The 143,467-nt window shown below is 48.3% G+C and overlaps 3 protein-coding genes and 2 long non-coding RNA genes across 9 annotated transcripts; 3 read left to right on the top strand and 2 right to left on the bottom strand.

Annotated features, from left to right (window-relative positions):
- Positions 1-31,812: 31,812 nt before the first annotated feature.
- On the bottom strand, positions 31,813-39,113 carry LOC132342636 (uncharacterized). Its single transcript, XR_009491101.1, has 3 exons — positions 39,036-39,113; positions 35,037-35,187; positions 31,813-32,072 (listed from the first exon to the last, which is right to left on the bottom strand). It is a non-coding gene; the product is annotated as an uncharacterized lncRNA (long non-coding RNA).
- Positions 39,114-39,252: 139 nt separating this feature from the next.
- Positions 39,253-61,065, top strand: LOC132342635 (uncharacterized). Its single transcript, XR_009491100.1, has 4 exons — positions 39,253-39,338; positions 52,740-52,920; positions 54,418-54,524; positions 59,058-61,065. It is a non-coding gene; the product is annotated as an uncharacterized lncRNA (long non-coding RNA).
- Positions 61,066-75,506: 14,441 nt separating this feature from the next.
- Positions 75,507-82,291, top strand: FICD (FIC domain protein adenylyltransferase). Of its 4 annotated transcripts, XR_812335.4 has the most exons (4): positions 75,507-75,560; positions 76,924-77,282; positions 78,095-79,271; positions 80,777-82,291. XR_812335.4 is itself a non-coding variant. In XM_010813888.4 (3 exons), exons 2-3 carry the CDS (start codon positions 76,982-76,984, stop codon positions 79,168-79,170), a joined length of 1,374 nt encoding a protein of 457 aa, XP_010812190.1. In that variant the 5' UTR covers positions 75,507-75,560; positions 76,924-76,981; the 3' UTR covers positions 79,171-80,727. The 4 variants fall into 4 exon arrangements, 3 of the variants coding, with proteins under 3 accessions (XP_010812190.1, XP_010812189.1, NP_001192455.1); XM_010813888.4 differs by lacking the exon at positions 80,777-82,291 and having other exon boundaries at positions 78,098-80,727; XM_010813887.4 differs by lacking the exon at positions 80,777-82,291 and having other exon boundaries at positions 78,095-80,727.
- Positions 82,243-123,339, bottom strand: SART3 (spliceosome associated factor 3, U4/U6 recycling protein). 2 transcript variants are annotated; one of them, XM_024977081.2, is made up of 19 exons: positions 123,007-123,339; positions 112,479-112,605; positions 111,281-111,385; positions 108,884-109,068; positions 107,549-107,654; positions 106,203-106,327; positions 98,954-99,109; positions 98,130-98,268; positions 97,541-97,648; positions 96,771-96,848; positions 96,365-96,423; positions 95,341-95,450; positions 89,382-89,494; positions 88,401-88,477; positions 87,624-87,792; positions 85,368-85,822; positions 84,711-84,863; positions 83,793-83,983; positions 82,243-83,177 (listed from the first exon to the last, which is right to left on the bottom strand). In XM_024977081.2, the coding sequence occupies exons 1-19, from the start codon at positions 123,316-123,318 to the stop codon at positions 83,018-83,020; spliced, it is 2,928 nt and encodes a 975-aa protein (XP_024832849.1). In that variant the 5' UTR covers positions 123,319-123,339; the 3' UTR covers positions 82,243-83,017.
- Positions 123,340-124,662: 1,323 nt separating this feature from the next.
- On the top strand, positions 124,663-130,769 carry ISCU (iron-sulfur cluster assembly enzyme). Its single transcript, NM_001075683.2, is given in 5 exon segments — positions 124,663-124,839; positions 126,304-126,417; positions 127,221-127,331; positions 128,758-128,836; positions 130,267-130,769. Coding segments are annotated over 5 exon segments (504 nt in total). The 5' UTR covers positions 124,663-124,725; the 3' UTR covers positions 130,353-130,769.
- The last annotated feature ends 12,698 nt before the right edge of the window (positions 130,770-143,467 follow it).

Raw genomic sequence — 143,467 nt, 5'->3', positions numbered from 1 at the left:
GCTCTCCATATGAACTAACCACATCATCAAGCTCATAGTCCTCAAGATCCATCTACAGGAATACAGCCAATGTTTTCTAATAACTATAAATGGAGTATATAGCCTTTAAAAAGTGACTTGATATGTTATAGACCCATAACATATAATATTGTACCTCAACTGTGCTTCAGTTTTTAAAAATCCATCTGTTTCAGCCCCTTGCTCAAGATCACCCCTGTTTCTCCCCGAGTGGCAGGGGTCAAGGCCCTCACGGCCCCCAGCTTCTCCTACCACCTAATCATTGACATCCTTTCTCAGCCTCTTCCGCTCTTTCCATCCGCTGAGGGTTTTGTTTCTCTATCACTCTGACTCCCTTAATTCCCCTGTGAGTCAAATGATGTGAGCGCCGTTTGGAGAAGGCTGGGAGCCCTCCCGATGTTCTTCTCGAACCTGAAAGGGCCCTTCAGCCCTTTTACTGAAATGGCGTGGGGCTTCTGTTCTTCGCTTAAAAGAGAGACTGGCGAAGGCATGACAGCCCTCAGGCTTTGGGGAGCACTTCTGTGCCGTCCCTGCTGTGCTCTTGTGAGGTCTCATACACACTCAGCCTGCACACTCGTAAGGATCAAGCCTGCCTGTGAATATCCATTAACTTAATGGAGGGAGTGACCATCACAGCGATCAAGCCGTTTCTGTAAAACCACAAGGAGCGGCGGCCACTGGGAATGTCTCTAACTGGCATGTTTCTCCTCCAGCTGGAAAGAGACAAGGAAGGAAGGAGGGCCGGCGAAGTGGCCACCTTCCCCTTTTCCCAGAGTGGGAATAGGGGATTATCCGGAGGTTACTGCCTGATTCCCAGGAGCTAAAAGCAGAGGAGGACAGGCCAGAACCCTGCAGCAGGCTGCAAAAAACTCTGTCCTGCACAAGCTGTGTGTCCCTAGGCAAGTTCCTTAACCTCTCTGAGTCTTGATTTCTTTATATGGGAAGTAGAGGGAATAATAGTGCCTATATTATAGCCTATCATAAAGAGATACTTTGAGGCTTAAAGTGTGAGGAAATGCCAGACAATAAGAATGATGACAACAACAGAACCAACGTTTATGGGGGGCTTATTCTATATCAGGCTTCATGCCACACGCTTTCTCCACACTCGTTCATTTACTCCTAACACCCTGTTAAGAGAGGTTCTGTTACTAATCCTACTTTATAGATGAAGAAGCTGAGAGGTTAAGACGCTTGCCCAAAGACACACAGCTAGTGAGATGAAGATATGGGATTTGAACCTAGGGATATCTGGCTCTACATGCTTCAGCCCTGGGAAATATTTCCAAAGGCCCAGGACAAGGCTAGAATGTGCCCTTTCCTAAGGGAGAGAGACCCAGTAACTAAAGTACTGGCCCATACTCTGTCAGGAGTTCTCGTTTCTGGCTTCACATTATAATCACATGAAAAGACTTTTAAACATGCCAATGCCCAAAGATGACCACAGACCAACTAAATCAGCATCTCTGGAGGTGGGGCCCCAGATCTCAGGATTAAGCTCCCCCAGCATATTTCCAATTTGCGGCCCAGGAAGAGAATCACTGACTTAGAGCAGGGGTCCCCACTCCCCAGGGTCATGGGCCGGAACCAGCAGCCTATTAGGAACTGGACCAGAGAGCAGGAAATGAGCACCAGGCGAGCGAGCGAAGCTTCATCTGTATTTAGAGCTGCTTCCCACACTTCCGGTGTCACTGTCTCCTGTCGCTTCTCCCCAGATGGGACCAGCTAGTTGCAGGAAAGCAAGCTCAGGGCTCCCACTGATTCTGCATTATGGTGAGTTGTATAATCGTTTCATTATATATCACAATGTAATAATAATAAAAAATGCACAATGCACTTGAGTCATCCCAAAACCATCCCATGCCCCTGCCACCGCCCGATCTGTGGGAAAACTGTCTTCCACAAAACCAGATCCAGTGCCAAAAAGGTTGGGGACCGCTGGCTTAGAGCCTGAGCTCTAAGTGCTTGGGGGAAGGTGCAATTGACGGAAACAAAAGACTCAACACGGGAGAGGTGGGGTGTGGCCAAGAAGGCCGTCCCCACTCCCTCAGCTCTTCAGCATTACTGCCATATGATTCCCAAGGTCTCTTTATTCTCCACGCATAGTGAAGCCTGACGGGGGTTAAGATGGGTACTCAGTGATGGAGGGGACGTGGGAGGAGGATTTCCGTGGGTGTGTAATTACAGCCCCTACACGTCCAATGTTAATGATCCTCCTCCTGCAGCTCATCAAGAGGTTTGGTAAACAAAGCGAGACGGGGAGGTCCAGGTGACAGGCACAGTTGTGTTTCCCAGGACAGCATCCGGGCAGGAGTCAAAAAACCAACATTCCTTGGTGGAGTGGGGTTCAGTGAGGGGTTTTAAGTGGCAAGAGTGAGGTCACTCTAATATGGCCATTCTACAGATGGGGAGAACTGACTATCACTGTCCCAGCTCCTAAAATAGCTGCCGTGGACCCCACAGCACCCTGTCCATCCCCAGGATAACCTCTGCAGTGGACTCTGCTGAGTTTTGCCTGGCTGGTTTCCTTTCCTCTTCATCTGCTACGATCACCTTCATTTTTATACGGGGACCTGTTCCCACCCACCCACCCACACTGAACACTGTTCTTTGGGAGCTGCTGGTCAAAATGCCCATCCTCTCTTGGCTGGGAAACAGGCACGTGACCCAGCCTGGACCACTGTCTCCTAGGACTCTGGCTCTTAAGCACAGTGAACCCAGAGTGGAAGTAGGTGGGGCTGATGCGTCGTTACCTCCAAGACCTGAAGCCCATTGGTTTGTACTGCTGCCCGGAGCCCCAGCGTGTCAGCGTCCTCTTCATTCATTGGTTTGTACTGCTGCCCGGAGCCCCAGCGTGTCAGCGTCCTCTTCATTCATTGGTTTGTACTGCTGCCCGGAGCCCCAGCGTGTCAGCATCCTCTTCATCCATGGAACCCGTTGTTTGGTTATTCTTTGGTTCTATGAGTTCTTCCGTCATTTGTTTTGATCCGTTAGCTCAGTGATACAGTGTCTGATGTTTCGTAGGTGAAGGCCTGGAAACAGAGCCCTGAAGTAGCCAAAGTGGCTTTGTGCCCATTGTAACAGGTCTTTAAACTCATGGAATATTAGAATTAGAGGGGATTTGGTTGACCAGTTCCCTCCCTCCTGGGTAAATCCTGTAGCCCACACCAAGACGTTGTCCAGCCTTCTAGTGGGAAGTCCTCTGCCTCCCAGAGAATCTGCTTTCATGGGTTTTGACCAGCTCTGCCACTTACTAGCTGTGTGATTTTGGGGGAAACCACTTAACTCCTCTGAGCCTCAATCTGTGTGTGTTATACTGTAGTGTGTTTTGAATGAGATGATATATGTAAAATACTTCATACGTAGTAAATGCACAGTTAAAGGCAATTACCATCACTTGTTGTTCAGTTGCTAAGTCATGTTCCACTCTTTGCGACCCCATGGACTGCAGCACACCAAGCTTCCATGTCCATCACCAACTTCTGGAGTTTGCTCAAACTCATGTCCATCGAGTGGGTGATACCATCCAACCATCTCATCCTCTGCCATCCCCTTCTTCTCCTGCCTTCAGTCTTTCCCAGCACTGGAGTCTTTTCTAATGAATCAGTTCTTCGCATCAGGTGGCCAGAGTATTGGAGCTTCAGCTTCAGCATCAGTCCTTCCAATGAATATTCAGGACTGATTTATTTTAGGATGGACTGGCTTGATCTCCCAGAGTTTGCTCAAATTCATGTCCATTGAGCCCATGATGCTGTCTATACACCACCACTTGTATGGAAATGAAATCGACCTGGTCTCAGAGCCCCCATTGATGTCATAGACTCAAACATCTTCGGGAAACACTTCCAGGTCTCTATGTTACTAGGCCCAGAATGCCTGGGAAAATAACCCCATATCACACAGGAATAACCGTGGTTCAGGGCTTGAGTTTCATTGTCTCTTGCTGGCTGGTCTTTGAGCCACAACTTCAGTGTGGTCTCCAGGGATCAAAGGAAGCATTGAATCCACCAGTACAGTCAACAGGAAAGAAAATTGTTTCTTGTGGCAGGAAAGAAAAAAAAGGAAATTATTTGGTCCAGTGCTTCCAGATCCCATCTTGAACATGTCCATCACCCATCACCTCACTGGGTAATTGCACACACAGTTCCTAAGTTAAGCTCAAATTAGATGCTGTGGCCTACATTGGGGGAATAACATAATTCACTCTGTTAAATTTGGCCCCAGGATTCTGTGTTTATAAATCCAGCCCAGCATGGGATGCAGGACAAATAAAACTCTGTTCCCTGGACAGGTTCAGATGAGGCATCCATTCTTATTACCAACCCCATTAAAATTCCCCAGAATCCCAAGACTTCTAAAGGGGTGGTGATCCATGTCAGAGTTCTCAAACTCAGATACCTGCAGAGGCTAGGCAAGTAATATCAGTAAATGAAGAGGCAGGGTGGGTATTGTGTGAATACTCACTCAGTCTCAAGGAGAGAGCCACTACCCTGCCAATAATTGCCACGTGGGATATGAGCCCAGAGTTGCCAACCCCAGCTTCATCTCTTAGCAGCTGTGTGACCTCAGTCAAGTCACTTAACCTCCCTGTGACTCAATGTTATCCATGAAATGCCTACCTGTTAGGGTGACTGTGAAAATTAAGCATTACACTGAAGTCCTTAGAACACTGCCCATCCCCTAGGAGGAACTCAGTAATGTTGACTGTTACTGGTTTCTAATATTTGTTTATTTGTCTGTGCCCGGTCTTAGTTGCAGCACACGGGATCTTCAGTGTTCATTGTAACAAGTGGGGATCTTTAGTTGTGGCCTGCGGGAGCTAGGTCCCTGGCCAGGGATCAAACCCGGGCCCCCTGCATTGGGAGCATGGAGTCTAAGCCACTGGGCCACCAGGGAAGTCCCAGCTGTTAAGTCAGTAGTTTTCAACAAAGGATTCTCATAACCATTAATGTGAACAAGGGTATTCAAACTGTTCTCATTGTAGAGAGGCTCATGGCATGGGACAAGACCAGGTTGACTAAACAATTTTTTATTTGGGCTGGAATGCTGACAACACGATGCACAGTCGTATTGGGACTTCCCTGCTGATCATCACCTTATTCAACTCATGCCTTTAATGTGTTAAAATTTGAACAACTTATTAATTCTTATTTTCCACAGTGGACTTAGCAAAATATTTTCAGTTAAGGAGTCTTAGGGAATAGAATAGCTGGATTCTTGATGAGAGGACATTTGGAGACTGTTGTTCTAAAACCAGAGTATAGATCTGGGTTTGACACCAAATATGCTAGGAGTCAGACACGACTGAGCGACTTCACTTTCATTTCACTTTCCACTTTCATGCATTGGAGAAGGAAATGGCAACCCACTCCAGTGTTTTTGCCTGGAGAATCCCAGGGATGGGAGAGCCTGGTGGGCTGCCGTCTATGGGGTCGTACAGAGTCGGACACGACTGAAGTGACTTAGCAGCAGCAGCAGCAGCATGCTGAGATCCTTGACTTCATAATGATACTCAAAAGGACACTCACTGGTTACTCATGGAGGATGCAAGCGAGCCAACGCTTTACTGTGAAAAAATAGAAAAATAAAGGGAAAGAAATCTTTATGGTGGCTCTTCTAAAAGAACTATATCTCAGGCTAGCCAAGTAGCATGTGACACTTTGTAGATATATTCCAAATAAAGTATGAACACAGAATTACAGAATTAGGGTATCACCCTTTTTGCAACCCCTATAGAATTGATTGATGTAGGGACTGGGCACCAACAGCTACTAATATCACCCCAAAATACAAAATACTTGCTATCAAGTAGTCTTACAAAAAGAAATGAACATAAATTTAATATAGCCTCTAGATCCAACTACTGATTTACAAGAGAAAAAAAGACCAGAAGAATAATTTGAAGAATTCAAGAATATATAGCAAAATTAAGACTACAGGACACTTACAGGAAAAAGAACCCAGTATGTTCAACAATGAATTACAAGGACAAAGTTTTAGAGGAGGGAATCTATAGATTTCTAAAGACTTGAGTGATATCATCCAAACATAATATGTAGACTTTATTTGGATCCTGTGGTAGCAAAATAATGGTCTCCAAAGATGCCCATTTCCTAATGCCTAGAATGTGCGAGTATGTTACCTTACGGGCAGGTCCCGACACACTTGGGCATGGGATCCCGAGTGTCCCGAAGCTTGTGTTCGCCTGCTAGTGGACAGGGCCGGGGCCCAGCTAGTCCCAGGGCAGGGCCTGGCTCGCTGTGAGCTGGCTGGGTCCACGGGCTTCGAGACTGTGGTTTTCTTGCATCTAGTGTCTGCCAGGTAAGTCTGGTACCCCCTGGGGTGGGGCCAGGACCAGGGGATTCTGGGACTGTGGGCAGAGCTGAGTGCTGGACCCTCTGGTGGGCAGGGCCACGTCCAGAGGCAGCTGTGGGGCTCAGGGAATCTTTTTTTTTTTTTAATTGGAGGATAATGGCTTTACGATATTGGTTTCTGCCATACATCAACATGAATCAGCCATGCGTATACATATGCCCCATCCCACCCCTCTAGGTTGTCACAGAGCCCCAGTTTGAGCTCCCTGGGTCACACAGCAACTTCCCACTGGCCATCTGTTTTACGTATGGTAAGGTAACATGTTCCCATGCTGCTCAAGTCATCGCACCCGCTCCTTCCTGCACTGTGGCCACAAGTCCATTCTCTGTGTCTGTGTCTGTTGCTACCCTGCAGATAGGCTCGTCAGTACCAGGTTTCTGGATTCCATATATGTGCGTTAATATACAGTATTTCTTTTTCTCTTTCTGAGTTGCTTCACTCTGAATAAAAGGCTCTAGGTTGATCCACCTCACTAGAACTGACTCAAATGTGTTCCTTTTTATGACTGAGTAATACTCCCCTGTATAAATGTACCACAGTCTCTTTATCCATTCATTTGTTGATGGACATCTGGGTTGCTGCCCTGCCCTAACTATTGTAAATAGTGCTGCAGTGGACATTGCGATACATGTGTCTTTTTTCAATTGTGGTTTTCTCAGGGTATATATTCAGTAGTGGGATTAATACAGAATGAAGCAGGGCAAAGACTAATAGAGTTTTGCCAAGAAAATGCACTGGTCATAGCAAACACCCTTTTCCAACAACACAGGAGAAGACTACACATGGACATCACCAGATGACCAACACCGAAATCAGGTTGATTATATTCTTTGCAGCCAAAGATGGAGAAGCTCTATACAGTCAGCAAAAACAAGACCAGGAGCTGACTGTGGCTCAGATCATGAACTCCTTTTTGCCAAATTCAGACTGAAATTGAAGAAAGTAGGGAAAACCACTAGACCATTCAGGTATGACCTAAATCAAATCCCTTATGATTATACAGTGGAAGTGAGAAATAGATTTAAGGGCCTAGATCTGATAGATAGAGTGCCTGATGAACTATGGAATGAGGTTCATAAAATTGTACAGGAGACAGGGATCAAGATCATCCCCGTGGAAAAGAAATGCAAAAAAGCAAAATGGCTGTCTGGGGAGGCCTTACAAATAGCTGTGAAAAGAAGAGAAGCAAAAAGCAAAGGAGAAAAGGAAAGATATAAGCATCTGAATGCAGAGTTCCAAAGAATAGCAAGGAGAGATAAAAAAGCCTTCCTCAGTGATCAATGCAAAGAAATAGAGGAAAACAACAGAATGGGAAAGACTAGAGATCTCTTCAAGAAAATTAGAGATACCAAGGGGACATTTCATGCAAAGATGGGCTTGATAAAGGACAGAAATGGTATGGACCTAACAGAAGCAGAAGATATTAAGAAGAGATGGCAAGAATACACAGAAGAACTATACAAAAAAGATCTTCATGACCCAGATAATCACGATGATGTGATCACTGACCTAGAGCCAGACATCCTGGAATGTGAAGTCAAGTGGGCCTTAGAAAGCATCACTACGAACAAAGCTAGTGGAGGTGATGGAATTCCAGTTGAACTATTTCAGATCCTGAAAGATGATGCTGTGAAAGTGTTGCACTCAATATGCCAGCAAATTTGGAAAACTCAGCAGTGGCCACAGGACTGGAAAAGGTCAGTTTTCATTCCAATCCCAAAGAAAGGCAATGCCAAAGAATGCTCAAACTACTGCACAATTGCACTCATCTCACATGCTGGTAAAGTAATGCTCAAAATTCTCTAGGCCAGGCTTCAGCAATATGTGAACCGTGAACTTCCAGATGTTCAAGCTGGTTTTAGAAAAGGCAGAGGAACCAGAGATCAAATTGCCAACATCCGCTGGATCATGGAAAAAGCAAGGAGTTCCAGAAAAACATCTATTTCTGCTTTCTCGACTATGCCAAAGCCTTTGACTGTGTGGATCACAATAAACTGTGGAAAATTCTGAAAGAGATGGGAATAACAGACCACCTGACCTGCCTCTTGAGAAACCTATATGCAGGTCAGGAAGCAAGAGTTAGACTGGACATGGAACAATAGACTGGTTCCAAATAGGAAAAGGAGTACATCAAGGCTGTATATTATCACCCTGCTTATTTAACTTCTATGCAGAGTACATCATGAGAAACACTGGACTGGAAGAAACACAAGCTGGAATCAAGATTGCCAGGAGAAATATCAATAACCTCAGATATGCAGATGACACCACCCTTATGGCAGAAAGTGAAGAGGAACTAAAAAGCCTCTTGATGAAAGTGAAAGAGGAGAGTGAAAAAGTTGGCTTAAAGCTCAACATTCAGAAAACGAAGATCATGGCATCCAGTCCCATCATTTCATGGGAAATAGATGGGGAAACAGTGGAAACAGTGTCAGACTTTATTTTGGGGGGCTCCAAAATCACTGCAGATGGTGACTGCAGCCATGAAATTAAAAGACGCTTACTCCTTGGAAGGAAAGTTATGACCAACCTAGATAGCATATTCAAAAGCAGAGACATTACTTTGCCAACAAAGGTCTGTCTATCAAGGCTATGGTTTTTCCTGTGGTCATGTGTGGATGTGAGAGTTGGACTGTGAAGAAGGCTGAGCACCGAAGAATTGATGCTTTTGAACTGTGGTGTTGGAGAAGACTGTTGAGAGTCCCTTGGACTGCAAGGAGATCCAACCAGTCCATTCTGAAGGAGATCAGCCCTGGGATTTCTTTGAAAGGAATGATGCTGAAGCTGAAACTCCAGTACTTTGGCCACCTCATGCGAAGAGTTGACTCATTAGAAAAGACTCTGATGCTGGGAGGGATTGGGGGCAAGAGGAGAAGGGGACGACAGAGGATGAGATGGCTGAATGGCATCACTGACTCGATGGACGTGAGTCTGAGTGAACTCCGGGAGTTGGTGATGGACAGGGAGGCCTGGCGTGCTGTGATTCATGGGGTCACAAAGAGTCGGACATGACTGAGCAACTGAACTGAACTGAACTGAACTGATGGTAGTTTTATTCCTAGTTTTTAAAAGAATCTCCATACTGTTAGGCACAGTGACTACATCAGTTTACATTCCCACCAACAGTGCAGGAGGGTTCCCTTTTCTCCACACCCTCTCCAGCATTTATTATCTGTAGATTTTTTTGATGTTGGCCATTCTGACCAGTGTGAAGTAATACCTCATTGTAGTTTTGATTTGCATTTCTCTAATAATGCAAGATGATGAGCATCTTTCCATGTGTTTATTGGCCATCTGTGTGTCTTTGGAGAAATGTCTGTTTAGGTTCTGCCCTTTTTGATTAGGTTGGTTGTTTTTCTGGTATTGAGCTGCTTGCATATTTGGAGATTAATCCTTTGTCAGTGGTTTCCTTTGCTATTATTTTCTCCCATCCTGAGGACTGTCTTTTCACCTTGTTCATAGTTTCCTTTGCTGTGCAAAAGCTTTTAATTAGGTCCCCCTTGTTTACTCAGGGAGTCTTAAAGCAGCCTGAGCTGCTGGGTGGGGCTGTGTCCCAACTCAGTTGCTTGGCCTGAGCTGTCCCAGCACTGATTTCTGCAGACTCTCTGGTGGGGCCAGTTCTTGGTGCTAATGAGCTGCAGGAAGGATTCCAAGGTGTCCACCAGCATCAGCATCCTTGTGGTGGCAGCTCCCAAGAATCGCTGCCACCAGGTCTGGGTCCCTGGCGGGGTGAGCAGCAGCTACCCTCCCCTGCCCTCTCCAGGAGACTCTCCCAGACCAGCAGGTCAGTCTGGCCCAGACTCCTATCAAGTTACTTCTGCCCTGTGTCCCGGTTCACATAAGATTTTGTGTGCATCCTTAAAGGATGAAGCCTCTATTTTCTACAGCTTCCTGGGACCCCTGAAGGTCCCCTGGCCTTCAAAATCAACTGCTCTCGGGGCTCATCTTCCCGGTTCAGGCCCCCTAGAGCTCAACGTAGGGTTCAGACCCCTCACTCCTGTGGAAGAACCTCTAAAATGTAATTATTCTCCAGCTTGTGGGGCCCCCCGCTGGGGATATGGAACTTGGCTATATTGTGGGTCTGCCCCTCTTTTGTCATTGTGGTTCCTGCTGTTTGTCTTTAGTTCTAGAATTTCTTCTCTAGGTTCAACCTTTTTCATCAATGGGTTTTGCACAGTTGTGATTTTAGTGTGAACGTCAGAAGAGGTGGGCCCAGGGTCTTTTTACTCTTCATCTGAGCCGGTTCCCCCTTGATGTCACGTGGCCAGACGCTCAGTGTTTAGCACAGCCCGCCAGCAGGGTGGGCGTGGCTTTTTATACAGTTTTCAGGTCTATACTTTAGACGGTATATAGTTCAATGCCTTAGATGGCATATTCAATTTGCAGGGCTGCTGTAACAAAGTTCCCCAAACCAGGGAGCTAAAAACTTCAAAAATGTATTCTTTCATTGGAAATGAAAGGCAGTTTCATTTCCAAATTTCCTCCTAGTTTGCAAGCTAGGAGTCCAAAACCAAGGTGTCGGCAAAGTTGGTTCCTTCTGGATGCTCTAAGGCGGGGGGTCCCCACTGTTTGGGATCTAATGCCCGATGATCTGAGGTGGAGCTGGTGTGATAATAGGAATAAAGTGTACAGCACATGTAATGCAGTTAAATCATCCAGCAACCATCCCACCCACCCCCATCTTGGTCTGTGAAAAGTGTCTTCCACGAAACCAGTCCCTGATGCCAAAAAAGGTTGGGGACCAATGGTCTAAGGGACAAACAGTCCCTCACCTCCCTCCCAGCTGGTGGTTGTGGGCAGTCCTTGGCCTTCCTCAGCTTTGTAAGAAGTATCGCTCCAGTCTTTGCCTCTGTCTTCACATTCTATTCTCTCCCAGTGAAATTGCCTCCAAATATCCCTTTCCTGATAAGAACATGAGTCATTGGATTGAAGGTGCACCCTAGACCAATAGAATCTCATTTTATCGTCATCACATCTGCAAAATTCCAGTTTCCAAGTAAAGTCTCATTCATGGGTACCAAGGGTTAGGACACAGTTCAGTCCACTACAGATGGCAAGGTCTTCCTCCAAACCCCAGCATCCTCCTCTACCAAAGATCCCTCTAGTTCAGTGTTGTCTACCAAGTCATATGACTCAAATAGCAGGGCCGCTCGGACAGTAGCTTGGACTCACTCTGGAGCCCTTTCTTGCTGCTGGGCTCTGTGAGAAACCTAGCAGCCTTTCGTGTCATGCAGTAAGTATGTCAGAGAGTTATCTTCAACTGTGAAATGATCTCCCTTCAAAACCCAAAGGAGCTCACCAAGCATTGTGCTGCTTTTTTAGTGTTGTTGTTGTTCGGTTGCTAAGTCGTGTCCGACTCTTTGCGACCCTATGGACTGCAGCACTCCAGGCTTCCCTGTCCTCCACTATCTCCAGGAGTTTGCTCAAACTCATGTCCATTGAGTCGGTGATGCCATCCAACCATCTTATCCTCTGTTGTCCCCTTCTCCTCCTGCCCTCAATCTTTCCCAGCATCAGGGTCTTTTCCAATGAGTTGGCTCTTCGTATCAGGTAGCAAAAATATCGGAGCTTCAGCTTCAGCGTTAGTCCTTCCAATGAATATTCAGGACTGATTTCCTTTAGGATTGACTGGTTTGATCGCCTTGCAGTTCAAGGGACTCTCAAGAGAGTGTTATAAGGTGCAAAATACAGTGACTTGTCTTCAGCGTAAGAGGGGATGTACTGATGTGCTTTAGATCACTGGGCCAGGAAAAACTTCACTGATATGGCAAGCTCGTGAATCACAATAGGTTTTCACTCCCACCTTCTGTAGCGAATTTGTCTTTGCAAGGTATCCAGGGTACTTAGCAATTTTTGTTCAGTCAGTTAGATGAACATAAAGTCATCAATGTAGTAGACCTATATGATATTCTGCAGAATTTCTAGGGAGTCCAGATCCCTTTGGACTATGTTCAGGAAGAGAATTGGAAATTAACATAACCCTGGGGAAAGACCTTGAATTTATCTCTTATCTGTCCCGTGCAAATAAAAACTGCTTCCAATTCTCATTCTTGACAGTTATTGAAAAGCATGCATTCAGTGGCCATACGTCTTCAGAGAAGAGACCGGATAGTCTTTTCTAGTAAAGAATCCGCAACTAGAATGTGATGTGGTCAGAGCTACAACTGACGATATTTGAGGTCATCCTCTATCGCCTACCATGATCTGCCTGGTTTCTCCAGGAGCTAGACTGATGAATTAGAACAGAAATGTGAGTCCAACATCCACGCATTCTATAAAGCCTTGTGTGGAGATACTCATCTCCATCTTCCCCCTAGAATATTGTTTTTGTTTTTTGTGTTTTTTTTGCTCTCTTGGCTTGGAGGAAGTAGTTTCAGGGGTTCCCACTTGGCCTTTCCTAGTACAGTGACTTACCTCACAGGTCAAAGGACCAATGTGAACGTGAGGGTCATGCCCACAATTAACTACATCCATTCAGACTGTACATTCGAAAATGGGGATGCCCAACAGCTGGTCTTTAAAGCATCACGTTGGTCCATCTCCCATACAAAGTCTAGGAGATGAAGCTGGGGTAGGCATAGCTCATCGAGCCTCTCACGTGCTGCATTTTGTTACAGATTGAAGGCCTGTAGCGACCCTGCGTCAAGCAAGTCTGCTGGTGCCGTTTGCTCACGCCCCGTCTCTGTGTCGCATGGTGGAAACACTGGCAATGGTTCAGACGTTTTCATTGTTACTGTATTTGTTATGTTGATCTGTGATCAGTGGCCTTTGATAACGAATGTTTCAAAAAGAGTATGACTTACTGAAGGCTCAGGTGATGGTTAGCGTTTTTTAGCCATAAAGTATTATTTTAAGATATATATATTGTTTTTTAAGACACAACACTCTTGTACACATAGCCTACAGTATGCTGTCAACATTACTTTTATATGCACTGGAAATGAAAAACTTCGCATGATTTCCCATATTGTGATGCTCATTTTATTGCAGTGGTCTGAAAGTGAACTCTCAGTATCGCCAAGGTATGCAAACACTCTCAGTCAGGAACCGCTCTGCTGCTTTGGGTCTGTGGGTGTCAGTTTCAACTCATACCCTATAGCCCTGTGTTGATTTTCTCACTGCCGACACACCCTGCCACAGACTTGCTGGCTTGGAATAGCATGTACTTGCACTATGGCATTGATGTAAACGATGGCAAGGTTCGGTCCCACACTGTTGTGTACCCACTATGTGCCGGCTACTGTGCTGCGTGCCAGGGGTATGTTTAGGAGTAAGATGGGCACAGTCCCTGACCTCAGAGTGCTTACGGCCTAGTGTGGTGACAGTCCATGACTAAGTAAGTAAACACTAAATAAAAACAGGGGGACAAGGGAGTAACATCTACTCATCATCTCGAAGTTCTGTAGGTCAAAATTCCGAGTGTAGCGTGACTCCATGAGTCCTCTCAGAGTCTTTTAATGCCAAAATCAAGGCTGGGTTTCTTTGCAGAGGCTCTGAGGATGAATCTGCTCCCAAGCCTATTCAGGTTGTTGGTCAAACTCGCTTCCTCGTGGGTGTAGGACTGAGGTCCCTGCTTCCTTGCTAGAAGCCAGTCTTTGCTCATAGAGGCTTCCCGCGTTTTTTCTCATGCTCTCGTGTGGCCTCCCTCTAGCATTGGTGGGTTGAGGCACTCTCTTGCTTTGAATCTCTCTGACTTTCCGCTCTGCCTTCTCTCCTGTCTCCAGCTGGAGAAGATTCTCCACTCTTGACGGCTCAAGTGATGAGTTTAGACCCACTTGGTTAATCCAGGATTATCTCCCTTTCTTAACACATTATTGACTGAGGGACTTTGGCAGACGTTAATGCCTGTGGCCAGCGATTTGTTATGTAAGTGAATTGAAACGCTCTGGTCAATAGGTTCGGGTAACAAAAGATGTATTACTACATCTCTGGTCAATAAGCTGTTAAAAATCTGGAAACTTCATTACATCTTCACAGTCCCTTTTTCTGTGTAATGTAATGTGTTCCCAGGATCTAGGAATTAGGGTGTAGACATTTTGGGGTGAGGGGTACTATTCTGCCTACCGCACTCCAGTATGCAGATACCTGAGTGAATGTCTTAGATCTGGGTGAAAAACTAAGAACATTACAGCTGTACTCGCTACCACGACGCTGCAGGGTCCTTTCTTGTAGGAACTCTGCCCTCTCTCTCAGTTGATGGATTATAGGTTTGGGAACAGGAAAAGGAAATGGCAACCTGCCCCAGTATTCTTGCCTAGAGAATCAAATGGACAGAGGAGCCTGGTGGGCTGCTGTCCATAGGGCTGCACAGAGTCGGACACGACTGAAGCGACTTAGCATGCTTGCATGCATTGGAAAAGGAAATGGCAACCCACTCCAGTACTCTTGCCTGGAGAGTCCCAGGGACGGAGGAGCTTGGTGGGCTGCCATCTATGGGGTCGCACAGAGTCAGACACGACTGAAGCGACTTAGCAGCAGCAGCAGCAGGTTTGGGAACTCTTTCAAGGCATGGAAATTGGGATGGTGGATTTCCTTGGAAATAACTGACTTCAGTCTTCTGCGCATCCATTTTTTTAATCTTCTTTGATTATACATATTTAGAAACTCATTTGTTGACTGTTTATCTATCCTGCCCAGAAACATCATGATCTGTTAAGCACCTCAACAGACCCCAACAGGTCCAGCGACCCTGGCTACCGCTCTGACTCACTGCCTATGACAGTCACTGTGCCCTCCTTGCTTTTTTTTTTTTTTAATATTTATTTATTTATTTGACTGTACCAGGTCTTAGTTGTGGCACACGGGACCTTTAGTTGTGGCATCTGGGAATCTAGTTTCCTGACCAGGGATTGAACCTGGGCCCCCTGCGCTGGGAGCATGGAGTCTTAGCCACTAGACCATCAGGGAAGCCCCTAACCTCCTTACTTCTGATGGGTGAGAGCTGCCTGCTGGCCTCTGGTCCCAATCCCACCATTCCCATTGCTCCCAAGTTCTGTAACAGGGTCTCTGCCAGCCCCACCCTCAGAGGGCACCACTAGAGAATATCCCAATGACGTTGGTGACCCCTTATGGATACCCTCCTCATGGCCTTGGTGAAAGGATGGTCCACCAGGCCTTCCCAAGGAATCCAGTCATCTGATGATTTTCTGCTCTTGGGTAGTATAGCCCCTCTAGCATTTTCGCTCCTTGAGGACTCTTGATCCCTTCCTCCAATCTCGCCTCTCTGCTTCATTCACTATAAGACAGTTTCCCCACGCATCCAGGCAGTGTACCAAGATGGGCACCTGGAGTGCTTAACCAGAAGTTAAATGTGCTCTAACATCATGGGAAGAATGCCTCACATTGACTGATTCCCTTTTATCCAAACTTGTACCCCTTGATCCTGCATGCTCCCTGCAGTCACTCCAAAATATTCTCTCCCAACTCAAGCTTTTACAATTCCTCTGGAGTCCATTGTCTCTCCTCCCTGAGCAGTTCCAGCATTTTCCTGGTTAAACCTTCTTATAGGCCTGACATCCAAGAGTAGTGGGGTCGGGGGGACAGGTGCTGGGGAGAGGAAGGATTATTTATAGGTAGCTGTCTCATTTGAGATTTCTGCATAAGTTTCAAGCAAATATGGGTGGGGGGCACTCTTCTGACAAGGAAGAGTGAGTGAACCGCTTTTGCAGGCATGGAGGGCTCAGGAAAATCAAAGGATTTGAGGTTCCCAAGTGCCCCTTCTCAGACATCCTCAGTTCTCAGGGTCTCTCTCTCTCCCTCACTGTCTATCAGGGTCTGACTCTGGCATAGACGACTTGCCTAGGCTGAGACTTCCGCTTTCTCTGAAGTTCAGTGACTTTCACAGTTGAGTCTGGTACTTGGTCATCAGCTTGGTCTGCCTTCCAGCGGGTGTCTTTTTTTAAAATATAATTTTATTTATTATCTATCTATCTATTTTTGGCTGTGCCGGGTCTCTGTCTCTGCGCGGGCTTTTCTCCAGCACACCAAGCGGGGGCTACTCTCCAGGGTGGCTCGAAGGCTTCTCATTGCGGCGGCTCCTCTTGTCGCGGAGCATGGGCTCTAGGGTGCGCGGGCTTCAGCAGTTGGGGCTCCCACCCCTAGGGCGCAGGCTCAACAGTTGTGGTGCACGGGCTTAGTTGCTCTGTGGCATGTGGGATCTTCCCAGATCAAGGATCGAAACCATGTCTCCTGCACTGGCAGGCGGATTCCTTACCACTGAGCCACCAGGGAACCCCCCAGTTGGTGTCTTTAAATTTTCCCAAGGAGATGCTCTGTTACGTGTGGTTTTCCATGGTAATGAATAGATCGGAACCTATCATTCTCTCTCTCCAACGCATCCAGCGATTCAAGGGAATGGCTACTCAGTTTTCTGATTCCTACAGTTTTTATTTCCCCCATGTCATTCATATGCCAGAGACACTGCACAAGCTTTGTATCCTCTTCACCCGCCAGGTGAAAGTCTTACCGACAGTCCTGCTGTACTCAGCCCGGGTCCATTAATACCCCCTGCCCTCAGTAATGGGCCCCCCACTCCCCTTAAAGCAGCAAGTGCTTCAACTCGAGAGTTCCAAGCTTAAAACTGGCTTCTAGGGCCACGCTGTAAACCGGGAGGTGTTTATATATTTACATATTGAATATGTGTGTTTCTCTTATCTCCCCTACTCAACGTTAGCAGGCACCAATCTGCATTTCCCCATATTGCTTCTGCTGAATTGAATAGCTTTCCCTCAAAATTTATGTCCTTCCAGAACATGTGAATGTGACCTTATTTGGAAATGAGGTCTTTGCAGATGTTACCAAGTTAAGATGAGGTCAGACAGAGTCAGGGTGAACCCTAAACCTGATGACTGGCGTCCTTATAAGGAGAGGGAGATTAGAGAGACAGAACCACAGAAAAGATGGCCATGGGAAGACAGAGGTAAAGGCTGGAAGGAGGCTGCCACAAACCAAGGAATGCCTGGGGTGATCAGAGGCTAGACGAAGCAAGGAAGGATTCCTCCCTAGAGCCTTCAGAGGGTGTTAACACAATTTTGGACTTGTTGCCTCCAGAACTATAAGAAAATTAATTCCTGTGATTTTAAGCAACTGATTTGTGGTGTTTTGTGAGAACACCCCTAGGCAACTGTGCCCGGTGGCTCTGTGGTAAAGAGCCCACCTGTCAGTGCAGGAGACGCCAGAGACTCGAGCTCGATCCCTGGGTGGGAAGACCCCCTGGAGAAGGCAGTGGCAACCCACTCCAGTATTCTTGCCTGGGGAGTCCCATGGACAGAGGAGCCTGGCGGGCTAACATCCATGGGGTCGCAAAGGGTTGGACATGATTGAGCATGTGCGGACAAAGGCAACTCTAGAGTACTTAAGGCAAGTACTTGACATAACCTTGTATACGGTCCATTCTCAGTACACAGTGAGTGAGAATGAGTGACTGAGTGAGCGATGAAGCAGTGGCATGAATTGGAAACAGAATCTGACAGGGCTTAGCCAACAGCTATGCCAGCCTCTTGGGCAACCACAGCTAATGTTTAATGGTCTCTCCTGATCCAGGCCCATCCACCCATCCACTCATTCATTATTTATCATTTGTATTTACTGAGTCCCTGACTTGGGCCAGATCCTAGGCACTGGGTAGCAATCCCATTGTAACTAAAGCAAGGATCTGGGAACTGGCCTTTTTCAGTCCCCACCTCTCCACATACCTCTGTTTTGATCGATGACTCCCCAGAAGCCACCCAACCGTGCTCACACAATAAAAGGAGAGAAGAAAATTTAATAAGATTCTAAATTGCCTTCCCTTGAATTCAAATTGCTTCATATATTATGTTCATGATAACTACTGGAGTCTCTATTTTTTTCTTCAAGCCCACCCCCCCTTCCATTTCTTTCTAATACGAGACAAGTTCTTGTGTTAATGAATTCTAGATTTTCATTTAATAAATGTTGTGTGGGAAGCTTCATTATTTGCAACTTCATCCATCTAAAGCAGACACATAAATGCCCCCTCTCTAAGTACCTGGGATCAATAGAGCATGATTCTCACGTACTCTGGCCCTGTGCACGGCCACCAAGAAGAATTCAGTAATTGAAAAGACCTTATAAATCAATACAGCCAAATTGAAAACTCCAGGAGAACTCCACATCATTCACTGAGGTGCTTGTTAAGACTTCTCTTTACTTTTAGAGGGGAAAAAAAAAGACATTGGGAAAAGGTTGATGAGGGCAGGGGGCAAAAGAAAACATATTTCTGTTTAATCCTAATTACTTGGCAGAGCTGGTGGAGCTTCTACTTAGCACGTGGATCTCATTTAGTTTTGATTACTTGTCCTGATTAATTTTTTTGTCTTTGCCACTATTCAAATATACGGTCCCTCCATCCAGGCCACGAACGGATGGTTTCTGAGTCTTTTCCAGGGAGGCACCAAGAAAAAGACAGAATTCCTCTGTTCACCATTAAGCCAGCCATGTGCTCAACAAGGGCTTCCCCGGTGGCTCAACAGTAAAGAATCCGCCTGCAATGTCGTAGACCTGGGTTCAACATCTGGGTCAGGAAGATCCCCTGGAGGAGGGCACGGCAACCCACTCCAGTATCCTTGCCTGGAGAACCCCATGGACAGAGGAGTCCGCGGGGTGGCAGAGTCAGACATGACTAAAGCAACTGAGCCCACATGCATGTACTCAAGAAATGCTGTGGATTTCAGCTGAATTGCATTGAACCGAGTGACTGCGACCCTACAATCTTTCAAGAGTGGGACTGAAGCAGAGCCCCTCTCTCTCCATCCCCCTACACACCTCCCTTGCCTGACAGTTCTCTACTACGGCTCAGGAGTTGAACAAAATGTATCTTGAGTGTCCACAACGCAGTTTGTTTTCTTCTTCCCGCCTCATCTTTGCTTCCTGATTGCAGTGAGAAAATCAGCTTTAGTAATTGTAAATTGCCCACCCTGCAGGAGGGAGTAAACCTGTCCGTGTCGGTCACACCTGGATGTTTGGATGTTTAAAGATGCCTCAGAGGCATCCTGCACAAACCTAAATTGACCGCCTGCATCCCTGCTCCAGACCACCGCCCCCAGCCACGTGCTTCCCTTGGTGGGTCCCTCTTCCCGTCGCCAACGGAGCTAAACAGTTCCCCTGCCTCCGCTACACACCCAGTAATGCCCAGCCAAGTCCCCAGCTCCACTCTGCTGCCTAAGTGTTTCCATCCACCTCTCCTGCATCTCCTTGACCAACGCCTTCTGCCAGTTACAGGATTACTGCCACCGCTTCCACCCCATCTCCTGCCTCCGATCTTGGCCCGTGCACAGCCCAAGGGCTCTTCCCAAACTGAAGAGGTGATTATGTCCCTTGCCTGTTTTCAAGTTCTTTAATGGCTTTCCATCTTTTAAAAAATTATTTATTTATTTTTGGCTGTGCCGGGTCTTTGTTGCTGCTTGGACTTTTCTCCAGTTGCAGCGAGCGGGGCCTACTCTCCAGGGCGGTGTGCAGGCTCCTAATTTTGGCGGCTTCTCTTGCCGTGGAGCACGGGCTCTCGGTTGCGCGGGCTTCAGTCGTTAGGGCTCATGGGCTCAGTGGTGGTGGTTCCCAGGCTCCACAGCTGTGGCGCACGGGCTTAGTTGCCTCGCGGTATGTGGGATCTTCCCAGATCAGGGATTGAAGCCATGTCCCCTGCGTGGGCAGGCGGATTCTTTACCACTGAGCCACCAGGGACACTCTCCCTTGATTTTGATTAAGGACAAATTCTTTGCACTTTATAAAGTAAAAAGACATCTGGCCCCTGACCATCTTTCCTACCTCGTGTTTCATATCCCACCCTCCACACGACCACAAGCTCTGTCTGTCTGTCTCTCTCTCTCACACACACACACACACACCACCCACATCCACACCCACAGACACCTACATCCACACCCACACCCACACACACCCACATCCACCCACCCATACACATACACACACACACCCACACACACACACATACCCACCCACACACACACACACCACCCACACCCACCCACATCCGCCCACCCACACACACACACACACACACACACACACACATACCCCTTGCTCATTGCCTGGAGGCTGCACTGGCCTGTTTCTCAGACATCTCCTTCTGCCTCCTTTGCACCTGCTGTTCCCTGGAAAGCCCTTCCTGACATGCTTCTGCTTGCTAAGTCCTACTCTTCCTTGGGTCTCTATTTCATTGTCTCCTCCTTGGGGGAACCCTTGCCTGATCCTGAAACCATTCACCTCTGATTGAACCTACGTGCTGGGACTCGAACACAGCCTAAACCCAGATTGGAACTTGAGGGCTTCTCCAATGGCTCAGCAGGTAAAGAATCCGCCTGCAATGCAGGAGACCCAGGTTTGATCCCTGGGTCGGGAATATCCCTTGGAGAAGGAAAGGGCAACCCACTCCTGTATTCTTGCCTGGAAAACCCCATGGACAGAGGAGCCTGGTGGGCTACAGTACAAAGGGTCACAAAGAGTGGGACACAACTAAGCTTGTACGCATGTTGTTCTGTGAGTTCTCTTAGGACAGATTGGGATTTGAACCCACGATCTTTTTTTTTTTTTTAATGGTTGCTCTTTGTTGCTGTGTGCAGGCTTTCTCTAGCTGCAGAGAGTAGGGCCTGTTCTCTAGTTGCGTTGTGCAGGCTTCTCACTGCAGGGGCTTCTCTTGTGGAGCACGGGCTCTAGGGCTCTCACAGTCAGGAGTTGCAGCTCACAGGCCCCAGGGTGCAGGCTCGGTAATTGTGGCACATGGGCTTAGTTGCCCCGAGGTATGCGGGATCTTCCCAGACCAGGGATCGAACCAGTGTCCCCTGCATTGCAAGGTGGATTCTTAACCTCTGGACCACAAGGGAAGCCCAAACCCGTGGTCTTTTAATTGGAATCACTCACTGGGTATCTGGACTTGAGGCTCAGGTTCTTTGTGTCTCAGCACAGAAGAAATTCAGCAAGAAGCAAAATGATAAACAAGAAATGTATTAATATACAACACTTGTGAGAGATGCAGGCAGGTGAGGGGTCTCTGCCCCAAGTATTACGTGGGCTACAATTTTATAATCAAATGAAAGTGGGGGAGGGAGGGAAGACCACCTTCTTCAAGTAAACGTCAGGCTTACATCACCAGCTCCTCCTTCATATGGGGCAGGAGAGTGTCTGACCCTATGAGGTAAAACCAGGGTTATGTTAGTGCTTATGCAAGTCAGTAGAGGGGTGGTGACATTTTTCTTTCACCCGATGGCCTGGATCATATCTCATGCTTTTGTTTATGGCTTTATAGTTAAGCAAACCTGCTTCATTGAACGATGTTCCAGTAGCTTTCTTGAGCAATCATTAACCTACATTGAGCAATCATTAACATGGTCTCCTGAAGTTTCCAAGGTTTCCCTTTCTATCCATAATCCCCTACTGGGACGTCTACAACAACTACAACTTCTACAATAACCTGTGTGACTATCCCATTTTATCCCTATCAGAGAGAGGGGAGCGACTGCTTGTACTTTGCATCCTATACAAAAAAAAAGGCGGGGGTGATCTAAGCAGAAAAAAAAATACAGAAATAAGGAAGGAAATGGTTTATTATCAGTTAAAAACTTTCACCTTACAATGCCATCTCCTATAATAATAAGGTAGATTTGGGGCCTAGTTTTAAATATTTGGAAGGCTTTCAGACACACGCCTTGCTTTGTCTTCTCTGCCCAGTCCTGAATCCTGTATCTCCCTGGCCTGCGATCCGTTAGTTTCCCCGTGGGGCTGTGCTTTTTACCACAAGGAGCCCTAAGCACAGAGGAGGTCCAGGCAGAATTTACAGATGGCACAGTTACAGTGTGGCCCCGTTTCCCCCTTGTGTCTTGTAAATCTTTCTTTGTTTGGTTTCCCTTTAAGGGCACATTCTCCCCCCTTCCAGACATGTTCTGCATTAGCTACTATACCTTTAAGACCTTCTTAGTTGCAAGTGAAAGAAACGAAGCAAAAGGTGGAATTTATTTTAAACCTTCAGTAAATGTTGGTTGTTGCTGCTGCCCCTGCTGTTGTTGTTAAAGGCAAGACTTGATTGGGTTTCAGGAACGGCTAGATCCAGGAATTGGTAGCTGGATAAATGTCTTTATCTCTGTCCTTTGCTCATTTCTCCTTCTGTTTCAGTGGGGCCTCTTTCACTTGTAAGTGAAACCCAAGTCACCAACTTTAGCCAAAAAAAAAAAAGTGGTGTGTGTGGCTGTGTGTGGGGGGGGGCTACTTATTGTCTCATGTAACTGTGGCTTCAGATACTCCTTCATGTAGGTACAAAAACTGTAAGTTACACACTCACCCTGGAAGCAGAGTATGGAATCAGTTCTACCCAACCCACATGAACTAAGAGTGGGAAACATGTGGTTCTTGCCAAAGCAAGTCAGGGCGTTGTCACTGAAAGAGCTAGAAGGGATCCTAGGTAAGAAGAAATAGCGCTCCACTGACCACAGATCGTCTCTGTCCTCATTCTCTTTTCTCACTCTCTCGTCTCACCCTCTTGCTCTGAAAACTGGCTTCTTCAAACACACTGATCTTTATGGTGGTACATACGGCTGCCAACAGATCGCAAGTCCACTTGGCCTGACTCTCAAGCCCAAGCCTAAAAGTCTCAGGGAAGGGTCTTGTATCAGCTATCTACCTCTGCATAACAAATTACCCCCAAACTGAGCGGCTTAATACAACAAAAACATTTATTACTTCGCATAGTTTCTGTGGGTTAGGGATCCAGGGGCAGCTTGACGGAGTGATGGTTGCTCAGGGTTTCTATTATGCTGGAAATCATTTGCAGGTTTGACTGGGGCTGGAGAATCCATTTCCAAAATAGTTCACTCTAATGGTTGACAAGTCTGCACTGGTTTTGTTGCAGTCCCTCACCACGCAGGCCTCTCTGTGGGCTGCTTGGGTGTTGGTTTCCCCTGAAGAAGGTGATCCAAGACAGGGAACACCAGGCAGAAACTACACTTTTTATGACCAGCCTCCAAAGTTACATACCGTCATGCTGCTAACTAAGGCACTAAGTCCAGCCCACGTTCAAGAGAAGGGGAATTCTTCACCTCTTGAAAGAATATCAGAGGACTTGTGGCTGCTGCTGCTGCAAGTCACTTCAGTCGTGTCCGACTCTGTGCGACCCCATAGATGGAAGCCCACCAGGCTCCCCCGTCCCTGGGATTCTCCAGGCAAGGACACTGGAGTGGATTGCCATTTCCTTCCCCAATGCAGGAAAGTGAAAAGTGAAAGTGAAGTCGCTCAGTCCTGCCTGACTCGTAGCGACCCCATGGATCGCAGCCCACCAGGCTCCTCCGTCCATGGGATTTTCCAGGCAAGAGTACTGGAGTGGGGTGCCATTGCCATCTCCAAGGACTTGTGGATATACATGTAAACAACCAGAGAATTGATGAGTCCTTCTTGGGTCCATTTTTCTATCCAGTTTCATCAACTGTGATCAGAGACAGTCATGTCATAATATGGCTGCTCCCTCCATAATCTCGTGGAAATGGTGGGAAAGAAGTTTCTAGAAAGGAGAGCTGCAGAACTGGAGAAGAAAGGGCTGTTTTCCTCCAGTTCTGGAGAGAACAGTTCCCAGGGAAGGATTCTGATTGCCTCAGCTTGCGTTACATGCCCCTCTCAAGAACCACCAATCACAGTTGTCAAGGGGGAGGGGCAGGTGTCAAGAAGGGGTCCCAGATGGTCATGCATGATGGTGTTGATACTGCATGACTCTGGACATGCCACTTCATCTATTTATGTTATAGTCTCAACATCTGCTAAATAGGGTTTGAATGCCTTCTGCATTGAGTTGTTACGACTATTAAATTAGGCAATATCTGTAAAGCAAAATGTTTAGCTACATGAAAATCTATTAAGATCCTTACTGCTACAAATACATACAACTCATCTCAAACTGGCCTTTTAGAAAGAGTGATATATAATCGGAAAGTCTCAAGGCCCACTCTTCATGTCTGATTCTCCTGGTCTTTGGATGATGTCATCCACAAAAAGGCTTTCCTCGTAATAGCAAAACAGTTGCAGCTGTTCCAGCTCTCATGTTCAAAACTCACACAGTCCACAAAGGAAGAGTGTCTTCCTCCCAACATTACAAGCAAGAGTCTTGGCATTCACTTTGATTGGACTGTGGTCACATGCCCACCCCTGAACCAACCCATGTCCAGGAAAATGAAATGAGCTAATTAGCTTCAGCCAATCAAAATCCACCTTCAGTGTTTGGGGCTGGAGTCAGTCTCCAAGGAACACAAGAGAGGTAGAATGAAAATCAGTTCCTGTAGAAAAGAGGGAAAGAGAAAAGTACTGCTATAGGCCAAGGTCAACTGATCTGCCAGATCCAGTCCATTGCCTGCTTTTGTAAACAAAGTTTTATTGAAACAGACCGACAATCATTGACCTACATGTTGTCTGACTGCTTTTGTGTTACAGCAGCAAGATTAAGCAATTGCCACAGAGCCTAAAATATTTGCAATCACCTGCAAAGCCTAAAATACTTAACTATCAGACCCCTTACAGAAAAAAATTCACAGACCCCTGCATATAAGCAAACAAACAACCACCATTGCAATAGTACTTAAAAAACATATTCCTTTAACTTCCCCCACACCCCCACCCTATCCTTTCCGTTTTGAGCAACATGATGGCAAGCCAGCAGAGTAGGCATCTGTAGGCAGGAGAATCCTCCCAGGGTCCATCAACTCACACCCCATTGCCCGTGACTAAACGCAGAAGCCTGTGAATTCAAATCAGGTGGAGGACTGGGTTGAGAAGAGCCTTCAGAGCTGCTGGAGCATGAGGGCTCTGACTCCATTCATTACCCGTCTCAGAACTTCACCATTCAAAGATCAACAGCGTGCAGCCTGGATGGTGCTGGCAGCCCAGGAGCTGCGGGTTCTGATTTTTCCCCTGTGATAAATGGGGAGCAATCTCCAGGAGCTCTAGCCTGGAAGACAGCCCTAGTTAAATTACTTTATCGCCCAACTGAGAGATGGCCAGCCTGCAGGAGATGTACTCGGGCAGCATGCTAACTAGAGTCAGTATCAGCACCCAGGCGCTTCCTCGGAGCAACAGAACCCTCCCTCCTCCTGCCCTGTGAAGAGCAGAAGAACTCCACCCTGGGATGGGCCTGGAGGAGCTATACTTCCAGGCTGCTTGGATGGCAAAGAAGACTGGGGGTCTGCATAGTCAGTGCTCGCCTCACATGCACACGTCCTGCAAGATCACTGCCTTCAAGCTTGTCGAGTGGCAGAGAACTTGAACTTCATGGCACCCTTGCAGACACCTAAAGTGCAGGTCCATAGAGCTTAGAAGAAAGCTCTAGTGCTGTGGCTAAGTGCACAGGCGTCAGAGAGAAGCAGGACAGGGTTTCAAAACCCAGCTCCCCAATTTGCTACCTATTGTGGGCAAGTGTCTCTGGCTGGGATCCCACAGAAACTTATTCCGAGACAAGGGGGTCAAGTGCAAGTAGCTGATTTGGAAGGTGACCTCTTGAAGCACCAGCCAGGGGCTGGGGAAGAGAAGGAACCCACGCAGGACGAGTATCAAGGAAGCCATCAAGGGATCTCGTCCAGGGAGCAAATGGTAGCTCATCTAAGGAGCAGGAGGGCCAGGGGACTTATCCTATGGGTCTTTATTTGAGAGCTGCCCCCTGAGGGCATTCATTCCCTGGCACTGCTGGCCTGTTGGGCCTGTGGTCGCTGGAGTCCTGCAAGAGCCTTCAGGCAAAGAGGTGCCCACGCTGGGGGTTGGAAGACCGGTCCAGGAACCCTGAAATGGTAAGACCCAAGGGGTAGGTGCAAAGGGGCACCAGCAACGTTTGCTACAGCAAGCAACCTAACCTCTCTGAGACTCAGCTTCCTCATCTATAAAATGCAATAATATCTAATAGCCTGGGGTTGCTTTGAGGGATAAAGACAATACCATAAGTTAAAATATTCAACACAGTGCACTAGAAGCCATTCAGTAAGTGATAGCTCTGTTCGAAAGACCCAGCCTGCAAAATCAAATATACAATGAATGCTGTGCTTGTATTTTTAATCAACTCTGAGCCCCTTCCTGTAGAGTCAACAAGAAATTCGATCTCTGTATTTTGGGATGGTCCTTCCCTCTCTAAAGTTGCATTGGAATCTGAGAGGCTTAACATGGGGCTCGGGAAACAAAGGCCAGGCCTCTGCTCTCCAGTCCCCCACTGACTCTGACTGTCTGTCATCCAGCCCTTACAGAGCTGTTTAAGCTTGACTGTAGGAACCGAGAGCCCCGTATCCAGGGTCCATCTTTCTTCAGGTAACCCGAGCCATTCCACACCTCCCCATCCTGGCCCCCAGTGGGGCTCCAGCCATCGCCCCAGGATTCTGTGTAGGATCGTGGCCCCTACAGAGCTCCAACCAGCCCCCTTCTAGTGTTGGGGAAATCTCTCCCTTACTCTCTTCTGCGTTTTCCCCACACCTCAAAGTCACTCCTCTCCTCCCCCTTTTTGAGACATCAGCCAAGAGTGGCCAACTGGAGGATGAACAGAATGGACCGAGTTTCCTCTCTGAGATAACAAGTGCCTTCTTGGAATGAGCTGCCAGCATCATCTGAGCTGCACATCCTTGACTTATGAATGGTGACGGGCTGTAATAGGAAGAGCATCACAGCCCAGCATTCTCCTACAGCATCCCTGAAATCTCTCGTCAGCCCAGTCCTCTGCCTGAGGTGGATTCACAGACTTTTAAATATGTATGTATGTATTTGACTGTACCAAGGTCTTTAGCTGCAGCATGCAAGGCCTTTACTTGCAGCATGTGGATCTAGTTCCCTGACCAGGGATTGAACTCAGTCCCCCTGCACTGGGAGTGCAGAGTCTTAGCCACTGGACCACCAAGGAAGCTCATCACAGACTTTGTATGTAGGTCACTGGCTATCAAGTAGGTTCGACTCTCTCTGGGACAGTTCTGCCTGCACACGACTACTCTTGCAGTTTGTCACGGTGTCTAACAAGACACAGGAGAGAGAAATGGAAACAAACCACTTCTGAGCACCAGCAGTAGCGGTCATCACTCACAGGTTGTGAGAGTTGGACCATAAAGAAGGCTGAGCACCAAAGAACTGATGCTTTCAAATTGTGCTGGAGAAGACTCTTGAGAGTCCCTTAGACAGCAAGGAGATCAAACCAGAAAATCAGAAAGGAAGTCAACCCTGAATATTCACTGGAAGGACTGATGCTGAAACTGAAGCTCCAGTACTTTGGCCACCTGATGCAAAGAGCTGACTCATTAGAAAAGACCCTGATGCTGGAAAGATTGAGGGCAAGAGAAGGGGGCGGCAGAGGATGAGATGGTTAGATAGCATCACGGACTCAATGGACATGAATTTGAGCAAGCTCCAGGAGATAGTGAGGGACAGAGGAGCCTGGCGTGCTGCAGTCCATGGAGTTGCAATGAGTCAGACATGATTTAGCAGCTGAATAACAACAAACAGTAGCAGATGTCGTCTGTCTGCCTGTCTGTCTGCCCATTCTCTTTCCCCCTTTCCTCATAGCATCCACAGAGAAGAACTTACAAATAACTTTCATGATTATTTTCCTGTGCAAAACAAAACACAAATGAGTATCTCAATGAATTACACTGCCTCGTAAAATTTTGTGCTAAATCCACTATCATCTTATACCAAACGCTGCTACAAGTCAGTAGCAAGAACCAGTGATCTAGCAGGAAAATGATGGAAGGAAAAGCCAAAACTATAAATTCTATTCATTCAGGATTTGATTGTTTTTTTTCCCCTAAGAAGTGGAAACAAGTTGATTTTTGTAGAGGGGAGTGTCTCGTATTCAGTAAGAGCAGTCACATATGCCGGACACCACCCTGCTTTGAAACAGAGCTGTTATATCTCTGAGAGTGGCCAGATGCCTGGCTTCTCAAAACAAAGAAAATAATTTGTTTTCCCAAGAGAATGGGAGAGTGATCCAGGAAAATATCCCCTTGCTTCATCTCCATCAAAAGTATCAAATGCATGAAAATTTAGTACGGATAATTTGCATCTGTTGGGGGCTTTCAGCATGTCAAAATGGTTTCACCTCAGCTGCTATATTATGCAAGACTGCTAGTGTCAGAAACCCAACTCAAAGTGATTAAGCTTTAAGGAGAATTTACTGTCTGGTATAACTTGGAAATTCAAGCATGGCTTGATCCAGGTACTCACAAGGTACCATCAAGACTTGGTTCTTTTCTATTTGTTCCCTTAGGGAGGTATTTACCAGGGAAGAGGAGGTTCCCTGGTAGCTCAGTCAGTAAAGAATCTGCCTGCAGTGCAGGAGACCTGGGTTCAATCCCTGGATCGGGAAGATCCCCTGGAGAAGGGAATGGCAACCTACTCCAGTATTCTTGCCTGGAAAGTCCTAGGGACAGAGGAACCTGGTGGGCTACAGTCCATGGGGTCACAAGAGTCAGACACAACTTAGCAACAAAACCACAACCACCTACCCCAGGATAAATGACAGCAGGAGCTCCTTGCTGTTTACAGTCCCACCAGCTAGGGGCCCAAGAAGAAAAAGAATGCCTCTGTATGTAACTCTCTTAGAAGTCCTGGAATCCACTCTGATTGGACCAGCTCTGTGGTCACATGCCTTACCTGAACCAATCACTGTCCTGGGGGATGCAATACGTGCTCTGATTGGCCAGGCCTACCATTGTCTATCCAGGAACCTGGAATGGGGTTAATCCAAACCCCATTGATTAAGAGCAGAGATGGCTCCTCATGATAAATCAGAGTGATGTTTCCAGAAGAGAGGCAAGTTATGCCAGACAGGCTCCCCAGCTGTCATCTGATTCTCAAGGGAATTGATGATTCCAAAAAATGATCATTTGAACTTTCTCAAAGTCATGTACACTTATTGTAATAGTTAATTTTATAGAAAGAGAAACTGAGGTTCAGAAGGATCAAACAACACTGAAATTTTCAGCCTGTCTGACACCAAAGTGGGGCTCCTTAAACCACAGAGCAGATCTGCTTACTGCCTTTTCTTACAAAGACCATTTACAGGCCCAGGGGTCATTTTCAGGATCGTCCGAACTCTTCTACTGCATGTATAAGCCAATGGGACTAGTGGTCTTCACCCCTCTCTCCCACAACCCAGGGAAAGCAAGTTTCAGGAGGCTGTTTACAGCCACCCACTGAGCCAGCAATTCTGTGTTGAGGCCAAAGCAGGAGAATCACCTGAGCACTTTGAAAGAAGGTAGACCCCTGAGCTCAGCCCCACACACACCTGTGAAATCAGGCTGTGACATCCAGCCTCCAAGATGGTCCCCTATGATCCCTGCCTCCTATGGATCCCTGGTGTTCACATCCTTGTGTGTCGTCCCCTTCTACCTTGAGCAGGCCTGACCTGTTATCTTAGTCTCCAACAGCTGCTACAACAAGAATACCATAGTAGATGTTCAGTCACTAAGTCGTGTCTGACTCTTTGCAACATCATGGACTGCAGCACACCAGGCTCCTCTGTCCTTCACTGTCTCCCTGAGTTTGCTCAAATTCATGTCCCTTGAGTCAGTGATGCTATCTAATCATCTCATCCTCTGCCATTCCCTTCTCCTCCTGCCCTCAATCTTTCCCAGAATCAGGGTCTTTTCCAATGAGTCGGCTCTTTGCATAGGGTGGCCAAAGTATTGGAGCTTCAGCTTCAGCATCAGTCCTTCCAATGAATATTCAGCATTGATTTCCTTTAGGGTTGACTGGTTTGATTTCCTTGCAGTCCAAGGAACTCTCAAGGGTCTTCTCCAGCACCACAGTTCAAAAGCATCAGTTCTTTGTAACAAACATTTCTCACAGTTCCAAAGGTTGGGAAGTCTAAGATCAAGGTGTCAGGGCTCTCTTCCTGAGTCATAGATGACCGTATTTTTTCTGTGTTGTCATCTGGCAGAAAAAAGCAAGGGACTCCTCTGGGGTCCCTTATGCGAGACACTGATTCCATCCGTGAGGGCTCCACTCTCATGCCCCAATCATTTTCTGAAGGCCCCACTTCTGTTACCAGCACACTGGGGATTAAGGTTTCAACATAGGAGTTTGGGGTGGGACACAAACATTCAGTCCATAACATCTGTGTAACCAGTAGGCTCTGGTGGAATTAATGGAGTGACTTCTGAGGCCATGTCAGAAGAGACGTTGCAGCTTCTTCTGCCTTGCTGTCTCTTGGATCACTTGTTCTAGGGGAAGTCAACCGCCATGTCTCAAGGATGCTCAAGCAGCCTTATGGAGGTTTCCATGTGCTGAGACACCGAGTTCTGCTGAGATCCAACACAGACGTGACAGCCGGGGGAGAGCCACCTTGGAAACAGTCCTCCAGCCCTAGCCAAGCTCTGACACACACCCTGACCGCAACCTCATGTGAGACCAGGAGCCAGGACCAACCAGCTCAAACACCCCCCAGTTCCTGACCCTCAAACACTATGTGAGGCAAAGATTCATTGTTGCTGTTTCAGTCATTAAGTTTGGGTGTGACTTGTTCTGCAGCAGCAGACGGCTGCTGCACAAGGTAGAACCTGGGGATCTACATTTATAAAGCCTCCTGGGTGCATGATATGCACACTCCAGTCATCTGGTCCTCAGTCCCCAAGTTCTAGGGAGCAAATGCCTGGAGAAGAAAACACACCCTGTCTCTCAGGGCAAATAAGCACGCCGAGACCTGGAGCTGCCCAGCTCTCAAGTTTGGGCCTTTTTCTCCCAGCCTGCAAGGCTACGTTCTGTGAACACAGTTGCCTTTCAGTCCTCTTTAGAATATGTAAGAGCTCTAGCTGCATCTTCAGCATTCGGGCTTTTAGCGCCTCCCCGAGAACTGCAGACTGGTAGTTTTCTCTTCTGCTCACCACCTGCTCACATCCAGAATTAAGAGACGGTCTTTCTCAAAGGTAAACTCCAGGCTCGTTCCCAGAAAGCAGAAAATGAATGTAATGTCTTGCATGAAGGCTTTCCCAGCTTTGATTTGTAAAAACGTGTGAGTTGACTCTACTCCAGGAACACTATTAAATATGCATTTATGTTTCATTAATTCAGCAATATTTACTGAGCACCTACCACATGCCAGACATTCCTGTAGGTGCTGAGGACGTGGGGCTGGAAAAAAAGAAGCCAAGCCTATAGGAATCACACTGGTGCACATGTGCATAGAAAAAAAGCCTTAAAAATACTTTCTTAAGTGATAATGGTTACCCAGAGGATTGAGATTATAGCAGATCTTTATTTTTTTTACATTTTGTGTTGTTTATAATATTTGCATTTGGGAAAAAATAGATGGTTTGAAAGAAGGTAGTTGCGGGTGTATGCCCATATGAAAAGAATCCATTACAGAAGAAGATGCAGAGTCTGCTATTTGGGGTAAATATATACATTGCATGTGTGTGTGTGTGTTGCTAATGTGATTTTGGACTGGAGAAATTATAGAGGAATTTTATATTTAATTTTCTTTTTGCCCTTCTGTGTTTTCCAAGAGTTATGTGTTGAGCATACACAGTTCGTTATAAATAGGGGGTATGTTATTTAACAACCAGTACTTGCTACCTAGCCCTAAGATCTTCTATCCCTTGGTTGACCAGAATCCCTGAAATTTCTCCAAGTCCCTCATATGATTCAGCATTGTGTTCATGGAGGCTCCCGTTAGAACGCTTAGGAGAAACAGCATCCCGAGCTCTTGTCACCTGTGAAAACAAAACATGAACAAGGGAATCCAACACTGAGCTGCTGTTCTGGGGGAGGGAGGAGCTCTCCCCGGCTCGGGGAGACACGGGCAGGTGGGGCAGGCGATGGGCAAAGTCTGGACCAGTGTGGAATCCCAGTGGCGAATCAGGGCTCTCTATTCTGACATCAGGAAGGAGGCAGCCAGATGAGAGACGGGAAGAGAGAAGTCCCCCACCCATCCACACCCCTCCACCTACCCCACCAGCACATCAGCTAACAGATATCCTGGGGACGACGTCAGAGCTAATGAACAGACTAAGGAACAACCCCCTTGCATTTACCTGTCAGAGGGTTTGTCTGTAATGAGCAGCTCTGCCGAAGTAGCAGCAGCCCCATCTGGTAGTAACATCACTGTCCCCCATCACAGCCTCCAGAGCTGGACGCCACAGCACCACCCCTAACACGCATTCACCCCTCACTGTCTCATTCTAGCAGCAGAATTGTCAACCCAGACGATGGAGAGGGGTCACAGGAGGGAACTCTGGCCCCTCATCTCCAGGCTGTCAGCTAGCCGTGGCCTGGACCAGCTGGAGCGGGGGCATGCTAATGTGTTGGGTGGCGAGACTGTTTTACGTCAATACAAACCCCCCATGAGGAGGTATTCATTAGTTTCTGACTCCATCGTCTGGGCTCCTGTTTTATTAGACTTTTAAAGACCATCGGAGAAAGGAGATACACAAGCCTAGAAATTTCACTCATCCTCTTTCAATCATGCATCTAGTATCTTTTCCTAATACCAGGGACTGGGGTTCAGGTGCAAAATTCCCTGTAGATTTAGCAAGTTTGAGAACATCTTGAACTTCCAAGAACACACAGTCAGTTTTTGAATTGTGAAAATAAACACATGCCTGTTGTAATGTGCTGGAAGTTTAAAGAAAAAGTCAATAATCTCTCCCACTCCATTCTCCAAGCCCACTTCCATGAAGTTACGAATGTTAACAGATTATTGTAGAGTTCCTTTCTCTGTGCCTGTTTTCCTTACCAAAAAAGGGATAACACTACACACATGATTCTCCAACTTGCCTGTTTCCACTTCATTTTGTATTAAGGAGGTTCCATCGGGGTGACACCGAGATTGGCCTTCTCCTTTTCAACGGCTGCCTAGTATTCCATAGTATGTGCGGTCATGGTATTGTTTGTTGGACAAGTCCCAGACTGATGGGCAGTTAGGATGTCTCCAGGTGGAGAAGATCCATTAAACATCCTTGGACATAATCATGATTTCATAGATGTTTAAAAAGAGGTTCCCCAGTTGGGACTGCTAAGTCCCAAGTGTATACAACCCACAGTGTCAGAGAGTTCCTTCATGTCCCCGCTCATGGGAACTTTCCCAGGGGCTCTGGTCAGTCGCCTCTAGTTAGAGACCCAGGTTTCATCCCTCGATCAGGAAGATCCCTTGGAAAAGGGAATGGCTTCCCACTCCAGTATTCTTGTCTGGAGAATCCCATGGACAGAGGAGCCTGGTGGCTACAGTCCATGCTGTCACAAAGAGTTGGACATGACTGAGCGACTAATGCACATCGGTCAGTCACCCTCTAGTTAGGGAACAAGATCACCCTTCTTTCCCTCTCCCAACGAGGTTCCTGAGCCCCCTGCCTTCTCTTTAGGGTGCTGAAGAATTGCCAGAATAATTGTGTAGCAAATTATTCTTGAAAGATGGGTCAGAAAGTCAGTCTCCTCCCAGCCCGACCCCAACGAGGGCTGTTCAGCACTCAGCCGTGGCCCTCTCCTCCCTGGTCGTCATGCTGGAGGCCGCTCCCTCCCAGGCCCTTCTGCCCAAGACAGCCCTCAGAGCCATCTCCCCTCCCTCTGCCCCGTGTCCTCATCCGTCCCACACATCAGTCCACTTTGGTGGCATCAGACAGGGGAGGAGAGGGCCTTCAGAACCACAGCGAGAGCAGGGAGGGAGGCGGGGTTGGGGGGCCGGCCGGCCAGCAAAGGGGCGTGGGCTTGCTGCCACCATCCTGCCCCACTGCTTTCCAAGCTCCCCAAGTTCACATCCAAGCCTCCCTCCGCCAGACATGATGGTCGTGCATATTTCACAAGGGAGACACAGGAACCAAGGCGAGGCAGGGTTGTGATTCAACCAGCATCCCTTAACAAGTCAGTAGCGGAGACAGGGCGACCTCCCAGACCTCTGACATCACAGTCTCCACTGCAGTCCTTTCCTCCCGCCCTCCCAGGAGTCTGAGGCACGGCAATATTAACCATGATAGAAAGGCTGATATTAAAACAGAACTGGGCCTAAATAAAGACAGACAGGTTCAAATCCATCACCCTTATGCACCATCCAGTCAACCTGTCAGCAAGTCCTGTTGGCTGTTCCTTCAAAATGTACGGGGAATCCAGCTCTCCCTTTCCACTGAGGCTACCTTGGGCCCAGGCACCGCAATTTCTGCAGCCGCTGCCTCCCTCTCTCCCAGCTTCCAGCCTGGCGTCTCCCCCAGCCAGCCGCTCCTTTTTGCACGGCAGCCAGAGTCCTCTGTTTAAAATATAAATGGGATCACGTGTCTCTCCCCTGCTTGGAGCCTCCAGCGAATAACTTCTTCTCACACTTAAAATAAAACCCTCTTTTCTCACCCTGGTCTGCAGGGCAGGACTCATCTGCCTGCCCTCCACACCTCTCCCCTGCAGTACTTGCCTCGCTCACCCTGTGCTGCTTCCTGCTGTTAGAAACCCCCAGCTCTCTCCACCCCACCCCAGGGCCTTTGCTTGCTCTTCTCTCTCCCTGGAATTCCCAGCCCTCTCCTCTGCACCACGCTTCCCCACACACACACAGGTGTCTGCCCAGCATGCTCTGTCTCCCCTTCAGGTCGCAACTCAGATATCACCTCCTCCAAGAGGTCCTCCTGGATTCACATAAAACCCCTCCCATCTTATCAGCTGGGTGACTCTCTCAAAGACTCTTTACCACTTAAAATTACCTTGTTTGCCACTCTGTTTGTTGATAGTCTGTCTTCCCAGTGAACCATCCAGACACTGCTGGGTTAAGGAGCAGGTCTATTTAGTCCAAGTACCCAGTACTTAGTAGGTGCTCCATAAAGACCTGAGAAGAAAGAACGGAAAGCCTGGGCCCTGGAGAGAGGAAGGGAGAGAAAGGTAGACCCTTGTGGGCTCCACATGGTAACACCCACTGTTGTTGTGTTCAGTCGCTCAGTCGTATCTGACTCTTTGTGACCCCGTGGACCGCAGCACGCCAGGCCTCCCTGTCCTTCACCAACTCCCGGAGTTTACCCAAACCCATGTCCACTGTGTCGCTGATGCCATCCAACCATCTCATCCTCTGTCGCCCCCTTCTCCTCCGGCCCTCAGTCTTTCCCAGCATCAAGGTCTTTTCCAGTGAGTCGGCTCCTTGCATCAGGTGGCCAAAGTATTGGAGCTTCAGCTTCAGCATCAATTCTTCCAATGGCTATTCAGGGGGATTTCCTTTAGGATGGACATGCCTGTCACCAAACACCCAAGTAAGAGTCAGGTAACCAAATGGGCCAGCAGGCCCTGAAGCTGGTCCCACCCCTCCATCGACTGCACCCTAGTAGGGGTCGTTTGTCACTTGGCTTGGCCACCCAGTGAGTCTGGTCCTGGCATATTTGGGACAATCAAGACTTCTCCTAATGAGATGGATGGAGACTCAGCAGCCATTGTCTCTTGGAAGCTTCTAGCATCACTGTGAATGCCTCTCTCTGAGTTGGGTTTGTGGCTCTTCCTTGACTCACATTACATGGCATTAATGAGAAGAACAGCCAGCGCTTATAGACTTCTGTCTCCCAGGGTCTGATCCTGTACTGAAATGCTTTAAACATGTCACAGCTCCATGACTGCACTGTAAGAGACAGACCATTTCATCCCCATTTTACAGATGGGGAAATTGAGGCTTCAGGTACTCCCTACCTAGTCCCAGGTCACAGAGCTGCTCAGTGGGTGAGTTGAGACCCAGGCAGGCTGAGTACAGAATCGGTCCTTGCACCCACTACACGGGGTACGTCCTGGCCCTGGGGAGGCCACGGGCTGAGTGACATCTCCAGGACTCCCAGCTGGTTTCTGCCTTAGTTACCTGACCCTGGAGCCTCGGGTCCTGGGGTCCACAGGTGGCCATGTCACAGTGAGCTGGGGTCCTGCCTCCTGTGTCAGGAACCTCTTCCCTTTCCTCCACCAGGAGCAGGGACCCAGGTCCATCAAAGCGTGGTTCATTCCTGCAAACCCCATTCTGTCCCTCCAGCAAGGAGGAGGCAGTATTGATTCTGCAGGCTCCAGGGATGGTAAATCCACCCCTGTCAAGGCAGGCTCTGCCAGGCAGGGGCTCAAACAGAGCACTCCGGGACCTAAATCTAGTAAACCTGGGAGACTTGGCAGTGAGGATTGCTGCCGGGAGGGCGGGACAGGGGCCGGGAGAGATTTACGGGACGCCCGCAAGAGAGATGGGGGTGGCTTAGCTCATTCTTCTGCCAACCCCAGATTTACACGCTCCAGACCTAGTTCACTGCCCGCCACGGGACCTCCGGGGCCTTTCAGCCTCTCCTCCTGGCCTTGGGACGATTCGTCACACAGAGAGGAAGCCGAGTGTTGTGTATCATTGTGGGTGAGAGTGTGCCTGTGTGTGCTTGAATGTGTGTGTGATTTGTGTGTCTTTCTGTGTTGGCGTCAGTATGTTTGCGTATCTCTGTGTATGCATGCATTCGAGTTTCTATCTGTGGCTCCATCTTTCAAATATGTATCAGTATCCCTTAATTTTTTAAACAAATTTTCTGGCCATGCCATGTGACATGTGGAATCTTAGTTTCTCTAACCAGGAATTGAACCTGTGCCCCCTGCGTTGGAAGCACAAAGTCTTAACCAATGGACAGCCAGGGAAGTCCTTGTATCCCTTTCAAACAGTAGCCTACTGGGAATTTGCTACAAGGTCCACATTCCCCTCCTCTAAGGAACATCCTGAAGCCTCATCTTTCCTTCCTTCTCCTCGGCTAACTTAAGCACAAATCTTGAAAGCTGTTTCTGGTTATATTTGGGGATAAATGAGAACCTGTGTTGTGACATGCCAAAAGGAGCTGGGTGGTCCCAAGCCCCTCGCTGGTAAATACCCTTCTCCTTCCTTCCTGCTAGTTGGTTCTTGTTTAGAGCAAAGATGTTTAGATCCTGTGTCTATTGTCATTTTTACAGCCCATACAGCCCCTTGATTCTCTTTTCCCTGCTTGAATGACCTAGAAGCTACACAGTGAAATGGCAGCATTACAAAAATCAAAGCAGCCTGAGTCCTTGAACCATTGCACGGAAGACCACCACCCTGGAGGGCCAGCAGACTCTCATCAGAATTTGGGGAGAAAAGATAAAACTGTGTTGCATTAAGCCCCAGCCCTTTCTGGGTTGGTTTGTTACTGTAGCCTTAATGAGCTTATCCTGACTAATACAACACCTAAATCATCTTATATATCCCTGCTGATAGGCACAGAAACACTTTGGGATATACTGGGCTTGACTTTTCCTGAGGTCCTGTTCATCTCCGAAACTTGAAGATCCTGACTTCTTCTGATGGCATAATCCTAATTATTCCCCCAGATCACAACCTTGGAGTCTCTGCAAACATCAACTCTCATCTTGACATTGCCACCCAACCTCTGGAGTCTAAAGAGATAAGTCTAAAGATGCTGTCAGGCCCTCCAAGAATGGCAAAGCATGACTCCAGAGGGTTTTTTTTGTTTTTGCTTTTGCTGTAACTGTGAGGCTTCTATATTTACTACCTCTGGACTGAGCCAACTTCATGTCAGCCTGTGCTGGGTCACTGTTCCAAAAGGAACCCAACCCAAACCCCTTTTTCCCAGACACCTTTCTGTGATCCCAAATCCTCCTAACTATGGAATCCACTTTGAAATTAATCACAGCAGAGCCCTAGAAGGACCCTTAGGCTTCAAGCAAGCAGAGTTTCTTCAAGGGTTTATCCTGGCTTCTTGCCAGTTGACCTGGACACACACGTCCAACTGGAGTGTTAGTGCATGCGTGCATGCTCATCACTAAGTCGTGTGCACATCAAATCCCAGCTCTGGCATTTCCTAGCAGTGTGAGCTTTGACAGCCTCTCTGGACTTTGCATTCCTCATCTGCAAAATGTGGATAATAATAGTACCTCATAGAGTTGTCCTGAGGATATACAGAACAGTTCTCTAAGGGAATGTGAATAAGAGCAGCCCTTCGTGTAAACGGAGTAGGGAAATGCACCTGTGTGCAAAAATTCTTTTCCTCCATCATCTGGCAAAGTGTCAGTCCTCCCACTGGCATTGTTACTTTAAATTAGGATACTGCCTCCAGGAATAAACTTGACCTTAGGCAATAGCTTTTCGATTCATTATTGTTCTCAGGCTAAGAGTGGCTTCTTAGATGTGTCATTGCCAGTGATGGGAGTGAGTTAGACAGGGGACTGGTGGATTTGGATGAGGGAGAGGAGAGTCAGTGCTTGGACACTGCTGGAGAAGTCCAGTCAAGTGATGAGAAATCCCACACACTGCAGAGAGACAGCATGAAGGTCATATATGAGTCACTTCTCCACATGAGAGCCCCATTTCCTCCTGAGTAAAACCCATGGATTGTACATATTGAGGGTCTAAAGTGGCTGCCACAAGTTTTAAACCATGATGGACATGTGAAATGTTATCAATGCTATTGCCTTTTGTTTTTTTGTTTTTGTTTTTGTTTTTGGCTGCACCGTGCAACATACTGGATCTTAGTTCCCCAGCCAGGGATCGAACCTGTGCCCCCTGCAGTAGGAGCACAGAGTCCCAATCACTGGGCCACCAGGGAGGTCCCTGTGACTGCCATTCACATTATTATGTAGCCTCCTTGTGAAAGTCCCTACAAAACCTCCCCTCCCTCCACACTCTCCATGCCATCTCCTCCCTGGAGCCCCACGCTATGTGGCTGAATGAATGAAAAGCCTACACTCTCCAGTTTCCAGCATCCTCCTGGAATCATCATTTGTTCTCCACGAGGGTGGCTTTTAATTCCTCTGTAGGTGAGAGCCAGGCTTTCAGTTCCCCCCTCTCTGCTGTCATGGAAACCGGCGCCCTGGCAACTTGGCATGGAAACAAGAACACTGTTTTCTTCTCTCACCAACGCAGAGGAAGGACTGGAACAACTTCAGGGCAGGCGGAGGAGACCTTCACGTTGATTCAACCTCCTTTCGTAAAGGAACAGCAACCCAGAGGATGCCAACTGGGGAAATTTCTACAAGAAAACAAGAAAGTTAGTCCAGGACTGACTTCAGGACCATGGAAAGCTCCCTGGGGAGCTAAAGGTTGTGCTGAGAGGGAGGAGGAAAAATCAGGCCAGTTCCTATACCTTATCCTCAAGGGGGACAGTATGCTGTATTTAAGAATGCCAAACCACAGGGAGGAAACTTTATTGTTGATTTCACAGTTCCTCAGAGTGTGTCCCAAGGGATGTGTCAGGCTGTACCTGGAGCCTCAGTCCTTCCAATATCTGAATCACTTTCTGCAGAGCAGAGGCCTGTATTGTGTATTTTAACATCCCCGCCAAAAAAATAATTCTGATGTACATCAGGCTTGAAGCCAACTGATCTCACCCACATTTTGGGGGTGAGAAAATGGATTAGGCAAGATGATGGACATTTCCCAAGTTTAAGAAAAACATAGGTTTTTTTTTTTTGGCTGCATGAGGCAGTGCATGGGATCCCCTAACCAGGGATTGAACCCTGTGCCCCCTGCATTGGAAGCATCAGCATGAAGTCTTAACCACTAGACCACCAGGGAAGTCCCCATGTGCCAAGTTTAAACAGCAAGTTGGAACCAGAACTGGACCCATGTCTCCCCACTCCAAGATTTCTCTAAATCCCCCAGCATCACTTTGGATCCTACCTCCAAGACCTGTGTTGGAGGCCCCAGAGTCACGGAGACAGCCGGGCCTTTGATCATCTCTGAGTTCTCTCCTATGATGCTTATTCTCCTTGGGAGAGGCAAACCATCTTGCTCCCTAATTCACATCCTTGGATCCTAACACACACAAATACTCGAAACATGTTGATGAATTAACTAATCAGTTCATGGACTGATGAACCAATGAATCAGTGCTGTTCACCAATGCAGGGTGATATCTCTTAGTGGAGCTATAATAATAACTCACATTTATTGAGCAAGTACCATATGCCAGTTACAGGACTAAGAAACTGACATTCATTGGCTCATTGAGTTTGCACAATAACCTGATGAGTCAGAAACTATTATCATTCCCCCATTCAAAGATGAAGAAATGCAACTTGGAGAGGTTTAGTAGCTTACCCCCTGGGCACACAGCTCATGTGGCAGAGCTGGGATTCAGACCTAGGTGTGCTGGATCAAAAGGCTAAGTTCCAAGCCACATTCTCTGCCTGAACCCAGGAAAAGTAGCTTGTCCTTATGAGTGGCTCTTGGGTACCAGGAAGAAGGTTAAACAAAACAAACAAACAAAAATTCATTCATCTGTGGTATATTTGGTCAGTAGCCAGAGCCTCTGCTTGGGGTTTACCAAAGAGAGGTAAAATTCACCCATTCATTTGTTCATTCAGTCATTTCTTCATCCTGCAAATACTTGTTGCCGTTGTTATTCAGCCACTAAGTCACGTCCAGGTCTTTGACACCCATGGACTGCAGCACACCAGGCTTCCCTGTCTCCTGGAGTTTGCTCACACTCATGTCCATTGAGTCAGTGATGCCATCCAACCACTTCATCCTGTGTCATCCCCTTCTCTTCCTGCCTTCAATCTTTCCCAGCATCAGGGTCTTTTCCAATGAGTCGGCTCCTTGCATCAGGTGGCCAAAGTACTGGAGCATCAGCTTTGGCACCAGTCCTCCCAATGAATATTCAAGGTTGATTTCCTTGAGGATTGACTGGTTTGATCTCCTCGCTGTCCAAGGGACTTGTAAGAGTCTTCTCCAGCACCACGGTTCAAAATGTTTGTTAGTTACCTGGTATGTGCCAGACCCTGTTCTAGATACTGTGTACAGAACGGAGCAAGATAGACAAGGTCTCTGCTCTAGTCGAGGGAGATGATCAACGCGTAATGAACTAACAAATAGGTATTAGAGTACCAGGCAGGGCTGAGTGCTCAGAAGAATAGAGCAGGGTCAGGAGCTAGAGAGTGACAGGTGCTGCTGCTGCTGCTGCTGCTGCTGCTAAGTCGCTTTAGTAGTATCTTATTCTGTGCAACCCCATAGACGGCAGCCCACCAGGCTCTCCCATCCCTGGGATTCTCCAGGCAAGAACACTGGAGTGGGTTGCCATTTCCTTCTCCAATGCATGAAAGTGGAAAGTGAAAGTGAAGTCGCTCAGTCGTGTCCAACTCTTTGCGACCCCATGGACTGCAGCCTTCCAGGCTCCTCCGTCCATGGGATTTTCCAGGCAAGAGTACTGGAGTGGGGTGCCATTGCCTTCTCTGAGAGAGTGACAGGGCACACAGGAAAACAGCAGAGCGCCGTTGACACAGAGCAGCTGTGTCTACAAGAACCCCAAACCACCAGCTGAAACATAACATGTCAGGCAACCCACTGTTTGGCATCAAAACCACCAAACCTTCTGAGTGATCTTCTCCACTGGCCTGATTTATGTTGTCTTATTTTTCTCCTCTCTTTTAACACAATTGTCCCTGGGTAGATAGGAATAGAACCTGAGGGCTGGAGGCTATGACTGCTGCTCCGTTCCCTGGCCCAGCCTGGGGCTTTCTTCTGGTGGAGACTGTGGCTCTTTGAACAGTGCAGATTACCAGGAATGCCCGCTCAAGTCTCAGAAGGAAGAACAGACGCCTGGCTGTTGACAGCTGTGTTAGCTTTGGGGCTCTCTGGACGCAGGTAACAGAGGCCTTCTACATCTAATGCTAGGAATGAAAGGGGGCTTGGGTACAAGGATACAGAAGTGTTTCAAGGAACCCGAGGTGGGACACGCCAGGACCCAGGGGAGGCAGGAAGCCCTCCAGATGTCCAGATCTCAGGCTGTTTCTCTCTTGGCCCCTGGGATACCCAGTTTGTGTGATGGAAGAGCAGATAGCTGCCTACAGCTCCTAAGTTTTCTAGTTTTGATCAAAGTCATCCTCTGACACTGGACCTTCTTAGTCCTGATGCCAAAATCCCAGGGAAGCTTCATGCTCTAATTGGCCCAGCTGGAGCTAGGGGTGCCCCACCCCCTTTGGCCTGCCAGCTCTGCCCAGAGAAGGTAGAACTTCACTGAATAAATATGGCTACTTCACTCAGTCGTGTCCGACTCTTTGTGATCCCAGGGACTGTAGCCTGCCAGGCTTCTCTGTTTATGGAATTCTCCAGTCAAGAATACTGGAGTAGGTAGCCATTCCCTTCTTTAGGGGATCTTCCTGACCCAGGGATTGAACCCAGGTCTCCTGCATTGCAGTCAGATTCTTTACCATCTGAGTCACTAGGGCACTAGGGAAGGATACATATCCGAGGGACCCTGTGCATCAGAGGAGCAGCAGGGGTAGTGGTTTTCAGGAAAAACGGTATCACAATCAGAAGCTATGCAGAATCGCATGCCCTTGCCATGACAGTGATACATCCTGGAGCCTAGAAACAGAGAAAATGTGTGCTGTGAGGGTTGAGTGACTTGGTCAGGGAAGAGTATGTTGTCGGTCCTACGTGGAAGCCAGTGATGGGGGTGAGAGAGTTCAGCTAAACCCGTGAACTCTGAAAAGTACCCAAAACTCCACTCAGGAGTCATTGAAATGGCCTCCATAAAGCTGTGAGGCAGAATTATAGATCATCATTTTAATTGAGTGAAATTGCTATACATTAATATTCATGATTATTAGCGCAGCTAATTTTCCTCTTTATAGAAAGTGAGTGGGGGATCATATCAGCTGCTACTTGCTTTCTCTCCCCTAGATTTCTGTGGGGGAGGTGAAACAGAATAAAAAGCAAGGCTCTTGGAACCAGCCATCAGTTTCTGAACACTGGGTAATTATGAAGGATTTTTAATTACTTTGACCTCTTAGCGGGGGCTATAGAGAAGCATCTTATGAATATAAAAGACAGGCTCCCATGAGCCTCTTGGATGGGCTCCTTTGGCCAGATCAAAGCAGGTTGTCTCAATGGGAGCAGCCCCCATCTATTCCTCTGTCCCGTCGATCTACTAAGGGTGATCATAACAACAGCAATAATAATAATTGCCGTCGGATCCTAAGCAGGACGAGGAGGGCATTGGCATGAGGTTAGGGTGACCAGGACATCCATGCAAAGTAGGTGTGGCGGCTGTAATGGGAGAATTGTTTTGTTGATCAAACAATACATTGAGGATAAGAGCAGTCAGATTTCTCACCACCAGAGAAGAAAGTTACAAATACAGAGAGAAAACCAGCGTGCACTCCACAGTGATGGGTTAGAATCAGAGGTATTAATGTGACTTCACGGTTTTCAATACATAGGACAAAAAATCTAGAAACACAGGTGTACGTAGACATGTACACGCGTATATGCATGTGTCTAGAATGTGGGTTTGATTTTAAATCAACGCAAAAATCCTGGACATGGTCTCATTCCTTTTCTCAATGTTACTGATTGATTTTGGCTGCACTGGGTCTGCATTGCTGCATGGTGGTTTTCTCTGGTTGTGGCGAGAGGGGGCTACTCTCCAGACGCGGTGCCCCGTGCTTTTGCGGTGGCTTCTCTCGTTGCAGAGCGCAGGCTCTAGGGTGCGTGGGCTTCCGTTGCTGCAGCACGCAGGCTCCGTACTTGTGGCCCATGGGTATTGCTCCTTGTACCATGTGGAGTCTTCCCGGACCAGGGATCTAACCCAGGTCCCCTGCAGTGGCAGGTGGATTCTTAACCACTGGACCACCAGGGAGGTTCAACCTCCCCTTTTCCTGTTATTTCCGTGTCTTCCATCGTAAGCCTCCCTGACAGTTGACACCGCAGTTACCCAACAGAACCTTCTGCAGCGATGGAGATGCAGTGGGTCTTGTGCTGCCCAGTAGGGGAGCCACTAACCACACGTGGCTGGTGAACACTTAACAGGTGGCTGGAGCAGCCGGCTGACGCAAGTTTTCATTTTATTCCCTTTTACCATTCAGGTATGACCTCAATCAAATGCCTTATGACTATACAGTGGAAGTGAGAAATAGATGTAAGGGCCTAGATCTGATAGATAGAGCGCCTGGTGAACTATGGACGGAGGTTCATGACATTGTACAGGAGACAGGGGGTTAAGACCATCCCCAAGAAAAAGAAATGCAAAAAAGCAAAATGGCTGTCTGAGGAGGCCTTACAAATAGCTGTGAAAAGAAGAAAAGCGAAAAGCAAAGGAGAAAAGGAAAGACATAAGCATCTGAATGCAGAGTTCCAAAGAACAGCAAGGAGAGATAAGAAAGCCTTCCTCAGTGATCAATGCAAAGAAATAGAGGAAAACAATAGAATGGGAAAGACTAGAGATCTCTTCAAGAAAATCAGAGATACCAAGGGAACGCTTCATGCAAAGATGGGTTCAATAAAGGAAAGAAATTATATGGGCCAACAGAAGCAGAAGATATTAAGAAGAGGTGGCAAGAACACACAGAAGAGCTGTACAGAAAAGATCTTCACGACCCAGATAATCACGAGAGTGTGATCACTCCCACTCACCTACAGCTGGACACCCTGGAATGAAAAGTCAGGTGGGGCTTAGGAAGCATCACTATGAACAAAGCTAGTGAAGGCGATGGAATTCCAGTTGAGCTATTTCAAATTCTAAAAGATGATGCTGTGAAAGTGCTGCACTCAATATGTCATCAAATTTGGAAAACTCAGCAGTGGCTACAGGCCTGGAAAAGGTCAGTTTTCATTCCAATCCCAAAGAAAGGTAATGCCAAAGAATGCTCAAAGTACTGTACAATTGCACTCATCTCACACACTAGGAGGAGAAGGCAATGGCAAGCCACTCCAGTACTCTTGCTAGAAAATCCCATGGATGGAGGAGCCTGGTGGGCTACAGTCCATGGGGTTACCACGAGTCGGTCGCAACTGAGCGACTTCACTTTCACTTTTCACTTTCACGCAATGGAGAAGGAAATGGCAACCCACTCCAGTGTTCTTGCCTGGAGAATCCCAGGGATGGCAGAGCCTGGTGGGCTGCTGTCTATGGGGTCGCACAGAGTCGGACACGACTGAAGCGACTTAGCAGCAGCAGCAGCACACACTAGTAAATTAATGATCAAAATTCTCCAAGCCAGGCTTCAGCAATATGTGAACCATGAACAGATGTTCAAGGTGGTTTTAGAAAAGGCAGAGGAACCACAGATCAAATTGCCAACATCCGCTGGATCATCAAAAAAGCAAGAGAGTTCCAGAAAAACATCTATTTCTGCTTTATTGACTATGCCAAAGCCTTTGACTGTGTGGATCACAATAAACTGTGGAAAATTCTGAAAGAGATGGGAATACCAGACCACCTGACCTACCTCTTGAGAAATTTGTATGCAGGTCAGGAAGCAACACTTAGAACTGGACATGGAACAACAGACTGGTTCCAAATAGGAAAAGGAGTATGTTAAGGCTGTATACTGTCACCCTGCTTATTTAATTTATATGCAGAGTATATCATGAGAAACGCTGGGCTGGAAGAAGCACAAGCTGGAATCAAGATTGCCAGGAGAAATATCAATAACCTCAGATATGCAGATGACACCACCCTTATGGCAGAAAGTGAAGAGGAACTAGAGCTTCTTGATGAAAGCGAAAGAAGAGAGTGAAAAAGTTGGCTTAAAGCTCAACATTCAGAAAACTAAGATCATGGCATCTGGTCCCATCTCTTCATGGCAAATAGAGGGGGAAACAATGGAAACAGTGGCTGACTTTACTTTTTTTGGGCTCCAAAATCACTGCAGATGGTGATTGCAGCCATGAAATTAAAAGACGCTTGCTCCTTGGAAGGAAAGTTATGACCAACCTAGACAGCATATTCAAAAGCAGAAACATTACTTTGCCAACAAAGGTCCATCTAGTCAAGGCTATGGTTTTTCCAGTAGTCATGTATGGATGTGAGAGTTGGACTATAAAGAAAGCTGAGCACAGAAGAATTGATGCTTTTGAACTGTGGTGTTGGAGAAGACTCTTGAGAGTCCTTTGGACTGCAAGGAGATCCAACCAGTCCATCCTAAAGGAGATCAGTCCTGAATATTCATTGGAAGGACTGATGTTGAAGCTGAAACTCCAATACTTGGGCCACCTGATGCTAAGAGTTGACTCATTTAAAAAGACCCTGATGCTGGGAAAGATTGAGGGCAGGAGGAGAAGGGGACGACAGAGGATGAGATGGTTGGATGGCATCACCGACACAATGGACATGGGTTTGGGTAAACTCTGGGAGTTGGTGAAGGACAGGGAGGCCTGGCGTGCTGCAGTCCATGGGATCGCAAAGAGTCAGACACGACGGAGCGACTGAACTGAACTAACAAATTTGAGTGCAAATAGCCACATGTGGCTAGTCGCTGCCACATTGCACAGCTCAGCTCTAGCAGCTGGAACAAATGCAAGGGCACATTCCTCTGGAATGGACACTCTCAGCCAGCTGTCCTTTGCCATGTGAACCGAGCCTCCCCCACCCCCAGTCCCCGGGGTCACCCACGGGGCTTGTCTCTCTTTGGTCCTGTTAAAGCAGTCCTTCACAAAGATGCACAGTCATTTTAATGAGAACATACAGGGCTAAATTGCATCTCTGTCTTTCTCGTCTCCTGACACAGTTATCACTCTAATAAGATTGTCCCTGGCTAACCCATTTTCTCGGCAGCTGTTCTAAAAAGCCATTTTCTGATGGAGCCGTGTCTTACACAAGGCGGTGGTGTGGGATGGGAGAGCGCGAGGCACAAAGCCAGAGGGATTTAGGCCCATTTTCTCACCTCTTTGGGGACAGCCAGATAATATAATCAAGCCAAAGTCCATTTCCCTAACGCCTGCTGCGCGGCCAACTGACCAGCACCTGTCATGCTCCGTTCTAATCGGCGATGCTGCCAGCCAACAGCACCGTGGCTGTGAGAGGCAGGCCTAGGCCCCTGGCCCCTCCAGAGTGAGCTTTCCCTTGCCTTTTATGAAAAGTGAAAGCAGAGACCTGCTTCTTAAAAGGTGAGCAGAATTCATTCTCTAATATGAGAATGTGGGAGGAATCTCCAGCCCAATCCATGGCCTGGAAAGCCCTTCAAGTACAGACACAAGTAAGCCTAGCAGAAGTAATTCTTTCTTCTATCCCTAATATCCATTCGCATGCCATGGCCTCTTAGCTTCAACCTGCAACTGACTCATGCCTTTCTCCTCAACCGAACACTGCTATTCCATCCTCTCTCACCTCCAGGAATGAAATAACCTTCTCAAAAGTCTCTTTGCTTGCGTTGTGCTCCCTAGCAACTCCCTTCCAGACCACCAGGAGTAACTGTAGCAGGCAGGACAGGCCACATTATGCTGCAGTAACAGTGATCTCCCAAATGAGTTACTTCTAATAGTCAGATTATTTCACAGTTGTGCCCCCATTCAACTAAGACCTTGGCTCCACCTCCCCACTTGCAAGACGCAGTCTCCACCTCGAGGCAGAGGGAGACTACACCTGGAGCATGGTTTACCAGCAATCAAATGGTCCCAGCCCAGAAACTGTGACTGCTGTCGTTTCTGTCCTCAACTCATTGGGCAGAATTGGTCACGTGACCCTGCCCAGTGACAAGGGATTGGTCAATGCAGAGGGACTAGGAAGTGAAGCCCTATGCTGTACCCTAAGTGCAGAGAGAATCTTAGCACTGGATGACATCTTGGAGATGATCGAATTCGACCTGCCTTTTCCATGAGCAGGGAAACTGAAGCCCAGAGAGGAGAAGTGGATTACTGACGGCCACAGAGCAGGGTAAAGCAGACACAGAGCTTCTGCTTCAAATCCAGGGCTTCCTTCACCCATCGTTAAACATTTATGAACAACCTACTAGGTGCTGGGCACTGCTGGACAGATGGAAATTGAGGAAGACTGGCTGAATGTCCGCTCTCACCAAGCTTCCAGCCTGACCAGGGAAGCAATAAGTAAATGGTCAGTTTCAGCCCTGTGGGATAAAGCTGGGCATACACAGTGCATAACCCTGTTTATTACAACAGTGTCATCATTTTGCCAAGGATCACATGGCCAGTTCATGGACATTCCCTAAAAGACACACAGCTCAAGGCAAGGAGAAACTACACAGTGACCTCTGTAGGACACCCGTGAGCGATCTGATCTCTTCTTTAGTTATTTCCGGCTGTGCTGGGTCTTCAGTGCAGTGCATAAGCTTTTTCTAGGTGTGGCGAGCGGGCTCTACTCTCGAGTTGCGGTGCTCGAGCTTCTCATGGCGGTGGCTTCTCTCTATTGCCGAGCTCGGGCTCTAGGGCACTCAGGCTTCAGTATTTGTGGTGCACAGGCTCAGTTGCTCCATGGCACGTGGGATCTTCCCAGCCCACGAATTGAACCCATGTCCCCTGCATTGGCAGGTGGATTCTTAACCACTGGACCACCAGGGGAGTCCCTCTCTGATCTCTTAATACCTAGAGTAGGGAGAGGTCCCTACGAACATCTCACCAGCCAGGCAGGGCAGGGCTAATCCAGCTTTCCCTTGATCTGAGAAAATAAAGAACCCAGGCATTCTGTGTCACAGGGCCAATCTACATTCATTTCCAAAGTCTGGGTGACTCACTTTCTCTTCTGGGGTTAAACAAAGTGCTGGGGTGCAAGAAGAGGATCACCCCACATCCATCAGCACCCTTCGGTTGCTGGCAGTGGCTTGCCAGGGAACATAGTATATGCTCAGTAAATCCTGGTGAATGAATGAAAATAGAAGGAAAAGCTGAAACTCCATGTTCCAGAGGGCAGCTCAGGGAGACAGAGGGGACATATCATAAGTGCAGAAACTAATGGGACACATTTGGGTCATCTCCCTGAAGATGAATGAACTCTGGTTGGTGGTGTGTTGTTGTTTTTTTGTTTTTGTTTTTTTTTTTTTTTGGTCTTTGTGTTCAAGATCTAAATCCCAGGGAGTCGGCCCCTGTTGCCCCACCTCCAAACCAGTATCCCCTCTTGTCCTTAATCGATGGTGACAGCGGACACTCTCAGTGGCCAGCACAGGTGGCCTGGCCCCTGCACGTGTGCGAGGCTCCGCGGCTGTCTTCCGTCATCTGCGTGCATTTCTTCACCTCGGGGGCCTCTGGGCACACACGCAGCAGACAGAAGTACTGAGACATTAGCCCTCTGCCAGGTTCCTCCCACAAGAGGCAGTTAATTTGCCCTCCCCCACCACCGATCGTGAGCTTGGTCATGTGACTCTCGTGCCAACAGGATGCTAGTGAACACGCCACAGGCAAAGACTTAAAATGAGCTTCAGCCATCGGCAGGAGAAAAGAACGCCCCCGATACCCTGCTGGTGCCTGGTGGCCAAAGGCGTGGAGCAGCGCAGGCCAGCCGGGCCACAGCTGACTGCACCACGGATAATCGGCTTGAGTGAGACGTGGACGGCCAGGCGGTAACCACCGCTTTTCAGCGTGGTTGCCATGGATATGGGACTGATGCTTCAGGACACCTGCAGCGGCACATCCAGGCTTCCTGGAAGATGGGGGCCTTCCATCTGGATATCCAAGCTCTGCCCACAACAGCTGGAACCCCCAGAGTGGTCTCCGAGCTTCAGTCCTGCCAACCCCTCACACCCAGCAGCCCAGCCAGGGCGGTGAGGGCAGGTTTCTGGGGCAGCAGTGACCCTCTGTGCCTCTTGGCAACATTGCATCTGGGTCTCCTCCCACCACCTGCCAGGATGGAGGAGACAGGAGGCTGAGAAGGGCCACACGGCTTCCCTTGAAGACTGTGAGACAGGCAGGAATCCGAGTGCACGACCAATGCTCCCTAGGGCCCATCACTGTCCCAGGTGAATCTGACAGTGAAGGGGTGAGGACCCTGCAGTCAGGACGGGTCAAGGCTCTCGAAGTCCAGAAGGCAGGAGGCAGCTGCCAAGGGTTTGCTGAACATGAGCCCTGGCCACACTGAGCTCTGGGGCACATTAGTGAGCAAGAAGCATCCGGAACCACACCTCCTGGAGTCTGTAGTCCAGTGGGGAAGAGTGACCACAAACAAGAAACAGCCAGGTCCAGATTTTGATGAGTATGACATCGTTCCCAAGAATGCAAGCTCTACAACCAGTCGGCTTGGATTCAAATCCCAGTTCCAACTCTTATGATCATGTCACCTACACTCTCTATGCCTCAGTTTCACAGTCAGTAGAATGGGAATTTAACAACCATGGAAAAATAGTATTTGTCCCCTAGCAGAGTTGGAAAAATTAAATGAGATAATACATGTAAAGCAGTTAGCAGAGTGCATCAGACATAGTGAGAGCTATTTTAGCCTTAGCTATTCTCATCACTGCTATTTTAAATGCTGTAAGGGAGACAAATTGATGAAGGGAGGAAGAAGGAAGGAGGAAATGCGTTTAGTTAGAGTGATCATGAAAAGCTTCACCAAAAATTTCCTTTCAGCTGAACTCTGAAGGATGAAGCAGATGGGTCAAAAGCCTGGAAGAAAGAGGGAACAGCAAGTGCAGAGGTCCTGAGGTGGGATAGAGTGGGATACTTCTGAAAAACTGACAGAATGGACAGGAGGGGCTGTGGATGGAGCACAGTCAGTTCCTCCAGCTCAGGGGCCTTTTCACATGCTGTTTCTTCCCAAAACACTTCTCCCCTCCATGTCACCACCCTCACCTCCAGCTCAAACCCTTTCACCACTGAACTCCTACTTAAACTACATTTGCCAGCTCAGAAGTCACTTCCTCACAGAAGCCTTCCTTGATTTCCCAAAGCAGGTCATAATTATGTTATACCTATATTAGTTTGCATGGGTCATAACAAAGCACCCCAAACTTGATGGCCTCAAACAATAGAAATTCAATCACCCACAATCCTGGAGGGCAGAAGTCTGAGATCAAGGTGTCAGCAGGGCCCTGACCTCTCTGAGTCTCTAGGCAAGAATTCTCGCCTGCCTCTCCCAGCTTCTGGTGGCTCCAAGTGTCCTTTGGACTCGGCCTGCATCACTCTGTCCTCTGTCCCTACCCTCACGTGTCCTCCTCCCCTTCTCTCGTGCTCTCTCTGAAATAGTTATTTATGTATGTATTTATTTGGCTGCACCAGGTCTTAGCTGCAGCACTCAGAACCTTTCGTTGTGGGATGAGACCTCTTAGTTGCGGCATAGACATAACTAGTCCCTAATTGTGTACTTTCCTAGGCAGGGAACCAGATGTCTAGGAATCGAACCTGGGTCGCATTGGGAGCTCAGAGTCTTAGCCACTGGACCACCAGGGTAGTCCCTCCCCTTCTCTCTTATAAGGTCACTTGTCATCGGATTTTAAGACCCACCTGGAAAATCCAGGAAAATCTCATCTCAAGATCTTTAACCTGATTCCATCTGCAAAGACCCCCTACTTTTTCCCCCAAATACATTCTCCTTCAGAGCTTCCTGGGATTAGGACATGGACATATCTTTGTGGGGTCCCCTGTTCAACCCGCTCTTCCTTTCCAGATCATCTGGAACGTCCCCTCACTCCCTTAATCACGGTTTGCACTTGTGTGTTTACTTGCGGAATCATTTGGCCATGCCAGTGAGGAAGCTGGAGGCAGCAAGAGAGCAGGTCTCCCAATCTGTGCTGCTCACTCCCAGCACCCAGCACACAGCAGGTGCCTGCCAGGGGGTGGTTGAACCCACGGGCCGCTGAGCCCCCCAGCTCCTGGCGGATACCTCTTGTCAAAGACCCAGGCTGGAAGCCATCAGCGGGGCCTCCAGCCCGCACCAGGCTTAAAATTTTACAGCCTCATAAATCCCATGGCTGGCGGCGTGATTAGGATTGAGTCAAAAATGCAAGAAATTTAATTTCCCGATGCGCAGCCTACAGCACCTTGTAAACTCACCCCCCAAACCAATAGCCATAAATGTTTGATAAAACACCATCCAGGTTCCCATTTCCCAGAAATGGTTCCTGGGCCCAGGGAAATAGCCACATTCAGCCCTAGCTCAATGGGACTTGGGTGTCGTAATTCATGTTTGGTAGAGCGCTTCTTAACGGCCTGGGCTCTTTGTGGCCGTATCAATACCGAAGACGTTCACCCAGCCATTGCAGCCAGCAGCAGTGGCTTCAAACAACACGAGGTCAAGGAAGGTGGCGGTGGGCTTTGTGGCGCTTCAGGCTCTCATCCTACACCCACGTCCTGGATCTCACTTGACCATGGCACTGGGTCAATGAGAACAGCAAAGCAAGAACTGCTGGCTCCGTCTAATGGAAAGTGAAGCCTGGAAGGGGAACTTTGCCAGCTTAGGGAGCTCATCAAAGCCCTAGGACCCCACCCCACATAACACATTTGAGAAGCCAGCAGCAGCATTCCCTGAGCACGCGCCAAATCAGAATGGCCTCCCACTTCCCATCACGCTGCCTGAAATGCTACCAGAGAGACCCATTTCTCTCTGTCTTTCTGTCTCCAAGATGCGTCTTTGACAAACGCATAAAGCCGGGGGAGGAATTACAGCCGGGCTTGTTTATAGATGGGTACAGCTAGAGAGGCAGTGAACTATCACTGGGTAGCTGTACAGATAGGGAAACTGAGGCCAGGAATGGAGCCGTGACCGACTTTTCTACTTTTACAGGGGGATTTGCCGACCACAGCCTGATCACAGAGACGACTTGTTTGGGGAATGACATCCAAAGGGCAACAGGAGCCCAGGCTCAGAGAGTGCCAACTTCCCCAGCTTGCCTGAACTCGGATGAGCCAGCAGGAGCCATGAGGACCACAGTGTGACCCATACTCTAGCCCAGACCCCGCTTCCAGTAAGCATCTAAAGGTTTCAGCAAGCCTTAGGCATCTCACTGGTGAGAAGGGAAGAGAGCCTCGTATTTCGCCCTTAAGAAATGGGCGTTGACATCTCTTTACGGTATTAGAAAAAAAATGCCCAGCCAAAAAATAAACCACCACTTTTATTTACAGTGTATTTCCCAGAACTCGGAGAAATGCCGGGCTTTTCTGCATAGACCTCGGACCAAAGCATCGTTTATCACAATACATCATACTTTATCGCGCATAAAACTCTCCCTACCTTATAAAAAAAATACAAGGAATTGCTCACTCTTTACATAAATTACTTAAGAGCACCCTGGTTGAACACATCATTTTGAAAGGATTTCCATTACTGGGAAGAACTGTGTCTACCAGTGGTGGTCTTTGCAGAGGCTTGGGGACCAATTAAAATGGGTACGAGAGAAGGAACAGACCGCGCTGTGAGAAACAGCCCGTCCCAGATCAGCCCAGAGCAGAATGTGTTGTTCTGAGTACAAGATAAGTCACCTTCTTACTGAGTTCAGTCTTTCAAGGTGAGTGACAGAAATGGGAGCAGTGTTGTCAACTACCTAAGGGCAAGGACTGTATCTAGTTTTGCTCATCACTGTATTCCTGCCACTTTACAGATGCTCAGTAAATATGAGCTGAAGGAGGAGGGAGGGAGTCTGTACAGAGTGCAAATATAGCTGTTATCTACTGCTATAATAATGCTGTGTAACAAACATCCCCAAACCCCACTGACTGAAAACAACTGCGCTTCCTGTTACTGCTCACAAGTCTGCAGGTTGGCTAGCAGGTTTGACCTCAGCCGACCTCACCCATATGTCTGGTGGTCAACTGGTTGTCGGCCTCAGTTGGTACAACCTGGTGCTCTCCTATGTGCCTCTCACATGCACGTGCCTTTCACATTCTGGCCTGGACACATTTCCAGCTAGCCCAGACATGTTCTCATGGTGACTACAGGAGCCCATCCGAGCCATGGAAATAGGCAAGCACTTTTTCCAGTCTGTTTTTGCTTTCTGCTTGCTAACATGCCTGCCAGTGCAGGAGATACAGGTTCGATCCCCGGGTAGGGAAGATTCCTCTGGAGAAAGAAATGGCAACCCACTCCAGTATTCTTGCCTGGAAAAGCCCATGGACAGAGGAGCCTGGCGGGCTACAGGCCACACAGGGTTGCAAAGTGTGGGACACGACTTAGCAACTACACAGCAACAAATGCTAACATGCTGCTGGCCAAAGAAAGTCATATGGTCCAGACCCAGAGTGGGAGGGGACTGAGCTTTAGAAAACGAATTTCATAAACACAGGTAGAACGTTAACTGGGACCATTAGTGCAACCAGCCTACCTCAGTAACGATGCCTGATTCCCACAACCCCCACCTCACCCACATTCAGTGATCTTACGCTCATTAAGAAATAGAAAAAGAAAAAAACAAATAGAAAACAAGACTGTACTGATCCTAAGCCCCCATCCCACCCTGTGTGCACAGAGGAAGGAGAACAGAGCTAGAGGACACCGTCCACAGACGGAGGAGAGGGCTGTCACGAGGAGCCAGCCCTATCGCACCCGGAGCTTGGATTGCCAGCCTCCAGAACTGTGAGTAAGATGCGTTTCTGTGGTTTAAGTTCCCCTTACCTCCTCCACCCCCAGCAGTCTGTGTCTTTTGTCATGGCAGCCCTGGCAAACTAACATAATACACAATTCCATTCGATTTAAAATATCGAACAGAGGCATGAAATAGAGAAATCCTTAACCCAGAGAAAGGCAAACATCCTGCATGTGTGTCGTGTTTTACGATTTGCCAAGCCCTGGGCGGCTGGGGAGAGGGACAGACGATGCCTCCATCTCTCACAGGAGAAGGCTGGGGCTCAGACAGGCTCAGGGACCTGCCCGAGGTCACACAGAGACAAGAGAGCACCAAGTCAGTCTGGGGTTTGAGAGCAGCCTTTCCAGTCTGTCCCAGCATCTCCCACCTTCAACCGGGTCTGTACCCGAGGAGGTGGGGCCCTGCATCCATCCAGTGAGACCCACCAGCCAGCCCCGGGGCCTCTTCTTTGCAGCCCCGCCCTCGGCTGCCGGAGGCTCTCCCCTGCTGCTTGCAGGGGCCAGCGCTGCCTGAGCGCTTCTCCCAGAAAGCCCTTAGCTGATGTCAGGGCCATAGTGTGGAAGCCCAGCTCTCTTCCTGGGATGTCACTAACCCGCCCGGGCTTCCCCCCCGGGGCTTTGCTGAGATTACACCTTGTCTGGTGTCCTTCCTGTCCTCGCCCTGCCTCGCTCACTCCCCTGGGACACACAGATCCTTGTCTCTGGGCCTTCTGGAAAGCCCAGCCCAAGACCAAGTCCCCTTGGCTTGATTGCCACTTGGGTGAAAGACCTCGGCTTTGGCCCCAGTCGTTGTTTCGTATGTAGATTCATTTGTATTATTTTTTTTTTAGATTCCACATGTAGGGGATATCATAGAGTATTTGTCTCTGTCTGACTTGTTTCACTCAGCCTAATAATAACCTTTAGGCCTATCCATGTTGCTGCAAATGGCAACATTCCATTCTTTTTTATGGCTGAGTAATATTCCATTGAACACACATATATCACATCTTCTTAAGCCAGTCGTCTGTTGATGAGCACTTGGGTTGCTTTCGTGTATCTTTTCAAATTCGTTTTCATTTTTTTTCTGGATACATATCCGGGCGTGGAATTGCTGGTTCATGTGGTAATTCTGTTTTTAGTTTTTTAAGGAAGCCCCACACTGTTTTCCATGGTGGCTGCACCAGTTCACATTCCCAAAGACAATGTACAAGGGTTCCCTTTCCTCCACATCCTCTCCAACACATATTATTTCCTTGGAAAAATATCTATATAGGTCTTCTGCTCATTTCTTGATTGAGTTGTTTGAGATTTTTGATACTGAACTGTTTGTATTAATGTATTCTGGAAATTAACACCCTCTCAGTTGTGTTGTTTGTAAATATTTTCTCCCATTCTGTAGGGTTTTTTTCATTTTGTTGATTGTCTCTTCTTTAATATTTATTTATCTGGCTGTGCCGGGTCTTAGTTGTAGCATGCGGGATCTGGTTCCCCGACCAGTCCGATTAGATTGCATTTGTTCATTTTTGTTTTTATTTCTTTTGCCTTAGGAGGCTGATCTAAGGAAATATTGCTATGATTTACGTCAAAAGAATGTCTTGCCTCTGTTCTCTCCTAGTTTTGTGGTGTTGTCCAACATTGAGGTCTTTAAACCATGTTGAGTTTGCTTTTGTGTACAATGCAAGGGAATCTTCACATTTCACTGTGTTCACGTAGCTTTCCCAGCACCACTTGTTGAAGGGGTTGTCTCTTCTCCATTGCATATTCTTGCCACCTTTGTCAAAGATTAACTGCCCGTAGGTGCATGGATTTATCCCTGGGCACAGTCACACGGAGGGTAGCCTGCACTCGATCCCCCAGGGAGGACTGGGGACACTGCAGCTGCCCCAGGTCAGAGGCGAGGGAGCTGAAGTATTTACGCCCCGCCCCCGACACCACACCTCTGTGTCATTGACTAAGGGCGCCCGGGGGGTAGGGAAACCTAAATTCCCAGCAGAATGGATTCTGGCAGCATGAGGGTAGTGTGCCAGTAAAGGGCACAGGTGCTGGTCGTTGGAGACTTCTGGAAGGCAGTGCATGTGAAAACAGGAAAGGGACCAGGGAGGTGCACAGAGCACTGACCGCGATGGCTGCGGAGGCATCAGGAAACGTGCACAGGGGTTTTGGGGTTGGCAGTGATTGGGGTTGGTGGTGGGGGACTGTTGGCCTATGACACCCAAGGACCAAGGATGCTAAACGCTGTACAATATCCGTCCTGGTCCCACACAGTGAAATGTTACTTCCAACCCCTCATTTGACAGGTGGAGAAACTGAGGCCCAGAGAGGGACAGTGACTTGCCCAAGGCCACACAGCCATAAAAGATGCAAAGCTGGGGAACCAGAACTCTAACTCGCTTCCCAGTAGCCCTTAAGTCGTAATTCCTCCTGAAATGTAAAAGAGAACGTTCTAAGCCCCAAGTGCAGAAATCCCTTCTGGAATTCTCGCAGGGGCAGCCAACCCCCTGTCCTGCCTGGGCACAGTGAGGAGAAACGAGACTTGAAGACCTCAGAAGCTAGTGCCCAAAGCAGATGTGCAAACACAGATAAGGGAGACAGAGTTTCCACCAGACAAATTCACACCCTGCTCAGTTTAGACATTAAAATGAACTAACTTAATTTCATGCCATATGCAAATCCTTACCAGCTGTCGGCTCTGTAATCACAGGAGACTTAATGTAATAACTAAACAAGAACAAAAACGCAGCGAATGCAGGCTCTGGGCAAGTCCATTGACAGCGGGTTTTATGTTCCTGGAAACCCAGTGAGCACACAGCATTCACGGGGGACAGCTGGAAGCAGTGATGTGCCCGAACTCCTGCCGTCTCTTTCAGAAAAGTGTCTGCAACGATAATAAATAGTGGCCGAGGACTGGTCTGGCCGCTGTGTACCCTGAGCCCTCGTAGACCGTGAACATCTCCATCGAGATGTCATGGCTGCTCTCCCGTTGTCAAGGTTCAGCTCAGTCCAGCCATCCAGATCGAGGACTCAGAGGAAACAAAAGTTGTCTTGGGTTCAGTGGATTTGAGTCCCATCTCCTTCCCCCCCTCACCAAAGGGGCAGGAAGATGGCTGCTTGGGGGCTGGGGTCAGGGCAGGTGGGCTTCCTGCCCAAGGACCCTGGTTCCTCTGGCTGTCCCAGCTCATAATCATTATAGCCAACATTTATCAAATGTTCACCTTGGGCCAAAAGCCAAGCACACTTCCTATGCATGGTCTCCATGTTCCCCAAAGCACGGAGGATGATTTAAGGTCATTGGTTCATTTATTCATTCAACAAACCTTTGCTAAGCATCTGCGGTGTGCCAGGCACTGGGCTGGAGCTCTGTCAGAAAGCAAAATACACAAAAATTCCTGGCCTTGTTTAAGAAATTTAATTTCTGGGACGATCACTTTTTAAGTACCATTATAGTGTATGGAGAAGGAAACGGCAACCCACTCCAGTGTTCTTGCCTGGAGAATCCCAGGGAAGGGGCAGCCTGGTGGGCTGCCGTCTATGGGGTCGCACAGAGTCAGACACGACTGAAGTGACTTAGCAGTAGCATAGTGTATGTTAGGGAAAACCCCTTTGAATCCCATGATGTCACCAATATCACTGCCTTAGGATGAAACTCTGTGTTTAAAGGATGAGAAGTCCAGTGGTTAAGACTCTGCCTTCCACTGCACGGGCTGTGGGTTCAATCCCTGGTCAGGGAACTAAGATCCCACATTTCATGGGGTACGGTCAAAAACTGGAAGGGAAAAAAGTAAATCATAGAACAGATGATTCAAGATGGAAGGCAGGAGGAGAAGGGAGCGGCAGAGGATGAGATGGTTGGATAGCATCACTGACTCAATGGACATGAATTTGAGCAAACTCCAGGAGATAGTGGAGGACAGGGGAGCCTGGCCTGCTGCAGTCCGTGGGTTCACAAAGAGCTGGACACGACTTAGTAACTAAACAACAACAACAAAATCATAAAACAGATGATTCACAGATGGGCTAAAAGCATGATGGGGTTTCTTCTCCGGTGTGTGCATGTGTGCGTGCTTAGTCGCTCAGTCGTGTCTGACTTTTGCAACCCCATGGACTGTAGCCCACCAGGCTCCTTGTCCATGGGATTCTCCAGGCAAGAATACTGGAGTGCGTTGCAGTTCCTCCTCCAGGGGATCTTCCCAACCCAGGGATTGAACCCGAGTTTCTGGCATCTCCTGCACGGGCACACAGATTCTTAACCACTCAGCCACCTAGGAAGCCCATTCTTTTCGCATGCAGTCCTGATATAGGTGTTATTGTTAGCCCCACTTTACAGCTAGAGAAACAGGCTTGGGCAGGTGGAATCAGTCGCCTGAGTTGCATAGCTGGGACATGGTGGAGTTCAGATTTGAACCCAGATCAGTGTTCACAGTCAGTGTTTTATCCACCAGGCTGGGCCAAGGCCATCCATCCGTGGCCTGTGTCATTCTGACACTCAGCTCCCTGCTGCCAGCGACCAAAATTCCCTTCACACATGGTTTGTATCTCTCGAAGGGAAACCTCATGGACGAACGTGAAGGGCCAGGGTTTGTGGCCTCAGAAGAACCTGCCTCCTTCCATCCATCTCCAACCCCGGTGGCTAATTTGGCAGCTGTACCTCCAGACATAGCAAATTGTTCTTAAAGAGAATGGAGATGCCTTTGTCAGAGAAACCATGGAGAAGCTTAAGGAAGCAAAGAAGAATAAAAACACTGAAAGGAACCAGTCACAAAAGACCACGTATTGTATGATTCCATTTCTAGGAATTGTCCAGAATAGAGAAATTTACACAGACCGAAAATAGATCACTGGGGGCTGAGGAAGGACAGTGGGGGAGAAATGAGAGTGACTGCTGAAGGGATGGGGGTTTCTTTTCAGGAGGAGTGATAAAAAGTCCTAAAATTGACTGTGGGGATGGCTTTACAATTCTGTGCTCAGTCACCTCTGACTCCCTGCGACCTAATGGATTATAACCCGCCAGGCTCCTCTGCCTAGGGGATTCTCCAGGCAAGAATACTGGAGTGGGTTGCCGTGCCCTACCTCCAGGGGATCTTCCTGATCCAGGGATCGAACCCAGGTCTCTGCATTGTGGGGATGGCTTTACAATTCTAAGTGTATTAAAAAACCATGGAATTGCATACCTTTAAATGGGTGGACTGTGCTGTGCAAATTATATCTCAGAAAGCTTTTTTTTTTTTTTTTAAGTTGCCTTGGCTCTAAGCTGATGCCTCTAATTCCTCTAAGAGCTCCAAACCCTCCACCATCTCCCTGATTAGGGCTGCACTCATTTCACAGTAATTTTTAACGAGCATTTCCTCAACACCTGAAAAAGAGGCTTTGATGTCCTCCAAAGGCCTCCTAGGAATTCTTATCTATTTGAAAGAGAGGAATGGGTTTTAAAAGCTTGGTTTTCTTGGCTAGCAAGGGACCCATGTTAATTCCCATGTCAACACGTTACTATGGCAACAGGAAGCTTTCACGGAGAGTTTTTAGGATGCGCCCAAAAGGCCTGCTCTCTGCACCCAGGTGGTCTGCAGCCTTCTACCCAGCATCTCCCAGGGACCAGATGCCTGGCTGATGGACGTGGCGGGAAGGGCAACCTGGAATCAGGTGAGGCAGGGAAATCTGAGGATGCAGGCGGTGGCACCTCAGGGTCCACACTCCATGCTGGTTAGTGGTCACCCTGAGTCACCATCACCGTGTGGGAAGAGGAGCGGGTGTTAGCCACACCTTTTAGAAGCTGTGATCTAAAGCAGGGTCTCGAGTATCAGAGCCGGTCTCCACATCGACATGACCATGTTTTCAGGCAGGAGTAGGCAAGGCAGCTCCTGGGGCCAATGAGAGTAACATGGCTAGAAAGCTTTCATTAAACAACTGGAGGAACGGCGGTTGGTAACTGGGATCCCACTGTTCTCACAGGTGGAGAAACTCACACCTGCAAAGACTCCCTGCCCAGGGAACCTGCAGTCCAAGCTGTCGGGCTGTTGGGCAGACCTCTTGGAACCGAGGAAGGGCAGGGGCCGTGGGTGTAGGGTCGGCAGCTTCCGAGATGGTCCCCAGTGATCTCCACTTCTCCATTAACCTTAGGTAGTCCCCTCCCATACTTTTTACCAAGTGTGGTCTGTGTTGTGACCAGTAGAGCTTGGCAGAAGTGACAGTGTGTGACTTCCCGTGTCTTAAGCTGCTAAGTTTAGGGGCTATTTCTTACGGCAATGGATAACTGAGATGGAACGGATCCAGAAATTGTCTTGAGAATAAAAGATGGCTTTTAAAGAGTTTTCCCTCCTTGCTCCTCACTCCTTTTCCCAAAGTACTTTTACCTGAGAAAGTGTTGTGTTGGTGGATAAGGAATCTAGAAACTTGGATTTGTGTCATGGCCCCGTCTTTCCTATCAGCCTCGGCTTCCACCATAAAATTGAGGAGTTCAAGTGTAACCTGTTGGCTCTGAAATTGTAGGGTCTCCTAGTGGTTAAAGGGCCTCCCTGGTGGTTCAGATGGTAAAGAATCCGCCTGCAATGTGGGATACCTGGGTTCAATCCGTGAGTTGGGAAGATCCCCTGGAGAAAGGAAGGGCCACCCAGTCCAGGATTCTTGCTTGGAGAATTCCATGGACAGAGGAGCTTGGCAGGCTACAGTCTGTGGGGTCCCAAAGAATCGGACACGACTGAGCCACTTTCACTTTCACTTTTCACTAGTGGTTAAAACTGTAACTTCTGAGTCAGGAAGACTGCTTGCAAACCTTGACTCTGCCACGTGCTTGCTGTGTGACATCAGGCTAGTGCCCTGTCTCTGAGCCTCCGTTTCTCCTTCCATAAAGTGGGTTTAAGGATATCTACTTCATGGCATCATTACAAAACTCCATTAAAATAATACATATAAACCACTTAGCACAGTCAGTGCTTAATGAATGGTAGTTGCCACTACTAACAATGAGATAATGTGACAGCTACAATTATTTCCTCTTCTAGTTAAGATGAGATGATTGATGAGATGGTTGGATGACATCACCGACTCGACGGGCATGAGTTTGAGCAAGCTCTGAGAGTGGATGATGGACAGGGAAGCCTGGCGTGCTACAGTCCATGGGGTCACAAAGAGTCGGACATGACTGAGTGACTGAACTGAACTAGTTAAGATACAGAGAGTTTGAGTGGTTGCTTCTGGTGGGGGATAGGAGTAGGTACAGCGATTGGCAGCTTGAGAGGGAGTTCCAGTAATCTCTCTCTCTTAAGGAGCTTGCATTACACTAGAAAATACATTAGTCAAAATCATCAATGGTAGGCCTAAAGATTTGTAATTTTATTGTGTTTTTTAAGTAAGCAAATATTGAATCCTAGATAATAATAAAAATCTGTTAAGAATTAAGGGGCGTTTTGGAGGACTTTATTGGTCTGCATATTAAAAAGCAGAGACATTACTTTGCCAACAAAAGTCTATCTAGTCAAGGCTATGGTTTTTCCAGTAGTCGTGCATGGATGTGAGAGTTGGACTATAAAGAAAGCTGACCACCACAGAATTGATGCTTTTGAACTGTGATGCTGGAGAAGACTCTTGAGAGTCCCTTGGACTGCAAGGAGATCCAACCAGCTCATCCTAAAGGAAATCAGTCCTGAATATTCATTGGAAGGACTGATGCTGAAGCTGAAACTCCAATACTTTGGCCACCTGATGCAAAGAGCTGACTCATTTAAAAAGTCCCTGATGCTGGGAAAGATTGATGGTGGGAGGAGAAGGGGTCAACAGAGGATGAGGTGATTGGATGGCATCACCGACTCAATGGACATGAGTTTGAGTAAACTCCAGGAGCTGGTGATGGACAGGGAGGCCTGGCGTGCTACAGTCCATGGGGTCGCAAAGAGTCAGACATGACTGAGCAGCTGAACTGAACTGATTGATCTGGAGCAGGCCTAGGGTAGGGGTGCTATTTACTTATTTATCTGGCTGTGCCAGGTCTTAGCTGCAGCATGTGGGATCTAGTGCCCTGACTAGGGATGGAACCCAGGCCCCCTCCACTGGGAGTGCAGAGTCTTAGCCACTGGACCACAGAGGGATCCAGTCCTAGTAGGGGTACGTCTTTAAAAGTTCCCCAGGTGATGCTTTGAGAAACTGCCAGAGAGAAACTTCAACACATGTGCCCTGAAAGTGGTACAAGAATTCCACTACAGTGCCGCTTGTAATAGAGAAAGATTACTTGTAACAGCAAAAGATGAGAAGCAATCCAAGTGCCCATGGACAGGTAAGTGGAAAATTGCTGAATATTATTTAGAAATACATACCTATGAATGAAGGCAAGAGGCCATGCATGAGTATAATAAGCTTTGAATTCAAGATAGTAGTTCCCCCTGGGAGGGGAAGGGTGTGTGGTCGGGGAGGGCCTTCATGGGGCTTTGCACGGTGCGTTTGTAATATGACATGGTGTTTCTTAAACTGGGTGGCAGGTATGCAGGTTATGCATGTGTTATACATGCATTCTGGGTGCCTGAAATCTTTCTTAATTTAAACATAGGTGTGCCTAGAAAAATATCAAGGGTAATTGTGCATGGGTGATTTTCTTCTTATTGTTTTTAACTTTACCAATTTTCTTACCTACCATCTTTCTCCCTTTATTTTTTTAAAGTTTATTTATTTATTTGCTTATTTATTTATTTTGGCTGGACCAGGTCTTAACTGCAGAATGCGGGGTCTTATGACAAGTGGGATCTAGTTCCTTAACGAGGGATCAAACCTGGGCCCCCTGCACTGGAAGCATGGAGTCTTAGCCACTGGACCACCAGGGAAGTCTCTCCTCATTGTTGTTTATTTGTGCCTTCTGTTACATCTATAATAATCCCATCTCGCTTTTAAGAAATAGTGTCATTGATTTGTTAACAAGAAAAAATAAGTTTAATTTTTTGAAAGTAGGACCTATGGCTTCCCCAAGAGACTTGCTCTGAGAACACTTCCTTGCATGTCTGAGATCCATTCAGTGGTGAAAATCAATCCAACACCGGATGATATGAGACGCGTCCTAAATCCAGGGCACGAGCCATCAGCCCAGGGACACCTACACGGGGTCTTCCAACTCCTGTCTCTGGGGTAGGAGGGGAATGCCTCAGAAACTGGGCCTGACCGCACTGAGCTTAATAAGAAGGACTGATCAGTAATCAGAGAGAAGGCCTGCTGGGGCCTCTTCAGCCTCAGGTTGTGTTAATCACTCAGTCGTGTCCGACTCTCTACAATCCCATGGACTGTAGCTCGCCAGGCTCCTCTGTCCATGGGACTCTCCAGGCAAGGATACTGGAATGGGTTGCCATTTCCTTTTCCAGGGGACCTTCCCGACCCAGGGATTGAACCCAGGTCTCCTGCATTACCCAGTCTTTACTACCTGAGCCACAGGGAAATGAAAGAAATCCAGGCAAAGGAGTAAGAGTGAGGAAAGAGTCCCAGCGCAAGAGAATTTTCTTTTAAATGAAGTCGAGTCATTCGGATTTCACCTCTGCCAGGAGGAAGCATTTGACTGCTGTTTCTTAAAGATGCATAAGGGCTTTCTGTTTTGTTTTGTTTTGCATAATAGACACATCTCCCAGGCAGCCACTTCCCAGGTTCTTTGTCAAGAGTCAAGGTAAGCGTTTATAAAACCGCACCATGGACCACGGGGAGGCAATTTCCACCAAACACAGAGTGCTTAAGATGGAGAAAGCCCACTTTTCAATGCTGCTTCAGGGACCATATTTTGTGCACAGCTGAATGTAGACAGAAAATTGAGTGGGATCTCCTGACGGGGGATTGAATGGAAGAAGCGATGACAAGTGAGGTGCTGCCCCCTGGTGTCCATAGACAGTAGTGCCTCCATTTGCTAAAAAGGTCTTGTGTGTGAAGGAAATGGCAACCCACTCCAGTGTTCCTGCCTGGAGAATCCCAGGGACGGGGGAGCCTAGTGGGCTGCCATCTATGGGGTCGCACAGAGTCGGACACGACTGAAGTGACGTAGCAGCAGCAGTGTTACCAGTAATTCTGTGTTCTCTACCACTATCTCCGCATACGTTTTAAAAGCCTACAACAGGGATTACAATCTGGCAGCCCTCTGTAGCCAGTGGGCAGACAGGCCAACTGTTTAAAATAAATAAGGACATTTTGCTTTAAAATCTAGGCAAATCTGTCAACTTTGGGGCTGCACCCAGCATAATCAACGTAGGCGAGATGGGATCTCCCTGGTGGCTAAGACTCCCAATGCAAGGGGCCTGGGGTTCAGTCCCTGGTCAGGGAAGTAGAAGGCTAGAGCTGAGAACCGCTGCCCACTTGGGACTACTGTTCTCACTTTCTCCACACTCCCCACCTCTCCCTCGTGTCTCATTCCCAGGCAGTATTTCTCATTATTGGTTCTTGTATGGCTTCCAGATTTGCTACCACGGTCCTAGCTCATTGAAGAGTTTATACTTGGTGTTCCAAGGAAGGGAGAGAGGATGATGTCTTTAAAAGCAGGTGATTACATCCCCTTATGCCAGGCAGGGGATGGGGTTCACAAGCTCCGTGATACCAGCTCAGCGACAGGGTCAGTGTCCTGCTCAAGGTCGTCCAGCCAGGACGTGAAGGACCCTGCACTTGAATACATACATCTGTCCAGCCCAGAGCCTCACCGCTTTCCACTCCATCCGCTGTCCCCCATAATTAGCTGTCCGAGAAGGCCCTCCTCTGGGGAGGGTTTCTTACAAGGACGTCACTGCACCATCCAAAGTGAGATTCAAGGGGAAGTAATAATGTTCATGGCCTTTGTTCAAAAGGGAGAAACAAGAAATAACCACCATCCTGATTGTGCTTCCTGAACACTCCATGGTTTGTCCTGCTTCCGATATTTCTTGTTCAAGTCCACAAGATTTCTCAACCTCTGCTAAGTGCTCCACCCCATGCCAAGGGCGGGGAGTTGGTGGAAATGGGGGCCAGTTAGCAGATATAAACAGGGACCCAGAGGGCCAGGGTCAGAGCTGTTGGGTCCCTCACCTTGCTGTGTGCCCGCTTTGTGACAGTGACCTGGACGCGTCCCTCTGTGCTCTGGGTCAATGGCTTCCCTAAACTAGAAACAGGCTGACACCCACCAAAGCACAGTGGGCCCTGTCCCCACTGACTGGAGCGGCCAAAAGGGAAGTCCATGGGGCCAAGACAGTAGCTTAATGCAACTCAGTTCACAAGTAGTAGAGCTGGGATTTGAACCCAGGGCTGTTGACTCCACTGGTGACACAGCCACTGCTGGGAACTGGTTCCCAGGGGGAGTGTGAGTCACAGAGGAAGGAGGTCGGATCTTAAAGTGTCCAGCCTACTGCAAATCCCCAACTCGAGGGTAAAAGGAAGGAAGGTTGCCTCCATTTGTGAGTCACAGAGGAAGGAGGTCGGATCTTAAAGTGTCCAGCCTACTGCAAATCCCCAACTCGAGGGTAAAAGGAAGGAAGGTTGCCTCCATTCTGCAGATGGAGACACTGAGGCTTGGAGTCACTCGCCTAAGCTCACATGGAGCGGAGAGAACACAGTCTGAATTTGAGCCCAGGTCTCCCTGACTCCAGAATCTGTACTGCTAACAACTACTTAATGCCTGGCACTTTGGGGCATGGCTTGCAGGTTTGATTTTAATATTTGTGAGTTAAGATGGAGATTTCCACTCTCTGCTGTCAGATAGGAAAGTCTAGATGCAAGAGTTAAATAACGCTACTCGAGGACACTGCTTCCTGAGGGGGTTAAAAATTCCTCCCACGAAGTTTGGAGAAATTCTGGCAAAAGATTTGAGGCGCCTTCCACCAAAGGAGGGAGCCCTGCTCCAGTGCTGTGGACAATCCTCTGATGTCCAATAAAACAAATGCCTCAGACCAGAATAGAGTATCAATTTTGAACTTTTTTGATTGAAAGAGGCTGTGGCGGTGGAGGGTGGCGGGGGGGGGGGGGGGGGGGGGCGGTGTCCAAGAGAGAGGCAGAGTTCTCAGCCCTCTGTGAAATACTTGGTTCTGAACTCTCACAGGGATAGAGAGACTTGCTCCCGGACAGAAAGGAAGCTCTAGACTAACGGGGAGTCCTGGGGGGATGGCTGGGTTCTGCCACATTCAGATCCCCGACTTTGGACTCATAGCGAAACTCATTTAGGAAGCTCTTAGAGGAGACAATGAACCTCTAGACTGAAACCTTAAAGGATAAACATCCGGAAAACCAGCTCCATCCTCTCTGGATCAGACCTTATGAGGAACATGATGGGGAAACACAAACCATGCTTGCCACAGAAGAAAAACCAGGACCAAGATCATCCAAAGCTTGGCTGGTTCCAGAAGTTCCACTGACTTCTGCAAGGGGGCAGGGAGCCCCTTATGGAATCTCAAGTTTCTTCTCAGAAAGAAGCTGAGAGAAAGAAGTTGAGGTGAGCGCAATTGCTGCAGAGGTGGCAATTGCCTTCTGGTAATCCTCAGAAGGCAATTTGCTTTTTTCCTTAATATCTGTTTTATTTGGCTGCGCCAGTCTCGGTTATGTCATTCAGGATCTTTCATTGTGACCCGCGGGCACAGTAGCTGTGGCACGCAGGCTTAGCTGCTCTTAAGCATGTGGAATCTTGGACCCCCTGACCAGGAATTGAACCCATGTCCCCTGCATTACAAGGCAGATTCTTTTTTTCTTTTTATAGATTTTATTTATCATTATTTTAAAATTGTATTTCTTCATTTATTGGCTGCACTGTCTCTGTTGATGAGCACCAGCTTTCGCTAGTTGCTGCAAACAGGGGCTACTCTCTAATTACGGTGCATGGGCTTCTCACTGCGGTGGCGTCTCTCTTTTTGTTTTTTAATTAATGTTAATCACTTTACAGAATTGTGTTGGTTTCTACCAAACATTAATATCTCCTGTTGCTGAGCACAGGCTCTTGAGCGCACACGCTCAGTAGTTGTGGCACATGGGCTTTGTTGCCCCGAGGCGTGTGGGATCTTCCCCAAGCAGTGATCAAACCCATGTACTCTGCGTTAGCAGGTGGATTCTTAACCCCTGGACCACCAGGGAAGTCCCAGAGTGCAGTTTAATTAATTTGTTAGTGATAGCTTTCAGTGAATGATGTCAAATTCGTTATCTCCAAAGATTTAACTTCGGGACGAGGGACCAGGCTTGATCACTCAAGAGGTTTTGTGTAGCAGAGTTTTATTAAATTATAAAGAGGGACAGAGAAATCTTCTGACACAGACAGCAGAAGGGGGAAGGACAGTGCCCTGCTTGCCAGTCTTAGCAAGGCCTGATATACTTTCACCAGACCCACTCCCACAACAGACATCTTAAGACAACAGTTTTAGTCAGAAGTTTCTTGTTAAGAAGGAGATATGTGTCCTTGAGCAAGACACATTGTTGTTACATAATCATTAGTCCAGTTCAGTTCAGTCGCTCAGTCATGTCTCACTTTTTGCAACCCCATAAATTGCAGCACGCCAGGCCTCCCTGTCCATCACCAACTCCCGGAGTTCACTCAAACTCACGTCCATCGAGTCGACAATGCCATCCAGCCATCTCATCCTCTGTCGTCCCCTTCTCCTCCTGCCCCCAATCCCTCCCAGCATCAGGGTCTTTTCCAATGAGTCAGCTCTTCGCATGAGGTGGCCAAAGTATTGGAGTTTCAGCTTCAACATCAGTCCTTCCAATGAACACCCAGGACTGATCTCCTTCAGAATGGACTGGTTGGATCTCCTTGCAGTCCAAGGGACTCTCAAGAGTCCTCTCCAACACCACAGTTCAAAAACATCAATTCTTCGGCTCTGTTGGGGGCCAGAGTGAGGTACTCCGCCCGTGACAAAGGTCATGAGGAAGGAGGCTCGACATACGCAAAGGCGGGATCGAGCCTCAGGAGTCCCCCTGGAAATCCTCGAGCGTCTACCCCCATAACCAGAGCCTGCCTACTTTACTACTTTGTGCTCTTACCTACACCTCTGACTTTACGGGTGGCTGTCCCCCACCACCTCTTTCGGAGAAGGAGTTAACCTAGAGCTCCAGTCAATAAAAACTCTTGGGTGTGACAAGAGTGTTTTAACCTACAAACTCCTCTGAAGGTTCTCTAGCCTGCCTGACAGGCTTGTCCGGCCACATGTGATTGCTCACAGCCTCCCAACCGTGAGAGGCACGAGATGCTTTAAACCCTCTAAAAACAGGTTCTTTAGAGAAGTTAGAAAACTATTAGTATAAGTATAATGGGCTGATTAGAAATTGTGTTGGTGAAGGGTTTTTCATTTGTTGAGCCAATGTTTGTTGCTAAGTCTCCACATCCCCTGCCCTTACACACATTAATGAATATATAGAATTAACCTTTGATATTAATCACGTTAGACCTTAGGCTAAGTAAATTCTTTCCTTAACTAAAACCCACTACACCCTCACCCTGTAGGAATGTAACTTTATTTGGGTGGTGTCTGTTTTGAGAATAATCAGCCCTGGAGAAATAAGTGTCCTGGTTGACTGACCGCTGTCACAAGGAGAGGGTCATAAATTGTCAGCAGGCCCCCTGGCCAGAAGATGATGTAACACCCCTAAGACCTCTGTATACATTTGTATGAAGCACCTGACTTTGATAAAAGTCAGGACTGCTGACCCCGCGTGACTTTTGCATAACATCTCAGTGTATAAAAGTAGACCATGGAAAATAAAGAATTGGGATCAGTTTCTCGAAGTACTGGTCTCCCCATGTCGCTCTCTCTCCCACTCTGGCTGAGTCTCCATCTGGAGCGCGGAACCCACCATGCTTACTAATTATGCCTGGGCTTCTAAGATCCGACCGGGGAGGCCTCAGTGTCTCCTCTCCTTCGGGAGAACGGAAGGACGCCTGCGGCCTACGTAAGTGGTGCAAACTTCTTGTCTTGAAGTTTTATTGGTCTCCCGCGTAAACCAAGCTACTCAGCCTCTTTTCTCCACTGAATTTTCCTACTGAGCTATCCTTATTCTATTACTCTTTATATCTTTAATTAATATCTAATTGAAGCTATTGTATCCTGATCCTCGCCTATGCCGTCTCTCCTTCGAATACCCTGGATCAGCCGGGGCTGGTCCTCGGCACTCAGCTTTCTTCACAGTCCAACTCTCACATCCATACATGACCACTGGAAAAACCATAGCCTTGACTAGACGGACCTTTGTTGGCAAAGTAATGTCTCTGCTTTTTAATATGCTGTCTAGGTTGGTCATAACTTTCATTAGTCCAGAGCTTAAGGAAAAACATACCCTTGAGCAAGATGAGTTGTTTTGTTGTGTAATCATGAGCTCTGGGCTTAAAGCAAGTTAGTCTTAAAGACTATTGTCATAACAACTCAGAGTTTAAGAAAAAACGCTTTATGTGACTAAGACAAAAGTGAAGTGAAAGTGAAAGTCACTCAGTCGGGTCTGACTCTTTGCGACCCCATGTGGAATTCTCCAGGCCAGAATACTGGAGTGGGTGGCCTTTCCCTTCTCCAGGGGATCTTCCCAACCCAGGGATTGAACCCAGGTCTCCCACATCACAGGCAGATTCTTTACCAGCCGAGCCACCAAAGAAGCCCAAGCAATGTAGGGGGGAAAAATGTCCTTTTCTCCTCTTTGAGAACCCCAGACCCCTTTCTCCTCCTCAAGGGCCCTGGACTCCTTATCAACCTACCTTAAGAATTAACTCTCTCATTAGGTTACCAGGATGATTCTTCTCTTGTTACACCTTCTCTTGGCTTCTACCCTCCCAGGTCTGGAAGGACAATTCAGCGACTACCTACTTGGGCCAAAGTGTGAAAAGTGCTCATCTCTCTAGCTATTGGACATGTCATCCAAAATCTTTTTTCTGCATTGGATCATGCTGATTCCTTGATTGTGCCTCTCATTAATTTTCTGATTCTCCCTAACTTCACTTTGTCTTAACAAGCAAGGCTATGCTAAGTCGCTTCAGTCATGTTGGACTCCTTGTGACCCCCATGGACTATAGCCCTCCAGGCTCCTTTGGCCATGGAATTCTCCAGGCAAGAATACTGGAGTGGGTTGCCATTTCCTTCTCCCTCCACAAGCAATATATTGGGCTAATAAGAAAATTTCCTGTCCCCTGGTTTTTTCTTGACTAAGCTGAAATTTGGTCCTCTCCTTGTGATCTTAGATTCTAAAGTCATGTTTTGTTTTGTTTTTTTTTAATGTGGACTTTTTTTTTTTTAAGTCTGTATTGAATTTATTATAATATTGTTTCTGTTTTGGTGTTTTGGCTTCAAGGCCTATAGGATCTTAGCTCTCTGACCAGGGATCACACCCACATCTCGTGCATTAGAAGGTGAAGTCTTAACAAGTGGGCCACCAGGGAAGGCCCTCTGCTTGGATTTTTTTTTTTTTTTTTTTTAAGACCCTGATGTCTGGCCCCAGCAAGGTTCTACTTGGTCAAGATATTGTAGAAACTGTACTCAGTTTTCCCAGGCTATGTTCCTTCCATAAGAACTTCAGTTCAGTCGTTCAGTCGTGTCCAACTCTGCGACCACATGGACTGCAACACGCCAGGCTTCCCTGTCCATCACCAACTTCCAGAGCTCACTCAAACTCCTGTCCATTGAGTTGGTGATGCCATACAACCATCTCATCCTCTGTTGTCCCCTTCTCCTCCTGCCTTCAGTCTTTCCCAGCATTAGGGTCCTTTCCAATGAGTCAGTTCTTTGCATCAGGTGGCCAAAGTATTGGAGCTTCAAATGTCTGGCATTCTGTGTTCCCCCTCAGGCTACATCTTTGCGGTTTCAGTTACCAATCTTGGGCCTATAAATGCAGACAGCTGGTATGTAGGTGGTGATTGTTTATTGGGATCAAAATGTTGACTCGAATCTGGGAACAAGAGAATATTTTCAAATGAATGGTGCTACATGGTTTGATTCATCAAGCTATACCCCTTCTCGGCAAGAAGGAGCCAGAACGGTTGTTGCCTTTATTAAGATTAAGGAATGATCCAAAAATAGGGGCAACCGTGGGTCGAATCTATCTCATCTGCCTCCACTAAGGTCATTTTAAGAGTTGTGTGTCCCCCAAGCGTAACTCAACGTGGAGCATGGACTGTTCGCTGCTCAACAGCTGATAAAGAAGCAACACTAATGGAATAAAAGTTTGCTTTATTTTTGTTGCCCGCAACCAGGGTGGTGGAGGAAGGATTTCAGTCCACAGGCTGACTTCTCACCCCCACCCACCACAAACAGTGGGAAAGAGCTTCTACAGGTGGAGGAAGGGGGCTGCACGTAGAAACAGCACCGTCAGCTCCGACAGTCATCTTGAAACTGGTTGTATGGCAGTCTGACCAGCATCATTTTGATTGTTTTAAGTACAGTTAATCTTCAGGTCCAGGGTCGGTTTGTTCCCATTTTCTTGAGGCCAGTTCTTGGAACTGTGGCAGCTTATGTCATGGCTATTTGGCCATCAGGTAGTTAACTTCTTCCACTGGTGGGGGTTTCAGTATCTATCAGACAGCTCATAAGATATGACTTAGAATATTATCTATAGCCCACGAAAGGTCCTTGACTGTGCATAATGACAAAGCTATTATTTAATCTTGTTGGACTCTCTTCCTCTGTGTCTGCATTTTCTCACTTCTCCGATTAAACTCATTCTTGGTGAAAGTTTCTCCACGGACAAAAGGCAGGCAGGGGGCATGGGGAGAAGGACCATAGGACTCTGCTACGTGTCACAAGTGCCCGTAGCTAAACAATAAGATGTTTACCAGAGCCGGAGTCAGTTGTGTCTAGATTGAACTGAGCTGGTTGAGATGGGTTAGGATCACCCACCCTTCACCTGGGCATGGTGAGGGTCCCTCTGTGACCTTTTGAATGTGTGGAGGCCTGGAGCTTAGTTACGCCTGCACAGAAACATCATTTTCACGCCTTCTTCCAGTTACCTGCCCCATGGTCCCCATGCCTCCAACCACCCAGCAGCTTTATTCATCTCATAAATACCCTGAAAGTGAAAGTGAAATCGTTTACTACAGATTGGGACTTAAACCCACATGCTGGGACTCGAACCCAGCCTAAACCCAGTTTGGGACTCAAACCCATGGGGCTGGGACTTGAACTCAGCCAAAACCCTGCTTGGGACTTGAACCCACATAACTGGGACTCAGTTCAGTTCAGTTGTTCAGTCGTGTCTGACTCTTTGCAACCCCATGGACTGCAGCACGCCAGGCCTCCCTTTCCATCACCAACTCCCAGAGTTTACTCAAACTCATGTCCATTGAATCAGTGATGCCATCCAACTATCTCATCCTCTGTCATCCCTTTCTCCTCCTGCCTTCAGTCTTTCCCAGAATCAGGGTCTTTTCAAATGAGTCAGCTCTTCGCATGAGGTGGCCAAAGTATTGGAGTTTCAGCTTCAGCATCAGTCCTTCCAATGAATATTCAGGACTGATATCCTTTAGGATGGACTGGTTGGATCTCCTTGCAGTCCAAAGGATTCTCAAGAGTCTTCTCCAACACCACAGTTCAAAAGCAACAACTCTTGGGTGCTCAGCTTTCTTTATAGTCCAACTCTCACATCCATAGATGACTACTGGAAAAACCATAGCTTTGACTAGACGGACCTTTGTTGGCAAAGTAATGTCTCTACTCTTTAATATGCTGTCTAGGTTGGTCATAACTTTTCTTCCAAGGAGCAAGCAGCTTTTAATTTCATGGCTGCAGTCACCATCTGCAGTGATTTTGGAGCCCAAGGAAACAATATTTGGGACTCAAATCCAGCCAAAACCCTGCTTGGAACTTAAATACACATGGCTGGGACTCAAACCCAGCCAAAACCCATGGTACCTGGTTTCAGGACCTAATGAAGCTCGGGTTCTTGATGTCTCATCACAGAAAGAATTTGGTAAAAAAAAAAAAAAAAGAATTTGGTGAGAGACAAAATGATAGGTAAGTAGTGGATTTATTCAGATATAGAGATAAGCACACTCTGATAGAGCCCAGCACAGATAGAGCATGGGCCATCGCAAAGGGCGAGTGCGGTGCAAAATGTGGCATGGTTAGTTTTTATAGGCTGGGTAATTTCATATGCTAATGAGTGGGAGGATTATTCCACCCATTTTTGAGAAGGGGTGGAGATTTCCAGGATTTGGGCCACCGCCCACTTCTTGGTCTTTTGACAGTGCCTTGGAACTGTCTTGGCACCTCTGGGTGTGTCATTTCACTTGCTGATTGAGGATCAAGGGCTAGTTTTGTCTGCCATCTTGGTCCCACTTGATTCTAATTGGTTTATCTTGTGTCCTTGGGCTATGTCATTCTTTCAAATGTTGTGCCCTACCCCTTTCCCTCCTGTTAAAAAAGTCGCTCAGTGTTTGCAACCCCATCGACTATACAGTCCATGGAATTCTCCAGGCCAGAATACTGGAGTCGGTAGCCTTTCCCTTTTCCAGGGGATCTTCCCAACCCAGAGACTGGACCCAGGTCTCCCACATTGCAGGCAGTTTCTTTACCAGCTGAGCCACAAGGGAAACCCAAGAGAAACTCAAGTAAATACCCTGAGCCCCTGGCTTTCAGAGAGAAGGATCTGAGATTTGTTCTCCTGTCTCCTCACTTGGCTGCCTTTTGAATAAATCCTGTTTGTTGTAAACCTCAGCTTCTCAGCATTTTGTCATGCTGTGCATGGGATAAGAGGAGCTGATTTGGTGCCAGGGCTTCTGCAAATCCCAAACTTCAGGGCAAAGGCAAGGCAGGCTGTTGCCCCCATTTTACAAATGGGGGAACTGAGACTTGCCCAAGGACACACAGAGTGGAGGTGACAGAGTCTGAATTTAAGCCCAAGTCTCTCTGACTTCAGAATCTGTAGTAGTAACAATTTTTTTTAACCTCATGTACTTAGAGCTTAGCATTTCTGGATACATCCTGTATGTTTAATGTCAATATTTGTGACTTAAGATGGAGGTTTCAGCTCTCTGCTTCAAGGAAAACTTCTGTCAACTGAAGAAGAAAAAAAAAAAAAAAAAACAGAAACCATACAACTTCAAAGCTGTTTTCTTCGGGCACATTACTGAGGACTATATGGCCCAATGCACAGTCTCTCAGCTCTGAAGAACTGTTCCAAACAGGTAAGGAAGGAGCTAGGATGAGTTTTTGCTGGGGTCGTGTGGAGGGGGTGGTGGGGGAGAGATGCAGTTGAACATCCAAACATGACCGTTAATCACAAAAACAGACACCTCAAGTTAATGATTTTAGTGCTCTCCTCTATATGAGAAGGTGGAAGAATCTAGGCTCGTTGAAATTATTCTTTTGATTGCATCTGAACTGTCTGGGCCCCCTATCCTATTTTTCCCCATCCTGAATTCCCCTCAGGACACACCCTCTGGGCAGCCGGTTGATGGCTTCTGGGATGGCCATAGTCTGTTGTTTACAGGAAAGGCAGCAACATTCTTTGTTTACTAAAATGGCAGGCAACATTCTTTGTCCACACCGGGCGGCAGGAGAACCAGGCTGGCTCTTCTCAAGAGTATGTAAACTTAAAACTTATGAGGAAAAGAAGGTGAGAGAGAGAAGCCGGCAGCCCTGATAGCAGAGACCAGGCTGTGAATGCGGGCTGGGAAGTCAGACACAGGTTTAAACCATCAGCCTCCTCATTCTACACCTAAGGAAACTCAGGTTCCCTCCTTCCCAGGGCCCTTTTTCATCCTCCCCTGGGCCTAAGGGAAAGGCAATCGGAACATCGCTTCCCAGTTGCTACCCAGAAGGCCCCAAAACCGCCTAGGCGGGGGTTTTCCCCGCGCCCAGTACTCCCGCTGGTCGCCCTGGCCCCGCCCTCCCTATTGCTTATTGGCTCTTTCGAGCACGAGACCGATACAGGAGTCAGCCAATGGGAGTGGCCCACGGCGCGTCTTTCCCGGGAAAGCGGAGGCCGACGCAGGGACCCGGAAATGCGAGACGCCGACAAGTTGAGAAAGCCAATCCGCTGCGAAGAGGCTGGCGGGCCGACCAATGGCGAGTCGCCGAGGGCGGGGCCACGGGCCGGCGGCGGAGGTCCTGGGAGCCGGCCGCCGGCCAAGACTGCGAGCCCTGAGAAGGCGGCAACAGGGCCCCGCAGCGGCGCGAGGTGAGGGTGGGGTGCGTGGGGTGGGTGGGGAAGGGAGCAGCGGGGCAGTGAACCCTGGGTGGGATTCGGAACGGGCGGGTCCCCAGGATGACCTTAGTTCAGTGTCCTCTCAGGTCCTCAGTTTCCCTCTTCTTAGCTAATGAGCATTGAGATTTCTTGCCTGCCAGGAACGCACTTCCTCCCTGGCAAGCTGCAGCCCGGCCGGAGAGCCCCGACCACCTGGACGGAGCAGTGACCCGCAACCTCTTCTGTACCTCCCCATTAGAGTTTGTACCAAGCCTTTCAGATGTGCTGTATCGACAAGCCAGGCCCCCCTGAAACGTCATCAGTTCTGGGTCTTGGTCTAGTACCAGGAGCAGGTGCTTGGGCCCGGGTTGTGAGTTAAGACCTAGGTACTCTAGACACAGATGCACTGGGGATTCCTTCCTGATGCCTGTTTACTTCCTGTGGGTCGTCTGGTTATTGACTTAATCAGTGTGCTAGTTTTCCTCAGCTGAAAAGTTAATGCCTGGGGCAGCTTACCTCCGTGGGATGATGAGGGGGGAGATAAGGCGCAGCTGGTACTCAGCTCAGTACCCAGCACACCATAGTTGCCTAACAAATGCTTATTGTTAGCATGATGGTGCTTGCAGACTGGACTCCTCCGCTCCCACTGCCAGCCCCAGGCACCTGCTCATTGTCACAGAGGGCAGTCAGGGTCTCAGACCCAGAACCTGAGTTCCTCTTTAAGACTGCCCAAACTCTAGGCCAGATGCCTGCTGGACAGGCCAGAAAAGGAAGGCCAAAGCGGGAAACAGTATTGTGGGTAATGTCAGGGCCAGAGCAGGGGGAGGTGGTTGCCCAGGTGGCACTAAATCAGGCCCCCAAACAGCTGTACTCCTCAAACGAGCCTCAGAACTGCCCTAGTTGTTCTGGACGTGTCTTGTGTATCCAGAACACCCAGTGTCGGGTCTGAGGCCACAGAGATTTGTGCCTAAGTGGGGAGACTAGAGCCATGGGTTCTGCACTCAGGTCCCAAAGCCCTCACTTGCTGTCCAGGTGCCTCTGGGCAAGGGCCTTCACTTCCCTGAACCTGTCTCAGCTGCAGAGCCAGGCTTCTGCTTGAAGCCCACAGGAGAGATTACATGAGGCTGCCACCAGGGTTCAGCACGGGGTCTGGCACACAGCAAGTGTTTAGTAAGTGTTGAGCGGCAGCAGCGTTCCTTTTCAGACGCACCACCCTGGACGTGGCACCCATCTTCGCCTTGCCCCCACCCCCGGTCGTCAGTTAAGAGGCGTGGGGGTGAGGGGGTAGGTCTCTGAGACTCTGCTGAAGCCAAACCTGTGTCCTGAAGGTGTCGTTCCCCTGCTTCACCTCCTGCAGGTCCCGCTCTCCCCCAGGCCCCTGTGGATGTGTGCAAGGGGCCTGCCCCTGGGCCCAGATGACCCTCATGTCGATGGCTTCGGTGATGGCAGTGACTGAACCAAAGTGGGTCTCAGTCTGGGGCCGCTTCCTGTGGGCCATGCTGCTGAGCATGGTGCTGGGCTCCCTGCTGGCCCTGCTGCTGCCGCTGGGGACCGTGGAAGAGCACTGTCTGACTGTGCTCAAGGGCTTCTACCTGCTCAGGAGCAAGCTGGAGCGGGCACAGCCCGCTGTCATCAAGTGCACCAGGCCGTCCACGGAGCTCAGTCTCACCTCCAGGGGTGCGGCGCTGCTGGCGGTCAAGACCAAGGCCTCTCCAGGTAAGACTGGCCATTCAACAACCATTGATCCCACAGGTGTTCAGCAGGCCTGCTATGTCCTGTGTGCAGGGCACATGGTCGCCCTGAGCTCCAAGCTAGACAAGGTGATAGGTGGCCAAGATTCGGGTAGTGCTATGGAGCACAGGGAGCCAAGGGAGCACGCCAGGAAGGCTCCCTGAAGGAGGGGACGCCTGCAGAGATCTGAGGAAGATGGTATGAGAGGAGAGTGATCCAGGTGGAAAGGGTAGGAGGGCGCTGCACCCTTGAACTAAAAGCCAGCCAGTAGATGTGGCTGGCACTGAAGGTGGGAGGGCAGCAAAGGGCCAGGTGTAATGGAGGGTCTGGTTGAAAACCGTTAGGTCAAAAGGTCCAGGGATGAGGAAGCCCCCCAGGGCCTAGCAGCAGTGGGGAGCCCCTCACAGTCAGGGTCTAAAGGGGCCGGGTGGATGCAGGGAGAAGGGTCCGTACCTCCAGAAGTCACTAGAGTGGCTGCGAGCTGGAACAGCTGTAGGGGAGGGCCTCCTGATGGGCACTGCGGCCTTCCAGGAACATGACTGCTCAGAGTGGGCCAGGGCACCCAGCTGATGCCCGCATGGTAGGGAGTGGCTTGGGGACTGAGTGGACAATGACCAGCCCAGGGCCCCACGGGGCTGCAGAGAACAAACCTGTCTGCACAGGCACACGGAAGGGCAGGTACAGCCTGGTTGGAGGGGGCCCTGAGGCTGTGGGGGAGACAGCCCAGGTGATATACCCCCTGAACGTCCTCTGCCTGCCCCCATCCTCCCTGACCCGGGCCTCTGGCTCTTTTCTAGCAGGCAAGTTGGAGGCCAAAGCAGCTCTGAACCAGGCCCTGGAGATGAAACGGCAGGGCAAGCGGCAGAAGGCCCACAAGCTCTTCCTGCACGCCCTCAAGATGGACCCGGGCTTTGTGGACGCGCTCAACGAGTTCGGCATCTTCTCGGAGGAGGACAAGGACATCATCCAGGCAGACTACCTGTACACCCGCGCGCTGACCATCTCGCCCCACCATGAGAAGGCGCTGGTCAACCGCGACCGCACACTGCCGCTGGTGGAGGAGATCGACCAGCGCTTCTTCAGCATCATCGACAGCAAAGTGAAGAGGGTCATGTCCATCCCCAAGGGCAACTCCGCGCTGCGCCGGGTGATGGAGGAGACGTACTACCACCACATCTACCACACAGTGGCCATCGAGGGCAACACCCTCACGCTCTCGGAGATCAGGCACATCCTGGAGACGCGCTACGCCGTGCCGGGGAAGAGCCTGGAGGAGCAGAACGAGGTCATCGGCATGCACGCGGCCATGACATACGTGAACACGACGCTGCTGTCCCGCGTGGGCTCCGTCAGCATTGGCGACGTGCTGGAGATCCACCGGCGGGTGCTGGGCTACGTGGACCCCGTAGAGGCCGGCCGCTTCCGCACCACGCAGGTCCTGGTGGGCCACCACATCCCGCCCCACCCGCAGGAGGTGGAGAAGCAGATGCAGGAGTTCGTGCAGTGGCTCAACTCTGAGGACGCCATGAGCCTGCACCCGGTGGAGTTCGCGGCCCTGGCCCACTACAAGCTCGTCTACATCCACCCCTTCATTGACGGCAACGGCAGGACCTCGCGCCTGCTCATGAACCTCATCCTCATGCAGGCGGGCTACCCGCCCATCACCATCCGCAAGGAGCAGCGGTCTGAGTACTACCACGTGCTGGAGGTCGCCAACGAGGGCGACGTGAGGCCCTTCATCCGCTTCATTGCCAAGTGTACGGAGACCACCCTGGACACCCTGCTCTTCGCCACCACAGAGTACCCGGTGGCACTGCCAGAGGCCAGACCCAACCACTCTGGGTTCAAGGAGACGCTGCCAGTGAAGCCCTAACACTATAAATCCCTCCTTGGTGGCAAGGGATGTCCCAGTGGAGGAAAAAAAAACTCCACATTTCTAGAAACCTAGTCATCTCCTAGAGCAGGAGGAGATGGGTAAGAAACTGAAAACATTCTTTACCTCCAAATGTCTCTTTAAAGAAGAAAACTAAATTATTAAGCCTTGCCCCCAAGATAACTTATAACTGAGCCAAGTTATTTATTTTCCTTTGACCTGGCACACGTGTGGTGTTTGCTGGTGGCTCTGACCCCTGGGGTGGTCCCAGCGGCTTCAGGGGCATCCATGCTCGTGTGACCAGAACACAGGTTCTGGAGCAAAATTTGCACTAAGGGGAGGAGTGTGGGCTGAGCCCTGGAGGAGTAACTCCTTCCAGCACTTTCTGGAACCGGCTGAGAGGGTCTGTGCCTCCCTGAGACGCACGGCTGAGGAGGACCAGTCGCAGTTGAGAAAGGATTGAAAGCTTTCTTTCTTACAGGCGTTGGCTCCCCGACAGAGAGCTTAGTATTGTGACTAATCTTACTGGTAGAGCAGATTTCTGAGACAGGAAGTGAGCATTCACCATGTCTCTAGTTAGACACCTTGCTTAGTCCAAGGAACATGCTTTGAGCCACAGTTTCCAAACTCTGGTCCTAGAGGTGGCTGTCTCTCTAAGAAGAGGTGTGGCTAGCCTGGTTTCTATTGATGTTTCTCATATTTGCACCAATTCAGACCAGATGTTTTAGTCTAAAGGTTCTCTGGGTTTGTCACCCAACAGTTAAATCCTGCTGCAAATCAAGTGTTAGGACACATCAAAGAAGACAGATGCCAAGTCAGTGCCAGACAAGCGTTTGTGATGAGTTAGGACGCCGCACTGTGGGAACCAAGAAACACCCTCAGCCACAGCCAGGATGCGTCCCTCTCGTCTATTTACCGGCCCCACGGGCCCCTGTCCCCTCGGGGGAAGCAGCATAGATTGTCTTGGCGTGGCCTTATTTTTCTAGCAACTTGTAAAAAGATGAAATGTTACATGTAACACACCCACACTGTCGTTACGGAGGCAGAGTCTTTTCGGTCATTACCTGACACAGATGCCAACACAACCGCTGCTGTTCAGTCCAGAGGCTGGGCACCACCGAGCCCCTTTCTGGGGACCGAGCCGGTGATGTCCAACACTGGGCTGTCAGCGTCTGAATGAGGGTGAATGCCCACTGAGTGTTGGGTGAGGAGACAATTCAGATCCTGACGGTAATGAAGACCCTCTTCTGATGTAGTAAGTGTTTCTACAGTTATTTACTTGTATAACAAGCAGAGTAGTTTTCTAAAAGATAAGTGAAAAGATATATGAAATGGCCCCAAATGAGTTATTCAAACCTTGATAAAAGATATTTTTCTATTTGTATGCCATAAGATATTTCTTAAACCTTAACTCTTCTACCGTTTTGCTCTTTGTAAGCACACCAAGGAAGCCTGACTGAAGGGCTTGCCTTGTACTAGAGGGAGAAATTTGCACTTTAGCTATATTTGAAGGGTGTTATTTTAAGAAATTACTAATAAAGTATTTTGTTACATAAATGCCTAAGACCTTGCTACCTTCCTCAAGAGATGTTCCCATCTGTCCTAGGGATGAAGGAGGGACTCTTTCAGAACTTTAGCCCTGTATTGTTGAGAGAGAAAAACAAGAAAGACCCAAGACGGTAACGTCACGAGAGAGAGAGAACTGGTTGGTATGCCAACAGGATGAACCACTGCCCTTGCACAAAGACTGAAGTGACTGAAATGGTTTTTCATGTATCTCTTCACCATCAGTTCCTCCTCCACCCCACCCCCCTCACCCCCTGCCAAGCCGGGGACAACAAACCCACTCCTATGTTCCTGAAAATCTGTTTCTGGAACAGTCGACAGCCTGCACCTAAATGGGGTCCCACTCAAGTCTGAAAGGCCCACCTCTAACGAGCTCTGTGTACACCCGAGGACGAAGTGAGGTCAGAGGACTGGAACAGCAGGAGGACACCACCGTCACCTAGTGCCCTGTGACCTGGACTGAGAGCGGAGGCTCACGGCCCCCTGGTCCCACCTGACCCACAGCCTCTCACCCACAGAACAGGCCTCTACACGGAGCGGACGGCCAGCCACCCCCAGAGAACACAGGCTCTTCCAACAGCTTTAAAGCTGCTGCCTGAATTCAAAAACACCTAACAAGCGTTCTGTGTAAAAGATGAGGTACAGAGAACCTACAGATTAAAAGGGTTATTATTGAAACAATAGGAAATTGGCCATTTGTCTGGATGGCTGACATTAACACTACTCATGTTTCTAGAAATAACGATAAAACCATGGTCTTTAAACCCGTAGACAGGTGCTCCAATAGCAGGGCGCTGTGATGTCTGGGGTCTCCTGCGGGACCCGGGGGTACAGGGGAGAGGTGGAGACGGAGACGGGCTGAGCAAGGCTGAAGCTCGATGACAGGGCGCTGTGATGTCTGGGGTCTCCCTGTGGGACCCGGGGGGACAGGGGAGAGGTGGAGACGGAGACGGGCTGAGCAAGGCTGAAGCTCGATGACAGGGCGCTGTGATGTCTGGGGTCTCCCTGTGGGACCCGGGGGTACAGGGGAGAGGTGGAGACGGAGACGGGCTGAGCAAGGCTGAAGCTCGATGACAGGCGTATGGGGTTTAGTTTACTATTCTGTCCACTTCCCTGTTTCAAATGGTCCATTAAAAATGTTACACTAAAAAGTACAGTAAAGCCTGACTGATGCATAAAACCTTTAAAGACAGATAAATGAGCCAATTTTTCATCACCAAGGAAAGAATTCCAATATTTTTCCCCAGAATGCCTTTATAAAGTCAGTTTTCCTACTGAACTGGCAACGTCACTTTCAAAGGAATAAATGCTGGATAAAAGAGGAGGGGTAGAAAAGCTGTAGGCGCTGAACTGCTGTAAACTGGAGGTCTCACAGCTGAAATGGTTTAAAGCAGAACAACCGGATTTGACGTATAAAAGGTCTATTTACACATCTATCAGGTAAAGCAAGGTACACCCATTTCAAAGTACATGTTTGAACACACATCTGAGTACCTTTTTGCAAGATGGTTTTAAGAGAACTTCAGTTTAATAAAGCTAAATGGAGAGAATTTAAGTTTGCACTTGACATGGTATTTAAACAAAACCAAAGGGCTGAAACTCAGTATTTAGACAAAGAACACAGCTCACTAGTCACTAGGCAAAGAAAGTGGGCCACACAGATGGCGCGCAAAGCTCCTACACAAAACAAATGTCACAGATATTTTGCTTTGAGGCAAACAAAACAATGGGTTGACAAGTCATTTACAAATACATAATATAAAAACGCACAGCCCCCGTGAACAAAACTCCATCAGATGTTGTTTAAGTGACGTCCCCTCCCCACCCCTTTACTAAAATAGGCCATTCTGGTGAATTACTAGCATCTGCCATTTTGTCTTTTAAAAATTAAAAGAGTGACGGGCACATGTGCTGTGCAGGGTGTACAGAAGTGTCTTATAAAAAGGGACCAGAGTTGGCCAAAAATACTTGGACAAGTGGGTCTCAGAACAGTGTGTTCGAGTTTCACTTCTGTTTCTCAGCTCTTTCAAGACACACAGGTATCTCAGAAAACTGCACCCTGCACCCAGCCTGTGGAGTGGTGGTTTTCGTCCTTTTGCCCTCAATATGAGGGAGCACTCACAGCCTCTTTCCCTGGACACCCTTTTCCAGTCCTGCCTAAACCAGAGGAAGCGCATGGCCGCGCCCTGCACCTGGCCCTGCATGGCCAGGGCCCTGCTGGGCACCAGGTGTCTTCCCGGCCAGCGTGAAGTAAGGCATTTCCCTTCTCGCACCGTCCCACTCACTTTCTCAGAAGCAACTTGGCGAAGTCGGCATTGGACATCTTGGGAGCCTCAGTGGTGGCTGGGGTGGCGGGGCCGTTCTCAGCCTGGGCGGTGGCGGCGCTGGGGCGCTGCAGGGCGCGAGGCAGCAGAGAGAGCTGGGTCCTCCCCTTCCCCCGCCTGGAAGAGCAAACACTGCATGGACCTCCCAAAGCGACAACTGGTGGCATGAGCTAGGACCACCCCAACACAAGAGGTGAAAGGCGACAAACAAGGCTGACACGAGCCCTGAGCTCCCCGACCCCGGCTATCAGGTGACAGTGACTTTAACAAACTCCGCCTTTTCCACAACTGTTTGGCCAGGGCCACGCCTGTACAACACCGTCACACGTAGGGTGGACAGAATGGCTGTGACTGTACAGACCTCACCAGACAACCTTGCGACCTCGCTGCCTCGTGCCCATGGGCTGAGGACACAGCTCTGCTGGGGTTACAGTTGGTGAACACCCAGCTGTCAGGTTTGGGACTCACACGTGGGTCCACCTGCCAAAGGGGACTTCAGAGTGACCACCATCTTTTAAAAAACTTTTTAACACTTAAATAAACCACTGGTGTAAACCAGTGTAGACGAGGGAGGGCCCACTTCTGGGCTGGCCCTCGGCGTGGACTTGCTGGGGAACCCCTGCCCCGGGACGGAGCAGGCAGGCCTGACCCTCCGTCTAACTCACTGCCCTAGAGGGAAACAGGGTCACCGTGGCGCCACCACAAGGCCTCACCAGTGCGCACGACACTTACGCCCCGTAGACCTGCCGCGGCAGCAGGGCACTCCCTGGGGCCTTCCTCGCCTCAGGCTTCTCTGGAACCTTCCTCTGCGGCGGGTTGCTGATGGCCACTTTGATGACGTTCTCTCTGATGGTCATGCCGTCCATCTTCAGGACGGCCTGCGATGCCTGCGATTCGTTCTCATACTCCACGTAGGCCAGGCCCTGAGGGTGAGGAAGGCCCGGCCAGGTCAGTGCTGCAAGCCAGGACGCGGCTCCCCACTCAGGCCCCCGGGCCAGTTCAGAGAGCCCCTCCCTTGGGTTTCCCTGCCCCACCGCCACCTGCCTTGGCCTATAGGTTCCTTCCCTGCCCTAGTCTCCCCTATTTCTGCAACTGACTGTAACTTCAGACAACTCTTCAAGTTCTATGCACCATGTGCCAGAGATGGGCCAGCATAAACCCAGTAATGCCCATATATTCATCAGCTCTCAATTAACCTGGACAAACATGAAGGGGCCTCTCTTAAACCAAACTCTTCTTAAACAACTACTCAAAACGTGGTCAAGGATTTCACAGGAGGTTGAGGAACCAGAGGGGAGAACACAGTAAGGGGGACACCAGGGCAGGGATTCAGGGAGATGCCGGAGGCCTCGTGAAGAGGGGTCCGGGCGGGAGGGAGGAGACTGCAAAGGGAGGCACCGCACCCCAAGGCCCCACAGCCTGGGGCCGCACTGGAGCCCCTGCTAATTTGTGGTAACGTTTCTTGCAACACCTTTTTCTTTTCAATGTAGTTATCTACATACAAGTTAACCTGACTCCAAATGGAAAGAGCCTAGTTCACCTATCCTTCTGTTAACTTCTTGTCTGTTTCTTAGCAGACAAACCAGAAACCACTCTAGAACCAAGTAATCTGAACAGAGGCTCCCCCGGGCTCCAGGCTCAGACACCGACCTTGGGTTTCCCAGCCCGGTTGGTGACCAGCCGGATGTCTTTCACGGTGCCGTGGGCCTTGCAGATCTCCTCGAGTTCCTCTTTGGTGCAGGAGAAGGGCAGGCCCGACACAAACAGCTTGTGTTTCTCCAGGGCAGTGCTGTACCTGAACACCTACGGAGGAGGGAGAGGACTCACACCCCGGGCCCAGCCCAGCTCCCCACACGGCAGGGTCAGGCCTCATCCACAGGCTGGGCCAGAGCTGGCTCTGGGTGCGAAGAACTGCTCACTCGCCCTGGGCAAGTCCCTCACTTCTCGAAGCCTTCACTTCCTCCTCTGGAAAACGGCCAGAATAAAGGCCACCATTCTCCAAGTCTGGGTGAGGGTCGAAAGGTAACACAACAGACGCTGGGCGCAGCCCCGTCACTCCTAACCACCCCACGGGGAGGAGCTGTTACACGGTGCCTACTGCTACCATCACTTGTCAACACCAGCAGCTCAGTGACCAGCCCCGCGTAGAGACCTCAGCAAACCAGTTCTGAACGGACCCAGTTAACTCAGGCATTTCACTCCGAACAAATGTTCCACTTAGATTCTAAAGACGGGAGGCTGCAGCAAAGAGAATTTAGTCTGTCGCACTGCAACCTATGGAAAGGCAGGCTTACCCCCCAAACCAACCTTGAAGTCAGGGTTTTTGCTCTTGTCCACACAGGGGGAGACGAACATGGGCCGGCCCTCGACACTCTGCCGGTCCAGCTGGAGCGCCTGCAGGGCCGCCGCCTCCTCTCTGAACTCCACGTAGCAGTAGCCGCGGAAGTCGCCGCGGTTACTGAAGATGGGGCGCACCTCAACCACATCCCCGCAGGCCTCGAAGAGCGGCCGGAGCGTGGCGGCCGGCTCCCCCAGCCCGTAGGGCAGGTTGCTGACGAAGACGGTGACGCCGTCCTTGCTGCTGTCGTGCGGCACCTTGGGCACATCCCTCCGCCGGGCACCCACCCGCACCTCCTTCAGCTCCGAGGGGGACTCCGTGGCCGCGGGGGCGCTGCTCCCGGAAAGGTCTGCTTCGGAGCCCGGCTCCGCTTCCCCGGCAGGAGGAACGCTATTCTCCACCCTCCTGCGCTTGGAGGGCTGCTCTGCGGGTCATCAGGGCAAAGGATGGTTAGGTAACGGTCTCCTGGCACTGAGCTGAGCCAGGGCACACCAAGCAGGGAGACAGCTCTCCCCACCAGACGCCTGGACCCATGCAGACGCCAGGGTGCATGCCCTCAACCCTCTGGCAGGTCTCTCCCGACCCTCCAGGCACATCCCACTCCTTGCCAGGCCCCAGTGACATCCAGGGGAGGGGACAACTCAGGTGCAAGTGACATTCTAAATGCTCATCGTCCATGCTCAACCATACAAGAGATAGAGGTTGGGGGTCTCCACACTGTCCCGGCAAATCCCTAGGACCCCTCCCAGAAAGCCCAGGGCAGAGAGGAGGATGGAGCCCAGGGGCACGTGTAAACAAGCACCTCAGTGACCCGGAAGTGCATACTCCCTGGGCCACCCTGGAAGTGGTACAGAGAGCTAGCTCCTCCCCACATTCATGACTGTCCCATGTCCTTCCACAGAGCTTCACAACACCACTCTACTCCAATCAACACTCCCCAGTGCTGCCAGGGGAACAAGACTGAAACCAAGCAGCATGGGCCGCCTGTTGCCAGACCTTTCTGTCAGTTCCCCAATGCCCTCCAGGTGGGGCCTGCCCTCAGCACTCTGCATTAGAGACCACTGGTGGGCGTGCTGGCCTGCCTCAACGACCCCAGCACCCTGCCCCGACCAGGGTCAGGCCCAAGGCTGCAGAGAACAGCGGGCCACGCTGTGCTCTGCGGGCCCCGGCCCCCTCTCCCCCTCTCTCTGGACACTCGCTCGCCCTCCCCTGATGCCCAGGTGCAGTGCCACTGCCCCACAGGGGCGCCACCTCACCGTTTTGGGCAGCCCGCTGGCCCCTAGTGCTTTCCCCAGCCTCCACCATGACTCTCACCCACAGCTCCCCGAGTCCCCATGACATGTCACTGCGGTCACAGGTCCCCTGTGCCTTCCCCTGCTACACCAGGACCCCGAAAGGGCAGTGAGCTACCCATGATCATTTCTGAAGGCCCCAAGAAATGAACAATGACTCCATCACTTTTGACTCCAGCTGACAGCTCTGCACTTGGAAAATACTGAGCCTCCTTTAGCATCTAGAGACCACTCTTTACCTTGACTGAGTTTGATGAAATAAATCTGACCCACACCTGCCCACACGTGAAATGGCAGGGGTGACAGAAACACAGTCCAGAAAATTCTACAACTCAAACCACCAGGGGGGAGTCAAGTGGGGGGGGTTGGTACAGTATAGGCGCAGGGCAGGGCAGCAGCCAGGTGCCAGGGACTGGGGGTACAGAAACGTCCACACCTGGTGAGGCGGGGAGGGAAAGTCCACAGCGGGGGAGAAGGCAGGCGCTGCTCAGGAAGGGGACAGTGGGGGACGGCATGCCGGCAGGGGTGGCGCCTGGGGCAGGCCTGGGAGCCGAGCAGGGCAGGCGGGCGCCACCGCGTGGAAGGGAGGCAGTGACAGGGAAGGCGGCGGGCACTTCGCGTATGTTACTTGCTCTACTGTGTCCCACTCTGTGCCACCCCATGGACTGCAGCCCGCCAGGCTCCTCTGTCCACAGGGTTCTCCAGGCAAGATACTGGAGTAGGTTGCCATTTCCTTCCCCAGGGATCTTCCTGACCCAGGGACCAAACCAGCACGTCCCGCACTGACAGGGGAATTCTTTATGGTCTGAGCCACCAGGGAAGCCCTCCGGGACCTTATCCTCAAATGGTTCCAGAAAGAAATTCTCTGTGCTGTTCGGCACCCTGTCTGGAAGTCTAGGATGTTCCAGGTATGAAAGTCCTGCCAGATGTTACCTTCCTCATCGTCGCCCCACTCCTTTTCATCGTCCTCGTCGGCTCTGTGCTTGTCCGCCCCTCTGGTCTTTTTCTTCTTCTTCAACGCTTTCTTCTCAGCCCGAGCCCTCTTCCGTTGCTCCACCTTTTCTTCCTCTTGCTGGGCAAGGGCTGCTTCCTTCTCTGCAGCCTGAAAGGCCAGGACACGGTGCATCAGTGGATGTGGCCGCTACACGAAGTCCACTGACTTGTGACGGCAGAGGTGAGCACACCAGGAGGTCAACCACCCCCAGGAGACCAGGAAGGGTGGGCTGGGGGGGTGCTAAGTCCCACCTTTTCAGGCCCTTAAGGAGCTGCATCTCAAGTCTATATTATGTCTCCCAAGATCCCCAGGAATGACTTACCAGTAAAAAGGAAAACATCTATAAAACGGGCCCTGAGTCATCTGGGGGCGCTCACGCGCCAACCACTAGGCTACGTCAGTCAGGCTCCTTTTTTATCTTCTTCGTCTATTTCAGTAACCTTTAAGTACTCCACTACCTAAAGGATTTACTATTGGGGCTAACATTTTAAGCCAATCTAAAAAAAAAATAGTCTTAAACACCGATCTCATAGTTAACACACTGAATAAAATACACTTCTTAGAGGATTGACCCCAAAGGTTTTAACAAGGACCATTCATACCAAACACAGTCAGAATCACTATCAGAATTTTAAATCCACTATACTCCAATAAGAAATTAAAAAAAAAAAAAAGCTTTCAGAGGTTCAAAGACTTGAAACAAAGAGCATCGTTACCTTAATTCTCTGCTCGTTGACTCGAGCTAGTCGCGTTTCGGTTTTCTGAACAGCTATATCCCAGTCTTCTAAAGTACCTTGAGAGGAACGAGAAGCAAAGTTTCACTTCTCTGGATTTTAAAGGATATAAAAACATAGATTGTCTTAATTTCCCCACACCTCTGGAAGAGAGCTCTTCATCAACAGTAACAACTGGAGAATCGGTTTTCCATTTTAAGATTTCATTTGTATAGGTTTCAAGTTTCAGAACTCAAATAGTTCTTCCAGGTGTGTTTAGATCACCCCTTCTCTTTTAGAAAAGAGATTTGAAAACCAGACTAGATTCTATTACAAGCTCTCTGTGGCAAAGATTATTGAAAACATTCTAATGCAAAAGGTACAAAACGTTTGTACTGAGATCAAAAGATTTTAAGAGCTCCTCAGATGATAAATACTGGGGTGTTTTTCTTACTGATGCTGCTGTTTAGATGTCTATTTCCAGTTCTAAGGGACTCTTAGTACCCAAAATCCAGACTAATGCCTGTGGAAACTGTATACGGAGGCTCTGAAATTCACCAGGGAGGCACACGTGATCAGAGAGCAGTCTCGCCGTGGGCCTCGCCGCGCTGTGCTGGAACACAGGCTCTGCTGATCCAAGGGAGCCCTTGGCAACGTCCAGAGACGGTTCTGCTCGTCTGGACTGGGGGTGGGAAGAGCGTTCCTGGTACCCAGCGGGAAGAGTGGGCCCAGTGAAGCCGCACACGACAGCAGCGCCCCCATGCCCGAGAGTCCTGTGCTAGAGCCCCGCCATGGGCCCCTCTGCACGTGCAGTGTGAGAAAGGCAGCGGGACTCCCCTCTCAGTGGCGAGCACCGCACGATGGTCTCATCACAGAGGCCCCTGGGGCGGGCTGGTAAACACATGTGTCCTTACGCCTACTGCCCTGAGACCACACTGGCCTCAGGGACAAGCCCCGAGCCTGAGGCAGCACCGAGGTCCCCACCTTCTGTCCTCTCCATGGTGAGCAACACCTCACAGACGTGCTCCGGGTAGTCGCTGGTACACTGGACGGCCCGGTGCAGAGCCTTCCTGCAGTGCTGCGTGTCCCCATGGGCCCTGGGATGGAAAACACAGAGTTGGGGCCACAGGGACCCAGCAGAAGACACAGGGGGGGTGCACCCTCACACAGCTAACACCACGGCAGCAAAGCCTAGCGTCACCTTCAGCGCCGAGGAGACACCGCGCTCTTCGTGCCAATAGTTTTAATGCTTCCTCCTTGTCTCAGAAAGCTCCCTAGTCAAAAGTGAAGGCTTTCTTCTAAACCACTCTTTCCCTCAGAAGCCAGTGCTGGTGCAAGAGGCACCTGGGAACAGCGGTCCACAGCCAGGCCTTCTGCTTTTACATGTGCAAGGTGTGTGGAAAGACCCAAGAGCTGGGGCGACAGGGGAAAGTCCCCAGAGAGATTCTAGGATGTCACCCCCTTGAGGGGAAAGCCACCAACACAGCGACTAGCAGGTTTCGTGCCCAGGGTCACACAAGTCTTCCCACACTGACGTGAAATGAGATGCTGCTCAACACAATAGTTACAAAACAATATTCTGTTCATCCCAACCGTTATAAGACACTATATTCTCCTGTTTAAAAAGTTTTTATAAACATACATAAACACTGTAAATACACATTAGGACACTAAGAAAAAATTTAGGGCAACAGTTCTCAAAGTATGATCCATGGACGGCTAAGGGTCTCCAAGACCCTTCCAGGAGGCCTGCAAAGTCAAAACTACTTTCATTTATACACCGACATACTTATTGGACTTTTTCACTGTGCTGAAATTTGGACTGAGGATACCACAGCTACAGTGGCCCTTGGCACAAATTAAGACAGTGCCATCTTGGTGATATTCTGGGTGACAAACGGAAAGCACACATCAAGCACCTCTTCATACCCAAGTACAGGGCTTGGAGCAAAGAAATCTCAGGTTACTGTCTGAGCTGCAAGCTGGACTGCTTCCTTTTTTTTCATGGGACATTATTTTCACTTGAGAGGACAGTTGAGTGACAAAAACTACAGTGACTCAGACGTGTGTATTTGGCAGACGTTTTCAAAAATTAATCAAGTGAGGCTGTCACTTCCAGAAAAACCTCTTAAGAGTTTTTGTTGACTGATAAAACTGGGGCTTTCAAGTGAAAATCAGAACTTGGAAAACCTGCATCTGCCACTGTGAGTCTGACAGCCTCCTACTTTAAAGCCCTTTCTGTGAAGATCAGTGCAGATACAAACAAATGGGATAATGAGATGCATCAGTATTTAGAAGAGCTGCAGTACTTGATGGCTCAGCATGTTCCACACACAAGGCATGTCACGGAATCCTGCGTGGGTAAAGAGGTCTGCTCGGTGCAAGACACACCAGTGTGTCTTGCACACAGTCTCATAGTCTCCAATGAAAACGTCACCACAGAGAGGGTGCAGAACCAGACAGGGGAATCCAGCTGTCTGCTACTGAGCCAGATTAGAGAGTTTGTAAAAAGTATAAAACCAGGCCACTTTCTCACTATGTTACTTTGGAGTCTGGAAAGCAGTCCTTTCTTATAAAAATACGTTATTTTTGTTAAATGTCTTCACAGTGAATTTTAAATGAATAGGTTTTTGGTTTTTTTTTTAAATTTTTCAGTTTCATTTTCTAATATGGTAAATGTTAATAAATATACCTCACATAAACAAAAGCTCTTGAGGTGGACCTGAGACCAAAACATTTGAGAACCACTGATCTAGTACAATACTCAACAAGCTTTAATTGTGGTCACCTCTGGGGGAGGATTTTAAGTAACTTTCTATCTCACATTCTGTAAATGTTCTATTTTAACTTGAGCACATATTATTTTTTTAAATTGGGGAGGGGCAAAATATTCAAAACAGAAAAAAAATAAGTTTAGTGACATGCAATACCCAAGATACCCCTTCAAGGATCACCTGCCTTCTCGTGGCAAAGGGCTTGTGTAACTCAGTGAAGCTACAAGCCATGACATGTAGGCCCACCCAAGACAGGGGGATCACAGTGGAGAGTTCTGACAAAGCGTGATACACTGGAGGAGGGAGCGGCAAACCACCCCAGGATACCTGCCACGAGAACCCCATGAACTGTGTAAAAGGAAAAGAGACATGACACGGAAAGATGAGCCCCCCAGGTCGGAAGGGGTCCAACATGCTGCTGGGGAAGAGTGAAGGACAGCTACTAACAGCTCCGGAAAGAATGAAGCGGCCGGGCCAAAGAGGAGACGGCGCTCAGCTGTGGACGTGTCTGGTGATCAAAGTAAAATCTGATGCTGTAAAGAACAACACTGCATGGGAACCTGGAATGTTAGGTCCGTGCATCAAGGCAAATTAGACGTGGTCAAGCAGGAGATGGCAAGAGTAAACATCGACATCTTAGGAATCAGTGAACTAAAATGGATGGAAAGGAGTGAATTTAACTCAGATGACCATTATATCTACTACTGTGGGCAAGAATACATAGAAGAAATGGAGTAGCTCTCACAATCAAAAAGCATCTGAAATGCCATACTTGGATGCAACCTTAAAAGCGACAGACCTCAGTTTGTTTCTAAGGCAAACCATTCAACATCACAGTAATCCAAGTCTATGTCTGAACCACCAGGGCCAAGGAAGCTGAAGATGATCAGTTCTATGAAGACCTAGAGGATGTCCTAGAACTAACACCAAAAAAAGATGACCTATTCATCCTATGGGATTGGAATGCAAAAAGTAGGAAGTCAAGAGATACCTGGAGTAATAGGCAAGTTTGGCCTTGGAGTACAAAATGAAGCAGGGCAAAGATTAACAGAAATCCACCAAGAAAACGCATTGGTCATAGCAAACACCCTTTTTCAGCAACACAAGACATGACTTTACACACGGACATCACCAAATGGTCAATACCAAAATGAGACTGATTACACTCTTTGTAGCCAAAGATGTAAAAGCTGTATATAGTCAGCAAAGACAAGTCCTAGAGCTGATTGTGACTCAGATCATCAGCTCCTCAGAGAAAAACTCAAACTTAAACTAAAGAAAGCGGGGGAAACCACTGGCCAGTGAGGTATGACTTAAATCAAATCCCCTATGAATCCCTTGAGCTTCCCTGGTAGCTCAGCTGGTAAAGAATCCACCTGTAATGCCGGATACCTGGGTTCGATCCCTGGTTTGGAAAGATCCCCTGAAGGGGGGCATGGTAACCCACTCCAGTATTCTTGCCTGGAAAATGCCCACGGACAGAGAAGCCTAGAGGGCTGCAGTCCATGGGGGGGAGTCACAAAGAGTTGGACACAACTAAGCAACTAAACAATAAAACACAAATGAATACACAGTGGAGGTGATGACAGATTCAAGGAATCCGATATAGTAAACACACTGCCTGAAGAACCATGGACGAGGTCCACAATATTGTACAGAGGCAACAATAAAACCATCCCGAAGAAAAAGAAATGCAAGAAGGCAAAGTGGTTGTCTGAGGAGGCTTTACAAGTAGCCAAGGAAAGAAGAGAAGTGAAAAGCAAGGGAGAAAGGGAAATATACACCCAACTAAATGCAGAGCTTCAGGGAATAGCAAGGAGACACAAGAAGGCCTTCCTGAGAGAACAATGCAAAGAAAAAGAGAAAAACAGAAAGGGTAAGACTAGAGATCTCCTCAAGAAAACTGGAAATATCAAAAGACCATTTCATCCAAAGATGGACACAATAAAGGACAGAAATGGTGAAGACCTAACAGAAGTAGAAGCGATGAAGAAGAGATGGAAAGAATACACAGAAGAACTGTACAAAAAGATCTTAATGACCCAGATAACCACAATGGTACAGGCTCTCACTTAGAGCCCAGACGTTGTGGAGTGTGATGCAAAGTGGGCCTTGGGAAGTACTGCCGTCAATAAAGCTAGAGGAGGTGATGGAATTCCAGAAGAGCTATTTAGAATCCTAAGAGATGATTCTATTAGCTACACTCAATATGTCAGCAAATTTGGAAGACCCAGCTGGCCTCAGGACTGGAAAAGGCCAACCCTCATCCCAATTCCCAACAGAGCAGTACTAAAGAATGTTCAAACCGGACAATTGTACTCACTTCCCATGCTAGTAAGGTTACACTCAAAATCCTCCAAGCTAGGCCTCAGCATTATGTGAACTGAGAACTTTCAGATGTTCAAGCTGGGTTTAGAAAAGGCAGAAGAACCAGAGATCAAATTGTCAACATTGACTAGATCAGAGAAAGCAAGGGAATTCCAGAAAAACATCTACCTCTTGTTTCACTGATTATGCTAAAGCCTTTGACTTGTAGATCATAACAAACTATGGAAAATTCTTAAAGAGATGGGAATACCAAACCATCTTACCTGTCTCCTGAGAAACCTGTATACAAGCCAAGAAGAATCAGTTAGAATTTAAAACCCTCTATGGAACAAGGGTTCTGGTTCAGAATCAGGAACTGGTTCAGGATTGAGAAAGGAGTACAGGATAGTTTACTGTCACCCTGTTTATCTAACTTATACACAGAGCACATCATGATAAGTGCCAGCCCAGACCGAGTTACAAGCTGGAATCAAGACTGCTGGGAGAAATATCAACAACCTCAGATGCAGATGATACCATTCTAATGGCAGAAAGCAAAGAGGAAGAACTAAAGATCCTTTTGATAAGGCTGAAGAAGGAGAGTGAAAAGGCCGGCTTGAAACTCAGTTATTAAAAAAAAACTAAGGTCATGGCATCTGGTCCCAACACTTCATGGCAAACAGAGGGGGGAAAAGGAAGCAGTGACAGATTCCCTCTTCTTGGGCTCTAGAAGAAGATCACTGCAGATGGTGACTACAGCCATGAAATGAGAAGCAGCAGCTTCTTGGCAGGAAAGGTGTGACAAACCTAGACAGCGTGTTACAGAGCGAACTCATCACTTCGCCGAAAAATTAAAACAGTCAAGACGATGGTCTTTTCGTAGTCATGTACGGATGTAAGAGCTGGACAATAAAGAAGACAGAGCACCAAAAAATTGATGCTTTTGAACTGTGGTGCTGGAGAAGACTCTTGAGAGACCCATGGAAAGCAAAGAGATCAAACCAGTCAATCTTAAAGGATGTCAACACTGAATTCTTTTTGGAAGGACTGAAGCTGAAGCTCCAATACTTTTACCTGATGCAAACAGCTGACTCATTGGAAAAGCCCCTGATGCTGGAAAAGACTGAAAGCAGAAGGAGAAGGGGGCAACAGAGAATGAGATGGTTAGATGGCATCCCGGATTCAATGGACATGAACGTGGACAAACTGCGGGAGGTGGTCATGGACAGGGAAGCCTGGCATGCTACAGTCCATGGGGTCTCAAAGAGTGAGACGACTAAACACTTGGCAACGGAACACCACCACCATCCAAGATATACTGAATTAAAAAGCTGATCATATTCTTTATATCTTCCCTCATGTTATAAATATCATTTAAAATAATTTTAGAGATTTAGAATATGTATACTGGAATTACATCACCATTTCTTAAAAATTTAAGCACAGGAAAGTCTCAAAAACATACCCAAACCATTAGCAAACAGTGGTTTTATGTGGGTCTGACACTGCAGAAAATGTGGGGGTTTTTTCTCTTTGCTTTTCAGTATTTTTAACTATTATAGACAAAGCAAACATGAAAAAAAAATACAGCTCCCCAAGAAGTCAAATAAAATATTCATGTCCCCAAATCAAAACAAACCAAAATAAGTGGCCAGTAACACATGGCCATAAGAAGAGCCCAGGCACAGAATATCATGTGTGGTTCTCTAGAGCCCTGCCCAATAAGCCGAGGCTCTAGAGACAGGACCATAAAGGGAGCAGCGCCCTGTGAGCAGCAGTCTGAGCTGTATGGGCGGGGTTCGAGCACCAGCGCCGAGGCCGGTCACACCTGACAAGCGCCTCCCCTCACCCCGGGCTGTTACCTCTCCAGGTTGTAATACTCGAGCCACATGTTGGCGAACTTGGCGTTCCCTCTGGTCATGATGCTGTCCCAGAGCTCTCGCGCTTTCTGCATGTTGTTGCAGAGTCGAGCCTGAACGCATGAACAGACCAAGTTAGGAAAGGACTCGGGCCTGACGACGTCAACACCCGTTACAAAACACACTTCAGACACTGTGCTGAAAACCTCCCACCCCAAATCCGTGCTACTCAGCCGCTCAGACACTGCCAGGCGCCCCGCCCGCCCCCCAGGGTAACAGCCTGGCCCAGGGACCCGGCCTTTCTGCAGCGTCAAGCCTCAGGCTGTCTGCCCATGTTCACCCCGAGAACCACACGAGCGAGCACACAGGCACGGAGGGCAGTGCTGGCCAGGCATCTGATTTTATTTTTATCAAGCCTTAACTCTAAGTGTTTCATCCGAAGGCCAAGGCAGGGACAAAAAGACCACCAGGAGCCGACGCTGCCCTTAACCTCTGCGCCTCGGCTGCTGCATCCTTAATGTGGTTTCAGCACAACCATCCCATCCACCAACAACCCGACACCTGACTCCCCTCAGAGAACAGGACACAGGGGCAGAGTCCACATCTGACTCACCGTGGGGTCCACGATCCAGCAATAATATTCAACTCATCATATCCGCTAACTATCATCTGTCTTCCACATTAAGTTTCAAGTCTTTCTAGCACAGGGACAGGGTCTATTTCATCCCCAGCCCACAGTGAAAGGCCTGGCAAACTGCTCACGCCTAGAACACGCTCATCACTGGGCTCCGGAGCGGGAGAGAAGTAACACACGAGTGAGCACCTGGAACGCAGACAGCTGCTGCGCAACCTGGCTGGGAGCCCGGATGCCCCCAGATACCAACAAACACGTGTCAAGCGAGGTAAACAACGCAGAGCCCTGCAGAGCCTAGGTGGTCATCTGGGACCCCGACTCAGCTTCAGCCACGCTATGGGACAAAGGTCCCGAAAAGGTGGGTGAAACTGACAGGTCTGTGAAAACATTTACCTCGATCCGAGCCCAGTTCTGCATGATGAGGCAGCTCGGATCTCCACTTTCACTGAAACCTTCAAGAAGAGTAGTAGACAAAATTAGAAAGTAACCGAGGGACTTCTCCCTGCTGGTCCAGTGGTTATGAATCCACCTTGCAACGCAGTGGACATGGGTTCGATCCCTGGTTGTGGAACTAAGATCCCACATGCTTCAGGGCATCTAAGCCCAAGGTCCACAACTAGAGTCTGTTGTGGACTCAACACGTCATGCAACACAATGTGTTACAACTAAGATCCAACACAGGCAAATGAATAAACATTAAAAGCAAAGAGAATAGCGGAGAGGCAAACCGCCTTGGTATGAAAAGGCCCCACGACCAGAAGAGGAAGCACAGGCAGGCAGGGCAGGAGAATGCACTTACGCTCCTCCACCTCCTGCTTCAGGTACTCCAGGGCGCGGGCAAACGCGGATCGCAGCTCCTCCAGCTCTTTACTCGAGTCTGTCAGAAAGCACAGGGCAGGTTCGACTCTCGGACATCACATACCACGTCTTCTAAGTGCTCTCCAATCCCACACTGACACTCCCTGGGCTCACGCTGGAGACGCCAAATACAACACCGCCCGTTCCTGCCCTAATCACACACGGTGGGTGGGGTGGGGGAGGCAGGCAGACCCAAGACAGAGCACGTCACAGACGGTGCAAAGACAAAGGGGCCAGGGAGCCACGTGGGGCCAGAGCGGAAGGGTCTTCCCCGAGCCGGCAGAAGAACCAAAATCCACCTGCATGCGTAACAAGCACCAGTGGGGCGGCGGGTGGGAGCACGGCGGGGCTCTGGTTGCTCTTTATTATTTTTTTTCCGGGAGGGAGGAAGGCAAGGGATCCCATGAGGTGGAGGGTCAATGACTTAAAGGGAACACAGCTGTCCCACGTAAAGAACTATTCAGGGCACACAGAAGGGAGAAAAGAGGCTGAAGAGGTTGGCAGGGGCCAGCGTAAAAGGTAAGGACCATTCCTCTCTCCCTTTAGCATCTGCGGCCTGACTCCCTACAGACTGAAGCGGCTACAACGTCCACCAGAGGCTGGTCTGCACCGCTTGCCCCGTCGTGAGGTACCTGGGCCACTGCCTCATGCCACCAAAAGACAAGCGAAGAAACAGCTCAGTTCCAACAGGAAACACGGGAACTTTAATACCTTGTTTGAAGTCGACCCTTCTCCTCAGGTAATCAAGGTATGCCTGCCAGATCTCCACATAGTCGGTGGCCTGAATGAAGCCAGCGCTGAGAGCTTTCTCAAAGGTCACTAGAGTTGAAGAAAAGGCCAGGATTTGTTGTCAATTCAAAAAGAAGCTAATATAAAATTATCGAGATCATTATAAAAGCCTCTTATAAAATACTTATATGGCTAACAGTAATAACGGGATGCAACGAAGTAAAATGAGCTAGAGAAATATTCAGAAGAAAGGCTACCACAGTGGTGCACAAACTGTGTTCTGCAGAAAGGGCAAGTCCCACAGGGGGCCCTGCGGGAAAGTGCTCCAGGTCAACTGGGCTGGAGAAAAGCCGACGACTCCCAGGAAAATCATGACTAGTAAAACATTAAAAGGTTTTAAGAAGTCAAAAATACAACTAGTTTATCTCTCACTTAGAGCCCTTTTTGTCACTAACACCAAATATTCCAAAATAAACCCCCGGGGAAGGCTGAGTTAATGACTCTGTCACAGCCCAACGTTCTTGACTTGGGACAAAAAGCTTAGACATCTTCCCACAAAAACAATCCGCACCCGAAATCACTCGGTGTTCAACTCCATGTCTCTCCAGGGCCAGGAGGTACCGACTCCACAGGGCAACTGTCCACGGGCAGTTTCGAACAGCACGACTGTGCGCAGACAAAACCAAGTCCTTTACTTTCAGCTGCCGGTCCTATGATAAAGAATGCCAGGGTCAGCAGAGAAAGTTTCATTCGGACGTCACCATTCACAGACACTCTCAGCAAAACCAACCAACAAAAGAAATTTCCTTAACATGACTGGTGTCTTCAACAAAGAAACCGCCAGGGGTTCGAGGGGAGAACAGAGGTACAGAAAAACCTACAGATCAAAGAGCTTTAAGAGACATCAACCAGTCCTAACGTATGGACTTAGTTGAGATCCTGAGTCAAACCTCTTAATACACATGAACTGAAACAGTTACCATCAAAATGGGATCTCTAGATTTGCTTCAGAATAACATGGAAGGGGGGAATAGGTAAGGAAACAGATAAAACTAGTTAAGATTACAGACCAAATTAGACTAGTGCCATTAGTTAAGTGTTGAAGATGGGTGATGGGTATTTGTCATTTCATTTTACTAATCTGTCTATATGTATTTAATTTTTCCATAATAACATGTTAAAAGAAAAATTAATCTGTTGTAAAGTCCTCGATAGTAAGACTATGCCAACTTTTTTTCAGTTAGTCATCAGTATAAAATAAAACACGAGAACACTTCCTTAGTGAATCAAGCAGAGAGGGGCAGCACACCGCCAACTCCTGGCGCTCTTTCTGATTTCAAGTAGAACCTAAATTGGTAAAAATAAAGTGAGATTAGAACAGGTAGGTTATCTTACTAGGTACTGACTGTAACGGATCCATAAGTCTGGAACAAGGCAGTTCTCAACCAGGGCGCGCTCAAAGATCAACTGAATGCGGGCGGGGTCGCCAATTTTCATCTCAAAATCGATGTACGCTTGATACTCGGCCAGCCTGGGTGCTTCAGCTTGCAGCTGGGGCAAAGGAGAATGGCAGTGAAGTTGCAATGGGCTACGTGACACTGTCAGAGAGCACACACATGTCCATAGTAAACCATGGCGAGAATGGCCACAGCAAGGTAAGGATCACCAATCCCCACTCTCAGAACCTCTGCACATCGGATCTATAAGTCTGACGGACAGAATTTGAGTCCAAAGTGCCACCTCGTGGCAAGAGTTACAGAGGCTCCATAATTCCTTTTCTAAGTCTACTCCTAGATCACAGAGAATTGAAACCACCCTTCAACCAGTAATTGCATGAAAGAGAAATACATGGCCAATGACCACTGCTAGCCATGTTCCAAAACAGATACCACTTTCTTGGCCTACTGAGTGGGGTGAATGCAACCACACCAGAGTGACTTGGTACCCTGGGTCATTTCACGTTTGTCGTTCCAAGTATCAGCTCCTGCCAGAGTACAGGTACACGCAGGAGACAGAAGAGGCAATATATGATCAATGTGTACTGATCCAAAGACATACAGTCAAATTCTTTTTAGACAAAATCCTCCTATTCAATTTATTCTCTCCTCAGCCACTCTGCTGATGGTCAAAACAAAACTCAGCTGGCCAAGGCTTTCATGAATGAGGCTCTTTGTGAAATACAGTGGCTCTGTGTTAGTCACTCACTTATGTCCGACTCTTTGCAAACTTCATGGACTGTAGCCCACCAGGCTCCTCTGTCCATGGAATTCCCCAGGCAAGAATCTTAAAATGGGTTGCCATTCTCTTCTCCTGGGAATCTTCCTGACCCAGGGATCAAACCCAGGTCTCCTGCACTGCAGGAAGATTCTTTACCATCTGAGCCACCAGAGAAGCCCCCAGTGCAAGACAACTAAATGCCAATGATCCACATGTGAAAAAGAGAGTGCTCATGTGGGCCAGCAAGAGCACACACATGCTCTGACCATAGAAAGATGATACTGCAGAGGCTCAGTTTCTTCTAAAGAATGACGAAAATCAGTTACCCAGACACACCGTGCCACTGAAAATGGTAGAAAACACTAGACTGAATATTGAAAAAAAAAAAATCTTGCAAATCAACCAACTGGGAAAGAAACAAGAAATACCACAAACAAAATCTAAATGAGAAGGCGACGGCACCCCACTCCAGTACTCTTGCCTGGAATATCCCATGGACGGAGGAGCCTGGTAAGTTGCAGTCCATGGGGTCGCTAAGAGTCGGACACGACTTGAGTGACTTCACTTTCACTTTTCACTTTCATGCACTGGAGAAGGAAATGGCAACCCACTCCAGTGTTCTTGCTTGGAGAATCCCAGGGACGAGGGAGCCTGGTGGGCTGTCGTCTATGGGGTCACATAGAGTTGGACACGACTGAAGTGACTTAGAAGAAGAAGAAGAAGCTAAGGGAAGGCTAAGCTTTTGCCAGTTTAAGAGATAATATTAAGAATTTGATCTTTACAACAATCCCAGGCGGCAGTTATCATTTCAATCCCATCTGACATTTGAGGAAACCAAGTCAGAGGAGTAAAATCCTAGCCCAGAGCTAAAAGCTGTGTTCTCACTCATCAGCCCATTAAAGATACCAAAAGCAGAGCCAAGAAGTCCAACAAACCTTAAGCAGGATAAATACAAAGAAACCCACACACCTGGCCCTACTGTAACCAAACTGCCGGACATCAAACCAAACCAAAGACATCTTGGGACTTCACTGGTGGTTCAGTGGTTAGGACACTGCTCTTCAAACGCGGGGAAAGAGGGTTTGATCTCTGGTCAGGGAACTAGAATCCTATATGCACAGCCAAAAAACAGAGAAATAAAAACAAACAAAAGACAATGACATCTTAAAGCTGGCCAGAGAACAAACAAGAATTTCCTTTCAAGAAGCAAGAGTTAAGACAGCTGACTTCTCAGCAGCACAACAGAAGCCAGAAAGACATATTTAACTGCTCAGAGAACAGAACTGTCAGCCTAGAATTCTATATCCTGAGAAACTCTCAAGGAGAACAAGGACCTCTTAAATAAAAAACAGAAAATGTGTTACAAGCAAATATCCAAGCACATGACACTAAAGGGTGGACCTGAAGCAAAAGAAAAGTGACTCCAAGTGAAAGATCTAGGATGTGATAGGAGGAGGCAAAGACAGTGGGCAACGTATGCAGTACATGTGGCCACAGGTGCTGCAAAATGCAGCCCAACCGTGACTTGGGGGTCAACTGAAAGATAAGAAACATGAGAAAACAAAAGCACAGGTCTGAGGAGTGGTCAATGAAATAAAAAATATTCTAAGGCCAAGAAAAGGGAATAAAGGCCATTTATAATTAATACTGTGTGTGTATTATTGTCAACACAGAAAATTCCCCCAAATCTGTACATTACCAGTATTGATAAGGACTGAACAAGTTTGATTAAAATATCACTAAAAAATTTCATTTTATATACCCGGAACAAACAGCTAGAACAGAAAATCTTTTAAAAGATATTGATTACAACAGTATCAAAAACACTTAGAAATACATCTAAAAATGTGTTCAAGGCACTGGATAAATTTATAAGACCTCACAGAAAGATAAGACCTAAACAGCAGAGGCCTATACCATGTTCATGAACTAACACCAAAAAAAGATGTCCTTTTCATCACAGGGGCCTGGGATGCAAAAGTAAGATGTCAAGAGACACCTGGAGTAACAGGCAAGTTTGGCCTTGAAGTACAAAAGGAAGCAGGGCAAAGGTTAACACAGTTTTGCCAAGAGAATGCACCAGTCATAGCAAACACACTCTTCCAACAACACAAGAGATGATTCTACACATGAATTCACCAGATGGTCAATACCAAAATCAGGTTGATTATATTTGCAGCTGAAAATGGAGAAGCTCCATACAATCAGCAAAAACAAGACCTGGAGCTGACTATGGCTCAGACCATGAGCTCCTTATTGCCAAATTCAGACTTAAATTGAAGAAAAGTAGGAAAAACCACTAGGCCATTTAGGTATAAACTAAATCAAACCTCTATACACAAGAAGTGACAAATAGGTTCAAGGATCAGATCTGATAAGACAGAATGCCTGAAGAACTATGGACAGAGGTTCGTAAAATTGTATAGGAGGCAGTGATCAAAACCATCCCCAAGAAAAACAAAGGCAAAATGGTTCTCTGAAGAAGTCTTACAAATAGCAGAAAAAAGGAGAGAGGAAAAGGCAAAGGAGAAAAGATAAATCCATCTGAATGCAGCGTTCCAAAGAACAGCAAGGACAGAAGAAAGCCTTCCTAAGTGAACAATGCAAAGAAAGAGAGAAAACAAAAGGGAAAGACTAGAGATCTCTTCAAGAAAATCAGATGCCAAAGGAACATTTCATGCAAAGATGGGCACAATAAAAAACAGTACGGACCGGACAGAAGCAGAAGATACTAAGAAGACGCGGCAAGAACTGTACAAATAGGTCTTAATGACCAGATAACCACAATGCTATGATCACTCACCTAGAGCAAGATATCCTAGGGTGTGAAGTCAAGTAGGCCTTAGGAAGTTATTACTGCAAACAAAGCTAGTGGAAGTGATGGAATTCCAGCTGAGCTACTTAAACTCCTAAAAGATGCTGCTGTTGAAGTGCTGCACTCAATATGCCCAACAAATTTGAAAAACTCAGCAGTAGCCACGGGACTGGAAAAAGTCAGTTTTCATTTCAATCCCAAAGAAGAGCAATGCCAAAAAATGTTCAAACTACCACTGCACTCATTTCACATGCTAGCAAGGTAATGCTAAAAATCCTTCAAGCTAGGCTTCAACAGAACGTGAACTGAGAACTTTCAGATGTTCAAGCTGGATTTAGAAAAGGCAGAAGAGCCAGAGATCAAATTGCCAACATCTGCTGGATCATAGAAAAAACAAAGGAATTCCAGAGAAACATCTACTTCTGTTTCGATGACTATGCTAAAGCCTTTGACTGTGTGAACCACAACAAACTGTGGAAAATCAAGAGATGGGAATACCAGACTACCTTACCTGCCTCCTGAGAGACCTGGATGCAGGTCAAGAAGCAAAGTCAGAATCAGACATAGAACAATAGACTGGTTCAAAATTGGGAAAGGAGTACGTCAAGGTTGTATATTGTCACCTTGTTTGTTTAATGTATATGCAGAGTACATCATGCAGAATGCTGGCCTGGAGAAAAAGCAAGCTGGAATCAAGACTGCCGGGAGAAATATCAGTAACCGCAGATCTGCAGAAAACACCACCCTAATGGCAGAAAGTGAAGAGGGGCTAAAGAGTCTTAATGAAGGTGAAAAGGAGAGTGAAAAAGCTGGCTTAAAACTCAACATTCAAAAAACTAAGACCATGGCATCCAGTCCCATCACTTCATGTCAAATAGATGGAGAAACAATGGAAACAGTGACATACTTTATTTTTTTGGGCTCCAAAATCACTGAAGATGGTGACTACAGCCATGAAATTAAGACACACTTGCTCCTTGAAAGAAAAGCTATGACAAACCTAGACAGCATATTAAAAAGCAGAGATATCACTTTGCTGACAAAGGTCCTTATAGTTAAAGCTATGGTTTTTTCAATAGCCATATACAGATGTGATAGTTGGACCAGAAAGAAGGCTGAGCACCAAAGAATTGACACTTTCAAACTGTGATGCTGGAGAACACTCTTGAGAGTCCCTTGGACAGCAAGAAGATCAAAGCAGTCTATCCTAATAGAAATCAACTTTGAATATTCAATGGAAGGACTGATGCTGAAGCTCCAATACTTTGGCCACCTGATTCGAAGAGCCAACTCATTGAAAATAATCCTGATGATGGGAAAGACTGAAGACAGGAGGAGAAGCAGGCGACAGAGGATGAGATGGTTGGATGGCACCATCAACTCAATGGACATAAGTCTACACAAATCCCAGGGGAGAGTGAAGGACAGGGAAGCCTGGAGTGCTGCAGTCCATGGGGTCACAAAGAGTCAGACACGACTGAGTGACTAAACAACAACAACATACATGTTCATAGATTGGAAGATTCAATATTTAAAAGATGCAAATTCTTCCCCAAATTCATCTACAGATTCAATGCAATTCCAATCAAAAATTCAAAGGAATCCCCTGGCGGTCCAACGGTTAGGACTCTATACTCTCACTGCTAAGGGTCCGAGTTCCATCCCTGGTCAGGGAACTAAGAACCTACATGCCGCATAGTGTGGCCAAATAAAAAAAAAAACAGTAACTATACTATCATTAAGTAGAACCTGAAAAACCGATTCTCATTCTTAACGGAAGCATTAACAGCTCAAGAAAGCCAAGGCCCTCTAGAAGAGGAGCAGCACGAATGGGACTCATGCTACCGAAGATCAAAACTTAACTGTAAAACCATCACATCATCACAACAGTGTAACATGAACCAGTGGGGTGGAACAAAGAGCCCACAAATAGACCCACACAGAAATGGACAGCTAATCCCTGACAGGCATCGGGCAACACGCGAGTGAGGGCGGGGGAGAATCATCAAAGTCAGCAATGAACAACTGTTTTGCTACATAAAAAACAAAGTTAGCCCCCACCTCAGACCATGCCCAAAGATCCATTCCAGATGAAAGCTGAAAAACAAACAACAAAACTATAAATTTTCAGAAGAAAAACAAGAGCTAAGTCGATTAGTATCCCCAGAGTACGGAGAGAATTCTTAATCACAAATTCTAAGGGAAAGAATGATAAATCCAATTACATTAAAATTAAGAACTGCTCACTGGGCTTCCCTGGTGGCTCTGTGGTAAAGAATCCGCCTGCCAGTGCGGGAGGTGTGGGCTGGATCCCTGGTCCGGAAAGATCGTACATGCCCAGGAGCAACTAAGCCTGCGAGACACAGCTACTGAGCCTGCGCCCTCGAGCTGGGAGCCACGACTACTGAGCCACGCACCCTAGAGCCTGTGCCCGCAACGAGGGAAGCCACCACAATGAGAAGCCCACGCACCGCAACCAGAGAAAAGCCCATGCAGCAACAAAGACCCAGCACAGCCAAAAATAAGTAAAATTACTTAAAAAAAAAAAAAAAAACTAGTCATCAAAACATGCCACTGCGGGGAAGGGGGGGGGGGTGGTGGGTGGGATGGCAACAACAACTCACCAACTTGGGAGGAAGAAATTGCAATACATGCAACCAGAAGTATGCATTAAGACCCAGGACACCCAGATATCAGTTAGAAAAAATGTGACAAACCAAAAGAAAAATGAGTCAAAGATTTTAACAGCTACTTCAAAGATTTTTTTAAAAAAGGAAATCTGAGGTTTGAAAAGACACTCAACTTCATTAGTAATGAAAGGGAAATGCAAATTTAAACTGTACTTTCAAATTCATGAAGACTGGCTAAAATGTATGTCAACATCCCAGCTGGCGGGCAATGAGAATGCTGACACCGCCGGCAGAAGCAGCGACTGACAGCCTGGAAACAGCTCAGCTCTGCCTCAGGGCCCAGCACTTCCTTCCACTGTGATACATGTTCCTCAACAACTCCTACATGTGTGCCTACAGAAACCCTTTTTCACGTGTACCAAGAGATACGTCTGAGAATCATCGGAACAATTCTCCTCCTCCTAGCAAGACACTGGATACAGCCCAACTACCTATGAACAGGACAGTTTATACACAGACAACTTTACAGCAGTGAAAACAAATGGACTGTAACTACACTTACCAACGTGAGTAAAACTCAAACACATCTTGAATGAAAGAAAATATACAGCCTGATTCCATTGTACAAAAGCTCAAACACAAGCAAAATTAAACTATACATTAAGAATACGTTCATAGGGTGTAAAACTATAAAGAAGAGCAAGGGGATGATGATCACAAGTCAGGAAAGTGGTTGCCTCTCGGGAGAGGTGGGGGAAGCAACTGGAGAGGGCACAGAGGAGACTCCTAAGGGACTGGCAACGCGCTATTTCTTAACCTGGGTGGCGGGCACATGGACGTTCACCCTATTATCAGGATGTAAACTGAATGTACACATTTATCCACCCTACACATTTCATGACAAAGATCCTGTTTTACTCCCAACTGTTGACTTAGGGAAAGCTGGGAGAGAGACATTTAATGTAAAAGGGGCCACACTCACCAGGGCTTCCTCGTAGGGTTTGTATTTCTCCAGCTGCTGCAGCGCTTTGTTGTAGCTCTGAATTACTGACTCTGGAATGGGGTCTTCAGACCATTCCTCATACTCTGCAAACGTTGCTTCCATATCTATTGAGAGATGGAGTCAGTCTTGTGGGTCTGACAGTTGGGTTTTATCAACTCAAACACAGAGTAAACTCTGAGACAGGTGCCCCGGGCCCCTCCCGCATCTCTGGCCATGGGCTCTTACTGACTGAACCCTGAGCTCTTCTGCTGAGCCCTGAATTGGCCCCAGACTCTATCCTGAAGAACCATCCTGGGCAGCCCTACCAGCTAATCCAACCATCAGAAAATGAAACTAACAGCAAGGCTATAACCACACTTACCTACTGCTTCCTATGTTCTAATACTTCACATCCATTATCTCATTCAATCCTCACAATTCTGCAAGGGAGGTTCTACCGTGATTCCCACATTGCGGTTGAGGAAACACAAGCAGAGGGTCACATCACCCGGCCACAGTCAATGGCAGAGAGAGGCTCTGAACCCAGGCAGTCTTCTGGCTCAAGTTCACGCTCACTCACCATGCTGCACTCTCTCACACTGGTATGTGAGGTGAAATGTACAAGCCAGCTCCGCTCTGGCCTTTTCTGCTTGTCATCCAAGGATTCAACTGGAGAGCCACTTTATAATTTGTCAAATCAAACCCAAATAAACCAGGAAGTAAAAAGAGAAGTAACACCTGGGTTCAGAGGTTCCGAAGCTGTGCGGTGCATAACCGCATCCAGGGAACACGCAAGACGGTGGCCTCGAGCTCCTCCCACGCTTGGGAAGTCCTCTCAGTGCTTCTTGCGTTCAAAAAAGGAGGTTTGGCTTGCCAAAGTATGTTCACACGAAAAAGAATCTTTCCCAACCCCCAAAAATTCAGACAGAGCTACTCCAATCAACTGTGCTCATGAACCAAATCACCTCCACAGAAGACGTAACATAAGCCCACGTCAAATATCCACCCTGTAATGGAGGTTTCTTCTGAAGAGAAGATGCTTATGACAGAACTCTCATTCCCCCAGAAAACACAGGGGGTCAGCTTCCCTAGTCCTCTCAGAGACCCTGTCTCTGCCCACCCCCGCACCATGTCTTAACACAGGAAACTGGGAGTCCCGCCTCTGACCCTCACAACTCTCCTGAGCGTTAACAATCCAAGATATATTTTCACCCAGGGCCTTGTCAACAGTGACGCTGTCCAATAAGAAAACAAACGCCAGCCACGTCTGCCTCACGAGATGCTGGGGAAGGCCTAATCATAACACGCCCCAAAGCGCCGACTGCTGACGGGGCAGTTTCTCTTACCGTAGAGTGGGATCGCCAGCTGTCGCCGGAAGAGACTGTGGACTTTCTCCAGCTGTGAATCAAAGGTTTGTTCCCAGTCAGAAGGGGAAAGGAAGCCAGCCATGGGCTAAAGAAGCAAACCCGTAGTAAATGACAAACTTTGGTTCTGCCTACTTCAAAACTTATTTCAGCACATTTTTAGCTCACACTAAAAAAAATTCATAGGACCCCTTATACATGAAGTATTATGCCAAACGTTGTAAGAGGCTCAAATGTCAATGTTATCTCTACCAACTGATGGTGATGGGGAGAGCAAGAAGGAATCTAAGAAATGGACCCAAATGACTATCTTGAGATAGGACAGAGGCATCTCAAGTATCAAAGGCTCGTGGCTTGCTTCAGGCTGGTTTTTAGGGCTGTCTGCAGCTATCCAGGGAGGAAGTTAGGAAAGACTCCTAGAGGAGCTGGCATTGGGACACGTCTGCAGGCTCTCCGGAACTAATGAGACAGAAACGGACTCCCGGATGAATGAACAGCATGAATCAAAGCACAGAGGCAGAAACTGCAGGAATACTGAGGGGAGTGCAGGACCAGAGTCCACATGGGGTCACAACTGACACGTGTCAGCCAGAGGCTCTGCCCCGGCACCTCAGGGAGGGTGGGGGGCAGGCATCACTGCACGTTCTTCAACAGGGACTCAGTCCAGAAGGGCCTGGGCTCTTGTAATCATGATGATCCAAGTAATACAGGGCTCCACCGCATACCAACAACAGTGTGGTCACACATGTAGTGGGAGAGACACTGGGGCGTGGGCTCTCAAATTCTATAAATCATAGTCTAGTCTAAAAACTGCAATTATGATGAGGTCAAATCTCCCATAGTCACTATGGGACACGCTCTATATATACAGTGTACGAAGATAACCAAGTCACCCCTTCAAAATTATATATATTACATATAATTTATATTTATATTAACATATTTATATTTTAATACAAATTATATTTTTATATTACATTAGTAGATAACATGTATATATTAACATAATCTATATTTATATATTATACTAATATAATATTAATACATAATTTGGGGGGGTGACTTGGTTATCCTTGTACATTCACCTGGAACCATAACTAAAACAGCAGTATTTTTAAACACTACAAAAAGCCTGTATGGCATCTGCTTTTTAGTCAAGGAAGACATTCCTGCTATTCCACAAAGATACTTGATTTTATTTACTTTACTGCCCACCCACCAAGGGATGGGCAAAGACCGTTTTGTTAATTGTGTTCTTCCGAGACCACGAACAAAGACTGGTAAGCGGCTGATCGAAGGCAAGCACTGGGCACTCACCCGGGCAGCTTCCACGATGGCACTTTCAAACTCCCGGTATGCCTCCCAGATGGCAAGTCCCTTGGTCATGTGTAACCCGACGGACGAGAGGGCCCTTTCAAACACAGAGCGGACTTTCTCAAGACCACCTTTCTGACCAATCCCGCCGACTGAGTACTGGCCGTACTCTAGCCAAATGTTAGGACCTAAAAATGAGAAGTATATTTAGGATAGGAAATGCCCAAATGTCAAAACTTTTGTTCTGATGCAAACAGAAGAAATGAGCCCACTGAAAAAGTGCTCATTCATAAAGAGAACAGCATCACTGACAGGCACCCCAGGTCACCTGTATCAACACTGCAGCCTGAGAAGGAAGTCCACCTAACGTTCCTACCAAGTATCGTCAGAGAGACCTGACTATGTAAGCAGTACATGCCAGGTGGCAATACGTAATCTTATGACTGGTTATAAAGCGGATTTATTAAAATTGAAGGAACCCTTAACAGATTTCAAAGAATATAATTAGAAATCTGAATGATTTTTCAGAAAGATTGCAAAGCCTAGACTGTTCCAACTTTTAAATCTTGATTCATTTTTAAGCCTTCTGATTGAAATGAAAAAAAAAATTTTTTTAAATACCAATCCTGTTACCAAAGATTCTAAATCTCTAAAACACAAGAGACCTGGCTGCCTTGTTTCTTTCCCTCTTTAATAAACTTTCTATATGCTCACTCCTGCAGCTTTAAAACTAATGAATTAAACTCTTGATAAATGCATTGTTTTTTACTAAATACATTTTGCCTATTAAGTCACTTTTCAGAGATCTGAAAATAAGTTGATGCTTATACACTAATCTTGGAAAATAAAAATTCTAAAAGATAAAGCTAACATGAGAATTCCTGCATGTTTTCCTGAGGCTTGCTTTTTCAATGAAATAAATCTATTTCAAAGAATTTAGCTAAAGTTTGTCAGCTGCTCTGTTTTCCCTCACCAGCACAGAGCTGCCACGTGGGCTACGGAATACAAAATGAAATGAACGAGCTCTTGAAGCAGAATCCTCCCTTAGTGAGGGTTAGTCAGGTTTACAGGAGGGTCTACACTTCTCACAAGGGGAAATGCCCACACAGGGAGTGAGGACAATTAGACAGGGAAAAGGGATATTTAATTAACAATGGGGACTTTTTTTAAACACTTTTTTAAAAACATTTTGTCCACAGCATTGTCTGATACAGTCCTCAGTGTCTGCCGAGAAAATATTTTAGAGACTTATATACCATCAAACTGGATTTAAAGAGAGAGAAAGCGTTCACACTTCACTTTCACTGTTAAGACCAACAGACAAGGCAGATCTCCATGGTGATGGATGATTCTGTAGCTCGAGGCAGTGGTGAAATAAATATCACAAAACTATTCGCACACATTGTATGTACCAAGGTCCATTTCCTTGAGTTTGTACTGCAGTCATGGGGTTTCCCTGGCGGCTCAGTGGAAAAGAATCTGCCTACAGTGCAGGAGACGCAGGTTCGATACCTGGGTTGGGAAGATCCCCTGGAGGAGAGCATAACAACCCACTCTAGTATTCTTGACTGGAGAATCCCATGGACAGAGGAGCCTGGTGGGCTGCAGTCCATGGGGTCGCAAAGGGTGGGACACGACTGAAGTGACTGAGCACGCATGTACTACAGCCATAAGATACTGGGGGATACTGGATCAAGAAACTACACAAGACCTCTCTGTACCATCTTCGCAAACTCCTATAAATCCATAATAATTTCAAAATTTTTAAAGTTTTTTAGTATTGGGGGAAATCAAGCATCCTGTCCAAAGCTTCTAAAATTCCATTCAATACATAAAAGGTAACCTTTGCTGCTGCTGCTGCTGCTGCTAAGTCGCTTCAGTCGTGTCTGACTCTGTGCGACCCCAGAGACGGCAGCCCACCAGGCTCCCCCGTCCCTGGTATCCTCCAGGCAAGAACACTGCAGTGGGTTGCCATTTTCTTCTCCAATGCATGAAAGTGAAAGTGAAGACACTCAGTCATATTCGACTCTCAGCAACCCCGTGGACTGCAGCCTACCAGGCTCCTCTGTCCATGGGATTTGCCAGGCAAGAGTACTGGAGTGGGTTGCCATAGTCACCTGGAAATAGCAGCTAAGTTCTCCCTGGAGATAAATGCTGGGGGCAAGTCTATTCACCTCCTCCCTTCATCTGTTTCTTCCACATGTATTGTGAAACCAAAAGCCTCAACTGAAAACCACAGACAGTGATAATAATAACCGCACTGCAGTCTTTCCCACTGCTTTTTGAAGGACCTTCCTGGGGGCAGCGCCTCACGGTGTGGTCCCAGCAACCAAGAGGGACACGAGAGGGACGCGAGAGGAGCCTGCCAGACACGCTTGGGCCGGCCCGCAGGGGACTCACAGATATAATCCTTCACCGCTCTCTCGAAGAGGTCGTACACGTGCTCCCGGTCCAGGCCGTCCATGGCCATGCTGATCTCGTCGTGCAGCCACTCCAGCCAGAGCTCTGCAAGACACCCGCGCCCTGCATCACTGCCCATCCCCCAGCCCCGCCCAAAGTCGTGTGCTGATGCACCTCCAGGCATCAGCATACAAAGGTTTCGTCTGCCCCATACACCCTGGCCCAGTTCACAGAAATTCAGTTCTTACAACCTGCACTAAGCACACACGAGGCTGACGCTTCCAAGTAAGAGCAGATCACTGAAGTCATAATATCCCTCCAGCTACGGGGCAGTTTATATTCTGCAAAGTACTTACACACTTTCTCTTTCAATATCTATCAAAATCCTGAGAGGCAGGCAACAGTAACATTAGTAACAATGGCATCTATCCAAGAATTCATGACACGCCGAGCACGTGTTAAGCGAGGCACACAGAATGCCTTGTGTGCAGAAACTACTGTTACCCCATCATACTGCTGGGAACACTGAGCCTCAGGACGCTTATATGATGGTCTTAATGTCACAAAGCCAGAAAGACATCTGAAAGGCAATCGATTTCAGCTTCAACACTCCACAGTCATGCTTTGTGGGAGGGAAAGGGGGACAGAGCTGGATCTAGGATCTGTGTTAACTCACTTGTCCCTAAAAGATCGATTACATATACTCATGGAGATTTAACTACAAAGATGCTTGGCATAATCACATTTCATAAGCCAAGTTAAGAAGAAATAATTTAAATGCCCAACTACTGTGGAACAAATAAGGTATGAAACATTTAAATTAAACTTGCTTATGAAAGTGTAACTATACTATAGTTACAATTATCCGTTTCTGAGAGAACAGATTATATACATAAATACCAGAATGGGAAGCAGAAAGGGAATGGGGAAATTTTAATTATATAGAAATATTTTATCATAACATTACGATAAAGAAATCAAGATTTGAATTGTGGACTTGGTATTGCATGACCACAACTATGTTTAGCAAAATCCTAGAAGATGATAAACTAAAAGTCGCTGACTTTGGATGGATTTTCTTCCTTCCACTACACTTATCCCGAATTTTTTATAAGGAGCATGTCCCACTTTCAGCACGGGAAAAAAGACCCTTCAATTCTCTGTGTTTATGAAAGTGGCTCAACTGCGGAAGCGCTACCTTCGGTCAAAGGGAAGATCTCGCTCATCTTCTGGCGTGCCATCCTCACTTTGGTCAGCTCCCCTTCCAGCCGGAGCAACCGGATCAGGTCCACGTGGCAGTTGTAGTCATAGACGTTGATAGACAGCTGGAAGGAAAAGGAACACAGGTGGAAATTCAGAATGCGATCATCAAATAACTCAGCTTCTGTCACCACTGGCGAAAGCGCACGCCTGCTACAAGCACAAAATACGTGTTTTCTGGAAGAGACACAAAAACAGCAAGGCAACACTTCCCTCAGGAAGATGGAGAAAAACATACAAGAGACTTTTTTTTTCTTACCACACCACTCGGCAGTGTGATCTTACTTCCCTGACCAGGGATTGAACCTGGGCCCCTGGCAGAGTCCTAACCACTGGACCGCCAGGGAATTCTGAGAGACTTTTTAAAATAAATGTAACACTCGGAGCCTAGTGGGCTGCCGTCTCTGGGGTCGCACAGAGTCGGACATGACTGAAGCGACTTAGCAGCAGCAGCAACACTCCTTCACATCTGTTACAGGCCCCAGAACACACTTGGTTCTCCCAGAAATACAGGCAACAGGCTAACGAAACAAACACAGTGTGACCTGAGGCAAGTCACTCACTTTTCTAAGCTTCCATTCTCTCATCTGTAAAATGGGATACCCCGCCAGATGGTGAGAATTCTGAAAGGTAATTCAGTATCACACCGCAGCACATGCCAGGGACATGTAATTAAGAGCGCTTTCCTTTTACTGAACAAACAAATGAAAACCCTACCAGGAAAAACAAGAATGACGACAGACTAGTACCAGATGAAGCTGAGTGACAGGCACAAAATGATTCATTTCAAACTTTTCAAACTAGAAGTTAATAAATTAAGATCACTGCTTCCAAAGATACTGGACATCTGAAACAAAGGAAAACTAAAGGAATCTGTCACTAGCAGGCTTTTACTCTTAAACAGCTAAAGGAACCTCTTCAAAGAGAAGGAAAATGGTAAGAGAAATCTTGGAGCATCAGGAAGGAAGAAAGAGCAGAAATACAGGTAAGCACAAGTGAACCTTCTCAACTCTTCTAAATTGTATGCGATAACGGAAATAATTTTAAGACTATCTGATACCCAAAACAATGACAAAGGAAAAATGGTAAAGAGACCTAAATGGGAGGAACATTTCAACACTTTACTCAGGGATAAAACACAGATACCATGTAAATGAAATACACTGAAATACTCAAAGCAACTACTAAGAAACTATATAGACCAAGACTCTAAACCTTCGTATGAGTAACCAAGCTGGAATCCACAGAATGTTCAGGTAACCCACACAAAGGTGAGGAGAGAGAACCCTGAGAACAAGAAACACAGGAAACAAACAGAAAAGAATAATGTCGGGCTTTAGACCTAATATATCAGTTCAGTTCAGTTGCTCAGTCGTGTCCAACTCTTTGTGACCCCATGAATCGCAGCACGCCAGGCCTCCCTGTCCATCACCAACTGCCGGAGTTCACCCAGACTCACGTCCATCAAGTCAGTGATGCCATCCAGCCACCTCATCCTCTGTCGTCCCCTTCTCCTCCTGCCCCCAATCCCTCCCAGCATCAGAGTCTTTTCCAATGAGTCAACTCTTCACATGAGGTGGCCAAAGTACTGGAGTTTCAGCTTCAGCATCATTCCTTCCAAAGAAATCCCAGGGCTGATCTCCTTCAGAATGGACTGGTTGGATCTCCTCGCAGTCCAAGGGACTCTCAAGAGTCTTCTCCAACACCACAGTTCAAAAGCATCAATTCTTCTGTGCTCAGCCTTCTTCACAGTCCAACTCTCACATCCATACATGACCACTGGAAAAACCACAGCCTTGACTAGATGGACCTTTGTTGGCAAAGTAATGTCTCTGCTTTTCAATATGCTATCTAGGTTGGTCATAACTTTCCTTCCAAGGAGTAAGCGTCTTTTAATTTCATGGCTGCAGTCACCATCTGCAGTGATTTTGGAGGAAAGAGTGAATGTCGACATTCACTCTTGCCATCTCCTGTTTGACCACTTCCAATTTGACTTGATTCATGGACCTGACATTCCAGGTTCCTATGCAATATTGCTCTTTACAGCATCGGACCTTGCTTCTGTCACCAGTCACATCCACAACTGGGTATTGTTTTTGCTTTGGCTCCATCCCTTCATTCTTTCTGGAGTTATTTCTCCACTGACCTCCAGTAGTATATTGGGCACCTACTGACCTGGGGAGTTCCTCTTTCAGTATCCTATCATTTTGCCTTTTCATACTGTTCATGGGGTTGTCAAGGTAAGAATACTGAAGTGGTTTGCCATTCCCTTCTCCAGTGGACCACATTCTGTCAGATCTCTCCACCATGACCCGCCCGTCTTGGGTGGCCCCAAAGGCATGGCTTAGTTTCACTGAGTTAGACCAGGCTGCGGTCCTAGTGTGATTAAATTGACTAGTTTTCTGTGATTATGGTCTCAGCGTGTCTGCCCTCTGATGTTTCAGTAATTTGCATGTCAGGAGATCTGGTATTCCCATCTCTTTCAGAATTTTCCACAGTTTATCGTGATCCACACAGTCAAAGGCTTTGGCATAGTCAATAAAGCAGAAATAGATGTTTTTCTGGAACTCTCTTGCTTTTTCGATGATCCAGCGGATATTGGTAATTTGATCTCTGGTTCCTCTGCCTTTTCTTTACTGAGCCCATCTTCGCATGAAATGTTCCCTTAGTATCTCTAATTTTCTTGAAAAGATCTCTAGTCCTTCCCATTCTGTTGTTTTCCTCTATTTCTCTGCATTGATTGCTGAGGAAGGCTTTCTTATCTCCTCTTGCTATTCTTTGATAATATATCAATAATTACCTTTAAAGGACCTGGTCTAAACACGCTAATTAAAAGGCAGAGAATAGCAGAGTGAATAAAAACACAACCTACCTGAATGCTGATTACAAGAAACTCACTTCAAATTCAAGTAAAAGGATGGGGGGCTTCCCTGGTGGCTCAGTGGTAAAAAAAAAAAAAAAAGTCCACCTGCCAATGCAGGAGACGTGACTTTGAGCCCTGACCCAGGAAGATCCCACGCACTGCACAACCAAGCCCGTTGCTGAGCCTGTGCTCTAGAGCCCGGGCAGCCACAGCTGCTGAGTGCTCCTGCCGCAATTACTGAAACCCACGTGCCCCAGGGCCTGTGTCCACGACAAGAGAAGCCACCGCAATGAGAAGCCCACACACCACATTAGAGAGCAGCCTCCACTCACCACAACTGGAGAAAAGCCTGCAGAGCAACAAAGACCCAGCACAGCTAGAAATAAATAAGCAAATAAAAGTATACAAGGTAGAAGGATGGGGAAAGATCCAGCATGCGACAAACAAAAAGGAGCAGAAGTGGCTATATTAATATCACATAAAGTAGACGTTAGAGCAAAGAAAATGATCAGAGATAAAACAGGACATTACGTAATGATGAAAGGATCAACCCACCAGGAAGACAAAACAATCCCAAACGTGCAGGCACCGAACAACAGAATCTCAAAATAGAGAAAGCAAAAACTGATACAGCTAAAAGAAGACACAGACATAGCCACCATTACACTGGGAATCAGCAGCCCCCACTCAGAAACTAAAAGAACTATCAGATTATCAGCAAGGATATAAAAGAACTCAACAACACCGTTAACCAACATGATCTAATTGCTATATAAAGAACACCCTACCCAACAATAACAGAGTAACACAGTCTTCTCCAGTGCCCAAGGAACGTTCACTGGGACCATATCCTGGGCCATAAAACAAACCTCAACAAAGTTTTAAAACATTGAATCACACAGGGTATGTTTTCTGGTAAGAAGAGAAGCAAACTAGAAATCAATTACTGTAGGAATCAATCTCTCTAAACACTTGAAAATTAAGCAATAAAAAAAAATTTTTTTTTTCTTTGGCCACATCCTGCAGCACATGGGATCCTAGTTCCCGACCAGGGACTGAACTCGCAAACCCGGCACTGGAAGGCAGAATCTTAACCACTGGACTGCCGGGAAGTCCCAAGCAATACACTTCTAAATAATCTATTGATCAAGGAGGAAATCTCAAAGAAAATTTAAAATACACAGAACTGAATGAAAATGAAAACACAGCAAATCAAAATAAGTAGACTGCAGCTAGCACAGTGTGGAGAGGAAACTTACAGAACTAAAGCCAATGTACAAAAAGAATTACACACCATGACTAAGTGGGAGGCATTCCAGGTATACAAGGCAAGCTCAATCTGTAAAATTAAATCACTGTATTCCACTGTGTAACACAGTAAAAAACAAAATTCATGATAGCGATTAATACAGAAAACAAGCGTTCACAATAAACACTCTCAACCTTTGGCTCTGGAAAAGGCTGTCGTGCTCACACGAGCTCAGCTCCTGGTCGTGTCCGATTCTTTCAACCCCATGGACTGTACAGCCCACCAGGCTCCTCTGTCCATCGGGTTTGCTAGGCAAGAATTGTGTCTGCTGCTCTGGCAGAGATTCTTTACCCCTGCACCGCCTAGAAAGCCCTGTAAAAGACTGTTAAGAGGCTGCAAAGACAAGCTATAGGCCGGGGGGTGGGGGGTGGGGGGTGGGTGTATAAACCAAGTATCTGACGAAGTTAACATCTAAAAGATATAACTCCAAACGAGTTAAAAAACAAACAATCCAAATAAAAACTGGCAAAAGACATGAACCAAAAATGTATATCCAGAGAAGACACAGATGGCCAGGGAGTGCACATGAGTAATGGTCAATGTCAGCAGCTGTACGGAATGCACAGACTGACACCGCAGCGAGCTGTCCTTACACACCTAGCAGCATGGCCGAAGGCGGACTTCCTGGCGGTCCAGTGATAAAAATCCACCTGCCAACGCAGGGGACACAGGCTGGACCCCTGGTCCAGGAAGACTCCACGTGCCGCGGGGCAACTGGGCCTGGCTACCACAACCACTGAAGCCTGTACGCCTAGAGCCCGAGCTCCTCCAGTGAAGCCACCACAAGGACCCCACACACCACAGCTAGAGAGTGGCCCCCCTGCCGCAACGAGAGAAAGCAAGGGGTCCCAGCACGGCCAAGACTACATTTTTTTAAAGAAAGAAAAAAAACCAGAAACATAACCAAGAGTGGCCAGAAGGGAAAACGGGGGCACCACCAAGTGCTTGAGAAGAGGTTAAAAAATACCAGTTGCCTTTAAAATTCAACATACAACTACTGTACCACCCAACAAGTGCACCCTTAGGCATTTTTCCAGAGCAGTAAAACCTGGGTTCACACAAACACCTGTATAGGACTGTGCATAACGGCTGTGCTTCTAACCCACATCCGGAAAGAAGTCAGAGGTCCTTCAATGGGTGAGTGGGTAAACGAACCATCGAACACCCACGCTGTGGAAAACTACTCAGCCATGAAAAGGAACAAACTAATATACACACACACCTTGGATGAATCTTGAGGGAACTGTGCTAAGTGAAAGAAGCTCCTCCCCAAAGGTTACATACTATATGACTCCACTTATGTAATATTCTTGAAGTAATAAAACTAGAGGAGTAGGGATCAGCTTAGTGGGCGTCAGAGGTTAGGCTGTGGCTCCATCCGGGTTGCAAGAGGGGCCTGAGGTGGCAGAGCCCATCCGTGTAATGACGCTGGCAATGTTAACACGAGGGCTGGGAAACTGCACTCCGGTGTACCACTGGGGGAACCCGGATAAAGGGCACACAGGAGCTGTCTATATTATTTATTGGAACTGCAAGGAAACCTACAATTACCTCAAAACGAAGTTTCATTTTTTAAAAACAGCTTTCAAATGAGTTAGGGTGTGAGTTACATTAGGTCTATACACCAAAGGACTTCCTTGATGGTCCAGCGGCAGAGACTGCGCTCCCAACGCAGGGGGCTCAGGTGTGACCCCTGGTCAGGGAACTAGACCCCACATGCCTCAACTAAGACCCAGGGCAGCCAGATAAATAATTAAAAAAAAAGTCTGGGGACTTCCCTGGTGGTTCAGTGGTTAAGAATCTGCCTGCCAATGCAGGGGACACGGGTGTGATCCCTGGTCCAGGAAGGTACCACACACGGAGGGGCAACTAAACCCACGCACCACAACCACTGAGCCCACAATCTGCAACAAAAAAGCCACCGCAGGAAGGCTGTGCACCGCAACCAGAGAGCAGTTCCCGCAACCAGAGAAAAGCTGCTCGCAGCAATGAAGACCCAGCACAGCCAGATAAGTAAGTATTTTTAAAAGTCTACACACTGAGACTAGGTTAGTATCTACTCTTCCAACATCTGCCACATTTCAGCAATAAATATTTCCCTCTCCAGAGATGACAGATGAATGATAATTCATTCAACTAACACTGCCATCTGACAATACACTCTTAGTAATCCAGACACTAGCTGCTGCATTAACCTGCACAGAAGAGGCTCTGTCTCAGCAGATGATGAGTGAGACCGTGGAACAGACACAGGACAAACCGGCCAACAGAACACTGGAGTGCCAGAAACAGACCCCCGCACACAGAAAGCGCATCACAGAGGGACGCTGGGGCAGCCACCGAAACGGGTTCACGACCCATGACCATGAGCCCAGTGTGAACGATACTGGCTCTCACACAGCTTCAAGAGCGGCAGTTTATCAGTAACAACGTTCCTTGTGCTAGTCTGTATTAGGGGGAAAACTGCAGGCAATTCAAACGCCAGAACAACGGAGAAGCTGTGTGCTACTCACACCCTGGTGTACTGAATACACAGCAGTCAAAACGGGTAACTAGAAGGAACGTGGCGGAACCTCAGAGACACCTCTGAGTGGAAAGCACTCCCAGATTACATACTGCATGATACGCTTTCTTAAAAGCTCAGAAACAAACAAAAATATCTGCTCAGGGCTGCAGACTTAGCAGATAAAATTATACACTTGAAAAGAGAAGGAAGCAGAAGTCCATCAGGTTCAAGAAAGCAGTCACCCGGGTTTGGGGGTGTGGGGCAGTGGTGAGCATCGAGGCAGGGCAGTGGGAACGGGAGCAGCCGTCTGGACAGGCAGCATCACTGAGGAAGCCTCCCTGAGTGTGAGCAGCAGAGCAAGGGTGTGCATCTCTTTACCACCCTTCACAATTTACAGACGTGAACTGATCTGTATACATCCAATTATACATAAACAGGGACTTGGTGGCCCAGTTGCTAAGCCTCCTCGCTCCGGGTGCAGGGGGCCCAGGTTCAACCCCTGCTCAGGGAACTGGACCTCACAGGCGGGAACTAAAACGAAAGATGACGCGGATCCTGCGTGCTGCCACTGAGACCCACACAGCCAAATAAATAAATTACATGCAAACAGGTAATAAAGAATCAACAACACACAAGCCCACGACCCATAATTTTTTAAAAAATCTTTAAGCAACTGCTCATGATTGATAAATCCTGGCAGGCTGAACCCACCCCATGATTACGTGACGGGCTGAAAAAGGTCAGAATGCGGTCAGGACACAAGTGTTCTAACGCCCCCCAGTTCTGTTTCCCTACCTAGACTGGAAGGCACTAGAGTGCACCTCTGGATCTCAAGTGGGCTCCCGTGACACAGCGATGTCTCAAAATCAACATTCAAGCGTGTCAACAAGTAACAACAGTGAAAGAAAAGAAGATGGTGAGAGGCGCACTGTCCTCATGAAGGCGTAGGCATGGCTCTCCAGGTCACCCCATCACTCCAACTCACCTGGGTCTGAATGTGTTCTCTGAGCACGAAGGGGTGGGGAGTCCTGGGAGTAACATCTACGCAAGCCCTCCTGTGACCACCACAGGGAGATCAGCATTGAAATGTACAAAATCCACTGAAGAAATGTCTCTAGGATGGTTTTCGTCTAAATTTCTGATTTTTAGGCCCAAATGATGAAGATACTGTATATGGAGAGGCACTCTGGGAGTATGTACTTTAATATACAAGGACATGCATTGTAGAGACCTTTCAGAGTTCAACCAGAGCTGACAAATGCGCACACGTGCCCATCTAGTCCCGTCTCAGAACATCGCCAAGGACAAAGGACACTTCAAAGAGAGAGGTGGCCTGGCCATCGTGCAAACGCTCTGCGACAGGTCTCCTCACGCCCTGACAGCACGGCCTGGACTGGACTGGGGAGGGCGGGACAGAGAGGTGACAGAGGCGCCTGGTGGGGACCACACTCGGCCCAATCACGGGAAGGGACCACAAGGTGCCGCTTCGAGTTTCAGCCACGACCACACACACAGTCGGACGTCTTCACTTCTGTTATCTGGACAGATTTCACAGCCGACTGCGAGCTTCCATAAAAACACTTGGGGTGAGAAGCGGAATTCAAACACGACAAGGCCGAGCACTTCGCGGGCCTCTCTGGAAGTTACTGACCATCACGCTCCACCAGGAGAGTCGTTACAGCAAAAACTAGAGGCTGGGATTAAGAGGACGTGGGAGGGAGTTTTGGAAACACTGGAAAAGTCCATTTCTGGACCCCAGGAAGAGGATAAAGCCAAAGGCTCTTCAGTTCACCATCACCTGCCGGATCCCATCCTGTGTGGTGGCCTGAGGTAGGGTTGGCAAGTACACACCACCAGTGGCAAGGAGACCTCTGCCCTGACCCGTCCTCCACTCTAGTAAGCAAAATACCCTCATCGAGGGTTTAATCCCTCCACTTCCGAGCCTCCCCTTCCCCTCAACAGGTAATTCTATTTCCCCGACTAAGCAAGCTAACGGCTCATTGAAAGGCCAAAGGCCAGAGCAACAGACTGCCACCAGGACAGAGTCACAGGCGGCCTGCCACCTCACATTACGCTGCAACTGCTGAACGAATAAGAGAATGGACTTTGGCACGCTTGTTTAGGAAAGGCAGAAACAGTAACCACCTGCCTACCCCTGGTTGGTTCAGATGGGATGACAAACGAGACAGATATACCGAGAGAAGATATAACTACTTCACAACTTAACAGGAACGTCACCACCAGAGAGGACATTATAAGGAATCTCACACCCAGCCAAGTTAACTGAGAAACCCAGGCTACCAACCCCACATCACTAAGTGATCTCATAGCCACTGTGGCATTCCGTCTACAGACAACCTTGAAAAGTTCAAATGCTTTTAGACCTGACTCAGACCAAAACATTTCATCAGTCCTTTTGAGTCTCCGGGTCCTCGTCTGTAAAACGAGATGGAGCTCCATCTCTTCCCCTCCAAGACTACTCCACTCTCTCCCCTCCCTGTCCTAGGACCCACCGTGTGGACCACATCCATGGGGGCTCTGGGTCTCAGGCTTCCAGCAGGATTTGCCCAGTAGGCCATGTGGCTTGTGAGGCAGAGGTAGGTCAGGGTACTTCTTGCCCACCCCACTCCCTGATGGGAATGGGGGCTACCTCCCTGGAACAAACGTCTCAACTCCTCTCAGGGGTCCTCTCCACGAACTATCTAGAAAACTAGTCACTCCATCACCTCTACAGGACTAAAGGTGGACACCTAAAGGTCCTGCTACTACTAGCCCTGGGGAACCAAACTTTTGCTCCTGACTTCCCTGCCCTAGACTCAGTAGCCTCTCCATTGCTGTGCTGTGCCCAGTCTTGTCCAACTCTTTGTGACCCCACGGACAGTAGCCTGCCACGCTCCTCTGTCCATAGGATTTCTCAGCCAAGAATACTGGAGTGGGTTGCCATTTCCTTCTCCAGGGGATCCTCCTGACCCAAGGATCGTCACCACTGAGCCACCTGGGAGGCCCGGTCTCTCTACGGACCTTTACTCCAAACTCTCCTGACTTGAATGTGCCACCTATTTCCTGCTGGGATCCTAGATTACATAGGACACACCACAACCTGTACCTCCTAAGGTTACAGATTAGAAATCACATAGCTACTATTGCCAGGCCCCGAGCCCTGATGACCGTTACAACTATTCTCTGGGCGGGAACCGTTTTGTCCCAGTTTACAGAGTGGAGGATGAGAGACGTTAAAATATCGGCCCCAGCGCACGCAGGTGTGGAAGAGCTACAACTGGGGCCTTAGCCTCCAGACGCTATTCCGTTTCTATTATCACCGTCACGGTCACTATTTTCCCTACCACGCCAGAGCTCCTTATCTTCGTCATTCCTACAGGCAAACAACTCTTCTTGGAGGAAAAGAATCTTATTTCTAGGCCTGGACACAGTTGACCGGTATGGCTAAGAGCGGGAGTTGCGGAGTCGATTCAAAGTTCAAAGCCTGACTCGCCACTTGCAGGAAGTGTAACGGTGAGCAAGAGAATTCCCTCCACCGGGAGCCTCAGGGTCCTCCCACAAAACGGGAAATACAGCAATTCCCTCGCCGGGTTCTGGCGAGGGTTCAATAGGATAACGCTTGCGAAGCACCTGGCGAGCAGTAAGCGCTCCGAGGACCGGAGACGCGCTGGGAAACTGAGGTTTGGAGGCCTTGGCGCTTTTTATTACCTCCGAGGACCGAGGAGGTGGGCTGGGGCCTGGGAACCCGAGGGAGAGAGCCCGCCGCCCCCGCCCACGCCCGCGCCCACCTGCTCCTCCAGCCGCTCTATCTCCAGCTGGTTCTTCTCCTCTTCGTCGTACCCCCACTCGTACTCCCCGGGGGAGCTCTCGGCCGAGGAAGCCATGGCGTACTCCTCATCTCCATCGCTCTCACTCACGCCTTCCTCCTGCTGGTCCCACTCTGGCCCCATGGTCTTGTACGTCGCGGCGGCCACGGCCCGCGATAACACCTTCCTCCTCGCCCGAGCCGCCTTAGCCTCATCCTGCTCTCCCTCAGCCTCGGGCCCGGCCTTGGGCTCAGCCTCCGCTTCAGAAGCCGATGCTGCGGCCGCCGTCGCCATCTTGGACTTTCAGAGACTCCCGGGTCCTCACTTGGCCGCCAAAGACCCGCAGTAGTAGGAGCTGCCCGCGGCGCGCGCCTGGTCAAAATCCCGCTCGTCTGCCACCTGAAGAGAAACTATGCGCCTTGGATGACATGGAAATCTCTAGATACACGAGATTCATGTTATTTTATATACTTTCAGTAGCTCTTGTTCGGAAAAGAAAGCTCACCAACAGGGCATGCCTTCCGGCACAACGTCGGACAGCACTTGGGCCCTTAGGCAGGAAGTGGAAGCCATAGAGGCAACCACGGACTGAGCGTGATGGTTGTAGTTAAGGGTTTGGCGCCATCTTGAGAAGGTCAAAAATGATTCTTGGAATAAATACCTTACCACCTAGTCTGACCTGGCGCGTGATTCAGTCTCCCCAGCAACTGAGCCTCAAACGCGCAGAAAAGTCTTAAGTCCTCAGGGAAGGATCGATTGCACCATTAATGAGAATAACTCATTTCCCAGAGATTCCTTCTCTTTATTTAATGCCTGGCGCCTAGCACTTAAATACACGTGTGAGTTTTGATTTTTAGGATCATATTCTGCAAACCAGTATCAATAAATTACATTAATAAACATTTACTTAGAATCTCTTCATTGCTATATCTTGTGATTTAATCTGTGCCACTTTGCTTTTTAATAGAGACATAAACATATACACTTTTTAAAATCAGAGCAACGTATTCTTGCCTTTAGTTAAGCTTCTCACTTTAGAGATAGAAAAGCCTTGATGGGTCTATTTATTGCCTTGCTCCCTCATTAGCAAGCTTAATCGTGTCGTTTTGGGTTGTTTTCCCAAAGCACCCTAAGTAGATACTCAACACAAGATTTGCTCAATGGATTTAGAACTGTCCTTGAATTAGTACAAAAAAGATCGAGGTTTACAAAGACGCTATCTTTCACCTAGGAGCACACAGCCAGTTAGGAGCAGAAACGAGATTCTAACTCAGGACTGTTCAAGTCAGAATCCCAACTGGGCCCCTCTGCGCAACCTAGGGCAAGTTACTAAACCGTTCTGATCCTCAAATTCCTAAACTGCAAAATAGAGCCAAGAAGGGTGGACTGATTGATCCTCTGCGCCGAATTGGGGGGGGGGGGGGGGGGGGGGGGCTTTGTGAACGCAAAGCTGGGTCCCAATTTCCAGCTCAAGGATCCTCAAGATTCAGAACCCAGCTAGGTGGATTAGCCCTCAAGCGATTTCAAACCTTGAGGCTCCGCGCCCCGGGAACAAAACGGGGACACGTGAACGCAGCGGGAAAGCGCAGGCGCAAGGTCGCCGGGACGTTAGAGGGTGCGCGCTCCCAGCTGGGAGCCGACTCGCGCACGCGCCCCTCCCCTCGGCCGCGCGCTCCACTTGCGCAAGCGCAAGCCCGCAAGATGGCGGCGGCTGGAGCGGGCCGTCTGAGGCGGGCGGCGTCGGCCGTGTTGCTCCGGGCCCCGCGCCTGCCCGCCCGGGAGCTCTCAGCTCCCGCTCGGCTCTATCACAAAAAGGTAAGAGCGGCCGGGGGGTCCGCACCGGGCGGGGCGGGGCGGGAGTGTGACGACTACCCAGAGAACTTAGGGGTCCTAGCGGAGGCCCAGCCTAGTGACCCTCCCGGCTCTGCGCGGCCCTGGAACCCCGACTGCAGCCCAGGGCCCTGGCCGCCCCCAACTCTGGATGGAGGGGCCTTCCTCTCAAGATGCCGCCTCGAGTGACTCCCTGGCTGCGCTGGGGCAACTAACCGCGCCTGAAACAAAAATGACAGCTCCGCTAGCCTAGCGGCAGCTGCCCTCAATCTGAAACATCCATCCAGCCTTTAAACCTCCCGACTGCCCAGGAAGCAGGGTCCTGCTCTGTCCGGGCTAGTCGGACACACAGCGGCCGAGTGACCTTGGGCAAGTCACTGCCCCGCGCTCGTCAGATGGGGTCTGGGCAGCGCCCCCGTACGCGAGACCATTGCCTGCGGAGTCCTGGGCAGGACGCTTGGCACAGGGAGGCCACTGAGGATTGATGTTAGTGTTGCAGGAGCTCAGAGCCTCCGAGTGGACATGGACGTGTAACCCACAGTCGTCACGTTTTTGTGTTTGTTTTGGCTTGGGGGTGGTGGGATGCTGTGAGTTAAGAGACAGGTTGGGTAGTCGGCAGCCACATGAGACGTCTCACTCGGGAACCGGTTAACTACAAAAAGAATGCGGTAAATCAACCCCGGGGCAGAAAGTCCAGATTGGATATTATCTTACAGATCCCTGGACTTGGAAGTCAAAATCCGTGGTCGGATAGGTCGGGGGAAGGGGACTGGAAGCTCGGAATACTTAACGACTAACTGGGAAACAAACGCAAGGTTTTTAAAGCCTCGCGTGTGCCAGTTTGAATAGATGTCTACTCTGTTCTGGCTTCCAAGCGTTTGCGCACAGACCTCACTCCCCGCGGACCCAGGGCTGTGTGTTGTTGACAGTACACGCGGAATGACCTGGCGCGCGCAGCCTTTCCGCCACCAGGGCGCGCTGCGGCACCGCGGATTTCGGGGCCCCGAAACACAGTCATGGTTACTATTTATCAGCGTACACAGATGGCCGTATTCCATAGCCTTGTTAGTCCCGTAACAGTCTCCTTGAGGCTTCTGGAAAGTCCTTCCCTTTCTGGACCATACATACGTATAGTTTTTTGAATAGTAATCATTCTTTTGAGAATGGATTTTGTTCCGAAATTACAAAAGTGCTGTTTGAGCCCAACTCTGTGACTTGGGTGGTTAGAGGTCAAGTAATTATTTGTGGTTCAAAACCCCACAGAATTAAGACATGATTTTGCTGATTTTTCTCCAGGATCCCCATATGTCTTAAATCCAGCCCAAGTGAAATTTGGTATTAGGTGATGGCCTGCCAGGTCCAGTTTGCTGACTTGAAGGAGCTTGTCATCAAAGTCGGGGAGATGAACAGCAAAAAAGAGTGACTGATTTGTCTTCACTCTCATTTCAGGTTGTTGATCATTATGAAAATCCCCGAAACGTGGGGTCCCTTGACAAGACATCTAAAAATGTTGGGACTGGATTGGTGGGGGCTCCAGCGTGTGGTGATGTCATGAAATTACAGGTATCCCTGGTTTCCATCTTTACTGGTGGTAACGGTTACCCCTTTGCTTGTACAGTGCTCTGTATTTGACAGAGCATTTACACGTCCGGCATTGCCTCTGGTCCCCATCTTGATTCCTGTGAGGTGGGATAAGTCAGTGTTACAAATGATTCCAACAGGGGCTGAATCCTAGTCCTCCTGGTAAACTGTGCTGACCCCTTCTGACAGAATAAACAGATCTCACGTTCATACTCACTGTATCAGTTAGCAATCCCCAGAGGGATAGGAAATGCAATAAATCAAACTCTGCCTGCCCCCACTTTGGAAGCGCCTGGCACTCTGGTAAACCATAGCTTTCTCCACATCTCCTTCGTCACCGTGGTGGGAAGCTGGCCAGACGGCTTCATGCCTATCTTGGAAAACAGAAACAAGACAGGAGGGAACGCGCTACATGCGGTTTGACGTCAAAGGAAAAAGCACTAACCGGTGGCCTTTACTGCCAACTCTCGCAGTGTTTTAAGATGCGCACTGGCCCAGCAGCTGGGAAGCCAGAAGTCAGGCTTGGGAGTGGGAGGAGACTGGGCAGGAGCCATACTTTTTGGCTGACCTTTGCCAGCGAGGCCCGTATAATTCTGTATAGTTGTTCCTGCTTGCAGCTTTTCATTGCTGAACTCTTTGAAACAGAGGGGCCTCCATAATCAAAGCCTAAACTTTTAAGTATGGAAAGCAGGACCAAAGCTCTTAGGAAGTGCCCTGTGGGCCTCCCTGAGTGCCAGGTTATGCAGGCAGCACCAGAAGCCTGCTAACTCCTGCCTCTTTTCTAGATTCAAGTGGATGAAAAGGGGAAGATCGTGGACGCCAGGTTTAAAACATTTGGCTGTGGTTCTGCCATCGCCTCTAGCTCGTTAGCCACCGAATGGGTAAAGGGGAAGACGGTAAGGCTCCTGAAAACTAGAACCTGCCTCTTGGTTAAGGGAAGGGTTTAAACAAACACTATAATTTTTTTCTAAATATTCCAAGGATTTTCTTTTTAATTTCGCTTACCCAGATTTTTATCAAATTCTTCTCCACATTGGGAATTATGGATAATCTTAACTTTTTTTAGTTTGGGGTTTTCTGTTGTTGTTGACCATTTTTATTTGTTTGAGGGTTTTGGTGATGTTTTAACTAAATCAAAAAAAGGTCCCCACCTACCCCTTGAACACAACAGAAGTGGAGAGAAATCTTTGGCTTTCTCCAAGGTCACAGATATTATCATTTCTTAGAAGTCTAAGTCTGCTAGGGGGTGGGTGTACCATGGTTTGTTTTGTTTATTCCTTCCCATCCAGTTTCAGGAAGGATTGCAGGTGGCTTACAAGGATTCATGAGATAACAGACTAGCCTTTCAAAAGTCCAGTCCTCGTTAAAACCTCTCAGTAAAGCCAGACTGTAAGTGCTCGTCCTTGCAGCCCCAACAGCCAAAGTTTAGCAAGCTGAGTCACGGAGGCCTGTGCCGGGCAGCTCTACAGCCAGGCCGCCTGCCAGGCCACGTGCCACCAGCCCCCTGTGACTCAGGGCCTCCTGGCCGGCAGGCTCCTCAGAGCCAGGAAGCAAAGACCTAGCTTGTGCTGGCCAATCTGTCCGGAACGATCCTCAGGGGAGGAGGGCATGAGGAGACAGGACACCTCAGAAAGTGGGGAGAGGGCCTTTCTCTGACCTTGAGAGCCTCCCATCTGAGTTTGCAGGAACAGAACTTGAAGCTTAATTCAGTTGAGTTAGCAGACTTGGAAGACTGGGAGACAGGCTGGGAAAATGCTTTCCTTAAGCCAGCAGGTCGTATTCCACAGAGGCCTGCCTCCTGCTCTGCCCTCGGCTTGAGACAAACTCCAGGCATCCTTTCAGTCCACCTGGAGGTGAAAAGTCCTCCTACGGGCAGGGGATGAGCCCCAAGGTCTCCTCCCAGGAGCTGTCTATGCTGCTGGCCCTGGCCCCGCCCACCTCCCTGACACCATCCAGCTCGTAGAATCGATGGACATCAGAGAAGCTCATAGTCACACAACCAACGCAGGAAATCACTGCCTTTCGGCAAACAGGTTCGAGGGGACTTCCTGGTGGTCAAGTGGTTAAGACTCGGTGCTTCCACTATAGGGAACGCAGGTTCAGTCCCTGGTTGGGAACTATGCTCCCTCGTGCCATTTGGCCAAGAAAAAAAAAGGCTGGAGTTTCTGGCCTCAAGCAGATCCCTCCGAGACTCCCCAGGCTCTGCTACTGGCTGAGACAGTGTCTCTGCAGGCCGGGCTCACCCCAGCCCAGCAATGTTTGCTCTTCAGTTCCACCAGACAGCATCACTAAAACTGCCCATCTGTCCTGTCTGCCTCTCAGGTGGAGGAAGCCTTGACCATCAAAAACACAGACATCGCCAAGGAGCTGTGCCTCCCGCCTGTGAAACTGCACTGCTCCAGTACGTGTCGCCTCCAGCATGCCAACAGGCCTGGACTGGGGGTGGGGGTGGTATTGGGGGTTTTCCATAATGGTATCCACGTGCATTTGGACAGGGGAATGGTGAGTCCTTTGGGGTCGTGGAATCCACCTTTATAACCTCTGAGGGTTAGAGCTCGGGTTGTCTTCACAGCCTCCAGAAGGTCGGGGCCCCAGGCGGGTGCTGTGGGTTGGGCATCATGCAGAGCTGGTCACAGCCTCACTTCTGACCTTTCGGAATATCCTCCAGTCGTGTCATCACCTCCCCCTCACAGAGCAGCAAATGAGGGCTCAGGTTCAAGCGGCCCAGCCTCACAGCTCCTCAGGGAAGGGCCAGAGTCTAAAGCCCAGACTTTTGATTCCGTATCTGTGCTGTTCCCACCCCACGGTGGTGAAGTTGGCACCAGTGAAGGAGAAAATGCGGCTTCCAACATAATCCCATCTGCCATGCGTTTTATCGTTTCCTTTCCAGAGGCCGTTACTCTCAGGGTCTGCATCTGTGTATATGGGATGACTCAGCCCAGCTGTGCAGTAGCCCCCTCTTCACTGTCCTGAGAGAAAGCCCAGATGCTGAAGGCTTTTACTTGGCTTTCCCGTTCAGTCTAAAGCCTTAAAAATCTCACCCTTCTAGGGGAAGGAGGGAATGAGACACAGTAGCCTTAACTAAGTGATGGAGGTTTACTGACCAAATTAGTTAAAAATCAGCAGAGAGCCAGGCCTCCTGCCAGGGCAGGACTCATAGGGCAAGACGTGTGTGCTGGGGCCGGGATGGAGGTCTGCTGAGACCCGAGTTCTTTCCACTTGAGCTGGAGTCTCAAATACCCAAGAATAAAGGCCGTAGCTTGTAAACATTTTCATGTGGTTTCAGAGAAACCCCTGCCTTTTCATCAGGCCTTCACGGGCGCTGGAACTTGAGCCAGTGTTCTCAGCCATCACTCCAGCTCTCAATGTTTGTTTCCCCCAAAGCCTCCCTTTTAATACCGACTCCAAAATAAAAGCTGCCGAACTTGGGATCACTAGAGTGAGCCGGCAAATGCCATCCCACCCCCAGACTGCCGCGACCCAAGTTATGCCAGCCAACATCACCGACATCCACCGCGCTTTCCCGACTCCATGTGAGCAGCTGAGAACTAACATCTGTTGTGTCCTTTCCCCCCCGCCCCCGCAGTGCTCCAGACACTATGTATACAGCCCTCACCCTACCCCAGCGAGAGGCTGAGCTAACGTAGAATCCCAGGTTTGTGCCCCAAGTCTGTCCCCAGAGCCGCCCCAAGGGAGTGGCTCAGGAAACGGCCAGATGGCTCCTGACCCTGCACCCTGGTGAGGTGACTGTCAAGCCCGTCCCAGCACCACTGTCTCGGCTCTTAAAGATGTAGAAACTTACAGGCTGTGTTTTGTTCCGATAACCTGCAGTGCTGGCTGAAGACGCCATCAAGGCCGCCCTGGCTGATTACAAACTGAAACAAGAACCCAAAACAGGAGAGGCCGAGAAGAAATGAACGCCTGGTGATGGATGCCTCAAAGGGCCCACAGGCTGCCAGCGTCCCCAGCCACGCGGTCACATGGGTGTTCAGAAGCCCTCGCACTACAATAAAAGCGCTCTGAGATCACACAACCTTTGCTGCTCACGTTGCGAATCTAACTCAAGCAAAATACACAGCCTAGTTGTTCTGAACCCTGGGGTTTCCTGCAGCTCACTTTCATCGCCTTAACCTCGTGTGTGTCTGTACCTCGCGTGTGTCTATTTCGATTTATGTGTATGACCCCAAAACTGAAGTTAGTAGCGAAGTCTCAGGTTTGGGTAGTCGTGAAGTGCACAATATCTAATTCTACCTGAATCTTTTGAGGGAAGATTACCAATAGAAAGCCTTGGTAAGATTATTTGGTAGGACCAAATAAAGTACACGTACTGTACATAAAACAGATTTTGCATCTATATAATAAAGCAATGTTGTAAGACGGTGTCTCTGGTAAGCCTTGTCACTGGGGCCCCTCCCTCCCTTCACAGGACTGCCTTCAGCCCCACGGGGTTCATTCGCAGATGCTAGATGGGGTGACGACCGAGGCTCCTCTCCAGGCAAGCTGGGTGGCAAAGACCACGCGTGGAGGTCTTCACAAAGCCGACGTCAGTACTGTCTTCTGAAACAAGGGGGAGGGGAAAGGACATGGCCATCACTCTTCATTGTTCTTTACAAAATAACAGGTTGACAACTCAAAGTGACTCCAAGATTCTTTTTGTAACTTGCCTGGTTTCTGAAATCTGAGAAACTCTGGCTTGGACTCTACCCTAAAGCTATGGACCGAAAACAGATAGAGGCCTGAAGAATGAGCTTTAAATATCAGTTTCTAGGCCCAGGTTCTGCTCCAGGTCTGGCCAGGCAGTTCCAATATCTGACTTTGTTTTTAACTTTTTATTTAATGGAGTATGGCACCCCACTCCAGTACTCTTGCCTAGAAAATACCATGGATGGAGGAGCCTGGTGGGCTTCCGTCTATGGGGTCGCACAGAGTCAGACACGACTGAAGCAACTTAGCAGCAGCAGCAGCAGCAGTGACTTAGCAGCAGTAGCAGCAGCCAATTAACAATGTTGTGATAGCTTCAGGTGGACAGCAGAGGCCCTTAGCCATACAAATACACGTATCCATTCTCCCCCATATATCCATTCTCCCCCATGCCCTCTCTCATCCAGGCTGCCACACAACGTTGAGCAGAGTTCCCTGTGCTATACAGCATGCCCTTGTTAGTTATCCAATTTAAATATAGCAATGTGTACATGTCCATCCCAAACTCCTTACTTGTCCCTTTCCCTATCCTTTCCCCCACCAGCAGCCATAAGTTTGTTCCAATACCCGACTCTTGAGAACCTCTTGGGTGGTTTTGTGTGGAGGCGATGAACCAAGCCATCAGGAAGAAACCTCTTTGGTCCACACCTGCACAGCTGTGATACTTAAGTAGTTCTTTCTGAACAGTCTGTATGTGTACAGTGATCTAAAGTTTTAAAACATCCACCTCTGACTCAGGGACAAATAACAGCCTCATCTCTGTCCGCCTATCCCATCTGCCCCCAGGGTAGACAGGCAATGGGTGGGGGGTCATGCAGAGATGCCCTCGGTCACGCAGCAGCTCAAAGCCCCACTAAAGGAGGTCCAATGGTCTAGTGAAAACATGACCTCAAAATGCCAGCTAAGACTCAGATCTCCAACTTCAAAAGTAAGATGTCCTGACTTTCAGGCATAGGCTGGCTCTGTCTTCTCTTAAATATACCTCCTTTGTTTAAAAAAAAAAAAAAAAGAAACGAAACTCCTCTGCGTTCTGGGGAAGGGCATGGAACTTCAAAGGCCCTTCCCCTGCACCCGGCGGGGAAGGCCACAGAGCAAGGCCTTCATCAGAACCTCAAATTACAGCAGCCGGGTGGAACCACGTCACGTTGTCCCGTGTGGCGTGTCCTGCGGTTTAATCCACGGTCCCTGTAGTCTGCGCTTGTGTCTTCAGTATATGTGGCCGCCCTGCAATTCCCCACCACTGTTCTTTGTGACTTTTTTAAAACGAGACATTTTTGTCCCAGTTACACCCTTTGAGAGCCGAGCCTAAATTCTACACATCAGAAGCTGTTCGTAACAGCCACGGCGATAGCCCAAACCTCAAAATATGTGGTCATGTAGCTGAAAGAGAAGAACATTTGGGTTGAACTTCCATGAGAGACTGTCCTTGGCCCAGACACAGCTAGTCTGAACCACAGGGGGGCACCATGTCCCCGTGGGCGAACTCAAGTCTTGAGATCTTGACATCCCAAGAATCTTCGCGTCTCCACGTAAACTCTTCCACGGGAGATCCCAACATGTAAGTGACAAGCTGTGCACTCTTGCGTCGGGCCAGGCCCTCATATTTGTAATCCCCTCCATCCTCAGGACAGCCCTCTGGGGCGGGCATTGTTTCAAAGAAGCAAACTGGCTTGGGAGGTCAGCTACTCCTGGCCACAAGGCTGGGTGTGGGCTGGGCGACCTCAGAGGCCGTGATCCTTCTGCCCTGTTTCTCCCCGCAGAACTGACGCCACCGGAGGCTCCCCTGTGCCTTGAGCATCAGCGGGAGGTGACCCCCAACACAGAGCGAGCCCTAATCCATTCATTTGGCCAACTTGCCGCCAAGCACTGTGCCTGGCCCCAGCCGTGCCTCAGTCATCCGGGAGCCCAATTTAACCCCAACATCTGATTAAATCTGATGCTTTGCGGGTAGGGCCTGGGCACGGACGTTTTCCCAAAGCTCCCCGGGAGTTTCGCAGAATGCAGCCCTGAGAGAGAACCACCATGGAGTGCTCTGCACTTTGCCAAGCAGTTTGCTGAAATTATTTCCGTGGAGGCTGACGCTCCTATGAGAAGGGGTCCCCTTCCAACTCTCTCTCCGCCCCTCCCACCTCATGCATCTGCCTTGGTCTGGGACTCTATCATCTCTCTCCTGGCCTCCCCACGGGCCTCCCTGCCTCCAGCCTCACTGCTGGAATCCAGTCCCCACTCTGACCCTGTCCCTCCTCTTGAAACCTGTCCCTGGCTCCCTATCACTCTTCAAACACATCCAAACTTCCTACTACACCAATCCATCTCTTTGATCCAGGCCACCAAACCTTCCTTTCAGCCCTGTGCTGCTCCCCCGACTAGGAAGGCCCCAGCCAGGCACCCTCCCTTAACTTCCACTCAGCCTGGGAGCCTCATCTCAGACACTGCCTCCGCAGGGAAGCCGATCCCGACTCCCCCAGGCTGAGCTAGGCACCATTGCTGCTCCCAGAGCGCCTGCCCTTCCCTGATCCTTCCCTCATCCTTCCCTGATCCTTCCCTGGTCCCATGCATATTACGGATGGTTTTTGTACTCTGCTCTTACCTTGTCTTTCTGTATCATTACTCAGAAACTTGAGTCTTTTTTAAATAATTTTTTTCATATTTAATAGGTAATATACTTTTTTTAAATTCAGGACTTTCCTGGGAATCCAATGGTTAAGAATCCACCTGCTAAAGCAGGGGACATCTGTTCAATCCCTCATCTGGAGAGATCCTACATGCCGTGGGGCAACCAAGCCTGAGCTTTAGAGCCCACAAGCCACACAACTACTGAGCCTGAGCACTCCACAGCCTGTGCTCCGCACCAAGAGGAGCCACTGCAATGAGAAGCCCTGCGCCATGGCTGGAGAGCGGCCCCGGCTCGCTGCGGCTGAAGAAAGCCCAGGCGCAGCAGAGAAGGCCCAGTGCCACCAAGAATAAACAAATAAAAATGTAAAAAATAGTAATAATAAATATAATTAACTAATTCAAACAGCCTGAAAAGGAACAGAATGATATATAAGCTTCCTTACCACCCCTATGAATTCCCCAGTCTCCCTCCTCATAGGCAATCTCTGGTATTTGTTTCTTAGCTGTCCTTCCAGAAATTTCCAAAGCATATCCACATAAACATGTGGATATGCTACCACATGTTTATGTAGCATACTACACATACTTCTGTATCTTTCTATTTTCCTCTTAACCATATTTCTCCATTTCAATTCCTGTAGACCGACCTCATTAACAGCTACCCAGGATTCCATGTAGGATGGTTCATAATTTAGCCTTCTATTGATGACAGTAATATCAATTTATGGCTTCCCTGAAAGTGAAAGAGGAGAGTGAAAAGGTTGGCTTAAAGCTCAACATTCAGAAAACCAAGATCATGGCATCTGGTCCCATTACTTCATGGGAAATAGATGGGGAAACAGTGTCAGACTATTTTTTGGGGGCTCCAAAATCACTGCAGATGGTGACTGCAGCCATGAAATTAAAAGACACTTACTCCTTAGAAGGAAACTTATGACCAACCTAGATAGCATATTCAAAAGCAGAGACATTACTTTGCCAACAAAGGTCCATCTAGTCAAGGCTATAGTTTTTCCAGTGGTCATGTATGGATGTGAGAGTTGGACTGTGAAGAAAGCTGAGCACTGAAGGATTGATGCTTTTGAACTGTGGTGCTGGAGAAGACTGTTGAGAGTCCTTTGGACTGTAAGGAGATCCAACCAGTCCATCCTAAAGGAGATCAGTCCTGGGTGTTCATTGGAAGGACTGATGCTGAAGCTGAAACTCCAATACTTTGGCCACCTCATGCAAAGAGCTGACTCATTTGAAAAGACCCTGATGCTGGGAGAGATTGGGGGCAGGAGGAGAAGGGGACAACAGAGGATTACATGGTTGGATGACATCACCAACTGGATGGACATGGGTTTGTGTAGACTCCGGCAGTTGGTGATGGACAGGGAGGCCTGGTGTGCTGCGGTTCATGGGGTCACAAAGAGTCAGACACGACTAAGAGACTAAACTGAACTGGTGGCTTAGTGGTAAAGAATCCCCCTGCCAATGCGGGAGATGCAGGAGATGGAAGTTCAATCCTTGAGTCGGGAAGATCCCCTGGAGAAGAAAATGGCAACCCACTCCAGTAGAAATCCCATGGACAGAGGAGCCTAGCAGGCTACAGGTCATGGGGTTGCAAAGAGTCTGACACAACTTAGCAACTAAACAACAAATGTCAATCATGGGACCCAGCCTCTGGCCCAGCTCTTGTCTTACTAGGGGCTTCATGAACGCCTATTTAGTGAACGGATGGAGAGAGGAAGGATGTGTGAGCGGATGGACGGGTAGGTGGAGGGGGTGGGTGGAGGGTGTGTGAGTGGATCGATAGATGGGTGGATGGATGAAGGACAGATGGAGAAACAGAGGCTCAGAAAGCTGAAATGACTTTCCTCAGATAGCACAGCGAGGAAGTGGTAGGTTAGAGCTCCAGCTGTGGTCCTCTGCCCACCTCCCACCCCCTTCAAAGCACCACACCGTGGCTATGACCACATCTGTAGTCTAACCTTTCCTAGATGTTATTCCTGGATTCCAGCCACTTGGGACCACATCAAAATGCACTTTTACAACTTCCCATTAAGCACTGTCCTGCCAAAACTGGCTATCTGTATCATGGAGTCTTCTTAAAAAGCCAAGCAATGAGAGGTGATCAAGGCCCCTTGAACTTGAGACAAGAAGGGAGCAGACTCTGTGTCCATCTTTGTGATGGGACAGAAGATTTCCGGGTCCCACTGAATCTTGGCAGAGTTAGGGGGACCCCGTGGATGAGCTCCAGCCCCAACCAGAAGATGGATGTGAGTACCTCTCTCATTGGTGGCTTTGTGGCCTGTCTGCTTGCTTCCTCCATCCCTCAAGATGACATCAGCTAAGCCTTCAAGGAGGGCTCCCCAGAGAAGACCTTCTCCATCCAGGGAGCAGCAGCAGGACAGAGCAGGGTGAGCTCAGAGCCTTGGAGTCAGAAACAGTGGGTTCAAATTCTGCCTAGCCCTGTGTGACCCTGAACAAGAGACCTCAACCATCCCAAGTCTCCATTCATTCATCTGCAAAATGGGATAACAGTGTGACCTACCTGGTCTGGTTGACGTGACCATTAAATGAGATGAAGCATGTGACACATAATGTTCATTGTTACGGTCACACGGCTCTTTAGCCCCAGAGATACACCCGGCACAGTTGCTGGGCATTTTAAATAGATGAGCTCATTTACTCCGCAGAAATCCTAAAATTCTATGATCATCCCATTTTACAGATGAAGAAACTAAAAGGTAAAGGCATGTGTCCAAGGTCACAGAGCCAGGACGTGGCCGCAGCGGGGCTCCAGCCCGAGATCTCAACCCGTGACTGGCCTATTCTCTCTTACGGCCATTATTATTACTGTTAACATCAGTCTTATTACCATGACTCGTAGCAACGGTTACTATTACTACCATTGTTACCACTGCTGTTATTACTATTTTTAAAATACTACAAGGAATTCCCTGCGATTCAGTGGTTAGGACTCGGCACTTTCACTGCTGGGGCCCAGGTTTGATCCCTGGTCAGGGTATTGTGATCCCACAAGCCATGGCAAAAGACTAGAGTGACATGAAATAAAAATTAATAAAGTAAAATAAAATACTATAACTTCAGGCTTCCAATCTATGGTCCTTAGGATGAGCCCTCACAGCATGGCCTCCAAAGTTACACAAGTTGTAGTCTGCCTGCCCCTGTGCAGGGGACACACAGACGTGACTTCTGTCACACGTGGCTTGACAGGCAAGCTCACTCCACTGTACTTGGTCAGCCACAGAGCACAGCTACTCCCAAGGCCCGGCCTCAAATACCACCGGCACCCTCCCTGCCCAGCTATCTTTGGAAAGTCCTGTTGGGCACTCCAGCCTGTGGCCTCACCTCAGAGAAGCCCACATCCCAGAATAACTCTGGAGGCCCCCCGGGTGAGGACAACGCGTGATGCCCTGGAGCTGCTGGTGCAAAAAAGGTCCCGGGGGCCTCCATCCCCCCCGCCCCACCGCTGGGGCCTCAGGCTGCTGGAGCAGAGGAAGCCCCAGTGGGGAAGTCAGGCTGGACCCCCCTCCCCACCAAACACCTCTCCACCACGCACAGCCCCTTTGAGCAGGACCACAGGATATGAGGAAATAACCTTGGATGGGGATCTGGGGACTTGGGTTCTAATCCCAGCTCTGTCATGATCTCTCTATGTGACCTTAAGCAGGTACTTAACCTCCCTGAACTCTGATTTCCCTTCCTGAAAAATCAGCAGAATACTAGCTCCTAAATGATAGATTTGTTGTAGGGATTAAAAGAAGGATCACAAGTGGAAAAAAAAAAACAAAAACACATTACCAGGAACGCAATAAGCACTCAATGAATGTTAGCCATCATCATCACCCCCATCAACACCACCATCGTCATCCCCATCACTATTATCATCACCCCCATCATCAACACCATCACCCCCATCATCACCATCATCATCACCATCACCACCATCCCCATCTTCATCTCATCATCCCCATCATCATCCCATCAACCCCAACATCACCATCACCATCATCCCCATCATCATGAAAGGTTATTGCTGAATCACGCAAAGATGCTGGGATTCTTGGGCCTCCGGAGAAGAATTCAATCCAGGGCCAGAGATGAGGCTTGATCGCTCAGAGCTTTCGTGTAATAAAGTTTTATTAAAGTATAAAGGAGATAGAGAAAGCTTCTGACATAGACATCAGAAGGGGGTAGAAAAAGTACCCCCTTGCTAGTGTTAGCAATGGAGTTATATACTCTCCAATGAATCCAAAGAATGTCTGGAGGTTGTAAAGATCTCACCAGACCTACTGCCATAATTTATATTTTAAGATAACAGGATTAGCTAGAAGGCTTAGTCCAGAGAATGCTCAAAGAATGCTCCAACTACCGCACAATTGCACTCATCTCACATGCTAGTAAAGTAATGCTCAAAATTCTCCAAGCCAGGCTTCAGCAATACATGAACTGTGAACTTCCAGATGTTCAAGCTGGTTTTAGAAAAGGCAGAGGAACCAGAGATCAAATTGCCAACATCTGCTGGATCATCGAAAAAGCAAGAGAGTTCCAGAAAAACATCTATTTCTGCTTTATTGACTATGCCAAAGCCTTTGACTGTGTGGATCACAATCAACTGTGGAAAATTCTGAAAGAGATGGGAATAACAGACCACTTGACCTGCCTCTTGAGAAACCTGTATACAGGTCAGGAAGCAAAGTTAGAACTGGACATGGAACAACAGACTGGTTCCAAATAGGAAAAGGAGTACGTCAAGGCTGTATATTGTCACCCTGCTTATTTAACTTATATGCAGAGTACATCAGGAGAAACGCTGGACTGGAAGAAGCACAAACTGGAATCAAGATTGCTGGGAGAAATATCAATAACCTCAGATATGCAGATGATACCACCCTTATGGCAGAAAGTGAAGAGGAACTCAAAAGCCTCTTGATGAAAGTGAAAGTGGAGAGTGAAAAAGTTGGCTTAAAGCTCAACATTCAGAAAACGAAGATCATGGCATCCGGTCCCATCACTTCATGGGAAATAGATGGGGAAACAGTGGAAACAGTGTCAGACTTTATTTTGGGGGGCTCCAAAATCACTGCAGATGGTGACTGCAGCCATGAAATTAAAAGACGCTTACCCCTTGAAAGAAAAGTTATGACCAACCTAGATAGTATATTGAAAAGCAGAGACATCACTTTGCCAACAAAGGTCCATCTAGTCAAGGCTATGGTTTTTCCAGTGGTCATATGTGGATGTAAGAGTTGGACTGTGAAGAAAGCTGAGCACCTGAGAATTGATGCTTTTGAACTGTGGTGTTGGAGAAGACTCTTGAGAGTCCCTTGGACTGCAAGGAGTTGCAACCAGTCCATTCTGAAGGAGATCAGCCCTGGGATTTCTTTGGAAGGAATGATGCTAAAGCTGAAACTCCAGTACTTTGGCCACCTCATGTGAAGAGTTGACTCATTGGAAAAGACTCTGATGCTGGGAGGGATTGGGGGCAGGAGGAGAAGGGGACGACAGAGGATGAGATGGCTGGATGGCATCACCGACTCGATGGACGTGAGTCTGAGTGAACTCCTAGAGTTGGTGATGGACAGGGAGGCCTGGCCTGCTGCAATTCATGGGGTTGCAAAGAGTTGGACACGACTGAGCGACTGAACTGAACTGACTTAGTCCAGAGACTGCCTTCAGGCAGGATACATTATTGTTACATAATCCTTGTAAAGACCAGACCTACTCCCATAATTTACATTTTAAGATAACAGAATTAGCCACAAGGTTTAATCCAGAGACTGTCCTCAGGCAGGATGCATAATCCTAAGGAATGTAGAGGGAAAAAAAAGTTTGTCCTTTTTTCCTCCTTGAGAATTCCAGACCCCTCTCCCCTTGGGGACCCCTAGACTTCTTATCAACCTACCTAGGAAATGACTCTCTCAATCACCATCCCCATCATCCTGGTCATCACCATCATCATCCCCATCAACCCTATCATCATCACCTTCCATCATCATCACCATAATCATCCTCTATACTATCACAGTTATTCTTGTCATTATCATCACCACGGTCACCACCATCATTAGCAACATCGTCACCACCATTAGCAGTAGTGACAAATGTCACCATCATGGTCACTGCCATCATTATTGTCACCATGATCATTGCTATGGACTATACTGTGTCCCCTCTCCCAAAACGCATATATTGAAGCCCTAACCTCACTGTGACTATATTTGAAGATAGGGTCTTTCAGAGGTAATTAAGGTTAAAAAAGGTCATAAGGGTACAGAGGTCTCCTCACTCATGCTCAGAGGATAGGCCATGTGAGGACAAAAGAAAAGTGAAAGTGAAGTCGCTCAGTCATGTCCGACTCTTTGCAACCCCATGGACTGTAGCCTGCCAGACTCCTCCATCCATGGGATTCTCCAGGCAAGAGTACTGGAGTGGGGTGCCATTTCCTTCTCCAGAGAATCTTCCCAACCCAGGGATTAAACTCGGGTCTCCCACATTGCAGGCAGACACTTTACCATCTAAGCCACCAGAGAAGTCCTGTGTGAGGACAAAGTAACCATCTAATAGCCAGAAAGCTCCCACAGAAATTGAGCCCTATTGGAAACTCGATCTTAGACCTTCCAGCCTCTAGAACTGTGAGAAAAGAAACTTCTATTGTTTAAGTCACGACATCTGTGGTATCTTGTTATGGCAGCCTGAGCAGACTGGCACATCAACCATCATCATCACTGCCATCATCAGTATCAATGTTTTCACCATCATGGACATCACACCATCATTACCATTGTCATCAGCAGCAGTATCAACATTACCACCATCTTCAATACCTTCATCATCACTGTCATCATCAGTACCAACATTCTCATCATCATTATCATTGTCATCATCAGTATCAACATTATCACCATCACCAACATTATACCATCATCATTAGTATCAATGTTATCACCATCATCAATATGATTATGACTGGTGTCATTATCATCAGTATCAACATTACGACCGCCACCAACAGCCTCACTATCATTGTCATCACCAGTATCAACATTATCACCATCAGCATCATCATCAGTGTTATCATCAGTACCAACATTATCATCATCATTATCATTGTCATCACCAGTATCAACATTATCACCATCAGCAGCATCATTAGTGTTATCATCAGTATCAACATTACCACCACCAACAGCATCATTATCATTGTCATCACCGGTATCAACATTATCACAATCAGCATCACACCATCAGCATCAATGTCATCATCAGTATCAACGTTACCACCATCATCAGTACCATCATTATAACTGTCATCTTCGGTATCAACATTATCACCTTCATCATCAACTTTATAACCATCATCATCACCTTCAGTATGCTAGGTCAGATTCCCCAGAGAGTTGACCCTCAGGTGGAGTTAACAAGCATTGATCTAGGAGTGTTCCTGGGATTGACACCTGTGGAAGCCTGGTTAAGCAAGCAGGACTGAGCAGAGGGAGAAGATGGGTGGCAGGGTAGCCCCAACAAAGTCTCCAGTGACCCCATGGAGAAAAACAAAACAAAACTCTGATGGCCCCTCAGAGTTGTTCAGCATCAGGGCCCCTATCACTTACAATCTCTAAATTTTATCACAATATTGGGTTTGCGATATCATCTTCTCACTTTTCTCCAAAGGGGATTTGCATCTTACAAAAGAGAAGCCAAAAGGAAGGCTTGATAACACCACCAAGTAAATCACTGGTGGAATTCCAGGCATCTGCTGGGCTTACTATCCTGGGGCAAAGAGCCCTTTGGGAGTTTCTCACACTGTCCCATTTGCCCTCCAGCCCCAGATTCTTGCTCACTTTCCCATCACAGCAGAGCCCCTGGGGACCACCTCCCTTCCAGTGGGTGCTCATCCATTCCAACCCCAAAGGCTCGGGCCAGCATGGCCCTGCTTCCTGGCAAGTCTTCTTGGGCGGCAGCCGGGATCAGAGTCTCCTCTCAACCTTTCCCACTCTTTTTCTTCAGGAGCTGAACCAAAGGGCAAGCTGTTCATGCAGGCTGGTCCTTTCCCAGCTGAGCTAACCAAGCAGAGGGTCTCAATGAGGGACAGAGCCTGGGCCAGCGATGCCTGTGGAGAGCGACCATGAGCAAGCGTGGGCCTCTCCCATCTGTCCTTCTCCAACAGTCAGCCTGGGAGACACTGCCACATGATGAAACGAGACCATGTGGACGAAGGGCCCAGGACAGCTCAGCACACAGTAGGGGCTTACTAAATGCTCATTCATGCACAGGAAAGGCCCTTAGCAGGCAACACGGGGCAGGAGAAGGGGTCACAACAGGGATCACGCCCCTGACGCAGGGCAGGCAACAGCTTCCCACTGAACCTCTCTCTGGTCTCCAAGGTCCTGCCTGTCCCCCTTATGCCTCCCTCAGCCCCCTGGCCTCCCTGCTGTGTCTCAAACTCACCGAACTCATCCCCACCACAGGACCTTTGCACAGACTGGCCCCACTGCCTGCAGCCCTCTTCCCAGAGCTTCTCCTCCCGCATCTGCAGCTCACTTCAAATGCCATCTCCCCAGACAGGCCTCCCCCATCCACCCCAACATCACACTGTCCATATATTTGTCTCACAGCATAACACTCTGAATTTCTCTTGCTCGGGGAAAGCGAGTCAGAGGATTCACCATGAAATCTCAGTTACCTAGAACAGTAACCGCGTACAATACAGGAGGCGGTGCCAAAGGCTTATTTTGGCCACCATCCCTGGAAAAAGCTATGAGGCAAGAGATCCATTCCTTACTTTCTGGGCAAAACTTTCTCTCTCTCTGTATTTGCAGTTCCTCTGTCTGCAAAATGAGGGGACTGGACCCGATGAGTCCATACTCCCTTCCAGCTCAAACAACAAGATTCCACATCCTTGGATAACTTCTCATTTTAGCCCATAACCAGCTCCCGCCAGGACATGATTCATCTCTGCCGATTCTGCCTAGCAACCAGCCCTTCTCCCCACATCCCGAGCCAACCCGCCCCCCCTTTCAAGACAAATTCCTCCCCCACCACACACCCGCCGAGCTTCCCCCCTCCTCCGGCATCCTGGGGAGGAATGCCAGGCTTCAAGATCCTCCCCTGTCTGTCTGCCACCAGCATTTTAACGCAACCTCAGAATGTCTCGGGCTATGTCTGGAACCAGATGGGGGGGAGCTGGTCCCCCCGGGATTAGTACAGGAAACGGCAGCAGAAGTCAGGCAGGCGGAAAGCGCTGACCCAGCACGGGAGATCATTTCTATTCTGATGCCTCACCCTCCTCTACTGTCCAGCTCCCTGGGCCTGGAAAAGTGTCTGTGTTTAGGTAAAGAGAAAGGGACAGAGAAAATGGATGAGAGAGAGAGAGAGCGAGTTTCCATGCTTGAGACAAAATCAGTTCATTTGGACTTTCCCAGGGAGGTCTTCATACAGTGCCCCACGGTGAGAAAAAAGAACCATCTCACCTGCTGGCTCAGTAGTAAAGAACCCCCCTGCCAATGCAGGAGATACAGGTTCAATCCCTGGGTCAGGAGGATTCTCCAGAGAAGGAAATGGCAACCCACTCCAGTATTCTTGCCTGGGAAATCCCATGGACAGAGGAGCCTAGCGGGCTACAGTCCATGGGGGTCGCAAAGAGTCGGACACGACGACTCAACAACAACATCATCTTTGTAGATACTGGAAAGCATTTGATAAA

Source organism: Bos taurus, chromosome 17 (genome assembly GCF_002263795.3).
Source record: "Bos taurus isolate L1 Dominette 01449 registration number 42190680 breed Hereford chromosome 17, ARS-UCD2.0, whole genome shotgun sequence".
NCBI lineage: Eukaryota > Metazoa > Chordata > Mammalia > Artiodactyla > Bovidae > Bos > Bos taurus.
The sequence above is the reverse complement of the archived record's forward strand: the minus strand, read 5'-3'. Positions and strand labels throughout refer to the sequence as shown.

Bases quoted from the DNA above. Each gene is read 5' to 3' on its own strand.
- SART3 (XM_024977081.2), bottom strand. From the start codon at position 123,318: ATGGCGACGGCGGCCGCAGCATCGGCTTCTGAAGCGGAGGCTGAGCCC. The intron at 85,823-87,623 runs GTAACATCTGGC...GATGACCCGCAG, and splicing joins GTGGGGCGACGATGAGGAAG to AGCAGCCCTCCAAGCGCAGG. The intron at 84,864-85,367 runs GTTGGTTTGGGG...CCTCCTCCGTAG, and splicing joins GCAAAAACCCTGACTTCAAG to GTGTTCAGGTACAGCACTGC.
- FICD (XM_010813887.4), top strand. From the start codon at position 76,982: ATGACCCTCATGTCGATGGCTTCGGTGATGGCAGTGACTGAACCAAAG. The intron at 77,283-78,094 runs GTAAGACTGGCC...GCTCTTTTCTAG, and splicing joins CAAGACCAAGGCCTCTCCAG to CAGGCAAGTTGGAGGCCAAA.